General features: G+C 36.9%; 3 protein-coding genes across 11 annotated transcripts in view; all 3 read left to right on the top strand.

Moving 5' to 3' along the window:
- Window positions 1–1,947: 1,947 nt before the first annotated feature.
- Window positions 1,948–40,261, top strand: fam168a (family with sequence similarity 168 member A). Of its 7 annotated transcripts, none has more exons than XM_047822371.1 (10): window positions 1,948–2,761; window positions 18,369–18,524; window positions 19,004–19,113; window positions 20,844–20,932; window positions 23,535–23,606; window positions 24,454–24,534; window positions 28,879–29,021; window positions 30,073–30,253; window positions 31,634–31,764; window positions 31,873–32,256. In XM_047822371.1, the coding sequence occupies exons 2-9, from the start codon at window positions 18,489–18,491 to the stop codon at window positions 31,744–31,746; spliced, it is 825 nt and encodes a 274-aa protein (XP_047678327.1). In that variant the 5' UTR covers window positions 1,948–2,761; window positions 18,369–18,488; the 3' UTR covers window positions 31,747–31,764; window positions 31,873–32,256. The 7 variants fall into 7 exon arrangements, with proteins under 7 accessions (XP_047678327.1, XP_047678326.1, XP_027003479.1 ...); XM_047822370.1 differs by lacking the exon at window positions 31,873–32,256 and adding an exon at window positions 33,335–40,261 and having other exon boundaries at window positions 2,452–2,761; XM_027147678.2 differs by lacking the exons at window positions 18,369–18,524; window positions 31,873–32,256 and adding an exon at window positions 33,335–40,261 and having other exon boundaries at window positions 2,452–2,761; window positions 19,044–19,113.
- A 5,182-nt stretch (window positions 40,262–45,443) lies between these two features.
- LOC113660756 (P2Y purinoceptor 3) lies at window positions 45,444–70,404 on the top strand. 2 transcript variants are annotated; one of them, XM_027174565.2, is made up of 3 exons: window positions 45,444–45,656; window positions 60,842–61,024; window positions 67,515–70,404. In XM_027174565.2, exon 3 carries the CDS (start codon window positions 67,538–67,540, stop codon window positions 68,555–68,557), a length of 1,020 nt encoding a protein of 339 aa, XP_027030366.1. In that variant the 5' UTR covers window positions 45,444–45,656; window positions 60,842–61,024; window positions 67,515–67,537; the 3' UTR covers window positions 68,558–70,404. The 2 variants fall into 2 exon arrangements, with proteins under 2 accessions (XP_027030366.1, XP_027030437.1); XM_027174636.2 differs by lacking the exon at window positions 60,842–61,024.
- Window positions 70,405–71,897: 1,493 nt separating this feature from the next.
- LOC113643206 (rho guanine nucleotide exchange factor 17) overlaps window positions 71,898–116,013 on the top strand; it is a 97,996-nt gene continuing 53,880 nt past the window's right edge. Inside the window, exons 1-2 of one of the 2 annotated variants that reach the window (XM_027147439.2) lie at window positions 71,898–72,935; window positions 73,023–76,633. In XM_027147439.2, coding sequence (XP_027003240.2) covers window positions 72,392–72,935; window positions 73,023–76,633 — 4,155 coding nt within the window. In that variant the 5' untranslated portion in view covers window positions 71,898–72,391. Of the gene's footprint in view, window positions 76,634–116,013 lie in introns of both variants that reach the window. The other variant, XM_027147354.2, reaches the window with a different exon arrangement.

Raw genomic sequence — 116,013 nt, 5'->3', positions numbered from 1 at the left:
GTATCTACATTACCGTAAAAGCAAACAGTACTAAATATTTAACACAAGATGGCGCTGTAACGCTGTAGCTCGTGCGTTCTAAACTGCTAGCGTTAGACCATAGATATATACACTTGATGTCGCCTTGTATACGGCAGTACATTGGAACGAATGCGTCAACTGAGCAGCCATCTTGGTACAGGGGACCCCCTCCTCTTAATGCATCAGCGTCAATGTAGGCAAAGAAATAAAATCACCATAAATCGTCATGAATGCGATTTTCTAGTTTTTTTTGGTTCGTTCCAAAGGTCAGACATGTATTTATTATTGAGTCCAGAGAAAATTTAAGGTCTTGATATGAAGATAATCTACTTTTTCACAATATAATGCATAGTGCTAGTAAGTGTAAGTTTATTACTTACATTCTTCCACTTGAGTAAACTTTAAATGAACAATCACTACTTACCTTATAGCCTACTGCATGCAACACTGCTACAATGGTTTAAACATTTAATTTGTATTGGTTTATTAAATATGATACACAAAGCAATTTGCAGGTGGAAGCAAATCACAAATTTGAGAGGAACATAATGTTAAAGTTAGATAGTTCAGGTGCCAAAGACTGTTCAATCTTACGTATAGACAAAGTTTGACTTTGATGCTGAACTGCCAACCTAACTGGTGACATCATTCCAGGACTGTCAGCTGAATTAACCATTTAAAAAAAAAAAGTGTTTAGTGTCCCTGCAATTTGTCCATGACTGACATCTCTGTTTATCACTTGGGAATCTACAAACAGATTCAGATTATTTTATTTAATGCCATTTCAGCAATCAAAACCTATTTTCATGCCAAAAATTCAATTACAAAAACACAAATATCATTTAAATACAATAAAAACAAAACAAATATAAACAGCAAGTGATATTATATAATTCTTTTTATTTAACATACGATAAAAAAAAAATCCAAAACCTTTTCAGGCATAATGCCATTAAATATGTACTTAATTGAATAACTTGATAAAAGAGCATTCTGCTTGTGTTAAGTTCAGGACAATCTAATAAAATATGTTTGACAGATTACAAAACATACATAAAATAACTTACAAAACATACATAAAGTTGGGTTTTTCACCTTTAAGCAAAAAAAGCATGGGTCAATTTTTAATGTCCTTATTAAGAGCTTCGGAATCTACAACATTGTCGGTTTTCCTAACTGTCAAAAACTAATGGGTAACTAGCATGGATTAGCTGCGGCCATTAACCAAGGACTGAAACAAACCAACGGAACAAAGAACACGGAAATATAATTTCCTAACATTCAATATCATAAAACACATTCTCACTTGTCACTTGCTGTCTGATTTTTTTTTTTATATTTTTTCGTTTGAACATCCAAACGCAGCACAGAAGTCCGGCATCGTCCATGCATTTAAAGTACAAATGCACTGTACAAAGATGGCGGCGCTTTTGACGCATTTTTAGGACCCCAAGGAGACATCTAGTGTATAGATATATAAATTTAACCTGTCCTTTATAGATATTAAATATGGAAACTATGAAGATGTCAAAAAGGGTTTGTTGATTGATGTTTTACTTTTGTTAGCGAAGAGCTTTATTCATAAATATAGATTCTTTAAATCACCCCCTAGGTTTATAGTATTTAAGAATTATTTGAGACAATGTTTAAAAGCTTTATCGAAAACAAAAAATAAAAAAGCTGGAATCCTGTTAGATTTATTTGATAAATATAGTTTATTATAACATTTTTTTCATCCCCTGTCTTAATCTGTATATTAATACGGAAAAATAGTTTTTTTTTTCTTTCTTTTTTTTATTGTTTATTTTTTGTATAAACTTTAGCACCTTTCAAATTGATGTTTTTGAATGTAAATTGTATGCCAATTTGTTCTGTAAACTTGTATTTTTGTTATACTTAAAATATAAAAATTAAAAAAAAAAGTGTATAGATATCTATGGCGTTAGACTTCCGTTTAGTCGTTGGCGACACGCTAACGTGCTTAGCAATTAGCTAATACGTTTACGTTCACCTATTTTTGTGAGTTTTCGGACAGCTTAATTATATAACGGTGGTCTAATGTAAGGATAAACCAATGCTTTGTGTGACATGATAATCTGTGATCGAAAATGTACTAGTTAGCCAACTTAAATGTAGGCGCGTGTTGATGACGCAATGTAATTTACGGACTACAAAACATCACCGGTTTGTCGCATTTGCTTCCCTGAAATCGTGTTGGAATTTGTAGTCCATCTCGAATTGAACGACAACACATTCGAATCCCATGATTCCCCGTGTAGGTGTGCTACATATGATGTACGATAATGGCTTCTGCACAGAGTGTAGTGCACTACATTTCCAAAAGGGGGCCATTTTGGATTTAAACCGAGTTCCTCCCCTTGTGTGCTTTGCTGCTTTGCTGCTCTCTCTCTCTCTCTCTCTCTCTCTCTCTCTCTCTCTCACACACACACACACACACCCCCTCCCCTTTGTTCTTTTTCTCTTTCGGCATCCCCCCATCCCCCACTACCTCTCTCTCCCTCTCTCTCCATCTCCCACTCTCACCATGAGTGTGTGTGTGTGTATGTGAATGCTTCTGCGTTTTCATACCGCCTGCAGAAAAAGCCCCCAAATAGCTGGAGCAAAGGGTAAAAAAAACGAGCCTTAGGAGAAAAGACAGAGAAAGAGCCAGAGGGAAAAAAGAACACGTTTATTATAACGGACTAATTCAGGGAAATCTGTCTGTTTCCATTTCACATCGGTAAGTCAACTCATATGCATGTTAGTGTTCTCTTCTTACTTCTTAATGTGAACAATCTATAGTAAATGGTCCAAATGCGTGTGTGTGTGTGTGTGTGTGTGTGTGTGTGTGTGTGTGTGTGTGTGTGTGTGTGTGTGTGTTTGTGGTGTTGTTGAAAAGATTCACTATTTGAAAGAGAACTTAAAGAGCATCAAGCCAGTTCTTCACAAGTGCTTTAATATATTCTATTGAGTTTACATTTTAAGATAAGTAGTGAAATATGCATGGATGTGCTATTAAGAGAGAGAGAGAGAGAGCGAGAGAGAGAGCATGGCCACTTGTGTCTATCTGCCTGTCATGAATTTCTACACAGAGCAGAGAAAAGAGGCGAAAGAGGCAGAGGGATTCAAAATGGTGCTGGGACTTTTTCTGTGTGTGTGTGTGTGTGTGTGTGTGTGTGTGTGTGTGTGTGTGTGTGTGTGTGTGTGTGTGTGTGATGAAAATCATTGTGTGTTGGTTATAGCACATGATTTTAGTAAGAGAGAGCAACAAAGCTATGATTAAAGCTCAACATTTTTGATCATGAATTATGTTGTATTTAAACATTTCATATGTTAAATGTTGAATACATTCTTACACAGGGATCTATTTGTTCCCATGCTGATGTATATACACCTATTAGGGCTGGGAGATGTATGATGTTGACATTAGTGTAAATTAGTATAAATCTTCATGATTATATGAAGAAATTACCAATTTTTTTCATTTTACCTTATTCCTCATGGAATTCCTCATGGAATAAGGTATTTTGAAAACAAATCTGTAGTTTTTTTCATATTCTTTTTTTGCATTTTGCTTTCAATTTGTTAACAAACCTGGATACTTTGCTTATTAAGATATTTGAATGTTATGTTTTACTGTACCCTATAACCCACCTCTAACATTTAATGCAAGTGTTAACATGTATGCATGTTATAATTAATCCAATCATTGTATGTAAACTTGTACAATTTGTTTCTAGCTGGCCTTATATGGTTCTGTATAAGTGTTAAAATTAACTCCATATCTATTGTTTTGATTCTGATTGATTTTGGCCTTACTTTAAATTACATATGAATCCAGTCATGTTATTGTCAGGCTTCAATGTGTTTTTTGTTTTTTCTTTGTCAACTTGCATGTGTAAGGGAGGCATTAACTGCATAGAAATCCACAGAAATCAGGAAAGTTCAATCTAAAAATAACATACAAATATACCATGAGTATGCAAGTTGTAGTTCACAGCAACATGTACATGCTGATGTACATTTTATCCCAATATTGGCAAACATATTAAACACACATGCTTACTGTTCTTGGTTCCATCTGCAGTCAGGTTTTTAAGTGACTGGAATCACATCTGGAGCAAGCATTCTGTATCAGCATAATGTTTATTATGTATGATCACTGTATGATTTTATTTCACTCCTGTGCTTGCTCACTGGCTGGCTATACTGGGTGCTGAGATGCTAAGCAACCCATCCTATCTCATCACACAACCATGGACCACTTAATTGTAATTAAAAAAACAACTCCACGTCATTGTAATTGTAACCGAATAAAGTTAAATGCAAACATAACAATGTAGCTAACTGGGTATAAGCTAATAAACTAGACAACTTCTTAACTAGGCCAATACCATTTCCATTATTAACAGAAAACAATTAATATTCTTTTGGCAAAAATGTAGATTCACAAATTCATAGCTAATATATTTAAAATATATAAAATGGAAGCACACTGAAGACAGTCTGAGAATTGGAAACAATATTAAAAAATAATGACATCAAAATTTCACCCAGCCTTAGATATAAAAAATCTGTAAGCAGTCTTACATCATTGTTACAATTATGTGGGGGGAAAAATATATTATGCAGTCTATAAGTTGATTAGGAAAATTCACATCCCGAGGTTAGTGTCTGTAAGCATAAGAATACTGAATATGGACAATGAGTTAAAACAGGACTGTTGGACTCCTGCATGTGAGTGTAGGTGTGAAATAAACACTGCAGGTGACCTTTCTGAGTTTATGCTTATCATAGTTGGGTCACTTCTGCGCTTAGATAACGGATCAGGATTGTAAGATTTTAGATTAAGTGGTTTAGGATTTACAGCTTCCCATAATTATTGGATAAACCAATTATTTTGTCAATAAAAAGTACTGATGTTTATTCATTCATCTTCAGTAACTATCATTTCACTTTTTGGTTCATGGATGATCAGAAATATACACCATTTGCACACACACCAACGCCGACAGGCAATTTAGCAAAACAAATCCACCAAATGGTGTGTTTGTGAGGTGAGGTAAAAATCATCATTTTTTATAATCATGTTACGATAGACATGCATATGCCTCCAGGGCATTCTGGGTTTCTCCAGATAACCAAGAGCAGAGGATGCTGGGTGGTTCTGCCTGCTGGCTACTAGAAGACAACAGTAGCTTTCAATCATTGGTAGGGAATGTCATGATACTGGAACAATGAGCTGCACCGAAAGAGTTGATGACGCTGATTATTTAATTCTGATGCAGGTTTTTTTTGGATGTGCATCAAGTCTGCAGCTCCTGGTAAACTATGTATTAAAGACTTCCATAAATATTTTAAATACAGGCATAATATTTCAATTAACATGCATCACAGCTACACAGGATTTGAAATGACAGTGTATATTTTCTGCTGAGAAAATATTGGCATCCCAACTTATGAGTGAAAACAAATTATATTTGTTTTAGATTCCATAAAACAGTAGAACAAGGTCAAAGTCTATGGTAAGAGGTGATTATAAGCATATTTTTTAGGCTGATTCATATTAATGGGGGGGATATCTGTGAAAACACTAACTGGGACTACACATTAGTGAATTCTTGTAACAAGTTCACACTTAGTATTAACATCCATTTCATTTGATGCATAACCTATAGAAAATGCTGTTCAGCCTATATTAACGTTCCTGTCTGATGGCTAAATACACCAATCAAAAAATTATGAAAAAAAGAATTACCCCTTAATCACAAATTGGATCTTGATGAATTCAAGATCACTATGGTAAGTCAAGAGTATGGTAGAGTGCATAGTGTGAAGTATGTCATTTGGGTCACAGTTATATGATATAAATGTGTGTTTATGAGGGCTGTTGGCTAGTTGCTGTAATGTTATGCAATGTTAGCGCTTGTGCTCTGTGTTAGCTGTGCAATTTTTTTAAATTAATTAACTGTAACCCCAAATTTAGAACTAAATAAAATGTAATTATCTAGCTGGAGTTTGAGCACTTTATGGAATAATAGAAGTACAGCAACACATCCTGCATTATGAGATAATAACTAATAATAATAATAAAAAGTGGGTCACATTCTGCTATGTTCATGAGATTACATTCAAATTACAAATGTAATCACGTGTCCCAGACCACAGCGAATGTGAAAGGGGCCTGAGCCAAATCTGTAGTGAGTGACCACTTGTTAAGGTCGGCTTTGCATCATTGTTGGTAATATAAGAAGCTGTATGTCAGTGCAAGCATTTTGTTGTGCTGGGATTGCTCATTGTCAGAGATTACCATGTAGTCGCTGTTGTTTTGTGCCAAAACTGAGCAGCATCTTCCTCGCTTTACATGGCTCTCTCATATCGTCTTCGTTCTTCACTCCTACACTCTAGAGAGACAGTGTGAGGAGTTATTTTAGAGAACATCACTCAGTTGAACATGGCCCCAACAGGGCAGGGACTGTGCCAGTCTGCAACTGAGGGTATTTTTGGACCATGTGTGGGCAGTCACTACGAATCACTGCTTTTCTTTCTGCTGCAAAAGAAAAATGTCACTGTGTCCTTTCTGACCTTGTCTCAAATAGATTTTCTGATCACTCATATGATCATCCATACGGTGATCACCACATTAGTATTAACATGGAAATGGTGCTTTAGAGAAAAGATCAGAGATAGACAAATTTGCGATTCAACCTATTTGTCAGAAAAAATCAACACAATTCAGAAGCGGGTTACATGGATTGTCTGCCTGTGTGCCACATAAGCATTTTTCAGAGCCATTGACTGGTCTTAAACAAAGGCTTTTGAGGTAACCTCTAAGCACTAAGCTTGGGCAGCGATCCCTCCACAAAGCTCCTGTTTCCCCAGTTCGAACCTGAGTTCAGGTCCTGTCTGTGTGATTACCTACAGTATGTCTATGTGGGTTTGCTTCAGGTTCTCTCAAAACATGCTGTTAGATTGATTGGCTAATATAAATTGCTCCTTGGTATGATTGTGTGCATGGTGCCCTGCAATGGATTGGTATGTCTGCTTAACTCAAGGTCTCCATTTTACAAAAAAAAAAATAAAAAATCCTGTGCAGCTTTTTCAGTCCAAACACAATTTTTTTTAGGTGAGCACACATGCCTAGTGATATTATGTCACAAGCTGAAGTCAATTATAAAAAGAGAAATGCAAGGAATCTATATGAGCAAACAGATGAGGAGATAGAACCACTGAAGTCATATTTTGCCACCTCCAAATGAGAGTCTTAATAATAATAATAATAAGAATTATAATAATAATAGATAGTAAACAAATAATTAAAAACATGTTGTCAAATAAATAATTATACACCACAAGCTAACTACTTGGCCTGCAGCCATTATGGAAAATTCATAACACGTGCAAACTTACAACAGTGAACTAAAATGTCAAGAACAAACTATATTGTTAAGAATATATATTTGTGAAAAAGGCCCAGTTTGGGAGAATCCTAATATTCATAATTGACTCAGTAGCTTCCTCCATCCTACTTGAGATCCAAGACACGTTCACAGTCCCATATATGGCTTCCAGACACACATATGGACTTAAGTACTGGCAAAATTTGCATATATGAATTAATGTTTTTCTGTTTTCTATTGAGCTACAGATCATGTTGAATATTCAGCCTAAGTTTATTAGAAATATCTCAAAATTCTGCCTCAATACAGACATAGCTTAGTCAATTTCCATGTTTAGAAAAATAAATTCAGCTTCATGTCTAAGCTTTAGCTAGGTCTCCAGTGGAAGGGTGTAAAAGGCTTGTTGGGGGAGGAGTGTGTTCCTATTGTGCTTTCACTCTCTGGAGTATGAGTGATTTCACTGCACCACTCAGGCCCCAAGGCAGTACACATACACACACACTTACTACACGTTCTTGATGGCTCTTGCTGGTACGTGGGTTGTACATGAGACAGAATTAGCATGTCCACCAGCTGCCTGTTCATCTGCGAGTGTGAGTGCTTTCCAGAGGTGCTAATTAGAGACTGAAAGTTCTGATGTACATTAAATGTCAGATAGATGAAACTTCTGGGTTCGTATTTCTATTGAACTTCTAACTTGAACATCACATTGTATCATGCAGAGGCTTTGTGGATGTAAATAGAATTCCATTTAAACATATTAGGATTTGAGGACTTCAGCTCAAAGGCCCAGGACTGGCAGCTTGGTGGTGCTAGAATTTTACCTAATGACCTTTCCAACAAAGTCCAACCACTTAACCACTGAGCTCCTAGTGCCCTAAATAACTGTAAACAATGAACAAACTTCAACAACCAAACCAAATAATTAACCAACCAAGATTTTCTAACCAGTAGGCTATGGTAAGCCAGCAAGAGTGATGTGAATGTAATAGAGAATGTGGTGGTTATGAGGTATTTGTGAGGATGATGGGGTGATATTGGTGGTGTGATTATGGAATGAGTGCATTTAGGATGGAGGAGTGGTCCTTATTAAGTGTGTGTTGTTGATGGAGTGAGTGCAGGGAGGCTCTAGCAAGCATCACAATTCTGATTCTCAATCATGGAGCTGATCTCAGAGTGTTCCAAATGGAGAGATTATCACAATGGTGTAAGTGTACTGAACTGAGTGTAATGAGCCTGAAGCATTCATCATGATGTAGTGATTGTCAGGAAATGATGTTGTTATGGGTAGATGTCACTTATGTAGATTATTTCGCTTGAGGCGGCGCATCAGACTGGAGGCTACCTACAGGGCTAAGGCTCAGAAAGGGGCCACTATGTCCTCTTGATAGTAGCTAATCGGGACCTTTTATGTAAGTGGGCCTTAACTTTTACTTGAATACCCCTGCAATAAGCACTAAAGAATTGAGTATGCAAAAGGTTGAATGGCCCAGAGAGAGCAGAGATGCTGGAACACTGAAAGGCAGCCAGAATATGCTTTTATGGAAGCCAGGAGAACAAAATGCTAAAAAGAAAAAAAAAATAATAATAATTATAAATAAAATATGAATAATAATAATAATAACTAGAACGGTACATTTCCTAAAGAAAATGTGAATGTGCTTGCACGTGACGTCAGTTCCCCTCATCGTGCTGAGTGTTTTGATATATGACATGTCCATGTTGTGCTAAATTTTTGATTTCGCTTATTTTGGGGGCGGGGCTACACGTGACGTCAGTTCCCCTCATCGTGCTGAGTGTTTTATGTTGTGTAACTGAGATATGGCTTCTTTATATTGCAATATGGTTCGTAAGGTGCACTACATGGTTGCTAGGGTATGGCTGCACAGTTACTATGGTTATATTTGCAGACTAGTTTCTCACCTGCAACAAAAGAGCACACCTGAAAATCCATTTATCTTTTCCTGAAACAAGCGCCATGAAGATCTTGAACTAAAGCATCAATCAGTGATTTTACTGGGAAAAAATATAATCATGTTACAATAAGGATCATTAGTTCAAATGTAATGTATTAACTAACATTTACTAACCATGAGCAATAAATTATTGTATTTAGTAATCTTTGTTGAAATAATGTTTATTCTTTGTTCATGTTAGTTCACAGTATATTAAGTAATGTTAACACGGTGTTAATAATGTATTAGTAAATGTTGAAATTAACATGAACAAAAGGAATAAATGCTGTAGAAGTGCAGTTCATTATTAGTTCATGTTAAGTAATGTGGTAACTAATGTCAACTAATGAACCTTTATTATAAAGTTTTAGAAAAAAAACTGTCCGAGGGTGTATTCGGACCCCGAATGTCTGCGTGCTAAACGATTCGCTATCCACTAAGCCATCCAGGAACACGAGAAAGCCTTTGCGGTTTTATGTATTAATTCACTAATGTGAAGAAAGGCGCGTCTAACAGTACCCAAGCTTTATTATATTAAAGTCATTGTTATCATTCTTTGTGATATACGTGTCATATGTTTAAAAAATAATTATGTAATGTGAGGAGACAAAGAAAAAATGCGCTTAATTTTAATTAATGGGTGGCTCTTAAAAGAGCCGTTGCTGTTCTTAAAAGGACATTAGTTTAAAGTGAAATAAAAAATTATAAAAACTACACTGATAGTTAAAAACAACAAAAAGTTATACAAATGGCAGAAACAACAACATATGTGACCGCCGTGCTGTCCAAGGCACCCCAGCACTAGGTTTAAGCATTAAATAAAGCATTAAATACACGGTTAAATGTTATAGTGTTTGAAAGCTTAGACTCTCGGCATTTTATTAAGCCCACACACAAAGCATAATATGATTTATAGCCATCATACTAATTTAATCCAAGTTGATAGTCACCGGAAATAGGCGGCACTTACCTTTCTTCACTGGGGTAATATTTTCCAAAACAAATGCTTGTAAAAAATCCCCAAGAGTCTAAGGAACTGGAATATGTAAGCTTTTTAATCCAAAACGCGTTTCTGACCGAAAAATGTACTTCCGTCCTAGTTCTGTACTTCCAACGTTGTGTGATCTGACAGATTCACTGGTGTCCTCTGCCCTCTTTTGGATGTTAGCACATCTACAGAGAGATTCCCCATTCAAGTCTATGGGGAAAAAACACCCCTTTGAACTTCCATACTGGGAATTCTATAGCATAGCACACCTCTCCTCAATGAGCCGGTCGATTTGACACCTCATTTATGGGTCTAGGACAAAAGCTGCGGGACAAGTTACGCGCAGAAAAAGTGTCCGGAAGAATAATAATAATAATACTCTTGCCCCTTTTCCACCAAAAAGAGCTGTATGCTGGTTCAGCGCTGGTGCTGGCTCAAAGTCTCAAAGAACCGGTTTGACTTTCCATCGGCTAGAGAGCCGTCACTGTATACATGTCATGTTTCCCAGCAACGTTAGCGCAGCAGCGGCAAACACAACAATGGCGGATGTTGCTTTACTGTTAATGCTCATGGCTTTGTGAACCTACAGTACATTGGCATCCAAATGCGGCGATTCCAACGAGTACGTGCAGCTCCATGTAATTTGTATAAACGGAGGTTGTAATCAAGAAAGTACATAACATTATTTTATCATTAACACAGAAAAAAGTTAGCATTAGCATGTAGCTACCTACTATCATGTGTGCTGATAATTGATCATATTGCAGTAAAGTAAAAGTATATTAAACATAAGTATACTTAAGGTACATTATCAAATGCGCTAACAGTAGCCCTGCCCACAGCCCCTGACATAAGCGTTTCTTAAGTCTAGACCAGCAACGTTTTGGTGCTACTTAAGGACCACTTTTCCTGGTTCAGAGCCAGTTCTTTGCCTGTCGAAAAAGAAAGAACTGGTTCTAAATTAGGCTCTGGTTCAGAACCAGCACTCAAACTGCCTCGGTGGAAAAGGGGCATTATTCTTCAGCTCTCATTTAGGTCCTGTGAGGGTGAAGGAAAAGGTTGTTTTGAGGCATTTTGAGAGATTTAAGTAAGTCTCTTGATGTTGTTTTCTGAGGTCCATTTGTTTTCAGATTTTGTTGATCTCAGCACTTGAACAAGTATGTCATTTGCTGTAGTTCTGTGGAAAATTTGCATGCCATAACACCTGAAAAATGGGTGTATGATAAGGTAAAAAAAAAATTCTAGTTCCATTCTAAAATGCTAGTTTAAAGTCACTCAGGTATGTCATTTGTATGCAACAACAATTAAGCAATATCACTTGAGCAAGAGTGCAGTTATACTGAATATTGACAAATATTTAGTTTATATTATGGTACACTATAAGACGATCCTGAAGAACCACACTAACTTCATAGCACATTAACTAACCTGTAGCTTGCTTGCACTGATATGCATTTTCTGTTAAATCTGCTTCTTGTAAAATTAGCTTCCCTTCATCCTTTTTATCTTCATCATATTTTAAGTCAAAAGTTATATTCCTGAAAATTAGCGTTTGCCATGTCTTGTGTTGATGTCATTAACACTACTGTAGTAACTGTTTTACAGTTAAGAATTTTACATGGTGAACATAAACGAGTGACTCACAGTGAAAGGTTCCAGTGCAGTTATAGGAAAATCAAGTCAAAATCAGTCCCATCAAGATTTTGCATTTTTTCTTTTTTTGTGATTGTCATGGCCAAAAATGCTTGATTTTTGCTTTGTTTGTTTGTTTGTTTGTTTGTTTGTTTGTTTTTCAATATTTGTAGCTTACAAGGTTTTTGTGCTTTTTTCAAAACACTATTTGAACTGACGAAATTGCAAGCACATGACTTTTAACAATTAGCAGTGAGGACACATATATAATTAATTTCTACTTTCTTACTATCTATGTTCAACATGAATAACAATACATTTATAATAAATAATAATAATAAATCTGTGGACAATCTGTGAATTATAAAAAATGTAAGAGCCTCTGTATACTTCAGCATTTGCTTAATTTTGTTATTTGCTATAGTGTGAAGTATAACTGTATTAATAATTGACTATCTCTCACTCTCACTCTTTTGCTTGTTTCCCCCCACTGTTTGTGTTGTTCTCACAGTTGGACCTCACAGTTCGCACACATACACACACAAAGTGCTAGTGTGTGGCCAGTCTCTCACACAGAGCGCCTCTTTAAGCTCGTCTCTGTATGATGAATAATTCAGCTCTACCTCTTGCTCTCTCTCCTTTGTGTATTTCTGTTTTAGTATGGTAAGTGTGTGAATGATGGACCTCTTCGATCAGAGTGACACAGATGGTGAAATCTTGTAATTTATAACAGGAGGTACTTGAGTGTTAGTAGTAAACAGCAAGAGGGAGAGTTGCACATATATGCAGTGTGAGAAAGACACACAAATGCATACTAATACAAGCAAGGTCATGTAAGTGACAATGAATGATGGCCTCAAGGAAAGACACTGTAGGTAGAAATGATGGTTATTAGTGAATCTTTTTGACCTTTGAATTTTAATATTGTATTTACTCATTTAAAAAAATGTTTTTCTTCACATTTGAATTCTTTGAACAGAATCAAAAACACCATACAAAGACTAGTATGGTGATTAGATTTGGTTTATACACAAATGTATGTGTGTTTAATCAGATGAAGCTTCAGAATTGCATAAATGCATGTTTAAAAAAAATAACTACAATTTTTGGCAGGTTCTTTAAGTGTGTGTTTGTGTGTTTGTGTGTGTGTGTGTGTGTGTGTGTGTGTGTGTGTGTGTGTCTTTAGCAGTGAGCTGATGACACCGCAGTTGCACGCTGTGCGTCTGTCTTGCACTTCATATGATTAGCTCGAGGTGTGTAATGAATGATTGGATTAGATTTGCTTCCAAACACTTTGTGAGAACTATTATCCTGCTCTTTACTGCCTCCTGTCTTTCCCACTGGGAGTGTATGTTTATGTTGAGGCAAGTTTATCCTGATGTCAAGGGCTCATTATTAATACTTAACAGTTTATAGTTCTGAGCTAGAACTAGCTTGGTTATATAAGCTAGATCATTTTTATCTACTGCAATAGTAGCCTTCTGTATAACCCATGATTATTTAGTCTACTGAACAGCTTGCTACTGTTCTATTCATTTACAAATGTTTAAAAACTGCAGTGTAGTGTAACTTAGCAGATTGGCTTATGTGCCAATAAAGAACACAATTGTTAAACACATTTGTAGTTACTGTCACATCTTTATTGACAACCCACACATACCTATACATAATAATAATAATAAGCAGAAGAAAAAGAATACCCGACATGCTTTAAATCTGGATTAAAAATGGGACAATGATTAACATCTTAGATTTCATTGTGACTCATTTCCAATATAAGAGGTTTACATTTACAGCATTTGGCAGATGCCTTTATCCAGAGCGACGTACATAAGTGGTTAAATCTCTAACATTGAATACATTAATGCTGGCTCACTAGGTTACATACTTAAGATACCATGAGTTTAAAACATTTGTTCAAAGTTACAATGAAAGTCTCGATGGTTGTGTTTTTGTTTTTTGTTTTTAATGCAAAAGATAAGGAAATAATTGCTAGTTGGTGTTTCCTAAATAAGTAGGTCTTCAACCGCCACTTGAAAATAGCGGTTTATAGGTTTATTCAGAAATGTATGTAGGTAGTACAAAGTATTAAAAGATTTAAAGCTTGTAATAAACTATTAGGGGTGGTATTGTAATGCTTTTTAAATATGTTATAACCATATTTGTCTTTGAAATCTAAAAAAAAAAACTGGTTGACTTATTACATTATTTATTGTTCATTTATTCTACTTTGGTATCCACCTCATCCTTGTTAGGGCATCAGTGAATCCAGAGCCTGTGTGGTAACACTGGGTGTGAGGTGGGAACACATGGGTATCCCAGTCCATCGCAGGGCACCATAAATCCACACATTCACACACTCATTCACACCTACAGGCAATACTGGGCAGCATGCCTGCATGGTTTTGGACAGTGGGAGGAAGGGGAGGGGACAAGACAGCTAGCCCCATGTAAAAATTATAGTTTACTACACTTTCAGACAAAAAGGTATCAATCCTGTACCTTTGAGTAATATCTTCAAGGGTACGGTCTTTTATACCTTTGGTTTTTATCCTTTGTTTTGCAAAGTCCATGTAGTACATTTAATAAAATATTAATGATGGTTAATTTATGTAACAAATACTTTTTACACTGTATAACTATGTTATATTCATGGTGAAAGATACACAACGAAGGAGCAAAATATAGCCTTAAGTAACCTTGAGATTAGACAAGAAAAGGTTCCATTTGCTGAGAATTTTATCCCTCAATAATAAAAAAGTCATCTTTGAATACTTTTATAATATTTTTAATTATTTGTGTAAGACTTTGCCCCCTAAATAAGCTATAACACCCTCCTTCATTTATTATCTTTTACCTTTTTACATTTTTCCTCATAAATTAAGAAATGAATATAATACTTTTTAAATAAAAAAAGTAAGGTAAAAAAAAGTTATACTTAGGGCTTGATCTATCTTTTAGACTACTGTGGACTTCACATTTAGTAGAAAATGGACAGATTTGCAAGTATTGCACTTGTTGCCCATCACACATTAATTTTGTTTGATTGAGGGAAATACTTAAACTATTTCCAAAGATATTTAATATAAAGTATGTCTTCAAGATATCAGTAATCTCAGAAATTCCTTTCACATGCTATTTCAGAATATTATCTTTATCATAATATCGTTGTCTAAAATATAAATTCAAATTTTATTTGTCACATACACAATCATACACAGTATAATATGTAGTGAAGTGCTGTCCAATAAAAGCCAATAGTAGAGAAAAGAACAAAATAAAGGAATAAAGGCACAGGTCAGTAATCCATACAGTGAAGATGATAGTAGTGGTTTTACTGTTAGGAGAGTGTGTGTGTCTGTGTGCGGCTGTGTTCAAAGGTGCACATAGAAATGTTGAGATGTGCTGTTGTATTTGTGTTTTGGCTGCCCAGAAAGTGTACTACATTATACCCCCTGTGGAAAGCCCACTGTGCTTTTATTAGATATGTTCTGACACTGAGTTTATACTTGTATCTGCCCTTTTTTAAGAAAAAAGACAAACAGCATGTGTAACATTGGTGTTGTAACTCTGCAATGTTGGCGTTCTCTGTTTGCTTGGCTATGTTCTTGTGCTGATGCTCCAAGGCACAGTTAATGAGCCGCAGTGGCATGTTATTAGAAGAGAAATGCATTATATAAATACGGTATGTGAACAAGGTTGCTTCAGGGAGGGAGGTAGAGAGAGAGAGAGTGAGAGAGTGAGTCAAGGGCACTGAAGCACTGCTCAGGTTCACTAATAAAACAGACAAAAAGATGAAGGGCAAGTTATTCATATCTACTGAGTGCAGAGGGAGTGCAGAAAAGGAATTTAGAATGTAAAGTTAGTGAAGGAAAAAAGGGCAATTATTAGGTCATTTGTGGGAAAGAGATGGAAAAGGAAGAAACAATGGAGTGATTTCAAATAGCACACAGTTTGCAAAAGTATACAATTTATTTTTGTTTTTAATAAGGTGATTGTGTGGAAGTTATTTTTGATGTGCACTACGTCCCACATGTCATTTATGCTTTGTTAGCAATTAGCTGCGCAAACTACCTGCTAGTAGAGTTATAATACAGAATCGTTCCCTACTGAAAAATATAATGCTGCTATAGACCATAGTGCTTTTTATATTTACCATAGGCTTTTTCTGTTGCACCCGATGGACTGTCTGATAAAAAAAGAGTATAATGCAGGTGTTAACCATGTCCAAGACAGAGTGGAATCACTGAATTCCTTTTACCTCAGACTTTCCCTGAGATCGGTATGGTATGTTGTTGTTTAATACACTGTTGTTGTGCACTGTTCTTTTCATGTTTCTGACTGAGCGGTGAAGATTTTCCAGAATCAAATCTGGAATTTCCAACTGATGAAAAAATAGCCATACAATAAATAGGCACTTGGGCTAACTAACTAGCTAACTAAACTGTCAAACCTACTAACAGGGATACTATCAAGCCAGCTAACATTTAAGGTTAAATATTATATTGTGTAGTATAAAAGCAGTATTGCCCTGGAATTTGTGCAAGTAATCTGAAAATCAGCTGTGATTAGCTACAGCACTCACCCTGTGGCTTTGTGGCCCTCAGCCTGTCTTGCTCATGCAATATTAATAAAGCAAATAACACAGTAATGAGTGTGATAATTGGTTGTTTGATTTGCATGTTACATTACTATATAATTGTTTGTTATATTAACAATTTGCAGTGCAGAGACACATTGCTACTTCCTTCCAATCTTTGTTTTTCTTTGTAATGTCTCTATACACATTTAATGAGGGCATTCATGACGAGATAAGAGAAGTATTTCAATCAAGAAGTACATGGGAACTAATTGCAGGTAGAAACTAAAGTTGTAAAGGGGAAATTTTATATTCTAACCATTATAACACTGGTCTGAGGAATCTTTTGCGCCCCTCATTTGGAGTTGTCGCTTTGTCAACTCAATAATTTGCATATGGTTGAGAAAATCTCAAATAGCTTGTTATGTTGCTATTTTGTCACTTGGTTCTATGTCGCAAACATACATAGGTAAAAAACACTCACCTGTATGCTGTCACTCACTAGTGTGAATGCAAATATATGATTTAGTCTCTATTATTAAACTTAATTAAATTGCTGGCCTTATGTTACTACTTTATAGGTTTTCTACCAACCGAAACATATGACTGGGCAGGACCTTGTGATGTCTACATGCCTGTTGGGCTAGCTAGATACTGAATTTCTAATTTAAACAAGCCAAAGGAGAACAATGGCAAATATGATGATAGTGGGTAAAGCAGGGCAAGGACATAAGCTGTATTGAGACTAAATAAAAAAGGGGGAAAGAGTAGAGGAAGATGGGAGAGAGAGAGAGCGAGAGAATGATGATAGTTGGTATAAAAGCAAGGCATAAGAGGGAACAAGAACTAACATGGTTACATAATGAGATGGAGATGGCAGAAGAGATGGAGAGTGATGAAGAGGGAAGTAAGAAAGAGAAGGCATGACCTTATTAGAGTCCTTCAGACAACGGGGTTGGCACTGGTTGAGCAAGAGAAATAAAAAGGGAGCAAGGGTGCTTTTTACGGATACTCTGTTACATGAGTGCATACTTGTGAATATATTCACAGCCTGCTTTGTAGTGAAATAAGTGTGCTTGAAAAAGTGAAGTAAAAAAGTGAAGTTAGGGTTATTAGGATATCTGTCCTGCAGTGCTGCATAGAAGTGTGTGTCTGTGTGTGTGCGACAGACATTATTGAGTATACCTGCAAACCTGTAACAAAAAACACGCACAGTTCTATATCCTTATGAGGACCTGCATTTGATATAATTGTTAATGGTTAATGTAGCTAATTAACTTTAGGATCGGTATCCTAAATCAAACCTTGACTTTAACCAAAGGTAAATGTTTGGGGACCTTTTTCAGTTTTTCAAATAAAAGCTATTATTTTAAAGCTAAAAAAGATTAACAGTATATTTTATTATATTGTTTGATACATGGATCTGATTTTGGTGCATTGTTACAGCTGTAGAAAAGGTGATTTGGGGATATTTGACACTATTGTATCTTTATGGGTTCTCACACTCCCATGAACACAGACAAAAGATCTTTCATATTATATGGGATAATCATATTGTGAATATCAAATACAACAGCTTTATGTGACAATCGAATCAAACTGCTTCAGTTAAATAGATACACAATTGTTATGCGATGACTAAACATTTGAAATCAGTGCACCAATCACAGTGTTTACAATACAACCAAGCCGACTCATGGTGTGAACTGAAGGGATCTGTGTGTCTGTGAAGGAGGCATATCCTCAGAGGCTGCTTTGAATGTATTTTCTCTGTTAAAAACTTGATGCTGCAGAAACAGAACACACAGATTGGGAGAAAGAGAGGAATAGGCATTGAGGAACAAAAGACAGAAAGAGAGGGGGAATGTTGATGGAGACAGGAGTCAAGAGAGGACAGATGGATAGAAAGAAGAATGGCTGGAGTGTTAAATATACAGTCTGGTACCATGGTAAGGTGATCTTGTCGTTCAGACTAATGAGTGTGTAGAATTTTTCTCTCATACGCATACACACACACACACACACACACACACACACACACACACACACACACACACACACACACACACACACACACACACACACACACACACACACACAGTGCTTCTCATGAGTTGAACATTTCATGCCATTGCAGCTTGTATCCTGTGCCTGTGCAATTCTGTCTCTGACTCTCTTTCGCTGACTGTCATTCTGACTCGTTTTTTTCTGACTGACTCTCACACTCTTTCTCTCTCTCTCTCTCTCTCTCTCTCTCTCTCTCTCTCAGCTATTATGTTGTGCTTTGCCTTTTTTTTTGCTGTGCTTTGTGCTTTGCTGTGCTCAATTGTGCTTTTTCTAACCATGACCTTGCTTTCTTTTTTTTTCTTTCTATCTGTCTTTCTTTCTTTCTTTTTTCTTTCTTTCTTGTTTTTATTTGATGTTTCAGATTTGCATATCCATCCCTTCTTCATTTGCCTTTGCTTCAGTGAGAATGGCAGGTGGACCCCCCTCTGACAAATACACTTTTCTCTACCCGACAGACAGCAGCTTAAAGAGGTCAGTGTAGAGGCTGCTACTGTATAACCAACCTCATCTTCCCTTGAGGTGTGTGTGTGTGTGAGTGTGGGAGTTTGAGTGTGGGAGTGAGTGTATGTGCCTCAATGTTACCAAATTTATTTAGAAATTCCTATGTACTGCTATTCTCACCACCTTTATTATAGAAATAAAAATGTAAATGTACTAAAAATATTTCTTGAATATTTCCATATTTCCACAAAATGTCCCTATATATACTCTTACTATCTAGAGCATTGTACAGCAGTCTCAGGTTCCAACCTTAAATTATTTTCTTTTTAATTCTTTTTATTTTTTCTTATATTATTTTAATGTAGCCCCTATTTAGCTTGCTGCTATTGACCAAAGCATTGAGTATACCGATATAAGTCAAAGCACAAATAAGATATCTGTATGGTGCACCTCAATGGGGAAATGGGAAAATAAGTAGTTTTTTTGACCACAAGAAACACAATTATTCTAAAACATTTTACAGAGGCAGTTACAGATAGAAATGTAGTTTTATTGGAAGAAACCACATTATACAAAATGTGACCATGCACACCTGGACCAAATTCAAAATGGAGGACGAGTAAATTCTCCTGTAAACTGCACTATTTGTTTGTCTTGTATTTATGGAATTTTTGTAAATCTAGCTGCTATCATTAGCTAGCATAGATAGTTGCTAGTTGTGTTAGCAGTAGAATAATATGCTAATTGCTATGCTAATAGTTAATGTTAATAATATGGTAATTATCTGTCACTTTTTCAAGCATGCTAACAGCTAATATGTTGAAATGTGCTGCTTTGAAAAGCATCCCAAAGACAAAGCATTTCATTTCTGTACTCTTTAGGGAGTTTACAAATTTTTACAAAAAGAAAATTAAACAAATAAAAATGATCATCTTGGCGAGTCAACTGCAGCATGTAGTTACACACATGTACACAGAAAAGTTAAACAGTTTGGGGGAAAAATTGAATTTACTGAAGTATGTCATAACATTTAACAGAAATAGTTAAATTGTATAATTATAATAGTAATAATAGAAAGGAGAAAGACCTTCCTGTCATCACAAATAGGTAGCCTTCCAATTAAACTACTTCATCTGGTAATAAATATAACAAATTTTATGCTCATTTTGTGCTATTTTAATGTTTGCTTACAAGTGTTAGAGTTTTTTTTGTTTGTTTGTTTGTTTGCAATTTTTATAACAAGATCACAAGAAGATTTCTGGAACATCATAGAAAAATTCTTACAGAATTGGTATTTAGCAGCTACTGTTTCTCAGTCATGAAAGGACAAAAACTGTCACAAACTGCTAATCTGCTATATCCTAGAAGATCTGACACTGAGGCAGAAATCTAAACTTTTCTTGGTATTTTATATTTTAAATGTTACACACAGAAATATGGTATAAATGGAACAGTGATGTTACCTGATAGCTGTGAAGCAGCAGGGAGAGAGAGCATTTATCTTCTTAACAGCTAGTTTATTGGATTAGAATCTCTCTCTCTCTCTCTCTCTCTCTCTCTCTCTCTCTCTCTCTCTCTCTCTCTCTCTCTCTCGCTCTCTTTCCATGTATGTAGGGTGTGTTTGTCTGCCTTCAGCTTTTTTTGGCTTGGACATTCAAAGTCATTTGTTTTTCTATGTTTTGTATATTTTATGTTTTGGGTCAGTGTTTTTAGCATGTATTTGTATAGAATTTATATATTCCTACATTTCTCCTTTGCAGTAAGAGCAGAGTATCCAGTATGAACCCTGTCTACAGTCCAGTGCAGCCCGGGACTCCATACGGAAACCCCAAAACCATGGCCTACACAGGTGAGAAATGCTGAATCAGATTGTGACAGGTGTGCTGAGATTCTAATATTCAAAGTAATGATATATTAGATCCCCAGTTAAGAAGAGTAAGCCTTGATTTTTTGCATAACCATTACAGCACAGTGAAATGTTTCATGTTCCATGATACTTGTCATCCATACTGATCAATTCTCTCTGTACATACTTTCCTTCCATAGTCCCAGACAGCATTCAGTGTTAATATTCACCATAGATGGATAGTGAATATGGATAGTGATTATTGACAATGCCTATGCATCCTCAATACTCATTGTTCATCTTGCCATCTATGCTTATTCATCACCATGCATGCTAGTCACTAGTGATGTCATAGTGTAGTTTCATTGTGATTAATGAGATTCATTTTATATTTAGTTTTAAAATTACACCTACTATATTAATTGTCCTTCCAATTTCCTCATGAATATATTAAGATATTTGTTCTTGTGTGAGTGCAAGTGTGTATGTATACATGTGTGTTTAATTAGGTGTATGTGTCTATGGTTACGTGTGTGTGCTTCTGTGTGTCTACGTGTGTGTGGGCGCAAATGACCGATTGTGGGCGTCTATATGAAATCAAGTGTTGTTTGTCTGCCTCCATGGCAACATTTAGCTTGTCTGCTGGAATGAGAGTCAGTGTAAATAAACATTTTCCCACTGCAGTGCAAGCAAGCAAAAGGCAACGCACTCCTCTTTCTTGTGTAAGAGATAGTGAGCAGGGCAGTTGTGTATTAGAGAATGTGAGAGTGTATGTGTCATTGGTGTAGCTGTAGGAAGGTGGATCTCTGGTTTAAAATATTTTAGGAGTGTTCTAAATTCTTTCTTGTGGGTGGTTGACATGATACATGTACAGGACATGTAAAATAACATTTTGTGCAGTAATTGTGTTCATAATGTTTGGAAAAAGAACATTATTTAACTAAGAGATTTATTTGTTTTATTTGATCACATTTTCTAAAATACCATTCTCTATGATGAGAAACAGGAGCAACCAATAAGAATAGTTCCAGTTTAATTAATTTTAATATTATTTTATTTTAATCATGATCAGCAGAACTATCATAAATATTATATTCTATGTGCATCAAAAAGATTATTATGGTAAGATTAGATGATGGTAAATTGTCCTTCTACTACTGTCAGGCATCCACCCAGAATCCATGAGCATGCTGTACTTATTGCACATGTAGAGAGCAATATAGTAGAGCACATCCCTTTTTTTTTAGCATATTTCCTCATACTTTATACCTGGCTATGCCATGGGCATGTGTGTGTATTCAAAGTGTAGCACTGTAGTGTCGACAGCATTGCTGAGAATATCTAAGACTCAATTACAGAGAGAAAAAGAGAGAGAGGTGTAGAGCTGTCACACTGCGATTATGTTACTTGCTGTCTTTTGTGTAGGTGATGGAAGGAAAATGTGTCAGTACTTCCTCAGATAGATAAAAGAAAAAGATCAGAGAGTGGGATGTTAGGATTAATAGAAAGAGAGAAAGGGTAAGAGAAAAAATGATAGAGACAGAGGAAGGAAGAGCAAAAGAATCAGATGGTGAAAAGAGAAATGTCATTGTGATGACTGATGTTTTTGGGTCATTGTCTATGCACTAATATGTGAACTTAATTTTCTCCTGGATCAAAATCCCAATATTGCTCCATATCCAATAATGAATCAATGTCATCATTTTTTATTGGAAAAAAAAAGTCTTAATAGGGCTTGCCACACTGTGCTTAACCTCTTGTTGTGTTCATTTTAAACCCTTCATTCTACCCTGAGTAGAAGAAAATTTCACACTTAGAATTTTGAACCACTTTTTATTCGGGTTATGAAACCCTGCTCTGAAGCATTGCAGTGCCAAACGTGTACATTGTGAAACAACACGGTGTCAGAATGTAAAGGCTAGATGCTTAGAAATCCAATGACAAATTGAACAGCATGTGCCTCATATCACATGCTTTGTATACTAGAGAGCCTACAAGCTGTTTAAACAGTAATTGCAGTATTTGGGGAATAATAAAAAAAAAAGTCAAATGATGGAAAACACATCAATTAGAGAAAAGAAGAGACAATTTTGTATTTATAGTTATGGACTATTATTTATAGTTATGTCTGTTCAGGAGAACCTGGATGACGCAGTTAGAAATTAACCCGAGTTATTGAGGTACTGACTGAAAAATTAGGGGAAGCTGGATATCAACAAAATTCTACAACAATCTTAAAAAGATCAAAAAGTATTTGCTTCATGACAAGCCGTTAATTTAAGCAATCGCTCAGTGTGTTTATCCAGTCATAGTTGTTAAATATGTACAGTGGTGTGAAAAAGTGTTTGCCCCTTTCTGATTTTTTATATTTTTGCACGTTTGTCACTCTTTAATGTTTCAGATCATCAAACAAATTTAAATATTAGTCAAAGATAACACAAGTAAACACAGCGTGCAGTTTTTTTAAATGAAGGTTTTTATTGTTAATTAAAATATTATTATTATTATTATTATTATTAAAACAAAATCCAAACCCACATGGCCCTGTGTGAAAAAGTGTTTGCCCCCCCCTGTGGTTTATCACACCTGAGTTCAATTTCTCTAGATACACCCAGGCCTGATTACTGCTGCACCTGTTCGCAGTCAAGAAATCACTTATTTCACAACACTGTATATAGTAAGTACTTGCAGCATTTGAGGTGAATATATATGCTATGTTTATTGTCTATTTTTTATTCTATTTTATGACAGACACTTGAAAAACCTTTCAGTAAATGGTATACTACAAAATAAAATAACATTTGAATTTGAGATGTAACACCATTTTTCTGAAACTTTACATTGTTACTTATTGTAACCCTGTACAGCATATTATACAATATCTAACTAAAATTCTGCAAATACGTGACTAATAATTTATTTTAATTTTCAATTTATTTTTTATCTCTGTTTTGCAAATTTACTAACTTGTTTTTAGTGACTACAAACATATTTCCATTTGTTACATAAGCATGATGGATATATTATACCATGTATAAAAAAGCAGGCTAGGTGATTTCTGACAGTGGAAAAGTATCTATTACGTCAGAAACAGCGGGGCCAGCTTAGTCTGTACTCCAGACGTGGCAGTTGCAACTAACTGTTTCTGGAGAGTTGTGCCCTGTGTGTGTCTGACAGTATGGTAGTGGGTGCTATGTGTTTCACACTCGCTCGACTGTATCTTATTAAGACAGACGAGTGGTAATGAACACCATCTGGACCCATTCTGTTCAATCACCATGCCTTCTTTCTCTCCCTCTCTCTCTCTCTCTCACTCTCTCTCTCTCTCTTTCTCTCTCTTATTCTCTTATTCTCCTAATGTGCTGACGTTGCCATGGAGGATTTACATTAGTTTATCACAGCTGATGACTAAATTAGACTTTTAGTTATCATCCTTTTAAGACATGGACTGACATTTTTGCAGTGCTGTCTTCCTTTGTTCAGATTGTGTTGCTGATATCTTTTCCCGTGTGTGTGTTTATTAGGTTACCCAGCAGGCTATCCTACTGCAGCGCCTGCCTACACACCAAGCCTCTATCAAACAGGCAGCCCAGGGTACCCTCCAGGTGAGAAAACACACAAACACACAGTATGCTGCATACTCATATATACAAGAAGTAGAATTTCATTCCTTTACTGCCAATGGTTCTAGTCTGTGTTACTGCTTTGTATGTCTTCAGTAACCTTTAAATATACAATGACCATTTTTATAACATGACAGAATATAATCAATTCATGTGGTGGAATCAAGGAAAAGTCTATACAAATGCTATATTTGGGGTGTATTTGGGCTTTAACAACATCACAAAACAGCTCAAGGCCTGAATTTATATTGCAGTATTCAATTCCAGATCATACCCCCTTCTTACTTTTATGGATTTTCTCTCTCATTTGGAAATTTGAACATCAATTATTCAAATAAAAATGCTGTCCAGAGGAGGGTGGACATATTTTTAAGTGTCATTTGTCTTAAACATGAGGTTAGCATGAGTGAACATGGGCATAGAGTACGAGTGGCATGATGGCTGGGCATTTTTTTAGGTTTTAAATATGTTAATGTATCCAGTGTCCCAGTCAGTAGGTCTACTGCATAATGGGAAGCCAGAATTTTGGACCATAGGATGGTACTGAATTGATCTAATATTTGTTGCACTAACAAGAATTTCTTAGCAGTTAACGAAAGGACAAATGTGGAAAATATCTTGTATATCCAGAAAATGGGCCTTGAACGTAAAAGTGTTTTCTGTGTGACTTTGTCCCTGTTTAGATCAGTTCCATAATCTAATCAATTTGTCTTCTAGACACAACGAAAATTATATAGAAATCCTGTAGTCAACCACTCAACAATTCTTAGTAATGTCAAACATTCAGCCTCTTAGCGATTACATGTTTGTAAAAATAATGTTTTCTGCTTTTTGAAAAATAACTCAATTTCCGTAAATTTTAAATAGATCAAAATAAGTGAGTGAAGTTGTTATTAAGGATTTGTTAATTGTGGGTTATAACTGTATAATTCAGCTTTAGCATGTTCTTAGCATTTGGCTGTGTTTACTCAACACATGATGCATATTGAAGCTAGTTCTGTAAAACCCTGAGGTCTTGAAATAAATAAAAATGGTTAAAAATGCATAATATTGGATGTATGGATTAATGGATCAAATGAATGGATTAACTGGATGGATGGATATATTGATTAATGTAAATTTATCCTTTTTCTAAAACAAAAATAAAAACTTAATCATTAACAAAATCCTAGTATAGTGTATTTAACCACAGTTATTCTTTTGGCCGATGGGACTATACTTTGAGTACTGCCAAGCAGCTTGTAGTGGAATTTAAACTTTCTGATGAATAGCTGCAAGTTTGTACTGCTTAACACTGTTTACTGATGAAGCGGAGGCTAATAAATTCAGACACATGCGTGTGTGTAGACATTGAGCTCCAGTGGATGAGACGTCCTGTTCTCTTCATCCTAACAGATTGGTGAGAAGTTGTGTAGGCAGAGTTCAGGTCAGAAACACACACTGGGCATCATGTCCTGTCTGGGCATGTGTGTGAACTGCTGGGTGCGTATTAACACGTGTAGAGTCGGGCTGCCCCTATACTCAGTAACATCCATCTTTTTTTCGTCACTCTGTCTCTTAGGGCTGCTTTTGTTCTAAAATTTGGCAAGGTTTCAGTGAAACACTAGCCCTAACAGTGAGGTTAGCAGTGATCACAGAAGTGTAATCATTCTGTAATCATTCAACTCTACCCAGTAACTGACTCAAAATGATGTAGCACCTCCACAAATTTTGGAGGACTCGTGTGGTAGCCAATTTCCTTCAAAATTAGTAACTCTCAGAACTTAGCTAGTAGGTTGGAATCTGATTTAGCATATTTCTAAAACAATTCTAACAATTATATTTATGATTTTATTGCACCTCTCCAGGATTTCAATAAAAAGCAGTTAACAGAAAAATACACTATTTCTGAAGTTCACACACACACACACACACACACTTGTGAAGGCTACCACGTTGTTGTCAATGCAGCTCCTCTTTTGTTCCTCTGCAGGGTTTCAGTAGTCAATCTATACCACTCTGCTGGTGACTCAGTATACTGCTGTGGAATTCATAGCAATGTGAAAAATATTAGCCATTTTCATGTCTAGTCAATATTTAACCCTTTGAAGACCTGTTTTGTTGTTTGGCTATTGTTTAGCACCGAAAACACTTTAGCCAGATTGTCTCTGTGTATTTTTTGCCCAATCAGTAATTTTACACCACTCCTACTTACAGAATCAGTTTAACCATACACTTAAGGTGTCTGGTGTGAACATCTTTAGGGATATGGTAGGAAACCGGAGAACCCAGAGGAAACTAGACAATGGTCAATACTCCTCACTGAAGCACTGCAACAACATTTTTTTTTTACAGAATTCCTTTGCTAACCTGAGTGAAAAAATGTTAATCTTGCGAGAACTGTCTATAATGATGGTCAACGGCAGTCATCTGAAATTATGTACCATGAATCATATTCATACAATTTCAAATAAAATTTATAAACACTGGCTAAATACACTGATCTTATTACCCTCAGATCTGCCAGGATGGGTCCCCTGATTTTTTGATTTACATTGCATCAGTTATCATGAGACAACAACACTGCCCCCTTGTGGTTGGATTGTGTTTTTCTTCTGAGGACGTTCATGTGGATAAATACTGCTGTCTGTGAAAGAAATGTTCCTCATATTCAGTACATATTCTTATTACTCTATATTTATATAGAGTACTCTATATTTATACTCTATAAACAAAGGAAACACTTTGCAAGAGAAACTTAAACTGACTTTAAATACAGTATGTCTGTGCAAGTGGGGTGGCCTTGGGTTCAGTCTGTTTTCCAGTACATTACAGAGGTGTTTAGTGGAATTGAGGTCAGGGTTCTGTGCAGGACACTCAAATTCTTCGACACCAACCTTGGCAATCCATTTCAGCACAGACCTCTCTTCGTGCTGGAACAGTTTTGGGCCCAAAGTTCAATTTTGTGCTTTCATCTTTGTGGCACAGTTTGGGGTAGAACCACACATGGGTGTGACGGTCAGGTGTCTATAAACCTCCGGTTATATATTATATCTGTTTGAAATGTATCTGGTATCTGTATCTGGTTAGTGTTACTATATTGTCATTTAAACCAAAAATGGGTTTACTAGATCTTAGATCAAAGACTGAATATGTGCTACTCAAATCCTGTACTTATGGTTTTGCTAAAAAGTATTTTTCATTGTATAAACTGGTGTGTAAAGTAGGCATGGCCTCTCTGCATCTCAGTAATGGATCACTGGTTTAAATTGCTTAGAATTGCTGGATGCTTTAAATACATCTATTTTCATAGCAAGCCTAATATATTCCGGATTTTTAGAACTACTTCCCTCTCCTAATTACCAACAAAAATGTGTGTTCCTGTCTACTCCTGTGTTTTCTCAGCTGTTGTTTGACTCCCTTCTGTGACGACCAATGGTTTGTCGTGTTCAGTAAGATTTTCTTTGTTGTAAACTTGGGAATCAAACCCACCATTTGTTTAAACTGAAGGCATTAGTGAAAGTAAGCAGAACAGATAGAAATGACTCTGATATTGAGAATGAAACACATATATTTAATACCAAGAGGCTTAACATAGATTAAAGCTATGGTCAGCAAGGAACTTTGTTTGTTCTGACACTTAACAGTTTGGAAACTTGTACTTTGTTCATATAAATAGTGTAGACCACCATGTGATTCATCTCTCTCTCTCTCTCTCTCTCTCTCTCTCTCTCTCTCTCTCTCTCTCTCTCTCTCTCTTATTTCACCTTAGTTCAATTTACTGTAGATGCACAGACATCATTTTAAATTGAATAGCAAAAAGAGCAATTATAACACTAGGAACAATGTCTTTTATTCATTTTCATTTATAATGGTCTATTAGCCTGACGTTTATTATGACATTTATCATGCATTCTTGCTTAACATTGGTCAGTTGAATACAAAAGTATGGGCATACAAAGAAAGTCACAGAAATATAATTTCTTTAATTTTTTAAAACACATTAAATGTGTTTGTTTTTTTAAAGACAAACTATATGGTATAATTTAAAAAGTGTTCCTTTTTTCAAAGCAATAAAAGTATTTTCTAATGACTTGTATGTACACTGTTGAGCATCACTATTGTTATCTCTGAGCATAATTTCTTTAATTCAATGCAAAGAAAAGAATCCCTAGGACATATTTTTAATGCAACTATATTGTTATTGTTTTACATTTACCGTCATTTCTCTAGAACCCTTATTAAGGGTTATGTTGTGTTTCCCTGGGGAATAAATCTGAGGTTGTGCATATGTACAGTTATCCATTCAACAGAATTTAACAAATTTTATCTCTTTTTTCGGATCAGGCTACACCACAGGGACTCCTTATAAAGTTCCCCCGTCTCAGTCTAATGGTGCTCCTCCACCATATTCCCCCTCTCCAAACACATACCCCTCAGCCATGTACCCCATCCGCAGTGCCTACCCCCAACAGAACCTCTACACTCAGGTAAGAGAAGCCACATTGGAGTTCAATTCATCTGTAAGAATGTTCAGATTAAGATATTATTAATCACATTGCACTGGGTGATAAAGATTTCTTCCCTCAGATAGAAGCAGAACTCAGAGTGGGGGAGGAAATGGCGCAGTAGGCTAGTTTAAAGGACTAGCCGCAACATTTATGAAACTAAGATTATTGTGAACTATATACTGACAATTGACTAAATGGGTGTGGATTGATTTTTATTCCGCACCCCAGTCTAGACGTTAAAAAGCTCTAAGAAGCATTCCGTATAGACTTCCTGTGGATTCGTTAAGATTTTGGAAGTGTTCAAATATATAAGTACAAAATTAATAACAAACAAGCTCATTTAGCAAATGGGTCTACAGTGGATTGCATCATTCATATAGACAAAATGACATGTCTTTTGGGGCATTTGCCTTTATTTGTTCATTGTAAGGTATTTCTACATGAAGGCACATGTAAAAGAAGGTGTCTCTGCAAATGCAATAATCTATCACCCACAGTGCAAATTTAATAAGCCTGATATTTACTCCGAGGAATGATGATTGAATGCATAAATGAATACTAAGTGCTGGTATTAAACATGCAGAAGCTCATTTCTGCAATTTGCAGATAATATAAAACCTCATGTAAATATGTAAAAGTATGTAAAAATAAAGAGAATGTCTTTTGAAGTTATGACTAGTGCAAGTGCAGTAGTGTTGGTTTATTAGATATCTACTTCATTGAGAGCCAGTAATCTATGCATTACATGGAATAACATACTCCTATCTATTTCATATTCTGAACGGTTTGAGACATATTTGACTCACAATTGCACATATGCCTTATTTTTGGTTTACACTTTCAGATCTTTCTTTGACATTGTTAACCTTTAGTACAGGCAAAAATGTATTCAGTTTGTCCAAGATGATTATCCACTTTATTTAGAATTTTAATAAATACAACAAAATGCAATTATGTATAAATCTGATTGTAAAATTGTCTTGAAAAAAGGTCATTGTTTTGTTACATTCCTTTGCTGGTGTCTCTTTAGGGAGCCTACTACACCCAGCCTGTGTATGCTGCACAGCCCCATGTTATCCATCACACCACGGTGGTGCAGCCCAACAGCATTCCTTCTGCCCTGTACCCGGCCCCAGTGCCCCCTGTGACCCCCCGGCCCAGTGCACTTACCATGGGCATGGTGGCAGGAACCACAATGGCCATGTCTGCAGGTCAAAAATCACACACACACACACACACACACACACACACACACACACACAAGGCTTATACACTTAACTGCTGACCTGTATAAATGAGATCAAATTTTGACTTCTATAAGTTGTCCTTTACATCATAAATAGGTAGGTCTGTTAGGTCTTATGTAATAAAAATAAGATGAAATTACATAAGTTTCGTACATTGTGGCACTAATGAACAGACTACACAACAGCGATCTGGATGGATTTCATGATTAATGAAAGCAGTCATAGTAAAGCAGACTGTAAACTGTGCTGTGAAAATATCAAGAAGTGCTACTGCAAAGTCTTCCTACAATAAAAACATCACAAAGCATCTTTATGGTGTTTTAACAGCACCTTAAGTAAAGTGCGAGAGAACAGCCTTTTCTGAGCTTGCAGAGCATTAAAGGTATGGTCATTAAACATGAGTGCATGCTGCTGTGAATAAACAGTGAATGTGCAGAGAAATTGTCTCATGCTGGAGCACTGATACATTGCACACCAAGATGCTTCCTTTCTGCTTGCTCTAATGTCGGCTTAGTCAAGGTGCAATTTGTGGCACTGTTCGCTCATTTTTACACCCACTAATTTTTACGCTCATTGATATTGCTCTGCATGCACAGGACAGCTTGCTCTCAAGCTGTCTTAAAGGGTTCAAAACATTAACATAACAGTTTAATACTGAGTAGATTAGTCGTATTGGTATAAGTTTTGGTATTGTCAAACCCGATCTGAAAAATGCTTGAATGATAGATCTGTAGTCATTTACATATCAATTAAAGAGGTTTCTACTCAGTTTATGTTACTGATTCATTTTGGTATATTCCTTATGGACAGCTTCAAGTTTTTTTTTATTTACAATCGAGTGTTGTTTTATTTTAAAAATCAAATGAAAACAAAACAAATGATAATGAATTCATAAATGAAATCTACATAATTTCCTCTTCCTGAATGTTGACCATTACCCAAAACATACTTGTTCTCCGGAGTTTTAAACTTAGAGCTAGTTTATTGTAACTAAATCGCAATTGTCACCTTTAAAATCGTTAAATATCTTAAATATTTAGTTTTTAATAGCAGATGGCCACTTGAGACCACTGCTTCCTTCTCTGATCCTTAGCATGCTGGTGCTTTGATAGGTGGCACTGCTAAAATATTTACATTTTATACAACTAAGAATTAAGGGCCTTGCTGAGGGCCCAAGCAGTGGGAGCTTGGTGGACCTCGGATTTAATCTAAATACCTTCCAATCAGTAGTTCAATGCCTTAACCACTAAATTACCACATACTAGGAGGATGCAAATGGGAAGAGGGCAAAGATATAAAGATGTAAAGAGACTTAACGATAATTCATTGTGTTTGTCCAATCAGGAACTCTGTTGACCACACCCCAGCACACTCCCATTGGTCCACACCCTGTTACGGTGCCAACATATCGTGCGCAAGGAACACCTGGATACAGCTATGTGCCACCTCATTGGTAGAGCCCACCTATCAATCATGTAAGCTCATTTATCCACATGCTCTATTTTCAAATACTGTTCAGTTAGCTTTTTTGGTTCCTTATATAAGTGTGCATAGATCCAGTTTTATCCTTTCCTTCCAACTAGTGTTCCCAGTATATGCTCTGGATCTACCACAACCCAAAGTGAATCAGTTACTACAGATGAGTGAATAAATGAATTTGATCCAAATAAAAATCTTAAAGGTTGTTTATACCAAACTACTCCATGTGTATATGGCAGCCAATTGTTTTGAGCTATTATTTTACTGCACTATATATATATAGGCAAAGTGAAAATTTTACTGACCATTGAATCCATGTGTGGGCTTTCTTTAAACTTTTGCCACAAAGGTACCATGTGTTGAATATTGTAGCATTACAATTTCATTCATTCATTCATTCATTCATTTTCTATCGCTTTATCCGAACTACTCGGGTCACGGAGAGCCTGTGCCTATCCCAGGCGTCATCGGGCATCAAGGCAGGATACACCCTGGACGGAGTGCCAACCCATCACAGGGCACACACACACTCTCATTCACTCACGCAATCACACACTACGGACAATTTTCCAGAGATGCCAATCAACCTACCATGCATGTCTTTGAGACTGGGGGAGGAAACCGGAGTACCCGGAGGAAACCCCCGAGGCACGGGGAGAACATGCAAACTCCGCACACACAAGGCGGAGGCTGGAATCGAACCCCGACCCTGGAGGTGTGAGGCGAACGTGCTACCCAATAAGCCACCGTGCCCCCCATTACAAATTTCACTTAACTGGAAATAAGGGGACCAAACCCAAACGTGGTTCAAAAAAGGCTGATGTCGATGAATGTCAGTATTGTCAATGAAGAACCTCAACAGAATGCTTGTGAAAGCATTTTCTTATAATAAGAAAGATTTGAAAATTTGGTCAGTTGTTGATATACTTTTGTGTGTATATATTGTAGGTATAATGTTGGCACAATTTTCAATCTCTGATTTACCCCATTGATCAGTGGAGATTTTCAAACACACAGTACCACGTTCATGGCACCAGTGTACTAGGAATTATTAACTACTAACTATAAACCACCTTTATGTCCGTCCTTTCTTTAACATAAGATAGAGCAGCAGATAGACAGTACTAATTATTATACATACTCATTATTGTGAACCTACTAAGTTCCCTGTATGGTTTGTAGGTGAATGTGAACATAAAAATGAATGTCCAATTCAAAGTTTTCTCACCAAATAGCTGCATATTTTTCTAAATGTAATGCACAAAATAAACAGAAAACTTTCAAATGTTATGAAATTAAACCATACAAAAAAACAGTTATGTTGAATATCTTAAATATTCAAATTAGTACAAATTGACCATGTTAACTGCTCAGGCATCACTGTAATGGATTTGATCTAATATGGATCACACAAACTTGTGAAGTCCATGACAAATAATAGAAAATTCTTATAAATATTCTCAAGATTCTTAAGACACTTACTGTATCATGTGTGTGTTAAACAACATACTCACATACTCACAAACATCAGATACTCACACTTATGCTTAATTTTCTCTTAAACAGATCTGGAGTTAAACGTCGTATGCAAAATCTTCAAGTGTTACACGGGCTCTCTGTGATCAGCAGCTGCGTCTGCTGGAACAGAAGAAAATAAAAGGTCACTTTATGCATTCTTATGTCTTTTTGTAAAAGCTGCTTTTTATTTTTTTAGTTAAATTTTTTCCCTCCATTTTTTTCTAATTTAATTTCCTCTTGTGTTTTAGTCTTACTATTCCTGACCTACGTTGTTGTATAAGTTTTTTTTTTGTTTGTTTTGTTTTTATCACAATTATTAACAATCAACTCCTGCAGAAACTCCAGAATGATTTTGAAAATTACGACTTTGAAACAGTGTTTTTCTTTTCTTTTCTTTTTTATTGTTGTTGTTGTTAATGTTGATCCATTTTCCCTGTTGAGTGGGAATGTACATTGCACCATGCTCATCATCATGTCTGTCATGCCAAATATTATCCTTTACATTTGTGTAGATTTGTTCTTTTCAGATTCCCTTTTCAGAAGGGCTGAGACGGGTTTCTGCGTTTCGGGTTTCGATTTCACACCAGTTCCTTCTGTTCATCTTCTATTGTTGACAACAAGGGTGTCTTCCAGCTTGTAGCAGTTTATTAGGAACATTTGTAATAAGTTTAGCAGTGCATAGGGCAGCTTGACATGGTTCAAACTTCATTAGGATGTCGAGCACTTACACTAAGCTCGGTTATTCACTTAATATAGGACTCCGGTTTCTTTATTTATTGGATATTCTGGATAGAGCAAGCTTCTAAATTATGACATGCATATTATAGTTCTATAGATGCATGTGATGTGCAGATATGTGCTCTTGCAAAGTTTTGCAGATGCGCATTTAAGCTGAAACACCTGCCAGCACACAGTCTCAGTCGAGGCAAGTATAAATGGCACTTAGGTTAAAGGATCAGGGTCACATTTCATTGTAATGTTAAATACATGCCGAGGACAGAGGACGTTCGGGATTGACAGGGTCCGGATTTAGAATTCAGGATCTCTAAATTACAGTGGAGCATAAGTATGAAACACATTGACAAACCAAATACGAAACAGCAAATCAGCAAACATCAGCATTGTTTAAGGAAAGGTCCTTATTGTACATCACATGCACTTTTCTGGTTGGCTACAGCACATATCATATGAAGAGACAGCAGAAAGAAGATAATTCATTAGATGAAAAATTTCTACTGATGCTTTAAATTAAATTTTTTTCTATTTACCAAGTGTACTCGTATATCTTGTCAATTTTGCATAACATTAATATGAATACCCAAAAAAATGAACCCTTAAAGGAACCTTAGTTGTTCAAGCAAAAGAATTACTCCACACTACAGTAACTAGCAAAACTTTGCATCAAATACCGTAGCTAAGATGACAATTTTTTTTTAATTTTGTTCGGTTTTTGGTTTGCCAATGTGTTTCACATTTAGAAAACTGGATTTAAAAGGATTTTTATCATGCATTATACTGCATTTGGAACAAAGCAGTAATTATGGCCGTTGAACTCTGAGTTCAACTGAAAAGTTGACAAATAATTATTCAGTTTTTTGCTTGCTGGCATGCACGCTTCAGTATTTTAAGTGTTCTAACAGAATGTGGTTTAAATAGGTTACTATAAAACTGATGCCCATTTACCTTTTCTAAAATTCATTTTATCTTCCTATTTGTTTTGCTCTAAATTGTATTCATTTAACAAATCGACAATATCAATCATTGACTATCCAACATTGCAGGCAGTTTATGGAAATCCCGATTTGTTTGTAACTGTGCCAGAATCCGAGAGGATGATTTTGTATTCTGGATGTAGAACAATTGGCAGATTTTTATGTGGGTCAGATGGGTGTGACTTTTAGCTCATACAAGTCTTTATTTTTGTGTTTTTAAGAAACACAAATGTAAAATCATAAACCTCGGAAGATGTTGTTAACTAGCATTGAATGATATTAATATTTAAAAATATATCCTCATAAATCCTATCAGTGTATCTCATGTTTCAAGTCTATGAACTTTTTATAAATTTGACTCTTGTTTTTTTTCTTAGATTTTAAATAAAAGTACAGTACTATTTGCTTTAGATCAGACGGCATTCATGGCACTCTGTGTGCTGTTTTAAGAAGTTAAATACGTGAAAAACAAAAAAACCTTAAACTTAATAAATTTCTGTTGTTAGCTTTTTGTTCATTCATGAGCTTTTGCTGCTTGGACAGAGCTAACAAAATATGATTTTTTTGGTGACTTAATTAGTGAAATGCAACACTCAATGTCACTCCTATTTTCATATATGGCTTTCAATCCACGCCCACTCAATGTATATTCAGTGTCTATTTCCCTATATAATCCACATGTCCATATATGGAGACAAAGATGCACCTTCTGTTGTGCAGGCAGTCCTTTTTGACACTGTTGTTGTGCACTGACACAGAAAATGACTTTGCCACTTCCTAGTGTGAATGTACATTGAGAACAAGTAAGGCAGAGAAAAAAGCATGAAGGTGGCCAGTTGAGAAATCCCCATCTTCCTCTGTGAACGTTTGGGTCGTGAGGCCTCGCTGCATGGATTTGAGAAGTACTTGTTAAATGCAATAATTAAAACTGCCATGGCGTATAACAACACCGAAAGAGAGAATGTTGTGAACCCTAATCCCTTGTAATCTATGAACGAACTACAGTACATATCAGTTTTTATGAAATAATATCAGCCTATTAACACAGATACGTAATAATCAAATATACGGTACACTATTTAATGATCTACTAAAAGAAGACAAGTATATACTACGGTACCCATTAGGTTTGATTAGGAATGTGTCGATATTCAGTTTTTGAATGATGATTATTTAGGGCAGCCATTGCAAATATTACTTTGTTATTGTAGCATGATATTGTAGCTCTTTGGCTAGCATGATTTTTTTTATTTCCGAAGAACAGAAGGACTTTTAATTGGAGGAAACTGATAGCTAATATGGGCAGCACACATGCTCTTAAATGGATAAAACAGGGTTACTGATGATATCCTGAAGTGCTTTGCAAAGAATTTTGCTGTCTTCTGTTCTGAAGGCATCTACCACAGTAGCCACAAATTTTAAATGATCTGATTTGGTAGAATTTTAAAAGGAATAAAGCTGAGGAACAACCTCGAACAGCAGAAGCTTCTATTCTGGTGATGAGTGCAAATAGATCACTATTAGCTGACTAATATAGGTAACTATGCCCCATGCCACTAAGCTGCCACTTTTGCTGAAACTTTGCTGACCCTGCACTCTGGTTCCAATTTCTGAACAAGTTGGGATATACTAAGAAAAATATTTCACCGTGCTACAATGTATACATGACAAATAAAAGCTGCTTCTCGTAACTAAGGCTAAATTGCATATTAATTAGCTCTGAATGATACTTGCAGAAGCTAGCAAACTGTTTTTGACTACAGAATTATTTTTGACTGTATATGACCAGAAAAAAAAGTGGTAAACTTACTCTGCAGGAGAGACAGCAAGTTGAAACTTTAATGGAAATCTGTTCCAGCAAACAGATTTATGGGAATGCAGTGCTGGTCTCACAAAAATGAAAGAATAAGACAGGCTTCGTGTTGAGAGTACATAAATGCTGCCTAACTTAGTAGCTGACTTTCAACAGAAATGTATTTCCTGTGTGGAATATTGGGGTTTATCATATTATTGATTATCGGCACATCCCTAATCATGGAAAAAATATTATTCTCAGTAAACACATTTATCATTTAGGCTACTCAACCATTACTTGATATATGTTAATCTGAATAAGAAGACTGACAGAGATTATATAAAGCATAAAGACACTCAGACACTGAGAGAATTTTTTTAGTAGAGCCTTTGAGAAACATTCCTTTATCCTAAAGGAGACAGTGAGAGGAAGAAAACTTGCACAAGATTGAACTGAACTGCTTTCCACTTTTATTCTTGTACAAGGGTGGCAGCATAGGACAATCTGTCAAAATTCTTCAGAATAAAGATTTGTTTTTGTTTTTTTGTTTTTGTTGTTTTTTTTTACTGTATCCCACTCACAACCAACCATGTCAACTCTATACACTTGCAAAAATGTAAAAGTAAAAAAAATAAATGTTGTTAATTGAAGCATTTAAACATTCCATAATAGCGGATATGCTGTACATGTTAACAGTCATCAGTGTTAAGCAACTGTTTTAAACTGAGGTTACTAGAAAGCATATGCAGGATATAAATATGTCATGTATAGGGATGTGGAGTATTCGAATGCCCATGTATAAATCATTTATGTCTTAGTTTTCATTCACTCGCAGATTATATAGTGCCTTGCATAAGTATCCCCACCCCTCATAGAATTTTACCGCATTTTGAAGTGCAATTCGACCAAATTTACTGAAATGGAATTTTGAAGGGAAAAAAAACACCTTTGGTTGCAAATAATTAAATTCAAACTTATTTGTATAGGGCTTTTTAAAATTGACATTGTCTCAAAGCAGATTTACACAACAAGTAAAGCAGAAAGTTATCTGGAATAGTATCATCATTTGCCAGCTGGATTCTGATATTCCTGTCCTGTTCTTATTGGTAAATTTGCTTAACTTCTGTCGGATTGAATGGAAGATTGATGTTAACGAAAAGTTCTTTTTTAAGTCTTGGGATCTAGTTTGAGGTTTTGACTAGTCTATTCTAACACCTTCAGGTTCTTAGTATTTTAGCATTGAACCATTCCACAATAGGTTTTGGTTCATTGTCCTGTTTGGAGGTTAACCCACTGCCCCAGACTAAACATGCTTTCCTCTCAGATTGGCTTGAATTTGACTCAAAATATTTTTCTTTAACCCTGACCCATTTTTCCTGTTTCAGTAGCATGAGCTGTTTTGTGTAGATGGCATATAATCCCAATAAATACTTATGCAAGGTAATGTATTACACAAATTACAACTGTGGTTGTATAAAATGTATTCATCCACTGAGATTTCCAATCATTCTTCCCATAAAGGCCAAAGTGGTTGTAGCCTTCAATTCATTATATTCTCTGTATTACATCAGTCAATCATACAAACCCATGCGCCATTAGAGGCAGGAAAAACGATTAATTGTAGTGAAAAATGAGACTCGATCCTGCTAGCAGGTTTTTATGCAGCTAGCAGGTTTTCTGCTACAGCTGTTAACTTACTTAGTTGGTCAGATTGTCAGTTTATACTAGTCTGCTTGTACAAACAGTTTCTGAATGAGCCTTGTTAAGCTACAGGCAGTTTAAATGCAGGCTGATGCTAATGCTACTAACATGAACTGACTAAGTTTAGATGGTAAATAAGCAAAAGGCATTTGGTAAGGAATATTTTCATATTATTTAAGCAAAGTGTTTGGTAAGATATAGAATTTTTTTTTGTCATTGTTAGCTTGCCATTGAATTGGGACAACTGACAAGTTTTCATTTAACAAATGTAGTCCTAGTATTAAATACTTCATATATACAGTGCCCTCCAGAATTATTAGCACCCCTAATTATTAGACTGGGAAAAACACAAAAGTGTCATAAGTTTGAATCCCTTATTTAAACCTGTTTAACATATTTTGTTCATTGGTACAATTTCTTCTGCAAAATGTTTTCAAAAATATTGTCCAGTTAATATTTTGTGAGCCTCTTTCTGTAATATCTAACGAAGTTGGAGACAATTAAAGGGATAGAGGCGTAATGCTCCCAAGTTTTTCCAGAATGACACTGTTTGCATTTTTTTCAAATATTCCTTAGAGGTGTCACTAATTTCAGTACAAAGATTCTTCGGAGAAAATGCTATTTTTTTTTTTATTTTATTATTTTTTTTATAAAAAAAAACAATAAGTTTCTCTTATTGTTTGAGTAAAATTTTAATTGTTGTGAGTCTTTTTTTAAAGCTACTAGTTCTAAAGGGCATTGTAAATATTTCAAGTAGATCTTGGTCTTTCCTTCTGTCACTTTCTCCTTTTCAATATGAAAGTCCATTAACCCTTCTAGTCTTAATAACAGTATTATGGCAGTGAAATATTGATACCATCAGAACAAATCAGATTTGTAACGCAAGACTTAATGCAATCAATGCAATTTAAAGCTATTAATCAGTTCATTGTTTGAGGTTGCTCCTGAAATGGAAGTCGAACCTCTTGCATCTAAAATGTAGGATTTAGAAGAGTTTTTTTTTTTGTTGTTGTTGCTATTTTTACACTAATGAAAGTTAGATTTGAAAGTAAACGAGTCCACATTTACCTGTAATTATTGCGCTTTTACCATAAGTGTTATTTAAGTTTTATTAATGATTGATGTTCCTTTTATTCTTAAGTAGATGATCAGGAGTGTGGTGCCTAACCGTGTGAGGGACATTTCAGAGCACAGGCCTGTAAACCGTCTCATCCTCTTATTTATTCTAGTGCTTTGCTGTCTTTATATTGGCCTGCTTCAAGAAAAAATGCGATATACTTAAATGATCAGATAGCTGAACACACAGGGGGTGTTCCTATTAAAAAAAATTGCTTTCTTTATATTATACTAAAAATGTCCAAATGTTATAGTTATGGTTTGGATATTATAGCATGGTGTTAAATTATATCAATTGTTTCATGTTTACGCTTGCTCATAGAACAGAATCATATGTTACATCTTCATTTAAAACAACACTGCCCAAAAACTTTAGAGAATACTTCACACTCTGACACCAGTTAGGATGAATTAAATACTCCTTTAATTGCTCCTAAATAGTGACAAGATTTGTGTCCACAATGTATTACATACTTTAACTTAATTGAGCCATCATCTAACATCATCTGCATATGCCTCATCTTCTGTTTTTTTTTTTTTTTTGTTTGTTTGTTTTTTTTGCTGTTAAAGCTGAATACTGAAGGGGAAACTCATCGTCTTCCAAATACACACCAAGGATAAGAACATTTTGATCATTCTTTTTGGTAAAAACCTTACATTCTCATCTGTTCATCAGTTTTGTAGCAGTTGTTACATACCTATCAATAAAATTGACCTGAATGCTCTTACAAGGTGATGAGACCCGTTTCAGGCCTGTGATATGAAGTGTAAATATGTTTTTATTATTTTTATGGGTTTTTTATCATTTATTTTGGAAGATCGATTAGTGATCTCAGTGACAGAATTATGCCAAGTTTGTAATTGTATAATATTTACTGTAAGATGTAGAACGTTCAATAACTATTAAAAATTTTCCCAAAAAAAAAAAAGCTTGTTTTTTCTTCTTTTTTCCCTTGCTCTTATACATGAGTGACTATGCTTAGTTAGAAGTGTGGTTCATTCAGTGTGGTTCACACAGTTCCAGGTTCTCTGGTTGCCTCCCAACTCCAACAAGCATAGCAGGAGGTGGACTGATGACTGTAATTTTCCTTTAGGTGTGAATAAGTGTGTGAATGTGTGTGGTGCCCTACGATGGAAATGATTGTATTCCTGATTCATGCCTAGTGTAGTGCAATTAGTAGATGAATAAAAAAATAAACAAATGCATGAATGATTGAATGAATGGAAAGACCTGCCTCAAATGCTATTTCATTGTATACATTATTAAAATAGCACTTTTAAGATTTCTTAATAATTCTCACTTTTATACGAATACTTGTCTAAAATATCCTATAGGGATATCCTGTAGGGCCTACAGGCAGGCTGCTGTGGTTAAGTCTCATTAAGAAGTCCAAGGATCTGTTACTGACAGTGAAGCAAGCTATCAGTAGGCTGAAATTTTTAAACTTGTCCTTTAGAGCTTTAAAAGCTGTTGAGCTCCCTCTAGGAGGCAGGTGTCTCTGTGCCAACTGTCAAGAGGAGTCATCAGCAGAGTAAATACAAGGTTTCAGCACAAGATAGAAACCACTGGTCCCTCAATAAGACCAGATGAATTTTTGGGGGGAAAATAATAAACTAAAAATCCAATACAGTTCTGGAAAAACTGGTCTGTAATTCCTACATCATCCATTAGGAGGATTTAAATTTAAGTGTGAAAGTCTGTAGTTTTTAGTGAAAATACTAGTTCAGCGCACATGACCCATATTAATCACATCTAGGCATGGACTGCATTTCACTTTTAGGTTGGAGAAACAAAGAAACGAAATATGTTGAATCACAATTGGAAAGCGGTCTTAAATGAATAAACTGGAATGCATGGGACACATAATAAAAATGTATTTAGTTTCTTTTCTGAAATGTTGCATATGAAACACTTTGTTGCATAAGTGGAATGGTATTTCTGTGCATTAATTGCACTGCATGACAATGTGTCAAAATGATCACATATCGGCATGTTTCACTTCTCTCTTATAACCTTAGACTTCCTGAATGAAGAAAACGACACCAAAAGAAAGTCTAAAGAAAGAAGAACTAAAAGTTGCAAGCCCTTCCATTCATTTTCTGTATTGGTTATACTATGCAGGGTTGCAAAGAACCTGGAGCCCATTCTAGGGGACTTGGCCAAACACACATACAATGTACAATTTAAAGATGACAATTAGCATCTTACCACACTGTGTATATATTTAGATATGTAAACTTTTGATCAGGGATGGTTAGGTGATTTCAGTTTTCATTATCATTCTAGTTATCATTAGGTTTTAAAAGGAAAAATCAGTCATATTTTTCAAAAAACTGACAATGTGTCATACAATGCGTGATATATGTGTGTGTGTGTGTGTGTGTGTGTGTGTGTGTGTGTGTGTGTGTGTGTGTGTATATATATATATGCTGCTTAAACATTATGCATTTGTAAAAAATCCATAAAAGTAAAAGTCACCAGTGTAATTATGCATCATATCATACAGATGAAGAAGAACAGTTAACATTTTGGTTGCTTGTCAAGCACCTTTACTCATTTCTAAAATAGAAATCGTGACCATTAATTTCCTTAAGCATGGTCTACTGTACTCAAATTTGCCACTTCCTCTAATTGAGTACAATATATATTTGTCTTGTAACTGAAACAGAGTCTGTAATTCTTTTATCTACAGTCTTAACTTGATTGCCCTCTGAGTGACCCTCCTTTTAATAAAACACTCATATATTATGTAAAATTACATTAGGACCAAGAGAGCAGTCAGTCCATGATTACAAAAAGTATGGTCTATGGTGGAATATTTGATGAATAGTTTTCTACTTCTAATTATTTTTTATTAAATTTTGCAGACATATACAGTGTATTACCTCAGTTACAAAATTATATAGGACGTCTGTTAAGAGAAGAAACACGATAATAATAATAATAATAATTATAAAATAATAATAATAATAATAATAATAATAATAATAATAAATTGTTTTAAAAAATAATTAATTAATACATAATAAAGGGTCTCAAGAGTCGTCCTCCAATAAGAAGGGCCAGATGATACTGTGGGGTTCTCAATAAAACCCAGTATAGGGCTCCAGATTTTATAAAAGTATCTTAATGATGCTTTGAAAGAGTGCCTGATTTTTTCGAGGTGGATGCATTGCAATAGCTCTCGTATCCAATCCTTATGTGATGGTGAGGAATCGTTTCAATTTGAGGAGAATGAATTGCATAGCCAACAAGGTGGTAAAAGCAGTGATGTCACGTATTGTTGGATGGTACAGCTGGAGCGGGGGAAAGGCCAAACATAACTGTCAATGCGTTAGGGGCAATGGTGGTTTTAAGGGCCTGTGAGAGTGTTCCAAAAATGACTGAAAAACTTGTTCTTAATAGTTTCTTGAACTAAGAAGGGGTGCTTAGGAACCACATAGCGATGGAGGATGTAATCATGCACTCAGCAACCAATCAGATTCAAGAATTCAACAGTGCTATGGTTGAAAGGAATCAGTAATTTCATTTTTTTTCAAATGGTGAATGAGAAAAAATCTAAAAAGATGACATCAAATGGATTAAAATTCTTTTCAAAGTGCTATCTTGACATAACTTTTGTTGCAGTAGTGAAGCAACATTATTAGGCATGTCTGCACTGCTGGAAAGCATGTTTCACTTCTCTCTTACAGTCTAGGCTTCCTGGATGAAGAAAGATACTACTAACCAAAAAGTGTAACACTCTCATGACTATCAGTTTTGTCAATTGTGGCACAAACTAAAAATATTCAATTTACCATATTTTATATATATATATACTGTACCATCTCTCTGTCTTCCGGTCTAATAGTACTCATAGCCGCATCAGTTAGCAAACAGCAAGCGGCAACATGCATGAGTACCTCTTTAGGAAGGTTAAAGGTCAAGTTTTTGACCTTTGGGTCTTAAACAAAACCACTGTTCTGTAAACAGTGAAAGATGCTGAATTAAAAGGATCTGAACATGATCTAACATGAAGGAATAACATGCAATACAATATCTAAATGATTATATATTTACATCGCTCCAACATCAATGCAGCAATAGGAAAGTTAAATCATCTGCCAGATGGAACAAAACATTATAAAAGATGGAACAAAACATTATAAAAGACTGTTCAAGAAAGTCTTAGGCAAGACCATGTTCAATGATTCAGTGATTTCCACCAAGTTAACATCTGTACTTAGCAAATGCTACTTAAAGCAGAAATAATAAGAAACATATGAAAAGCACATTTATTTTCAGTTCAAATGAGTCAGAACAAACAGTTTGAAATTATAGTGTTAATGTTTAAGCCATGCAGTAATATTTTTCTTTTTGAATGATTATTGTAGTTACATAGTATTTGACATGGCAGTGTGTGGGAGAGGGAAGTGTTTTTGTAAAATAAAAAGCTATGTTATCAGTCATTATACTTCATGATCTGTTTGAACATGTTTAACATTTTTGCTTGGGGTTAAACTGCTTGCAAAACGACTTTGGGCTATTACGCAGATCAATATTCAATCATTTTTAATTCTATAACTGGATCCAAAGACAAAATGGTTTGTCAGTGATATGCAAAATATATAACATATAGCCCAAAGTTAAGTAAAAATTATTTGCATTTCTGATAAGTGCTTTTATCATTTGAGATGCATTTTGATTATTGTGGTTTTGTTTAAGACACATGTTGAGTTTTAAAATGTAAAAAGGGACAGGTTGGTTAAATGATCACTTCTGGTGATCTTTACAGTGGATTGTTTAATGCAGAAACACTGGAATTATTTGTTTACAATGTGATCATTTTTACCTCAGATTTTTCCTAACATTATATTTTGAGAATTGCTGTAGAAAATTAAGAACAATGGATTCCAGATAAGTGTTATAAATTCTTTAATGCAAAAAAGTAATTCACAGCTACAGTATAAACGTTTGTGGACACCTGACCAACAGTTGATGAAGTATGTGTGCGCCTTCCGCTAAGTTAGAAGCACACATTTGTACATTTGGATTTCTTTGTATGTTGCAGAATTCCGTTTAAATTCCCTTCATTGCAACTAAGAGGCCCAAACCTGTTTTAGCATAACAATGCCCCTGAGTACAAATCAAGCTCCATGAAGACAAGTTTGGACCTGAAGAACTCAAATGGCCTTTACAGAGCACTGACCTCAATCCCAGTGAACATCTTTGGGATGAACCGGAAGACTGACTGCACCCAAGGCAACTATTCCATGTATTTGTCTGTCCAAACTTGCGCTTTTCACTACATTGCCTATTACATCAAATTCAAAGAGATAGAAAGTAAGTAAACATCTGATGGAGACAATGCAGACAAAAGAGTTTTGCAGTCATCAGATTTATCTACATTAATGTAGTAATAGCAACAATCTGGAATGGGATGTTCAACAAACACAAAGCTTTTGGCCATATAGTTTATATTTATCCCCTAATTGCAAGTTGTACTAATATTTCTAGCTGCTTATATGATTCCATTTATATTTATTTATTTCTGTTAGTATATATAGGCTTTGGGTGTGGCTGAATGTTTTCAATCAAAATAAGAGTCACATGTGCCATTTGATGGGTTAAGGTGCCCCAGCTTTGTGCCTTAGGTTATGAGTAAAATTTTAAAAATAATAAATATTCCTCTTTTCTCAACACTGTATTTTCCCATCCAGTGAAGCCATAAATCGTTCATCTAACGCAGTAATAAATAATGCATAGAAAATATTCAACGGTTAGTCAGTCATTCTCTCTCTCTCTCTCTCTCTCTCTCTCTCTCTCTCTCTCTCTCTCTCTCTCTCTCTCTCTCTCTCTCTCATTGCTCACGGCATGTGTGTGAGTGAGAGGCGATTAAAACGGAGCGTGTACAAGCTGAACATTAGACTCTGGATACGATCAACAATAATCAGGTTGTAAACTTTTTCCAAACCAACTCAGTGGTTCATTGAAGGAATATTGGCACGTGTTGACTACCAGACCCGGTTATACGCAGTTTTAGACGTCTCGGGACTCAATGACGAGGTAAGTTCTAACGTGAAGCTTTAACCAGCATGAAGTAACGACATAAGAAGTGCTTACTGAATTGTATGCAAATATGACGGAAGACTAACGTCTTCATGAGTGGTAGTTAGCTTTATGAACAGAGCTTGTTAACTGTTGTGTTTGTTCATTAGGGGACGAGATTTGGGGATATTTACGGATAAGATATTTATAATAAGGAACAGAACACAATACCTGAATATAAGCCATGAATATTAATAAGATCATTTAATTTGGTTTTAATAGGCTATTTGTTTGTTTGTTTGTTTATTATTATTATTATTATTATTATTATTATTATTGTTGTTGTTGTTGTTGTTGTTGTTCTTCTTCTTCTTCTTAATAATAATAATAATAATAGTAGTAGTAGTAGTAGTAATATCATCATCATCATCATTATTATTATTATTATTATTATTATTATTATTGTTGTTGTTCTTGTTATCGTCGTCACTGTCCTATGTTGTGCTTATCGTTGTTGTTCTCTTCTTCTTATTATTATTATTGTTGTTGTTGTTGTTGTTATTGTTCTTCTTCTTCTTCTTTTTCTTCTTATTCTTCTTCATATTATTATTATTAAATCTATTAATAATAATAATAATAATAATAATAATAATAATAATAATAGGATAAAAGTACTGATGGCATCCAACAAGCAGACAACATATTTGTTAAAAGATTTCAGTCAGAATAGTGAAAAGGCCTGAGAAAACAGCTGCATTGGCAAGATTTAAAAACAGCAGGTGTCAGAAATTGCTTTACTGCAATAGGACAAGAGGTCTAGAGTTAGCGTGCCTCTCTAGACTCAGGGAAATCATAGAAGCTGCAGCATTTCAACTGAATAAAACTAAGTCAGTCAACTCAAGGATGACAATAGGGTATGCAAGGGCATGGATAAAAAAAGTTGGATTTCTAAGTGAGAACAGGAATGTATTTTGTATGGTTTAACAAAAGGAGCATTTTAAAGGAAACAGTTTTTGGGGAAAAAAATTGCCCTGTTTGGGTTAGATTGAGTGTTAGTGAGATACCAGAGAAGTTTCACTCATAAAACTCAAGCATGTTACTTAATGGGAATATATCCATATCAGCAACATAAAATTAATGTGGAAAAATGCCCACTTAAAACAGGTTTTATTCTGATTGCCCAAAATAAATACTTAAATAAATAACTAAAACATATGAATGCACTGCTTTGAGGAAATTGAAACAGCATACAATTGCATAATTTTTGGTTCACCAAACTCAGGATTTATAGCTGATACCATCAAGGTACTAGAAATATATTCACTAATAAGCATGTTGTGTTTAGCAGCCTGGCAGCATGTGTGTGACTTCTAATAGCAATATGAGACTCAATTCACTCAATAGGAACGACAAGATTTTAAAGGTTTTGAAATTCCCCTCTCTCTTAGTAATGGCTGTTGCAAGCTACTTGTGGGAGAATATTTCCTAACATGGCTTATGCTTCATCTTTCTCTGTGCCATACTATCGGTGTACTATATTACTTAGTAATATAGTTGTAAGTTGTTTGGAAGGCTGGTAGATATAAACTGGCAGATATATCTTACTAATGTTTTATGAGAATAAAACAATCACACTTTTACATAGGTTATGCTGTGTCCTTCACTGCTGTGATAATATTATAACATTATAATAACATTAAAAATGAATTCAGGGGTCTGTCCCAATCAACATTCTGCATAGTAAATAGGAAAACTAAATAGGCTCTACACTAGTAGTGTGCTTAGATGCTACTTAATAAGAAATTGTAAGAGGTTAGGTACGTTGTCTAAACTGGTAGATACATCCTATAGAAGATTTCTGAGAAGAAAAACTTATACACGTCAGTATGACTGTGACAGTTACTGAGTACTTGGAGGATGGGTCTTTGCTGTACCTTTTCTTGTGTGCAATGATGTAACTGAACTAGAATATAATTCCTGCTGGTTCAAAGTTAGCATCTCAGATTTTAAAAGGTTTAATTTGAAACCAGTGAATCCTATATACAATGATATTGTTGAATCAACACCTACAAATCACCACAAATATAATTTGTTAATTTTAGGTAATGAGCATCCGGTTTGTGTTAACATCAATGCTAATTCAGCAATGTAAGAGTTAACCTAAGGCATTTTGTTGCTCATGAAGACCATGTGTTCAGTCGTATGATATAAATTCCTATCTACAGTTCTAGCACTGTTTAGTCCTAATCTTTAATTTGCAAGCAGTTACTATACACTGTCCTTGAATGCTATGCTCCTGTATAGTCACATGCAGAAATCTTCACTAGGTGGAATGATATGAGAAATTTCATGATAGGATAAACATCTAAGCCAATATAATGCCTACTTTTGAAAGTGGTCTTGTAGTTAAAAAAAAAAGAAAAGAAAAGGAGACATTTTTTCCCCTTTTAATCCAGATGTACTTGATCAGTCTAGACATGTTTAGTGTCTGAACTTTTTTTTAGTATGGTGCTTGAGCTGCAAGTCTAATCTAAAAAGTAAGAAAAGCTTTGGATTGTGCAAGCTGCATACCTATATTATCACACCATCACACACATATTGCCAGGAGACATACTCAGTAAAGCACGTGTACATAAACAGTGTAAACAGATAAAACATCAAGAAAAACGGACGTACAAAAGAAAATGGACCCTTGTAAAATAAGTGTTTTTAAAAATCTACTTAATATGAAATTTATTATTTTATAATGTAAATGTATTTTTTCCCACAATATAAGCATATTGAAAATGTAAATAAGACTTGTTTCTATACAAGTTAAATATTTTTTTTGTGCTTTTGAGTTCTGAACAAGTTATATATACAGTATGTTCTCAAATACACTATATACACTTAGCACCTACCTGCTCATTAATGCAGTTATCCAATCAGCCAATCATGTAGCAGAACAGAATACATCAATTCATACAGGTCAAGACTTCCAGTTAATGTTTACATTGAAATTCCCGAATGGGAAAAATTGTGATCTCTATGACTTTCACCATGACTTTTTTTTTTATATATATATATATATATATATATATATATATATATATATATATATATATATATATATATATATATATATATATATAAATTGAGTATTTCAGATACTGCTGATGTTGGATTTTCACATAACAAGTCTCTAGGGGTGACACAAAATGATTAAAGGTCTAGTGTTGATTTAAAATTTTTATGTTAACTTAAGTATTCATTGATAAAATTAATAATAATAATCTACTCAATAGTGAAATATTTTAGCACTATGTCAAGTCAAGTCAAGAAGCTTTTATTTTCATTTCAACCATATATAGCTGTTGCAGTACACAGTGAAATGAGACAAGGTTTCTCAAGGACTATGGTGCTACATATGGTAAAACAAAGACAGAGCTAAGGACTTAGTAAGTAGTCCTAGATACATACAGTAAAGTGCATCTGTGCAACCTGGTGCAAACAGTGTAGGACAAGACAAAAAGGCAGTGCAGGACAAAAGACAGTGGAAACAAACAATACAAGACATTGCACAAAAAACAATACACAAAAACAGCACAGACGAGTGTAAAAAACTGTATGTCCAATTAGTATTGCGTGTGAAGAAATACTGGAATGAACACATTAGTATTATAGCAGCAGTTACATTAGGTATTGTAATGTATTGTCAGCAATCAACTGAAATGTGAGACAGAATGTGGAAAGAGCAAAAACAGTGTGCATGTAACAGCATGTAAACAGTTTGATGGATGTACAGTACAGTATATTATAAGAATGTATATTTGGTATAGGTCTGTGCAGTCCATACAGTTGATGTGTGTGTGTGCTGTGCTCAGTACAGTTCAGTTCAGTTATTAAGGAGTCTGATGGCTTGTGGAAAGAAACAGTTACACAGTCTTGTCATGAGGGCCCGAATGCTTCGGTACCTTTTTTCAGACAGAAGGTGTTGAATGACCAGGAGAAGTTCTCTGCTAGATGAACACCAAGAAATTTGGTGCTCTTGACGATCTCTACAGATGATCCGTCAATGTTCATCAGAGAGTTGTCGCTCTATGCTCCCCTGAAGTCAACAACCGTCTCTAGTTTTATCAACATTCAGAGACAGGTTGTTGGCTCTACACCAGGCAGTTAGCTGTTGCACCTCCTCACTGAATGCTGACTCATTGTTCTTGCTGATGGTTTTTACCTGCATCAGAACCGGTTTAGAACGTCTGATGAGTGGTCTGTATGCTGGAATTAGCATAACAGGGATGTGGTCTGAGTAGCCGAGGTGGGGGTGGGGCTCCACACGATACATGCAGGGAATGTTTGTGTAAACAAGATCCAGAGTGTTTTCCCCTCTCGTTGCAAAGTCCACATTCTGATGGAATTTAGGGAAAACTGATTTAAGATTCGTATGATTGAAATAGAGTTCACATAGCGCCTCTTTAGCATTAGTGCTGGGGGAATGTACACTCAAAATAAAAACCGTGGTGAATGTACTTTATAGTGTGCTGATGCACATTTGATACACAATACACATTTATAAAAGGTATGGATATTAAACACTTAAATACTTTCTGAATATACAATGTAACATTTTTGTAATAATTGCTGTCACAGACCACACCACCAGAGGTGATTACAGTATATTTAATAGTGATGTGACATACGGCTAAGTATGGTGACCCATACTCAGAATTCGTTCTCTGCATTTAACCCATCCAAAGTGCACACACACAGCAGTGAACACACACACCATGAACACACACCCGGAGCAGTGGGCAGCCATCTATGCTGGGGCGTGGGGGAGCAGTTGGGGGGGATTCGGTGCCTAGCTTAAGGGCACCTCAGTCGTGGCCGGCCCGAGACTCGAACCCAACCTTCGGGTAACGAGTCAGACTCTCTAACCATTAGGCCACGACTGCCCATTTTGCTTGACTAGTTCACCTGTAATCAATCACGTCTTCGTTCAGAGAAACCATAAAAAAAAATTTATTCTCAAGATTTCTGTCTATTATTGTTTATTTTTTTTGCATGTTTGTCACACTTTAATGTTTCAGATCGTCAAACAAATTTAAATATTAGTCAAAGATAACACCAGTAAACACAAAATTTTTATTATTAAGGGGAAACAAAATCCAAACGTGTGGGTAAGGCACACAGCGAGGCAGGTGGGGAAGGAAGGCACACGGCGAGGCAGGTGGGGGGAGCAGGGCACACGGCGAGGCAGGTGGGTGGTGCAAGGTACACGGCGGCGCAGCCAGAGAGGGCCAAGCGATGTCCACAGCAGAGCAGAAGGGCCGAGCTTCGTCCACAGCCGAGCAGACAACCCGAGTGACGTCCACAGCTGAGCAGAAGGGCCGAGCGATGTCCACGGCCCAGCAGAAGCACAGAGCGACTTCCACAGCCGAGCAGAAGGGCCGAGCGACATCCACAGCCAAGCAGAAGGGCCGAGCACCACCCCAGACACACCGCGGTCTAGAAAACCAGAAAGGGGGGGAGGGTGAGAAAAATCCTCCACCACGGGCAAGAAAAAACCCAAAAATATCCCTAGGGAAAAAACATACGGGCCTGCAACACCCCCCATGGACAGGAAGCAGGGCGATTGGATGTTTCTCAGGACACTGAGAAAAAAACAAAGCAAAAGCGGGCTGTGACATCCTCCGCAGGCAATGTCACACACAAAAAAAAAGTCCAGGGAAAAACAGAGAAAAAAGTCAGAAAAAAAAAATACTCCAACAATAAGCCGGTCCCGGGTAAAGCTATCCTGCTGGGTCTTTAAATGGCGGAATCCTTCTGTCAGGGATGCGGGAATAAAAACAGACCCAAATGCAGGATAGCGTAAAATAAATGGGTTTATTAAATAAAAAACACAAAACAGGAACAAAGACATGACAACCAACATGACAAAGGAAGAGGATTCCGTGCCGCCATAGGCAATGTGGCACAGATAAATACACAAGACTATTAACACATCCGGAACAGGTGTGCAGAAAAGAGAGGCGGGGCAGACACGTGAACACGGAACATAAAGAAAATCACGTGGCCAAAGTCCGGGCTGGATTTTGACATCAGTAGTAAAATATGGTGGTGGTAGTGTGATGGTCTGGGGCTTCGTCTGGGGTTTTGCTGCTTCAGGACCTGTAAGACTTGCTGTGATAAATGGAACCACGAATTCTGCTGTCTACCAAAAAATCCTGAAGGACAATTTGTGTCCATCTGTTTGTGACCTCAAGCTGAACCGAACTTGGGTTCTGTAGCAGGACTATAATACAATGCATATTGAGAAATCATGCTCATTGCAAGTTATTTCAAATGCTTGATTGCAGTTCTTGCTGCTAATGGTGGCCCAACCAGTTATTGGGTCTAGGGGCAAACACTTTTTCACACAGGGCCATGTAAGTTTGGGATTTGTTTTCCCTTAATAATAAAAACCTCCATTTAAAAACTGCATATTGTGTTTACTTGTGTTATCTTTGACTAACATTTAAATTTGTTTGATGATATGAAAGATTAAAGTGTGACAAACATGCAAAAAAAAAAAAATCAGAAAGGAGGCAAGCACTTTTTCACACCAGTGTATGTGTGAGTACTGTGGGGAAAAAAATTTAAGTCATTGTTTTATTTCCTTTTAGTTCTAGCATATTTCTGTGGATCATATAGAAGCCCAATCAAGTTACAAGGCTAGTTCAATTCAAACTTTACATTAGTCTTGTGGTTCCTGTATCTCATTAATATGAAAGGAAAGGGCAAAGGTAACTCAGGTTATCATTTGTCTCTTTGTGACATCTGTGCCATTGTTTAATTTGGCAATGGGGTTCAAGGTCTGAGTGAAGAAATAATGCCAAACATTAGAAATGAACTCGTTTCTATGATAATGAAGGGGTCTGCGAAAGACTGTTATGTTAATGGGATTAAGGGTGGGTGAAAGTCCAGGATCTGGTGTGGGGCTGTTTACATCCTTTCATGCTTTGATTGTCACCTGAGTGTTTTGTCTCTATCTGATTGGACTGCCCCTAAAATGTGTATATTTACAATGTAATACAACTTTAAGTCAGACTGCAGCGCCTGTGCCAGTATGCTCTGACTTGCAGACTTGTTTCATCGTGTATCTACAATAAAGACTACTGCACAAGGATATCCAAGTCTCCTGGTCTTCTCTGGAAAAAGTTTATAACAGTACCATATGAAAACACTCCTATGTGCTTTTTGAACATGGCATTTCAGTGTTAGTCCCTTTCTACTACATTTTGGCTGTGGGGTTTCAACCATTCAGCCACAAGGCATAGATGTCAGATGAGAAGGCCTGGGGCAGAATCAGTGTTTCAGTTTATTCCAGGGGTTTATTCAGTGGCGAGGGCTGTGTGCAGGCTACTCCAGTTATTCAGCTTGTTCTTGGCAAACCATGTTGACATGGAACTTACTTTGTGTACATGGGCATTGCCCTGCTAGAACAGATTTGGGACTCTTTTGTGTGCTTTTAACTTAATGGCAAGAGTTTTGCAAAGAATCACATAAGATTGTCAGGTTTTCATGAACCTTTGTCCATACATAGTGCAATACATAATAAATACATGAATATATGAATTTGACTTCTGCATTCTGAGATGCTGTAGTTAGTCTGATGAGAAATATCTCCTATAATACCTAATACGTGTGATTGGATAACCAAAGCAGAGAAACTTCTCCAGAAGCTAAAAGTTTCTTTTTTCTTAATTGAAAATAAAATAATTGAAGTGTTCCTATTTTGGTGTACTAAAAAGTCTTATTAATGTATTTTTGGTTTGTCAAGCATGACAATTAAATATATTTTTATTTAAATATGCTTTCTAAATGTGTTTAGAAAAATATATTTATTCAGTAGGTCCTAATGGTATCATGAAAAGTAATTTTAAATGTTTTACCTAAAAACATACATTTTGTAAAGTGTAGAAAAGAATAATGTAATGTATTTATAGAAAGTATATGGAATGGAATAAACCTTTATTATTCTTTACCTACTTAATGTATACTATTTATCCACATGCATCATTTTCGCAAGATTGTGTATTATCAGCCAGATTATTTCTAGTATACAATTTTTCCATAACACTACCAATTTGTGCTACAGTAGTTGTTTTAAAATGCCTGCAATTTTTTCATCTTATTTAGCTTATTTAAAGGATAGTCCATGGTGGGCTGATAAGAAAGCAGCAACAAAAACTGCCACAAAGGCAGAGAAATGAACAAACACAAAGCAGAGACAGACATAAAACAGAAAAAAGCTTAGAAAGGCATAAATAGAGATCAAATTGAATCAGCCTGTATGTGTGTTAGTGCATCAGGTCCTTGGTTTATAATATAAATGTCAAGCATTGCACACTATACAGAGAAGAAAGTTTTAAGGCTTTTTTGCAATTACAGTCTCTTACTCCTATTATTTAGGATTAGTTACTGTGATCAATTCATAAAAAATAGTTTATTAAATGAAAGTCACAGAAAACTCATGAAGCAATGCATATTACAGTTATATACTGTATGATTATATTATAGTAATTTACTGGCTGTTTTGTCAATTATTTACCCTATACGCTACAGGAAGGTGTCTAGGTAGCAATTTTGTCTCATATTGAGCCCAGGCCAAATCATTTCTATTTCATGTCTGTGTTTACAGTGCAGTTCAGCCACATGTTCCATTAGCTTGATGGTGATTAATGTTGCGTGTGTTTGTAGTCGTTCTTCTGCAGCTGCATGCAGATGTCTGGTTGATTTGGCGTGTCTCACAGGTTCATGAACATAGTGACAGTGTTGATATCTGGAGCAGCTGTTTGCTTGTATATCATTGTGATAACACACTCCAGTGAAAGTCTGTGTGTTTGCTTTAAGGACTTTGTTGGCTTAGCAATGCTGCTACATACAGGCATGTGCCAATTTGCAGTCACGTCAGATGTCTAAACTTCTCTGTTTATCTCATGATATTGTATTTAACATGTTAAATAAGCGTTAGAATTACTTAGAATTCACTTTCAATCTAGGCTCTTTATAATTTATTTGAGTTTAGAAGAGATGCTAGCTGCCTGTATGAAGCCTTTTTCTGGATGGAAATCAGAGGTAGTACCAAACAATAGAGTGAGTCTGAGACATGACCCAATACATATTCATTAAACTGCAGCTTGTTAATGTTCCCTCAAACTTTTATTTCTTCATGAAATAAACCTGTTTCAATTGGATGGTCCCTTCTGTCATTTAAAGCTACCTGGTTAGCATTGACTGGCTAGTCTGAGAAAGCCAACTTCCAACAGCACCTTCATGGTAACAAAATATAATTGTTGATGGTTAGAGGTGTTATGAGACTAATGTAGCTATTTACAACCAGTAGTTTTTGAGTACATTCGTAAATGCTGACTTTTGCTAAATTACAATTTAATAAACTTTTGGAATAATTCAAATAGACGAATAATAGCATTGCCAACCTTTGAGAGTTGTGCAGAGATATTGCTTAATTGTGGTCTGGGGATAAAAAGGTTAAGATGATAATCAGTTCAGCCATTATCCGTGATTATCTGTCCACCAAACATGCTGAGATCCAAGCGGAAGCCGTGGTATCTGAGAGAGGGAAGGCGAAAATAAGTTGAGTGTCATCAGCATAGAAGTGGTAAGAGATCCCATGTAAGGATATAACTTTGAAAGTGAGTATATAGAGAGAAAAGGAGAGGACAGAGTATGTAGCCTTGTAGGACAACAGTGGAGAGTCTGCGGAGAGCAGATATTGATCCCCTCCAAGTTATTCAATTCAAGTTTATTTGTATAGCGCTTTTTATATTTGACATTGTCTCAAAGCAGCTATACAGAACATGAACATAGAATAGAAGGTTAATATAAAGAATAACATAAAGATTAATAATAATTAAGTTATCTGATATGACTGACCTTCCAGGTAGGAAGCAAACCATTCCCATGCTTCTTCATGCATTCCAAAACTCCAGAGAGTGGACAAGGGAGTCTTGTGGTTGACTAGGTGGGAATAAATGTGGGTGGGTATATAGGTATGTGTGTCCAGTGTCTACTCATGTCCAGTGTTCTGAAGTTCCACTGCAAGCATGACAACAGTGCAAACATCTGATTAGTAACACAGAGTATTCTGTCTGTTTGTCACAAACTGTTATTGTGTGCCGTTTCCCAGACCTTATGAATGTGGGCAGGTTAAGAGGGATGGAATGGATGACACTGCTAGCCCATCTGCAGACTATTCTGTTATGATAGAGTCCCTATAAATCGTTTATATCAATAGAGCTTATCACATGTTTGCAAAACATTTTCCAAAATTTGTTATACTTTATGGCCTTGCATGAAAGTATGTATTGAAATCATTCTCATGGCCAGATCGGGAGGCTGTTTCAAGGATTCAAAGGACTTTAACAGGAAACATGGCAAGAATATCACACACAACACTGTTGCCAAATTCAAAAAGTCTGGAAATGTTGCGGACCAAACAAAAACATCAACTGACAATAAAAAGTGACGATAAAAAAAAGGTTTATTTTCGCTCTATAAACTGATTTTTCATGTATTCCCAATAAAGTATTATAAACTGCTATTCAGTATTTAATAGATTGAAGAGTACAACTCTGTATAGATATAAGACCTTCTCAAGAACTTTTTTCTGTGTCTGTTTTGTTCTCTGTCCAATGCCTTTGGGAATGATTTTGAAGTTTCTGATTAAGTGACATTCTGTATCCTGTTTTCTGTTCTGGGGAAAACTACTAAAAAAAATCTTTTACAGGCCATATATGGTATAAAATACTTGAATGAATCAAGATGTGACTTCCTTTGGATGTCTTTTCACCTCTTGAGCTACAGTATCATCATTATGTTGAATAGCGCTCACAAAATGACAAAGTTTAAACACAGTATCTGAATGCATGATATGTATCTGAATGCATTTTAGAATATTTACATTTGAATCTTTTAACATTTTGACGCTTGGAAGACACCAGATCTGTGAGGTAATAACGTTTGTATTAAAGATCTTAAATTAATTTCAAGAGTGCATTCTGACAAAGAATTTTTTTCCCAGCTACACATTTGACAGGTTTCGTAGTTTGGGTTTACATTAATTTTCATGTAAAGGTAAAAATAGAGATTGTTTATGGTAAAAACATAAGCAAAGAGATTGAACACTCATCTGAAACACTGTTAACATTAGCTCTTTGTGACACTGCCAAAACACACACTCCTGTCAGAGTGATCCTTTGGAAATATTGACAGTTTATGACACTGTCATTAGTCACATACACAACCATACACAGTATGACATGTAGTAAAATGCTTTTTGACCGCCTTTGACATTAGAGTTAAATAAAAATAGATTTAAAATGGTTACAGTAAAAAAAGATCAAGAAAAACCAAAGAGAAAAATATATAAAAAAATCTAAAATATATAGGAATATGGTTAACTGTATGATTATTATGAAGTGCAGATGTATGAAATTGTGTACAATTTTAGTGCAAAAGAATAATTTTGTAAAACAACTGTAAGCAGAAATAATGAAATGTGCAAAAATTACTATATGTGGTTTATAGTCCAAATCCACAAAAAAAAACTTAAAGCCTGTTTAAAATAATAAATAAAAAAAAACCCACATTTATTCCCTTTCCCCCCCCCCTTTTTTCTTATATAAAACACAAAAAAACATGATGCTTCCAAACTGGTACAGAATTCCTGTAGAGCAGGTGGCTGGAAATGCGTAAATGTTACCTTTTTGGTGGAGTGTTTTTTCCCCCCCAGTTTTTCCTGTTTTTGTAATTTAGTTGTGGGCAGTTGAAACCTAGCAGGCATCTCTCCCCGTCACACAGCAGCTACGAATCAGAGAGAGTGAAGATGATCATGAGATTTGTCTTTAAGAACTGCTTCTCCTGCAAGTTCAGGAGGCCGTGTAACACTCTTGGAGGAAAGTGTTCTCTGCCACTTCCACATAAATGATCCCTGTGATTGACTAGCCACTGCAATTGATTGATGCGGAGAGACACGTTAAAGGTGTTCCAATCAACTGATTTTGTTTGACTGAGTAGATCAGAGGTGATTGCTCAGTAATATATTGGACACATATACAGTAATGTCAATGTTTGTTAAAAATGCATAAGAGTGTGCAGAACTCAAACACAGAGGTACAAACCAGGCTTTAATTTTTAGCTAACCCTGTCTTCCGCTTCCTCATGTTTTATCCACCTCTGACACTTCTTATTTAATTGCACCATTTAAATAACTCACTCACCAGCAGTACTGCTCTCAGCTTCACAGGATGTAAAACAGCCTACCTTTTCTTCGGTTTATAAAATGTATAACCTACAAAAGTTTAAAAATGAGTAAACCCTGTTCACTGAAGCCTACATCATCATTATCATGTAGTGCATATGTATTTCATAACAAGGTGTTGTCATTTATACACTTTGTCACACATCAGTCCTTGTACATGTTGCCTCACACGGTAAGGCAAGCTTTCTCACATAGTAGAAAATGAAGGCAGGATTGGAAGTGAGTCATGTGATAAAATGTACTAGAATACTAAAATCAAAATATTTTTATCATTTGTAAATAAAAAAAATAAAAAATAAAAACCTGGCCCCAAAGATGGATAAATTAATGTTCATTCACAGGGACAACTATAGTGAATGTAATCTAAAAGTGAACTTTCTGAAATGGGAGGAAGTATTACTCAGCACATTTCCCTCCCTCTAGGGTTTTCTTTTTTACGGTTATAGTGTTCAAGTTTGTGGTTCTCAGTACCATGAGAATGTTATTAAATGAGAGAGAGAGAGAGAGAGAGAGAGAGAGAGAGAGAGAGAGAGAGAGAGAGAGAGAGAGAGATGGTGATAGTGAGCTAATTATTATTTATAGCTGCAAAACAAGGGCTAACAGGAAAAAAATTGTTAAAGTGATGTAGAGAGGCAGCTTCAACCATGTTTTGTGTAGTAACAGCATTTACCTCAGGAGTTATTGACTCGGGAAATTTAACTTTACTTAAGACGCAGAGGCGCTTTTTTCCTTCTCGATAGGTGAGTAACGTTGGTTTTGCTTTGTTTCAGAACTAATATACTGTATGCTGTCCTTTGCATGATTATGCTTGTGTGTTATTTTTGCTTGTTTGTTTATCTGCAATCGTATTGTTCTTCCCTTCAGCTATGATAGACACATTTCTTTCCATTATTTGCCTGGGTTACGTATGTGTGGGCGGAGCTATCAATAGGGGTGGGACCCATTTGGGTTAGGGGCGTGTTTGTTTTGGTGATTTCAAATGTCAACATTGGCTTTCAAAAATCGGATACCCTGCCTTTAATTATCAGAAATTTGTACTTATTAATTACTTCTCCTTTGGTAGTAAAGAGGTTATGTCACACTAAAGAGCCTTGTATGTGATTGCAGTTTGCTCATTAGGGCCCGAGCACTGAATGGTGCGAAGCCCTATTGTTTTTGCTCGGGTTTATTATTTTTATTTATTAGGGCCCGAGCACCGACTGGTGCGAAGCCCTATTGATTTTGCTCGGGTTTATTATTTTCTTTTTTTTCGGGTCCTTTAACATGCTCGGAAACTCTTGAAATTTGGCACACACATCAGAGTCGGGCGACGCTAGCTTGGGCAAAGGCTGGAATACATATATTCCAGTTGGTATACATATAGATCTCATCGACCTGAACAACTTTTGCGCTCTAAACTATGAGCTCCGCCCAACAGTATGTCGGCCATTTTGGATTGTTTTATAAGTGCATGTGGTGAACTTTTAAATATTCCTCATAGGACATTCATGTGATCGACACCAAAAGTGGTCAACATGATGCCGAGACATTGCACTTGCTAAATTGCGAGGGATTTTTGATATCTCGAACAGTGCTGCCATTGCGAGGCGACTAACTTATGGCAAATTCAGAGAAACAGGAAATGCCTAATATCTAAAGCAAAAAATGTCTTATTGGGATGACACGCAGTGCGTATGTTTGGCCAAGGGTTCCGATCGCATCGATGTGCTTATTGTGAGTCCCAGGTATAGCGCCACCAACAGGCCCCAGGAAGTGTGTCAGTCAGAAAGGTGGATTTTTTCACAGTTGCATGCAATGAAATTTTAAATACTCCTCCTAGAGGATTCATGCGATTGAATCTTATGCGAAATTGCGAACGGATTTTTGATATCTCAAACACCGTTGCCATGGCATCGTTTTAAAAATGTACTTTTATTTCAGGCATATTTAAGGCTTTTGGCGTGCTTAGATTAACTTGAAATTTGACACATACATCACATTTTTCACATCACATCATAATATTCTGGGGTTTTTTGATAACACATTCAAAAAGTTTCATTTTACAGCCATTAGTTGTGTAATATATATTGTCGGTTGTGTGTGCATGTTATGTCTATAAAAAGCATAGAGTATGTGCTCTATCTAACAACCTGTCATATGCTGTGAAGTCTCAAATACCACCTGCTAGAGTTTAGAGAGCTACACACACACACACACACACACACACACACACACACACACACACACACACACACACACACACTCCTCTATTTGCTAGTACTCAGCTTCAATAAAAACCCAAACATTATCACACTCCAATTGTATTTTATTGATCCTAAAATGGTTGACACAGGGTGAAGGCCCACTTGGTAAGCAGTCATCGATGAGTGTTTGCATAAACATTTCAGTGTGCAGCTGCATGGTTCCTTCTCACACACGCAGTAGAATGACTTTTTATAATAGTAATACAATATACAGTGTATTGTATTGTGTTGTATATGTATTCAGCAGATTCCACACCCTGGAACATTGGCCTTTTTCCCAAAGCCGGAGAGGGGGTGGGGGTGTGTGGGCAGTACCTCTCATCATCATGCTAGAGCCACCATGCTTCACCGTGAGGATAGCAATCTTAATTGGTGCACAGCATATTGGGTTTCTGCCAAGTGTAGGGCTTTGTGCTCTCATCAATCCACATGACCATATCCACTTTTGCTGATTCTCCAACATGGGTTTCATTTGAGTTGCCATTCTTCCAAAAAGCTCAGTGCTGGATTCAGTTTTTTTTTTTTGTTGCCCTGGGAGCAGCTGCTCCTATCAGAGCTGTGGATCTCTCCAGCCTTTCAGTTCCCCCTGGCCCCTTGGTTGCTTCTTTGACTAACACCTCTTTCACCCTGATAATAAATGTGTCCATTTCTTCCAGAAATTCTACTAGGGGACCAGGAGGACAGTAGATGACAATGGTGGAGAGGTTGATTGGAGAGGTAACTGAAAGTGCACAGATTTTAAAAGAAGAGATGGTTAAATGAGACAAGAAGAGCCGTGTGAGACACCATCTTCTTGACATCTCCCAGACCTGTGCCAACACCCCTGCCTGTTTCTCATGGTGAGTGAGAGAAAGCCTAGACAGAAAATAGAGCAGTAGTTGTAGCAGTGTTCAGTGGGGAACTGAGCACCAGGTCTCTGTTGTAATGAAGGCTGTAACTCAGAGACTGATTTAAATGCTAATATATAAAGAAGTCAATACTCTTTATCTCACACTGTAATACGCGCAGTGAGGTTAAATCAAATAACGAACAGAAATGCAAAAAATACACAATTTTGTTTTAACAAGAAACAACGCACAATTTAATTCTCTTGGCCTCCCTTTGTTATAAATTCAATGATTACAGATTCTGTTTGTCTTCATTTTTGTTTGATTAGAAAAGGGATTATGTGATAGAAGCATTAACACTAGTTCATATGCTAGCTTTTTATTGGTAAGATTTCTGCACCCATGTTCCTTTTTTTAAACACACAAGTGACAGCTATGTTCTTTTCATCTCATTCTCTTAGAAGAGAGTCTGTCTTTCATTTGTGTTAGCTATAATTTAAACCCATAAGCCAAGAAAGCTAATGAATATAAAATCCTGTTCTTTATGATCTGATAAAAATGCTTATAATATCAGGGTGTTATGCTAACACTAGTCTTGTGCAAGTTTTTATTTTTAATTATACCAAATGTTTTGTGTGTGGAAATTCTAATAAAAGAATAGGTCATGAGCTCAGAGGTATTTGAATACAGCCTGTTCTCGATGCACAGCTGTTAAACACCCTGCTGAAGAAAAAAACAGCACATAGCTGGTTCAGCCGCAGGGGCACTTCTTGTTTCCTAAGAAAGGTGGTCTTCCAGGAGCAGCTTGACTGATCTTATTTTCACTATACATTAAGATTTATTTATATATTTAGAGCTTTGAAGAATTGAAAATATAGTTTAATTTGTCAGTTTCTTACAGTGGTGACCTTATTATAGAAAAATACTGTGAGCACATCAGATGTTGTTTTTTTGTAAGGAAATGTATTAGTTCAGAGAGACATTTCACTGGATCACCAGGGGGATAAACAGGCATATTGCTTTACTTGCTGTATTTAGTACAGCTATTACTGGAGTCATGGTGTAGAAGAGACTTATTTTAGGTTTAGCTAAAACTTTATTCCTATTTCTGTTGTATCATAGCAACAGACATTAAGGAGGCTTGTATTAATGGACAAGCCAGTCTAAGCTCACTAGCCTTAAACAACAAAACTGTTTACTGTCAACAAATGTCTTAACAGTGGCATTTCACACTTGAAATAGAAAAAGAAACATTGAGGAACCAGACTCAAAATGAATCCCATCCTTGTCTAGGAGACACCAGATAGTGCGCATAGATAGCCTGAGAAGGTATTGTTATTTTTCACAGTCTTATAATCTTTTTTTGGCCTTTTATTCACATACAGTAGTTGATCAAGTGTTTGTTAATGTCCAACATCTGCTAATTTTCCAGTGTCATGTATATTCCCCTGGCTACAGCACGCACTTCCATATGATGTTCAGTGATTTGTGTTGTGAATTTCTGGGTGTCTGTTGCTAAGCACAATGCCACAATCAGATAAAAATAAAAATAAAAATCAAATAAACCAACATTACTCTTGATATTACTAATGTCATAGAATAATTTTTTAAACAAGCTTCAAACATCAAAGCACTGCATATTACCCATAAAAAGTGTTTCTAAAAATAGCCACAATCACTTTAATTTACTTACACTTTAACACTATTTATGTTTTTCCAAAAATGAACCAGCCAAAACCAGCTAATCTTTTTTTCAGACAAACACCCAAACACATTCCTGTTTATTCTGTAGAATGAGTCTCAAAAGTGGCTTGATTCACTTTCCGGGCATCTGCATAGCCAACTTCTTGTCTGCTATCCTGGACAGACAAGGCAAATGGGTTGCTCTAAATGATTAATGAGAGCTTACACCATGTTCTTGGAAGTAAGGAGAGCTGTGTCAGTGTTTTCAGCACCCTGAAATGTGGGCGCAAACTCAAACATGTTCAGACAGTGGGCAATGGTTGGGAAATTGAGGTGTGTTGTTTCACGGCATTTAGCAAGTTAAAGAACATAACGGAGAATGATGACAAAGCACATAGTCACGGCAATATGTGAAGCAGTGTTGCAGTTTATGTCAGAGCAAGGAGCTGTGTTGGTGGATTGATTGCTCATTTAGAAAGGTGTAATTCAGAGTTGACACTACTTTTTTCTTTTTTTTTTAGTTAATACCACAATTTACAGACGAATGTGACGCAGAATCGCAGGAGTGTTCAAGTTCAGTCAAATTATATTAAAACGCCTTTTTGCTGCTTTCACAGCTGCTGAAATACTCCACATATATTGAGCAGACGTTTATGGGCCTTATTTGTGACTTTGTGATTGTCTAATTAGAGAAATTTTCTAATTCAATTCAAATTTCAATCCAAATTGATTTGTATAGCACTTTTTACAATTGACATTGTCTAAAAGCAGCTTTACAGAACCTAAGCATAGAACAAAAGGTTATTATAAAGAATAATATAAAGATTAATATAATACAAAATTCAAGATTAATATTAGATATATTTAAATGTGTTTGTATTTATCCCCAATGAGCAAGTCTGAGCTGACTCAGGCAGCAGTGGCAAGGAAAAACTCCCTTGAATGGTAAAGGAAGAAACCTTGAGAGGAACCAGACTCAAAGGTGAACCTCATCCTGATGTGGGTGACACTGGAGGGTGTAATTATAAATATACAGTCTGACAAATGTAATGATGAGGAGATTGTTGTTCTCAAAGACCACATGGAGTTGGCATCTCCTCTTAGTATAGCAGAGTCTAACTGGAGCTGGTAAATCTCTAGATGCCTCAGGGGTCCTCACAGGGTCAGCCTCATCTCAGTGGAGATCCAAAATCTTCATGTCACGGAAGACAATCGGAGCTGGTACAATTTCTGAATGCCTCGGGATGGGTAGAAAGAGAGAAGCAGTGAAGAGGGATTAATGTAGCTGCTGTTCATAATATTAGCAAGCACTAGATGATAATGTGCATTTGGTCAAATGTATTAGAGAACAATATTATGGGAAGTATTAAGTGTAAGCCTGACAAAGATAAGATTGTAATCTACATTGAAACTGGGAAAGTGTGTCTGAGCCCCGAACACTATCACAAATCATTTGTTTCTTCTGTCTGACATCTTAATAGTCAACCAGAAGTGGGGTTAACTGTTAAACGTATGCTATTACTCAAACATAATATGAATAAACTCATGAAAACTCCATTGATAACAAAAAGAAGGTAAAAACAAAGAGCAGCAGTTCCAGAACTGATTATGATTATGTGATTATGCAATATCGCAACAATATTGGAACAATATTGCAGTAACAGAGCATTTATACTGAATATCAATTGTGATTTCCCCACAGAAATTGCATATCCTAACTCACTAGGTAGCTCACACTTATTTGTACCCTGCTGTTAAAGGTGCTTCTAGTAAAATTGGAATCCCTTATTCCTTTTCATCTTCATCTGATGAAATCAAAAGTTATTCCTGAAAAGAATCACATTCCATGTTTGCTCAGGATGGTGCTAACTCTTCTGTAGTAATTGTAGTAACCATTACAAGGTGGAATTTTACTTAGCAAACACAGACGATTTGAATGACACACACTTCTCTGTGCAGTTATTGGAATCAAATTTGAGGAAGTAACTATATTTTTTTCTACATGAAACAGCACCAGTGTATTGGCAAGTGTCACTGATTTGGCAGGAGGAAGAGTGTATGGCATGCCTCCCACCCACAGGCATTACTGGGATTCAATCTTGCACTGATAATCCATTTTTATTTATGGTCTTTATTATTGTAATATTTACTGTAAATCTGTAGGTGGAGACTAAGAATTTATATCATAGCCTTACTACACAAGCTAAAATACAATACTTCCTCATAGGAAACACCTGTGTATCCTTGCTCTAGAAGCCTTCTATCTCTTCATTCCTAGATTCCTCTGTGAATTAAAAAATTTGGCACTTCCTTAAACCTGACAGATGATTGATTTTTGGACCACAGGCTGAAGGAGGCAGGGTTAAGATATTAAGGATGCATCAGTTAGTTATTGGAACACTCCAGCACTTTAAAACTTCAACTGTAATTATATGAACTCTGTCAGTCCTAACAGCTTTGGAAAGCATCACATGCACAGGCTTCTTAGGATCCGGTGGCCTCCTGTGTGAGAGCGCAGCCTGCTGGTGTAGGAAGGTTTTGCATTTATTACACAATACAGATGAGTTTACTGAAAGCTCACAAATACATAGACAAAGCAAGAGGAGATCATTCATTTTCAATGAGAAGCTGGCAACATTTGGCATGACATGAGTGAACTGGATAAGTAAAACTGAATCACTGTGAATGAGTATGAATGAGTGTGCATGGTGCCTTGAGCAATTGGTTTGATATATGTACAAATAATCCATACAAAATGTGTATAAGAGAGTTACAGGTGTATGCTTTAGAAAAGAATGTGTTTTGATAATTAACAGGTCTGTTACAATATGTGAATTATAAAACTGACCAATTCACAGAGACAGTGAAAGTCATAATGGAAAAATCAGGAGGTCCCAAAACATTCTTATCTGTACCATACACCATTTACAGTATTTTGAATTAACAATATATTATTACACTGTATTCATAATAAAACTTTCACATTATTAATTTCAGGATGTGATATGTTAGTACTCTATTATTCTCCTCAGTTTTTGCTGGAAGGTTTAACATCCTGTTTGAAACGCATTCATTCTCAGTCATAAGTATAATTATACTCACAGGAAGCAATCGAGTCTGCTGAAGCTTCCTGGCACACTGTACAGATTTCCTTACACACACAAACACACACACACACACACACACACACACACACACACACACACACACACACACACACAACACAATCTATGAGTCTTCTCTCATTCCATAGCTGTACTTCAGCTAGGCTGTACTAGTGATACAAGCTTTATAACAGATAACATTTGAGCCCAATTGCTGATGGATTTTATAGTACACTTTAAACCTGCACAATCCTGACCCATCTTGAGATCTCTGTTTCATATTCTCTTCCTGAAACTAGATATTCAGGCTGAAATCACAGCTTTGTCATGGGTTCAGTTCTGAGCTCGGGTTGCTGTCTGTGTGGAGTTTCCATACATGTTAATCATGTGTCTTTATGGGCTTCCTCCAAATAATATGTGATGAACCTAGAAGAAGAATACTATTGTCAAATATACATTACAGCACTGTGAAATTCTTTTTTTTTTTTTGCATATTGCAACTTTTTGGAAGTTGGCATCAGAGTGCAGGTTCAGCCATGATACAGCACCCTGGAGAGGAGAAGGTTAAGGGCCTTGCTCAGGGACCCAACAGTGGCAGCTTGTATTGCTGGGGCATGAAACCTGATCTTCAACAGCCCAGAGCCTTGAGCTGCCACTGCTCACAACTTTTACCTAGTCCTTTACCTAATCATGTTTATGGTGCATTCCTGCTGCATGCTTCCAAGATATGTTTTCGAACTAGATACTGACCAGGACAAAGAGTTTATTAAAGATGAATGAGTTACATGTACCCTGTACACATAATGAATAATGTTTCTATTATAGTCTGTATGCTATTCATGTACCATTGTATTTCTAGGGAAAATGTTTCTTTTCTTGTTTCTGAGCCTTGCTTCTATCTAAATGTAGAGTTCAAACTGAATATGTATAAATGATACAGACTGTGTATCTTGTACCTTTCAAAATGCAAAAAGTTGAAGTGCCAGGAATTTAAAAAAATTAAATACTTGAAAGGAATTAGTTTGGCTGCTTCTGAGTCAGATTAGTATGATTGATGCTAAAGCCCTTGGTATGAATGCCAAGTAGCATTACACTCTGACTTCCTACATAAATTATATCCAAATCCCTGGATTGAATTAAGATTTATTTTGACCAGTTACTTTTATTTTATGGGTTCATTTATAGTTCAAGGATATTAATATTGAAGTTTTAGGAAATGAATCATAAAGTTCTTACTTCATCTTTATTTGTTTCGGTAATAACTACTGTCTATGTATATACATATGCACATATATATCTTAAATAACTCTCAGATAATGACAAGAGGTGTGAGTTGATGATATTAGAGAGTACATGTCGATTGGGTTGAGATGTTATTGCAGGGTCATCATGGAAGAGACCACTCCCATCCGGATATTTAATAAGTCCAAATAAGTTTTGACACACAATAACAGGGCCAGTGGGTCTTTCTTTATTTTGCCTCCTGCTAGTACATATCTGTACATATAACACAGTCAATGGTTAAATTTTGACCTGTGGTTTATGGATTTATTATCAGTAGTCACTTCATTCTAGTCAGGATCACAGTGAATCAGAGTTCTTTCCTTCTTTAATTCAATGCAGAAAAGTACTTTTGATCAGCTGATGTCAGCTGATGACTTTTCATCACTCCTACTCTGTTTTAATTCTCAGTCTCTCTCTTCTCTCCATTTTAGAATGTAAATCAATCATTTCCCGGATGGAGAACGCTTCCTCATCGTCTGTTCTGCCTTCCTGCACCTACAATGAGGACTTTAAGCGCATCCTTCTCCCTGTGGTGTACAGCGTGGTCTTCGTCCTTGCTTTGCCGCTCAATTTTGCCGTCATCCTACAGCTGTGGGGAACCAGACGTTCTCTGACTCGGACCAACATCTATACACTCAACCTGGCAGCTGCTGACTTCCTGTATGCATGCTCCCTCCCTCTGCTCATCTACAACTATAGCAGTCGAGACTACTGGCCCTTTGGAGAGCTGACATGCCGATGGGTTCGTTTCCAGTTCTACAGCAACCTGCACGGCAGCATCCTTTTTCTCACCTGCATCAGTGTTCAGCGCTACCTGGGAATCTGCCATCCGCTGTCCCCATGGCTCAGAAGAGCAGGACGCAAGCTGGCATGGGCTGTATGTGCCAGTGTCTGGGTCATTGTAGCACTTCTGTGTGCACCTACGTTTGAATTTGCAGCGACTGGCATCCAGAGAAATCGTACCGTGTGCTACGATCTGAGTGTGCCTGAGCGCTCGCGTCAATACTACCCATATGGCATGGCCCTCACCTGCCTGGGCTTCCTGTTGCCTTTTTTTGTCATTGTGCTATTGTACTGCAGGATGGCACGGTCTCTGTGCCAACCAGGGGATGTCAGTGGTGAAGCAGCCAAGGAGAAGAAGTGCAAAGCTGTGAGGATGATTGCTATTGTGGTGCTGGTGTTTGCCGTAAGCTTCCTGCCTTTCCATGTGACCAAAACAATGTACCTGCTAGTGAGGACCTTGCCTGATGCTCCGTGCCAACTTCGGAACCTTTTTTCAGTGGTCTATAAGAGTACGAGGCCCTTTGCCAGCATGAATAGTGTGCTCGATCCTATCCTGTTCTACTTCACCCAGCCCAAATTTAGACGCAGCACACGCAGACTGCTGCTCAGGGTCACTACTTATAGAGAAAACAGCAAACAAGGAGAAAGATCACCACAAAACCTAATAAACCAGAAATCATTAAGGGTATAAAATTAATTTAATAGAATAAAAGAATGTTTGCACCTACTAGGCTCGCACCTAAGCTCAATTCCTACTGAGGAAGAATCCCTGAAATCTCCTGAATGAGATCTTAGCCATTCAACTGACCTACTGTTCAATAAATGATGCAAACAGTTTATGACATTTTAACAAATGATGTGGCAAATTTACATTCAAACCATAGAATGGAAAAACATTTTCCTACATTTTCTTTCCTTAGTCCAAAACACTAAAATCTAAATAAAAACTCTGCAGGTGTCTTAAATGATTGACATCTTTTAGTTTGCTGCCACATGTGTACTATCAATTAATTATTCTTACCATAATTAAATACATTTGCCATAAATTAACCTAAGCCTAAAACAGCCTATCAAAGGTTGTAAATGTAAACATAAATTCTGAATCTCAGTCAATCACAATCCTAACTTTGCACTAATAAGTCCACAGATGCTCATACAGTCCACTCATAAACAAATGTTCTTTATGATCTTTATGTTCTTTAAGACAAAATCTATTTTCGTGACATAATGTGTGTAGAACACAAATATTTCAGATTCATGTATGGATGATCTACTGTAGCAAATATATCAACAAAAACAACACAAGGTTTTGATTGAAACTGAACATTTTGCCCAAACGCCCTTCATTGGCTGTGTAAACAGTGTTTCTTAGTAGCTGTTAAAGAAGTCGTGTGCTGTACTTATCCATATAAGAAATATGAGGAAAAAGAACTTTAACCCAGGGTTTAGGAATGTAGTGTTTTTAAGTGTGAAAATCACTGTGTGTGTGTGCGTGTGCGTGTGTGTGTGTGTGTGTGTGTGTGTGTGTAAATAAAATGTATTATCATAAGAATTGTCTGCACAGTGGACATGGGTGAGAGTAACTGTCATGTAATGAAACCTTACATTAGGTTCCCAAACAAGTCTCAGGTCTCTAACAATATAAGCTCACAATCTTATAGACAGTATGTTAATACTGATCATCATTTCAAAAAGCAGCACTGTTTGTCTTTACTCTTGTACACATGTATACTGAAACGATTTATACTTCCACTACGTGTAAATGTAAATAAAAGTGAAGGGCACCATGTAGGACTTAACGATTTCAGCCACTAGGTGGTGTGATTTATCAAGAAGAGCTGGCAGCAGTGCGTCAGGTCTTTCTGTAAGCTGCACTTAGCTGATCAGTCTCGTATCTAAAGGGAATATAATTCTGTTCAGAATGAGATTTCACACACCCTAGTTCTTCCTTAAGCAAGTACTGATATAATTATAAAACATGACTGAATCTATAAAATAAGTATGCATGCTACACACTAGAAATACCTATATATATATATATATATATATATATATATATATATATATATATATATATATATATATATATATATATATATATATATGAAGACATAAATTGCACTCTTGGTTTGAGCATGTGGTGCTGCATCACACACTTGCATCTTAAGCCTACACTAGTAAACCTTATCGATAGAAATGTGTGTATCTGTTGAAAAGACATTTGTAGTGTAAATGCTGTGCCACATAAAAATGCTTTTGGCCTGTGAGAATATGACTAATTTGTGAAGTTTTTCAGTGTCATGTAGTTTTGTGAAGCTATAATACTTGTGTGTGGGCTGTTCAAACCGTTAAATGTGAATTTCAGAACTATGCATCTTTAAAAATGGGCATCACTGAGTTGGTACCTGACTGGATATTGATATAATTGTGTAAATGCTTGTGCCATACTACAATGTTTGCTTGCTTTGCTTATGTCTGTAGACCTAAATTTTGCACTAATATACAGTATTAGAAATCAATAAAATCACCAGAAGTTGTGTTTCCATGGTCCTGTCTTTTGTTCTGTATAAACAATGACTGAGCAAATACAATAAAATGTATAATTGCAGGTCTCTATATAAAGTTTCTGTTAATGTTCTTTCCATGTCTGCATGGCCTTTTTCAGAGTTTTACAGTTTCTTCCCTCTCCCTTTGACAGTATGCAAATGTGTGTGTGTGTGTGTGTGTGTGTGTGTGTGTGTGTGTGTGTGTGTGTGTGTGTGTGTGTGTGTGTGTGTGTGACCTGAAACAGGATAAAGCCATTACTAATGAATGAATGATGAATGCATGTATGATTGTATACTAATAAAAATAAAGATGGACTTCTATAAACAACTTCAAATCATGTGACATTTCCACAAATAACCTAACATAACATACACATGAAGAAAGACTAGCAAGATGTGGACTCAGTGCCAGGTTTTATTCCTTTACCATTTACCAAAACAGGCCGTGTTATTAGTAGGTAATTTTCCATTTTCTATTTAACTTAATAGATATATGGTCATTTTTTGGAACAGGGTCATCAGGAGAGCCACAGTATTATCAAAGACAGAACCGCCTCAACCCTCTTTACACTTCTATCATCATGTAGACTGTACAAGAGTGTGTAGTAGGTCCATCATACTTATCACTGATTTTCACTAAGTGTGCCTCCCACTGAGGTTTAGCAGTTTTGGCACTGGTCTGTAGAGTTATAGGCTAAGTACTGGATTGTGTAAATAGAAATACTTTCTATTTTTATTTTGCATATTATATTTCACTTATTTGCACAAATCAATGCTTGATGTATTTCAGATATCAACATTTATAAATACTGCTCACATAAATCACACTTTTTTTTATACATTAAATGAAACTATCTGTTTTTCATGCATATGGCTTTATTGAAAGTTAAAATACAAGTTAAAAGTTACAGCATAAAATAAGCACATAAGTGTACAAATAGAAAACTTATCCATATGTTTGTCTTAAGGAACCATTTTATCCTGGCCAAGATAGTGTGGTAGATTGAGGTAGGAACACACTCTGTACATAGGATGGTAGTCTATCACATGGCCACATGGCATCATCTCCTACACCCCCCCACCCCACCCCCCAAAAAAATGAACAAAACCAGAATATAGGAGGAAATCAGAGATGACTGAGAAACCCAATAAGGGCATGGGGCAGAACAGAACTGAAGCAGAGCCAGGAATAGTACAAATATGAGAAATGACAAAAATGACCAAAAAAAAACAACAACAAAAAAACAGTAGGTCAATAAACCCAGATATTTTTTCTTCTCTAGATTCATTAGAATTTGATTTATTTATTTATTTTTTACTTCCAGTGTCTGTTGATCTACATCCAGGATGTAAATAGCACGCTCTTGATGTTTATTTAGCAGCATGATTTCGTGTGCGTGTGTATATTTTCCCATCATAGAGGAAGCGCAGCTCTTCTTCCCCCATTACCCCAGGGGCTCTTACTCTCCCCCTTCCCCATGCTCAGTCCCGCCCTCCCTCACTCACTCCCACCAGCCATTTAGGCATGCAAAACACAAAAAACACAGCACATAAGTCAACCTTAATGATGTCTGAATCACGGTGAGCACGGCTGGTGTCGGACAGAAAGATGCATCCACGTACAGACGCGCTCAGACTCCGAAATGGGATTTATTTTAAGGAAACTTTGTTTGGAGTTCAACAAGTCAGAAGCTTGCTGGTCAGACTTTGAGCCTCTTTTCCCACTTCATGGATGGAAATTAAGCGGAAGGAAAGCAATGCTGGTATACTCGCGCTTGCGTCAGTTTCCATAAGGTGTAAAGTTTTGTAAAGTTTTGATTTGTTGTGTAAAACACAGCCAGGTCAATGGGGACGCGGCGTTAGTTTACAGGTTGTAAAAGCAAACACACACAAAAAGGCTCTGGATCTATCGATGAACTAAAAAAAAAAAAAAACGAGTGAATTTAAACGCCAAAAATTCGCGAAGGAAGAGAGACAGGATGGCAGAGAAGGAGACCCAAAGTAAAGCTGCGGTTTACCGGAGTGTCTCTTTCAAAAAGCTGCACAACTGGAAGGCCAATAAAAGGGCTTCAGGCGCCGAAGATCAGCGCCACGGCTCGGAGGATTTGGAGACTGGAGGAGCCCTTCCCCCTCCGGCTGCACAGCCCTTGGATATGCGCAGTTCTGCTGTGGCTAGAAAAGTTTCCAAAATCTCAGCAGCCAGCCTCTCGAGGGCAGAGCTGAAGAAGGGCTCCACTCATACCATTTCACCCTCAATCCGCCAGCTCTCTGAAAAGTTTGGAACCAACACAAATTCAAGCAGTACTTCAGTCCTTCAGTCTACAGTTTCACACAGGATTAGATCTCCAGATGGATCATCTTCCCAGGACATTTCAGGATGTTTCCCTGATCAGAGCAAAAATCTTTCTGGAACCCTGACAGACAAAGCTTCGGATCATAAGTGTCAAGAGTCCGTCTCTGGCTCGGATTCGGATAGAGGTCATAAAAGGAAAGTTCGAAAGATTGGAGGTGGCACAAGGGCAGGTAAGACCGATCATTCTGAAATCAGTGATGGCTCTGACAGCTTTAGTGGTAACACTATAAATTCAGAAGATGATATTTTTGTCCTAGGATTTTCAACATGCAAGTCTTATCGCCGCCATCGCTCTTCCCAAGGTGAAACTATTCACATAGATTCGAGCTGGCCGAGCGTTACAAAAATTAGAGAGCTTTTTGGGGATGGTCACAGAAAGAAGAACAAGTCTATGTCAGATGGAGAGGACTTGAAATCTGATGACTATCACATTCACCATTCTTACAGCACAAAAGACGGCAACTCATCTTCAGACAAGAGCGACAGGCAGTCGCCACTGCAGTCAGGAGGACACTGGCAGGACACAAACAGTTCTGATCATGATGTTAACAGACACAGGGGTATGGACTCTGGTTTTAGCACAGGAAAGCATTCTCATGATGGTGATCTTAGCTCTGTGACAAGAAAACAATTAGCAGAAATAAGTAGGGTCGAGACGCAGAAAAGTAGTACAAAGGGCTGGACAGACAGTGACCCCCGACCCACTCCACCCACCCCTCCACCTCGTACTAGTTCTGTTGCACTGCCTCTCAGGTCCCATTCATGTGCTTACACTGAGCAGGAGCAGAAACAGGGGACGAAGCAGCCGCAGCCATCAGATAGTTTGCATTCTTCACATAGTTCCTCAAAACCACAGACGGGCTCCTCCGTGGAACCGGTCAGCACTCATGAGAGATTGAGCTCGGGAGAAGAGGAGGACGAGTCTGAAGGGCAGAAAGATAAAAAAACACGTTTGTTTGTGCAAAGCAGTGAAGGAACTGGAACACATATTTTCAGGAACAAGCATGAGGCCTGGATCAAACTTTCTCATAGGTCTTCAGGTAGCGAGGAAGACAGCCCAGCAGGATTAGCTCATCAAGTTCGGCGTCGTTCCTTGAGAAAAAAAAAGAAAAGCAATTGCAGTAGAGAGAATGAGGAATCTGATGACAGTGACAACCAACTCATGATGATGGAGCACCTGGAGCGCCACCAGCGTTTATGTGATTCCCAAATGGAAGGACATAGGCTTGACAGCCTGCGGTCTAAGGCCTGCGTTAGTGGACAAATGTGGGAGAGAGCACGAGGGTCCTCTGTGGTTCAGGACAGTTATAGGAATTTGTGTAAAGCTTCTGAAGGACAAGTTGGTCCCAGTAATGTCCCATTTGTATCACGCGTGTCAAAGGTAACCATTCCCTCATTTCTTTCCACCCCCTTGGGGTCACGCTGTAATAGCAGATATTCTAGCACTGAAACTCTGAAGGCTGAAGATCTCATGAGTTCAACCTCCAATAGAGCCTCATCTTCTGTCCTAAGCAAAACATATCATGGCAATGCTACTATGTACCGCTCACCTAGTTTTGGACATGGAGACAATTTTTCTCGTGCTCCTGTTCGTGTTCGTCCACGATTGGTGCCTAGCTTGAATCAAGGAGAAGGCACTCCTAATGCTGTAGAAAGCAGACTTGGTCGCCGTCCTGTCAGTCATGAAAAAGATAAAGACAGAGTATCAATGTCAAATCCTGATATTGCTTCAGAAACTCTGTCACTGCTGAGTTACCTGAAAACTGATTTATCCGAGCTAAGGATGAAGAAGAGAGGCCAAGATGCTGAGGAAAGTCTGAACTCAAGCAATCTGGGTCTTCAGAGCACACCAACTATGTACCGAATGGGCTCAAGAACTGCAGGGTTGAACTCTAGAAGGCCCTCACTAAAGGACCTAACTGCTACTTTGAGAAGGACAAAGTCTTTCACTTACTCAGAGAAACCTGTAGGGTCAGCTTTAAGGAGTTCCTCTGAGCAAAGGCTAAACTGTGAAAGTGATGGCGATCGTGTAGTCATATCTGATAGAGAGGTGGAGAGTGATGATTGCAGAGGTTATGACTATGAAGAGCCAATGCCAACCCCGCTACAAGATCACTACATTCAGGAAGCAAGACAAGTAATAAGAGATATTTGTCAAATGAGTGCTAATAAGGATTATGATGATAATGATAATGATGATGACATAGCAGGGCTTAAAAGAAATGGGAATTTTCACATGGTGGGTGCTAATAAAGAAGCTAATAATATGAAGCAAGTGGAGAGGATAGATGGACAGATTGTAGAGACTGTAAACAAAAAGGAAGCTGATAGAGAAAGTGGGAAATGCATACCAAAAGAAAATTCAGGGGAGAAAATTTTTGGTGATAAGTCATTGGATGAACTTTCAGGACATGAATCAAGTCTGACAGATGAAGGAATTGTCACAGAGCCAGAGGCTGGCTTATATGGAGGGCTATCTTCTGGCACAGACTTACTAGGCCAGACGCTCACTGTTTGGACTCAGTCTGGACTATATGAGGAACAGTCACACAACATGATGCTGGAGAAGTCTCTATCTACTCCTGCCTCATCTGTGAGGACAGAATATGAGGCAGTAGCTATAGGTGGAGATGTAAGCATCAGTAAAAATCAGGCTTCTTTAGAGGCTCCGCCTACTCCTAGTGCTCTTCGAAGACGGAGGAAATTCTCCTCAGCTGCCAACAATGGCTCAGACTCCAGCAATGGAAGTAATGGGGAGTCAAATGGTGAGTCTGCTTACCGTTCTCTCAGCGATCCCATGCCACATCGAAGTCGCTCGGTGGCAGAGGATGGTAGTAACAGCTTTTCTGTGGACAGCAACCTACTTGGCTCACTCTCTCTAAACTCAAAGGTTGGTGTAAGTGCAGATTCCTCTGCAGCTGATCTGTCGGAGTATACCGGCAGTGCAGCTAGTGACCTGTCAGTGTATAATGACTCGCTGCGAGATTACAGCACCGTGATACAGAGCATAGTGCATGAACCCGGTGCAATGGATAAGCTCATTGATGAGAAGGCAAATGGAAAAGCAGTGAAAAAGAAAAGCTTTAGTGACCCGAGCAGGCGGGGTGAACTGGCTTCTCCAGCTCTTGAAGTCCCAAAACATTCTGACGAACCTATTAATGAGTTAGAGCAGCCCATTCCTCCTTCAAGCAGTGAGCCGATCTTGTCAGAGCAAAGAGATGAGCTGTGGGAGCTAAACAGTGAGCAGTATCGGCAGTATTCGAACAGGAGTTCACAGTCCCACTCAGAGCATGTTTTACCCTCCCATCTTGACCGCAATGGAGTTAATAAAATGTGCAATGAGGAGCCAAATTTGCCCTTTGACCCAAAGCTGGCTCAGGTGTTGTCTCCTTGCATAAGTCGTCGCGGTTACAAGAAACGCACACACCGTGTCACTCATCAACAGTCTTGCGATGATGGGGACCAGTTAGAGGAACAGCAGGAAGATCGAACCTATGAAGATCTGGAACATCTGGATCCTTCCAAATCCATCCTGCCTCAGCTTCCTATACCAAAAATAAGGCCCAAACATGTACGCCATGCCAGTGAGCCTGCAACATTTGTGCCCATTTCACCATCTAACCAGCATCGTGGCTCTTCCAAAAGCCATGAACCACAACAACTCTCAAGACACAGACAAGGAGAGGATGTGACCGAAGAGTACAACCTGGACTTGAATCCACCCGAGGGGTCCTCAGATGCCCCTGCTGAAGGGGCTGTTGTGGAAGGTACCAGTTCTGTTCCTGAAACAGCCAGTATTGACCCCAAACTGCAAAGAAAGTCCAGTGATGAGCTGATGCAGGCTCCACTTAAAACCAAACCACGAGTGGTAGGTCCCCTTTTTTTCTTCTTTTTTTTAAAAATATGTCAGTATAATGCTATTATGTAAGTCCTTGCAAAGTCTAAATTACTGTTTTGGGTTGCTTTAAGAATTTCTTTAGTTTATTAGGAATTGTACCTGTAACCCTAGATGTAGATCAATCATCATGTAGAGTAGACAGATCTAGATCTCAGAGTAGCTTATGCTTGTGTGTGCATGTGTATCTGTATCAGAAGTAGTATCCATGCGTGATGGTCTCCTTTTGTGAGACATATTTACTCAGATTCCAGTGAAGTGCCTTTAAAGCACATGATCTGCTTTTGTCTGTGATTTGTAAAAGATTAGATGGGCAATAGGGAACTGAAGATTTCCTAAGGCATTTTGTTTCCTCTATTCCTCAAACATTTGCTTAGTATGAATGTATGCCTTTTTGTGTGTGTGTATTGTGTTTATGATATACCCCATATGCCTTGCTTTCTTCAGTGCATACTTTTTTTCCCCTCTAGCTGTTTGAGAAGTCATGCTCATGCTTTGCTGGCATGTTTTGGACAGATCATTTTACCTCCTTGTGTATTTAGATAACAATTTAGTTCAGGGAACAGTTTATAACATTTCTAATGGCTGCCTAGTGGTTGTTCCTATGAAATAGCCTCAGTACATTTTTAATTAAAGAGTGCCTGGATTTGGGTGTATATACTGTATATAGATTGAGATTTATTATACATTTTAAGACATTAGTTTCTTCTCTGTATGTGTATAATGAATCTAGCTTTTTGTAGGGCAAGGCTAGGCCGTATTCTCTTTCAGCACCTTTTATGGTTGCGTACTTTCTCTAGATTTTGGTGGTGCCTGACTGTTGATTCCACTGCTGAAATTTCGGCTTCTGGTTGTGTTGGGCACAATGAATTACCTCGATTGACACTGTGCTGGTTAGCCAACATTCCTTCGTCGTGAAATTGAAATGCTTCTTTTTTCCCTGTTTAATGAAGTGTCATTATGACCTAGATAAGAGTTAAAATGCCTCGATGGCCTTGACTTTCAGCTTGGATAATTTTGTCCAATCTGAGTCGTTGTTCACAGTAGTCTCTCTGTCTCCTGTATGCATACACACTTGGTTTGTAGCAAAGACTAGAGTAAACTTGAATGTACAAGTTGCAAAAGAGACACCGTAAAGGATTAAAAGAAAATTTAAATGATGCATTAGTATTACCACCTGATCGTCAAAGCTTGTGTTTAGCAAATGAATAAAGGTAAGTGGAAATACCCACATTGTCTGTGTATCTGATTAGTAGCCTCAGGAATCCCTCCTCATGACCTTTTAATATAATTTGGTTCATTGTTTGCATGAAGGGTCACATAAGAATTTTCCCACTTGGATCTTGAAATTGGTTTGTCTGCACCACAGACCATGTTTGCACATATAATGTTTCTGTAACAGAGGTCTCTCTGTTGTACAAGAGGCACACCCATCAATTCAGTAGCGCCAACTATAAATGATAGACTAGCATTGTAAAAACACTAAAGAGCTTGACTAGTGTTACAGCAGCCACTGATTTTAAGATGTATCATTGCAAAGTAGTTAGCTACTGTCATGTTGCAGTAGGATATTAAATACACTGAGAGGTTTAACATCGATGGGGTCCTCACAGGTTTGTTTATAAAGATGACCTCACCACACTTGAAAGCATTATAGTTTGGACATGGGCTTGCACTGTCTGGTAGTGTGTTGAGTTTACACAGAAGAACAAGAAGAACAAGACCATGCAGTTTCTGCTGATTATGTGTGATCATTTGCTAGATTTTTAGGAACACATTAGTGATGTAATGTTTATTGTGTTAGGTGAATATTATTATTAGCAGAACCACTGGGTTTAATGGTTTTGGTGTGTTGGAGAAGAGCACCCTGTTTTTAACATTAATGCTGCATGTGTGTAAGAGAAAAAGCAAGAAATATATTTGGAGTAAAACCTGCTTGTTAAAGCATTTCTTTAAGGAGTGTGTGATGCAAGCAAATGATTTGAACACCCAAACATACTTGCAGTTAGATGGAGGGATGTTTGCCTTCATCTCACCCATTGGAGGGGTAGACATCTGTCAAGGTTTTTTTTTATGCCGTGAACACCATATCTCACTTGATCTCTAAAAGTGGAAAGAAAAGAGAAAGGAGGGAGGATAGCGCATGAAGATTGGAAGTGAATAAAGAAAGGGTGTGGTGTTTGGAAGAGAAAGTATAGATGGTGAGTTAATACCCATGTATGCTCCTCGTGTGTGTGTGTGTGTGTGTGTGTGTGTGTGTGTGTGTGTGTGTGTGTGTGTGTGTGTGTGTGTGTGTGTGTGTGTGTGTGTGTGTGTGTGTGTGTGTGTGTGTGTACTTAATTTTTTTAGATATATAATATATAAAAGTAAGCTGCTTATGCTTTTTATAATGTCTGCTGTGGACAGTACATAAGCATAAACATCTAGAAGAACATGAGACTGTTGAAATTTTCTTCCATCTGGTAAATACACACAAGTGTGTGTGTGTGTGTGTGTGTGTATGTCTGGACCCTTGGCCTGCTCCTCTGACAGCATTGGTGTGGAGTGATCCTTTGCAGACAGGAAGCCGGGGAACAGAAACAGGAAGTTGTTGTGGTTACTGATGGACTTGACGAGTTGCAGGGAAGGATGCTGGGAGAATGCTGCATGAGACTTCCAGGCCTGAAGCAACGAAGTGCTCTCTTCTGATCGCACACCCATTCTTCATTATCCCTTCCTGTACAGCTTGAAATGGGTGTCTTGAAGCACAAGCAAACTTGAACTGCTCCTTTTCAACTCGTTTGTACAGTATTTACCTCAAAATATTACAGGTTTTTAATTGATGAATGCCATCATACAGGCTTTAATTATTCACAGACATTGCTAAATTCTCAATTTTTATTTAGCATTTTTCAACAAGGGCTGCAAATCAGACAGCGTGTACACAAGTTGGAGCACTGATGAGTATCCTGAACCACTCCACTTTGGGACACTGACGATTTTATCATTAGTCACTGGAAAAGCACAAACCTATGAAATATTTAAGTTTTATATGTTAAATAAGCATGTTGGCTTAATCACCCACGATTATGGGCTTGCTAGATAGTTGTTGTTTTTTTGAAAATATGTTTTAAATCATTAAACACTGCAAAGTTGTTCGACTCAAACAAACCAAATATAAAAGGCCACATCACTTGAATTATGTGAGAGCTATAACAATGATAACAAGCTACTTACATTTTTTCCAGCTAAGAGCCTTCAGAAATGATGCCGGCATTTCCTATTTTTTTTTTTTTTTTAACGGAGTAAACATTCCAGTGCACAGAAAGAATTCAGTGATTGGTAAAGACAGTCCTTAAAATGGTAGACTCCCTGAGCAGTGCCCAAACTAGTGAACTCTAGGGAGCTGATTAAGACACAGCCATAGTCTCGAGCTAGTATTAAATGATACTTCAGGATATGTAGTCATTTATTGTGTCTCATTTTTGACGTTGATTGTAGCAATAACCCTTATCTTACAGTAGCTAGTAATTATCAGTGTGGTCATTCCACATGTGGTAAAGTGTTAAGGTTTGACCTCTGACCTTTGCCAGTTTTGCCTTGAACCTGACCCTCAACCTGAACCTAATCCTGACATGGAAAGTTTCTCTCTGCTTCTGTCACAAATTCTCCACACCTGCCTTTCTCTTTCTTTCCTCTTTAAAGCCAGTGAAGTAGGCAATGCATAGTAGAGAGATGAGGTCATCTCCTTGTTTTTTTCTGCAGTTAGATTGAAGTGTGATATCAGAATGGGAAAGAGAGAGGGAAGAGTAGTAGAGCATGACTGCAAAAGTGAGAAGGGATATTGGGAAGACAGAACAGAGAAAGCTCAGGAACAACTGAACAGAATAGAAAAGTGAGAACAGAGAACAGCGAGAGACGATGGAAGAGACATGTGAGAGGAGGAAGAAGAGAGAAACTGGTGGCTCTGTTGTTTTCAGTTAATCAAGCAGAAGGAATGTGCCCTATCTTTTTTCTCTTTATAAGAGCCTTGAGAAGCAGACTGTGTGTGTGTGTGTGTGTGTGTGTGTGTGTGTGTGTGTGTGTGTGTGTGTGTGTGTGTGTGTGTGTGTGTGTGTGTGTGTGTGTGTGTGACTTTTTTATGTGACCTACTTCCTTACTTAATTCAAGTAAAGAAAATCGAGGGAGTATCAGTGTGTCACATTTCAGTAACCTAACGGAGACCTTTGTGATCCTTTTTTGCAAACACCCCCATGCTTAGGAGATGAATAACCTAACTTTATTTATCATCTCTGTCCTATCTATCTATCTATCTATCTATCTATCTATCTATCTATCTATCTATCTATCTATCTATCTATCTATCTATCTATCTATCTATCTATCTATCTATTTAACCTTTTTCCTATTATTTCCTCTTTTTAACATTTCTTGCTCAATCTCTTTCTCTCTGTCCCTTTTTACCCCTCTTTGTCTTTCCATCTCTCTTTCTTTGTATCTCTAATTCTCTCAATTCTCTCTCTCTCTCTCTCCCCTTCTCCCCATCTATTAACAGCAGGTAAACTTCTGCGAGTGATTGGGGAGTGGAATGCTATGTGAGTGTGTGTTTATACTGATGACTTCGCCTTCATCAGATCCATCTTGTAACCAGGTCTTACAGCCATAACGCAGCAGTCTGGCTATAATCTCATTGTACACAGTGTTTCACTGACTCCACAGCTAGTCACTTAGCCAGGACATTGAGTTGTAGTGTTGTTAAACTTGATGTGTCATATCCCTGACACTAATGGATCTAGCAATTAAAGAAAACTATAGTCACCAGCACATTAAACACTCCCTCCAGGATTTCATGATTTTGTGCTTGCAGGAATTAGCACAAAATCAAGCAAATGGGCGATATTCAGAGGAACTTGCTAATTTGTACAATTAACTCACATCTTTCTACAAGATGCATCAGGTAACACCATCTCAACATGCATTAATCATCAAACATGTGTACAGCTATCATTGAAATCACAGTTCATCTTTTAGTTTTACCTGTACACTGCCTGTACACTGGTGTTTTAGTCCACCAGCTGGAAAGAAATTGACTTATTGGATATGTTCAATAACTAAAACCAAATTATGTTATAGCCACAATTATGATGTATAATTAGTCAGGATACTGTTGTCTTGCAGTGTGAGATGATTCTAATCTTATTTGGGGAGTAAAAAATAAAGTATGGAAAAAAATCTTGTGATACAAATTCTTTATGAAAAAGTGGATGAAACAGTCACAAAAAACTTAGCAATATCTCGGTTAAAGGTAATACTTTTTTAGCCACTTTTTTAGTTTCTTGCAGTACTGCTCCTTTGGTATTACTCTCTCGAAGTCTTTAAATGCTAGTTGATACTGCATCATTGGAACACTTCCTAGAACACTTCCTAGAAAATGGTGGTTTTCTTCAGTTCATACTGTGTTTGTGTGTAGAGGCCTAACATTAAATGTTTTTCTACCACAAAAGCTTTCACTAAGAATCCTTTATTATCCCCAGAACCTTTGACAGTGAAATTCTTGTTATTATTTTGTTTATTATGGTGATTAGTGTGCACCATTTATGGCGCAGTGGTGGAAAGGGCAGCTGTGACCTCACAGGTCCTTGGGATACTGACATTTCACATCTCCACATGTACATGTGGGTTCCCTGAAAGTTCTCTGGGATTATTTCCATGTCTCAAAACATGTGTGAATGATTGTTTTTATGGAGGCATGTGACCGACAGTTGTTTCTTCCTAGGTGCATTCCCTCCACATGCCCAGTGTTTCTGGGGGCAGGCTTTGGCTCTGTTGCAAACCTGATCAAGAGAAAGTGCTTGGTGAAGAAGGGCAGCTGTTGTCTATGAACAGATTTGCAAGGGCACCTCATGATTTTGTGGACAATTCTGGTCTTGAGATGTACACATAGAATACTTTAAGTACAGGTAGATGTCGTATGTCTTTAGATGTAGATTTTATATTTTGATTTGTTACTGTATTCCAGTAAGGTTAGCAATATCCATTGGCTTTGTCCGGGTACATTTGGTTGGTCTCCACAAAAATTGTATTAATTATTTTCGAGAAAATGTTTTCCTTCTGTTTACATTATTTGAAAGTTAGTTAGATTTGGAAGGTCCTGAAAGGCTGGTAGGGGTGTGTTTGTGTGCGGTTGCATAGATGCAGTGTGCACTTGAATGGGTGTTGGTTGAGTGGAGGGGAGGCAGTGTGTCATTCAGATAACAAGGCCAGGACTGGAGGCTGCAGTGCTTCACTATACAGTCACCATGTGAGAAATGCATGCACACTGTCTTACTTTACTGGTGAAGACTCTCCAATGAGGCCATCCTTAAAAATATTTTGGTTTGCAGTAACAGTATAAAAAAAAAAAAAGGGTCGGTAGGTAGGTCTATATTTTTTTTTAGATGTATTATGGCCGAACCCGTTAATATTATTTTATTGCTTTTGTATTAGTTGTTTTGAAGATTTAAAAAAAAGGTCGGTCTTAACGCAAATTTACAACCGGCAAGTCAGTTGGACTTAAAGCAAAAAAAATAAAAAATTGAATAGGTCCTAAATTGACAGGGTCGGTCAGGCTACATCGGTCGGGTTTTTACATATTTCTGTTTTATTGCAAGCAGGATGCAATGCAGTTTCCCTTCTTTTAAATACTCTTGAACAATATACAATGACCTTGCATGTAAACAATGAATTGCAATAAAACTTTTACTATATGTGCTCAAATTATACATTACATGGTACGATTTTTCCAAAATGAATGAAATTTTGTCAGTCTGATGTCAGAGATGAGTGCAGAGAAGATGAATTTATAAGCATGTGTATATATGTGTGCGTGTGTGTGTGTGTGTGTGTGTCTGTGCTCTTTTCTGCCTTGTGGACAGTCTCGGGCATGAGAAAGGGGTCATGGGGTAATCAAGCCACCAGGGGTGGGTGGGGGGTTTCTCTCTTTCCCAGGGCACCTCTGGCGAAGCTCCAGTGTCTGTGTGCGGCTGTGTGTTAGTAAAATCTAACTTTTGGTTACTTTATTTTAAAGTGAGCATGAGATGTTGTAGGTTCAGGAATTCATTCTTATGTTAATGGAAGGTCTTTAAAAGGGAAGTATTTTGTGTGTTTGTTTGTTTGTTTGTTCTTTGTTTGTTTGTTTCCTTTAATAGGCCCAGCCCCTTGTGGTCTCACTAACATAAACAGGAGCAGAAGGGCAGGGCAGGAAAAGAGACAACTTTCTATCATTCATCTGGCTTATTCCTTGCCAATGCTCTCTCTTTCTCTCTCTGTGAGTGTGTGTGTGTGTGTGAGCAAGCAAACGGAAAAAGGCCTGCTCCCCAGTGAGGAAATATTTTGGAGAGAATTATCAGTACATTTCCTACATGTGTCTATCCCCCGTTCCGTATGCATATCTCTCTCTCTCACTCTCCAGCTGTCCCCATGTGTCTAAATGGATTAAACGTGTCCTCCTTGGCAATTCAGTCATGTAAATTCCACATGATGGTTACATTGAAGTCTGGAAACTCGTGTTCTAGCAGTGTGCTGTTTAAACTCTGGTATAACATTTTCACATCTAATACAGTATCTAATACAGAGATCAAATATTAGAAGCACATCTCAACTCAGGATTAGTTTCCCCTTCCACCTGCGATTCTGAATTTTTCAGTTCTGCCTTTCAAAATTTTTTTCCACTTTCTCTTTGTCTTGCTTGTGTCTTTGGCCCTCTTCCACAAACACACACACACACACACACACACACACACACACACACACACACACACACACATTAGGACGGAACCACCCTTCATAATTACAGAGTCTGGATGCTTATGTAAGGGGAGGCCCTCTTAAACAGCACTGATGATTGAGAGAGAGAGTAGGGATGTGGTAACTCAGTGGTTAAGGTGTTAGGCTACTGATCAGAATGTCATGAGTCTGACTCCAACCAACCTGCCACTGCTGGGTCTCTGAGCAAGGCCCTTAACGCTCAATTGCTCAGTTGTATATGTATGTGTATGGTGTGATAGGGAAGTGTGTGTGTATTTGTCTGTATTTGTTTTGTGGTTTTTTTCTGCATTTGTAACAACAGTTCTTAATTGGCCATGATTGCAGCTGCATATTCGTGTGTGTGCGTGCACTCGCTCTTCGCTCTATTCTTGCTTCCCTCTGATGTGGTCCCATCGTCCTCTCTTTAATTCCTGTTATCCAGCCCTTGCAGCATTGTCTGAGTGTGATGTGGGACTATTCTGTATCCTTTTTTTGTGTGTGTTACTAGGGAATCAAGTTTGGAATCAACTGTTTGTTTTTTTTGTGTTTTTTTTTTTTGGGACACACATCATATGATTCTTGAGATGACCAGTCCAGAGTTTCGGGTAAATTTGTTCAGCTAATTAGCATTTTATTTTCCATAGCCAGTAGTTAATAACTAGCATAAAAATTACTTCATTTCCATTATAATTGATACCCAAAACACATCATAACATTGAATTTCCTTTTTAAATGATAATCAGTAAATGATGCTGTGTATGTGCTGCATATGCTGTTTGATGTCAACAAATTTTAAATTAGAGAACAAACTAGTCTCACAAACTGTTATTAAAAAGCAACAGAAAGGTGCACTAGCATTACCTCACATTGCATTAGTCCATGCAACTTTTTTTTATTATTTGTTTAAATCTGGCTAGTTTGCTAGCATCATTGAATAAATGTAGTGGCCAATAAAAATATATGTTTGTATTGTGATAATCTTTCTCCTTGATAACAACAGCAAACTCAGTGGTTTCACATAGAATAAAGTTTCATGGTACTTCATCAATCTTAATACAAAGTGTTGCAATAACGTACACAGATGACAGACAGTCATTTCAGAATCAGGGGTCTTTGCTTACTACATGCAGACAGCTAACCAAGCTACAAAGATGTGAAAAAATAAAACCCTTGTCAAAAAATCGTAATGGAATTTTAGTTTGTCTTATAGGAGCAATTTAGAATTTTAGAATCTTATTGGACATTGGAATTATTAAAAATATACAATTTCAATTTGTCCTAGAGACAAATTAGATTTGTAGTATTTTGTTGCACATTTTTTTCCCCCCAAAATGGAAGTATTTTCTTAGATTATTATTTAGATTTGGAAGTTATTCCAAACTATTATTTAGATGTTATTGGAACTCTACTTGTATTTTCTTGGAAATAACCAGTGTTGTATAAAGTACTCGAGTAAAAGTACAAGTATCGTACTAGAAAAAGACTTTGGTAGAAGTGAAAGTTACCTTTTTGGAATATTACTCAAGTAAAAGTCTTAAAGTATCTGATCTATACTGTACTTAAGTATCAAAAGTAATTTTCTGATATTTAATGTACTTGTAAAACTTAAGTAAAAGTACTTAAGTAAAAGTAAAAAGTAAAGTTTCAGTGATTTTCGGTAGGCATAAGAGGCACTTCATCCGGTAGGAAGAATCTTTCGTTTCAATGTAGAGAAACATTTCTTGCAAATACAGCCACGAGTGTATAACGTTATCTATAACTTCACGCTGTTGACCGAGTTCACCACTATCATAGGGGTGGTCATCTACGATAACGGGAGGTCCTCCAGTAGGTGCTTCCATGGCGGTTTCAGTTGTGCTTCCTTCTCCTTTGGCAACATTACGCTGGAATAGTGCGTGCGGAGCTGCGTAATGCAATCTAGTAGCAGTGATTATTGCAGTCGCACACATTTCTTCTGATTTTATTTTGTAGTAACGAGTAACGAAGATGCTTAGTGGAAATATAGTGGAGTAAAAGTATACATTTTATCTAGGAAATGTAGTGGAGTAAAAGTGAAAGTTTACATAAATTTAAATAGCGAAGTAAAGTACAGATACGTGAAATGTCTACTTAAGTACAATAACGAAGTATTTGTACTCCAATACATTACAACACTGGAAATAACATAGAGTGTTTTGGGAGTTTTAAAACTCTACATTTTACATTTAAAGTTGCATGTATTTAAGTTAAGGTTTTTACATGTAATTAATCTTTTTGGGTAATTCAAATATTTATACATCAACTTTAATTTCAAAAATTACAAAATAAACTAGATTTGTAAAGTTCATCATGACAAACTTTGATGTTGGCTTGTCGGAGCAAGTATTCCCAAAGGCCGGTATGCTTGGTTGCCAATACTTTTGGAGGCAAGTGGATACATGCATATGATGTCACCTGAATGCCCGTGACCCAATTCTCCTCATTGTGCTGAGTGTTTTGATTACATGTCCATTTTGTGGTATTTTTTTATTCTTTTGGCAGGGCTGAACATGACATTGTCCGAATACCCATGATGCAGTTTCCCTTATTGTCCTGAGTGTTTTGATATGTTACATGTTAATGTTGTAGAAAGTTTTTGGATTTTGCATATTTTTGTCTAAAAGAATAAGCAAAACTTCTACAAGCCAGCATAAATATAGCATTGAATTCAGGGTGTTCATGGCTTGTCCTATAAGACTTTTTTTTTGGACTTTCAAATAATAACTGTCATGTGTCACAAGAGTATTCAAATCTGCAATTCATAGTGAAACATCGACCAACGTCATACTGAAATCAGTTAAGTAAGCAGACATAGAGACAGTGTCATGTCAGCGAATAAGCTAGTATCTTAGGTAATGCTAGCTGTAGTCAGTCTGATCCTATGACTATAATCAGTCCCTCATGCTAACTATAGAATTAGCTGATGCCTGACAACAGCATAATGAAAGTGTGGCTGAAACTGGCTGGCTGGTTCTTGGACTCTAATCATGCATTAGTGCTAACTATAGACGGTCACTTAGCTAATATTAACTGTAGCTACAGTTCTTGGACTGAAAGTGAAATGAAAGACTAAGCAGTGACACTTTTGCCTAATAACTGTAGTCATCTTGTAGGCTCTTGACGGAGTTTGGAGAACCACGTCCCTAATGCTGAGGATTGAATTTCAAAAATCTTTCTATGTTTTTGGTACTGAAAGAAATGTAAAGAAAATTCTTGCAAAAAGCAACAAAGCATTACATTTTCTTTTCAAATTTACCTATTGCCTACATAAAATTTAAGTATAAAATCTGGTTAATGTTTGATTGATGATGATGTACAGCATATTTTTATATCTTGTACTATGGTAATTTTTTTTAATAAAAGCTTTCACTAAATTATATAAAATAACATTGCACAGTAATTAGCATTAGTGTGGTAATTGGCTCTCTTCGATCTGCAGCTACAATGTTGTCTTATGTATTAAGTTGTATTATTAAGTCAAAACTTTTACAGTAAAAAGTAGGAGGAGCACAGTAAGGGGGAGAGGCATATGATTGAAGCAGATGCACAGGATATTTTAACTTTGTAACCTGGTGTTATGATCAGCTCTTGTTTTAAATCATTAAAATGATGTAAATGATAACATCCAGTAAATAGAAAAATTCATTTAGTAGGAAAACCTATTTTAAACAGATCTGCTGCCTTATCAGACAATATTTCATCAGGAAGATTTGACTGTTCTTTAATCTACCTGAAATGATTTTGTTTAAAGCACACATAGAAATCTGCTTAAAAGTGCACAGAATACAGTATTTCCTCTTTTTTCTTTGGTCATCATATTGGAGTCTTGGGTCTTTGTATCTTGGAGTGTTGAAATCTTGGTGTATCTTTACTATTGGATGCTTTACAGTTTCTACTTAGTCATGAATGCAACAAATGTATCTCATGTTTTATAAAAACCTTCTTACAGTTTTCACACCCAAACACATCCCCACTGTGTGAATGGGAATAAAACCTCTTGTTCAGTCCTTAGCTATTTCCTCTCTGGAGTCCTAGCCCACTCACTGGCCCTGGCACACAAAGTGGACTCTATAGTGGACAAGGGCATAGCTCAGACAGTGGGCAACACGGCCTTGTGTGTGTGTGTGTGTGTGTGTGTGTGTGTGTGTGTGTGTGTGTGTGTGTGTGAGTGTGTGTGGGCATGTCAGAGCCCCGAACACTGTTTTGTGACTTGCATTCGGTCACTTGGCCTGGCAGGGAGAGCAGGGAGACATGAGCACCCGTCACGATCTTTCTCAAACCTGCATTTAGAAGAATGGCCAAGACCCTTTGCTCATGGCCTCAGCTCACCTCTTTGCATGCTCTTCACGTCAAAGCAGCGATGTTAGAAAGACTTTTCCTCATAGAAGCACATCCTCCTGGAAGGGCCAGAACCAAGGAACAAAAGACAAAGCTGGACCTCAGGCAGGTTCCAGTTTGTTCTTCTCTGAAAATATGACACTGTTTTTATAATTCTATCTAATGATTCTTGTGGTCAGACTCATAGTTGATGATCAGTTAATGTTCATACTCATAGACTCATAGTTGATGATCAGCTAATACTAGCATAGTATTATGCCGTCAATATGATACCACATTCTTAACAGAGGCTAAATCATACAGTTATGAAGTTCGAGTAGAACTGAACACCTAGCTAATGTTAAATATTTTTGTTTGTTTGTTTGTTTTTGTATTTTTTAAATAAATAAGTCCGATTCATGATAGTTTTGCTCTTTACAGTGTATAGAAGCAAGCTAGCTAGTACTCTCATTGGCTTTGGGGCACATAGCTTCTGGAAAAAAGAGTTGGTGCTATGTAAGATTGTGAGAACAGATGAGCAACCATTTTCAGCTAGAGCTTATATTTGACTAGATAGCTAATGTTAGGTGATTCATACTCTCTGAAAATGCTGCTGGTTCATGCAGTCACAGTGTGAGATAAATGAGTAAAGGAAATAAAAGACATGGTCCTGTTGAAAGATTTTGCTCTTTTCCTAAAGTTAGTAAATATGACAAAATTAACATTGGTGTATAAGTTTATATCAGAATCTGGTTTATTGGCCAAGTGTTGATCATTTTGTAATATAAAAACAGCAGGTAATCACAAGTACCTTGGCTGCATGCTGCCCTGCTTCACTTACACATATTATGTGATTTAGAACACACCCTTGAATTTGTATTCATTGTGCAAGTAGCAGTTGCAATTTTCTGCATGAAATTCTGCAGGCATCAATAAACTTATTTTATTAAATTTAACATTTTGCTAGATAAGGCCAGTTGCTAGGTTCTTCATACTTTTGCAGAATACAGATTATAGTTAACCATGTAAAAAAAACATTCAAAAAAACCTTGTACTTCATTGTAAGTGAAAAAATAGAAAGAATAAACAAACCCTTTATAAGAACACAGACTTTACAGAGAAATGCTGCCTACCTAGGCACATTCCTCTTGAACAAAACAAAGGGCTAGTGTACTTGCATGCAAACACTTGGGTGCGTGTTAAATATCATGTTGTCTTGTGTAAACAATTAGTGGATCATGTCTAATCTAAAGTGACATCAGGCTGATATCAGACGTCAGGAATTGCGAATGCCGCCGTTGTTTTCCATTATCCATGTTTGGGTTTCACGCCATGTTAGGGGCCCTTAGGAGTGATTTTGCATGCCTCTTTGGCACTATGTTTGACAGTCTCGAAATAGCCCTTGCTTTTGTTTTCCATTTTCATCCCTAGCTCGTTCTCTAGCTTGGCTCCAGAAAGCCTTAAGATAGAAAATTATTTTGTGCTTGATATACATTTAGAAACAAGAAATGAAAACAGTTGAAGGGCTGGAATGGCAGCTTGGCATGAGCGAGGCAGCAGAAACATGGTGAATCATGGGGCCCAATTCGTGGAGAAAGGAGACTGGCATAGTGCCTCATGTCTAAACTACCCCCCTGCTCCAACTCTCCCCACTCCCACTGTGTCTAGGGGCATTTGAGGACACTACTTTTCCCTGCGCTTGCTACATTTGGACCGAGTAAAGTTGGCACAGTTGTGGCTCAGCCTTTTTTCTGTGATGTTTTTAGTGTCATTTGAATGCATATGCATTTTTACTTCCTCAGTGTTAGCACTACTAATTATTAGTAGTATTAATCATTTCAAAGAATTGTATGTTATACACAATATTGCTGGCCATGTCTCGGAGAAGGACATGCTGGTCTTCATGTCAACTTAAAAACTTGTGTTATTTTAAAACTCTCTGTACTGCATTACATGCATTTGTCATTTCGGAGGGACTATAAAATGGGTAAAACTTCCAATTAAACAACGTTAATGTCCTGTTTAATTCATAAACTAGATGATCAAGTACATTATGTATAGATCATGGAAGTGTATAGCACACAACTTGAGGATTTTTTTTTTTTTTTATATTTTCTGAAAAATTCCAGAAATTAATCAGTGTAGAGATTTGAGATTACACCTGAGATGCCATTTTTCCCTTCAGCTAGAACTTATATTGGACTAGCTAGTGAATGTTGGGTGATTCATTCATATTCATATAGCACATGGGTGCTGCACGAGTCATAGTGTTAGAAAAATAAGTGTTAGAAGCTAAATGACAGTAGATCATGTATAGACGGTAGATATCTTTAGTATTGTATGTTACCTTGTGAAGTTTGAAAAGATGAAGAACTTGCTTTCAGAGAAAGCTTCCGATTGCCTTGCTATCCCCAGGTTTGTAATTGTATTGTGTTGAGCTAGTGGCTGGGACCTGACAAGACAATATTGAGGAGAAGATACTCTCTGAAATCCTGTCATGTTAACTCATGTTAAGGTAGCTGGCTAAGTAACTTGGCTAAATACATGCTAATAACTTCCCCCTTTTTGTTTCAAAATACTTCCAGACATGGATGAAAGACATAACCACAGTTTCATCTGTGGTCTTCACTCAAGTCATGCACATTCCGAAATGGTCTTATTTCTATACATGAACTCAGACACATGTACTACAGTCTGTGATCTGAACTAAATATAGACCTCATTGTCTCGTGTTTGGGAGTATCGTGTCTGACCACTATGATGTAAAAATATAGCAGTGTTAAAATGATTATGTAGGCTAGTTCAAGTTTTTTTCTACCCATATCCTGTCAGAAATATGAGTGTTATGTTTCTAGTTGGCTGAATAAGAAGTGACAGACAGGGTTAATTGCATCAGAGGAAATTGCAGAGATTCTATAGAGATCATAAACATACAAAAATCTATGACACTAGACAAGACTTTTCTCAGTGATGCGCCAGTGTTGCTCCAGATCGTGTTGTATATTTCATCCATCTAGAGTAAACTACATCTAATTATTTTTGAAACCTACAAAACAAGTTCCTGCCATCAATTACATTATCTTTATTTGCTATCTGTTAACTGCTTTTACTTCACCACCCTCTTTTTATTTACAAAAAATTGTCAACAAATTCTTGTTACTGAAAAATGGCAAATTCTTCAAAAAGGTTTTTTGTTGAAAGAGTCAAAGGAACAGTTCTGTCTCTAAGCTGTTAATAAGTCAAAAATCTTAGAGAGAGTGTTATGAGATTTTTTTCTTCTTCACATTTTGTAGTGCAATATCTGCATATTTGTGCTTTTTTCAGAAAAGTACTCGAATTGTTGAAATTGCAAGCAGAACATTTTTCTTTCAAATTAGGGAGTGGGCAAAATAGTTTTTTCCCCGCTGTTAATTTTAGTTTATTTTAGTAATCCGGATACTTAGACAGAAATGCAATGCTGACGTGTGTTAAGAGTTTTTCTTATGTTTAACGGAATCCCCTTCTCAAGGCCGCTGTTCAATTCTGAATTTTGCTATGTTCAATTTTGCTGAAGTTTTTTTGTGATTTTTGAGATTGTTTTCAAAATTTGTGATGCAACTATTTAGAATTTTCTGTGCTTTTTGTGTGGAAAACACAAGATTCTTCTTTTAAACTCGCATTTAAAGACACATGTAATTACTTTCTATAATAGCTGTAGTCTTGTTCAACACACAGGAACTGAAGAGGGTTTTGTTTGATTTTGTGTTGTGTTGTGTCAGACAAAATGTCTTTATACCAAATCTGTTCAAAATCTTTGGCCATTTCTATAATTCTAATCTCTTTTGAATATTGTGGTGTTTACTTGATTTTGCAGCACTAACACTGGATAATCAATCATTGATTATTTATACACATTTTTATATACAAATTTCTATGGCTTGCTTGCCATTAAATTTCTTTTGTTCATTAAAGGTTGTTACAATAAAAATACTAACAAGCATTTTAATACCAACCTGTGATTTGTGTCAAAGCCAGAGCAACCGCGACGAATCAGAATAAAAAATTCAGCAGCTTTGTCCTATAATGAGTAACAAACAGTATAGTTGCTGTGAAGAGAGAATACAATCAACAGCCAAGGTTTCATCTGGTTCATGCTGAACACATTGCGAAATATCGGACCTCCATACCATATGTCTTTACTTCGCTACTTAAGGGATGGAAAAGGATAGACATCACCCACCTTATTAATAGCCTTGAAAACATCACACAACCTGATGGACAATTATTCAAAGGATCTGGTCGTAATCATCAGACTGGGTGGAGAAATCCAGTAAATTGGATTCACTGTGACACCATAATGGTAGCAACATTTCCTTTACGGAACTGAAAAGCATTTCGCTTCAATTTTCCAGTCTAAAACCATTTCCAGAATCTATTTTTGAGCATTGCAGTAACTGTTAAAGGGTTGAAGTTCCTTTCCGCTTCACAAATCATATGTCTGATTTAGATGTCTTTTGTAACATGAAAACAGCTAGGTTGAACGCTGAGGCACTGTAGACAGGGGGTGATTTTGTTATGTTGTGTATAATGTTGTAGCATCAGGTATCACAAACCTGCAGATCAAAAATGGTATTTAAAAACAAGACGATGTCATAATGTTATTGAACTCTTGAATTCCAGTGAGAGTCATGGATAGTGCACACTGTGTGTCAATGATGTACAGGATCATTTCTTTTATTAATTTGCAATAACAATCTTACAATACAATTCATTTAAAAAAAGGTATTGCAATGAGCAGAAGACAGTAATAGGGAGTTTAGTGTTAATGTGAGCAAATGTGTGCTCATTATGGCTACTTAGTTTATACTTTGTGGGGAAATAATTAATTCTGGATATTCATAATCTGACATTTCACACTGTACATTCCTAAACATTATTATTTGCATATTTTTCGTCAACCAGAAGTATGATTGGATAAATACAGCATGCTGGCCTCTAGCTGGATTTGTTTGCATCAAGATCCTAATCGCTGTAATTTCCAAGCTAATGATGATGGGAATAATGGCAATAATCAGAGATACTGAAGTTGGGATATAGAGGCTTACAGAAAGATTGGTCAGTCAGTCAGGGATGGCACTATCTATTATCCTCTGACTGTGCATAAATAAGGAGTCTCTATGTCTTGGATCTCGCAGAGTTTTTGATTACACAGAGAGTTTCAGGCGATTCAACCCAGACTGATTTAGATCCAGTTCATATCACTGTAAAAACCTTATTTTGTGAAAATGGTCATTTCATTTTGTCTTTAAAGTGGGTTAAATTTGCTTAAATGACACGGACATATTTATTTTGGTCATCTAGGTGATTGTTGTGACTAAAAAATGCTTAATTATATATGCTGTGGCTTTTTTCATTTCAGAATTTGTGATGCACCTTAGATTTTTTCGTGCCTTGTTTACAGAAAGCTACTCAAGTTAACAGCAATGCGATCACAAGATTCTTATTTTAAACTTCCACTTGTGAAGACACATATGTCAAATAATGACATAAAGCTAAATAAAACCGCACACAGCTAAGGCCTTCACTCATAGCCACATAAATTACAATATGTGCAACCTAAGACAAAAGACAGTGCTAACAGACAATACAAGACAAAAGACGGTGCTAATAGACAATAGACGGTGCTAACAGACAATACAAAACATTACAAGAAAAATAAACAAAATAGCACTGACTAGTTTGCATAGTACTGTATGTTTTACAGTACATTGTGTAACTAGCAGTTATGTTCTAGTTACTTATGTTCTTATGTTCAGCTAGTACTTTCCAGGTAGTTCTTATGTTTGACTTACATGAACTGAAGAGGGTGCTTTCATCTCGACTTACATGTACTTAATACACTATGTACTATGTGCTCTAGCTTTTAGTGTACGAATTTTAGATGGTAGTGTCATCATTAATGGAACACTAAACTTTTTTTTACTAATCGGAAGGCAAAAAAAGGTTTAGGGTTAGACATGTCTTTTTTGTCTTTTGTAACTGAGCACTCAGTCTTATTTTCTTAATATATGGATTACTTTAGCTTTCTTTCAAATTATTAACAGGTTTTACAGAATGTTCATTAAAGCTGTATGTAACTGAAACATAAACTGTAAGAAATACATCCACAAGTATATGATTTGAAACCTAGTAGTCAAGTTTCATGCTAATGTATCTCTATATGTGTAATTTTGTGAGCTACATTTTCATTTTTGTGTTTAAAAAAAAAAAGTCATGCAAGTGATTACATTTATGAATCAATTTGTCCACATCCAGTTTGATAAATGGAGCCACAAACATATTCTAATGTTTAGAACATTTCTTTAAAATGGATAATGCTTGTGTGAAAACACAACCTACACAAATTTGGTAATAAACTCACAGGGGCATTTGTCATAAAGTATAAAGATCACTTGATCCTTCTAGCTAAAGCAACTGGTCTTAAAGAAGCATGTTGTGTATGTGTTTTTTTCCATACATATTGTCATAAACTGCTTTTGTTTTTATGACTTATCCAAAACTTCTTTATTCTCATTAAACCATTATTTGAAACAGACAATAACCTGTTTTAGCAGCTTGATAAAAATCTTGGTATGAAATTGAAAAAGCTCTCCTTCTGCAACCAAACAAAGATTTTTACCCTGTGGCTAATGTTCCACTCGGCTCCTGCCAGATGAATAATGATTTGAAACAAGGATAGAGTGGAAGTTTCAGATGGTTATTCATTAATGAGGGATTTGTCTTCTGCTCCAGAGAAATGTGTATACATCATACTTCGTGGTGATATCCAGCTCACACGCAGGGTCAGCAACTCTGTAATAAATATATTACATACAGCTTGTATGGTCCATATAAGTCTTTTCCTTATGTTTTGTTTATCATCATGTTAATGTGGGCCTCATCTAAAGAACCTATTCTTAAATGCTTGTTGTCATGGTCACATTCCAGCACAATTACAAAGTATGTGGAGCACTGTTTTCAAGCTGGGTTTTCAACAAAAGGCTCTGTTAAAAGTCGTCATCACGTAAGAAAATAATGAAGTCCTGCCAGCTATCAGAACTAGATATCATAGATATGTTTCAAAGGTTCTTAATGTGAAGGGTCCCTAGATAGGGAGCATTTTGAGGCTGGGCTTGGTGATGCAGTATAAAAGTAAAAAATTGTGCTAAAAGATTGTATGCCACCTTGGTAATGGATGAAACTGCACTACCAAGGCGGCCTTACACAGGTTATGTAAGTCATGAGGTGATCAGAAGTGTAGAAGGCCAACAAGAAGCATGAGCCGGGTCAGCGCATTCAGCTTTTTAATCCCTCTGCTTGTGTTGGTGAGCTTTACAGTTTTGCCATCTCAGCAAATCCTCATTAACACGTCGTTATTAAACGAACAGCAAGAAAAGGCGTTAGTGGCTGAAATAACGCATGTTCTGTTCTCACGCTATCCACTGGTGTATTGTGTTGACTTATCTGTTCATGTTAACAATCTTGCCAACAAGGTCAATGAGCCACATTTATTAAACTGGATATGGAGCATTTAGATAAGAACCATTTTTACTCGTGATCATCATTCATCACCTACTAATGCTCATTATTGTGTGTACATTTAAGTATAAGAAGACAAACTAATGAAAACCTCATCTAATCAGCTTCAAATCACATTCATTGTGTGAAGTTCCCTTTGCCACAACATGCTGTGTAACACTTTACCACAGCCAGCACTAAGTAACTGATAAATTGCCCATCTGTTATGCCACTAATATTTTTATTTTTAAAGTGGGAAGCTAGGTTCAAGTCATACTTTAAGAGCTTTAAGCTTTGTGGCTTCAGTCATCTAAGTAAACATCCTGTTTTTCTGTGTTTTTTTCGGCCTCATGCTATTGTTCGTTTTCTCTCTCTCACTCTCTTTCTTTCTCACTCACACTCTCTCTGCTTCATAAATAGCATGAGTGATGCAGCTGTAATAACATCTCTACGGCTGGATTTCCATTTATCCTCCCCCTTAAGTGGAAGGGGTGTGATGTAGCTACACTTAAAGGGGAGTGTTGGTTTGGGGCCTCCTGCGGTTTTTAATGACCGAAGTGGCAACACGCACCCATTTTTCTGCCACCCTGTGATGGATGGAATCCCAGTTTTAGCAGGGTTTGATGTCTTGTCACTGATGCATTAATGAAGAACCATCAGAGACATCTGTAATCTTTTTTTTTTTTTTCTTCAGAAATCGTTATATGTCTGGCAGCAGCAAAGTGGAAAATTAAAATTGTGGGGGGGGGACTGTTTCAATATAGCAGGAGAGACATGTTTAAAAGATGTTAAAGAATGAATTTTGTTTTCTATCTTTCTGTTTTGCTTACTTTGCTTGGATGTTTTGGTAGATAGCTGTTGGTTAAGTCATACTCCATATCTGAATGAGTACACAGTTTTTGAAGGCAGAATTGCTCTTTAAATGTCATCTCAGTGATTCAGTTTCAGTATAATTTACAGCATTGATTTTTAAGGCAAGGTGCTACAGGAAGAAATGTCAATGTCGGTCAAGTTAATCCTATTTTTTTCACGTTTTTGGATAAAATGGATAAAACACTAGCATTGTTAAACCTTATGTGACAAACACAAGGCCCATAGACCAAATCTGGTTTGCAATTTTGTTTCATTTGGTCATATGAACTTTAAAAAATGAACACTGAACTGACCTATAGTACACTGTTGATTAACATTTACTTTAAAAAAAAAATCCTTTAAAAGTTTACACACGCTTGATTCTTAATACTGCTTGTTGTTACTTGGAGTATCAACGAATGTTCTTATGTTGAGTGACATTTCTTAATGAGTCCCAATGTTTGTAATAATTAAACTGCCCACAATTCTTTAGAAAAAGCCTCCAGGTCCTGCACAAATTTTGGTTTTCCAACGTGTGCATATTTGAACCCGTTGTCAGCAGTGGGAGTACTGAGGGACTCGTACACAACTATTGCAAAAGGTAAAAAGCACCATGGGGGTGTACACTTTTGAACAAGATGTAAGATCAAATCACCTAATGTAAATTCTGAACGCAGTACTAAACGGGGGGAAAATCTCTAAACGATATAACACTGACCATCTTGCTCAAAAGTTTACACCCCCATGGCTCAAAATGCATCGTGGTTTAATACATTTCAAAGCCAAGCTTTTATTTTTTTTATCAAGTAAACAAATGTTTGTCTGTTTAAATACATAAATAACTAGATAGTATTGAAAAGGTTTCTATGAAAAAAGAAAAAAAATACTTTTAAGAATTTTAGCAATCATTTTGCAAAGACTGACAATATTCATCTGTACTGACTTACATGAAATATGGACCTCCTTCTCTGTTTTTTTTTTGTTTTGTTTTGTTGTTTTTTTTGTGTTGAAGCTGTACTGTATGTGTACAAATGGAAATCCTTTCTCAGACAACATCCTTTTATCTTCATCTTGGTGCTTTCATCTCGATAATACATGATGTCCAGCATCTCTCTATACAGTAGATGTTTGTGTTTATTGTGATATAAATATGTGTGTACTTATAGCTGAAAGTTACCGTAAAACTGCCACTGTTTCTGTGCTTTCATCTCTGTCAGTGTTTATGCTTGTTTCTTCTTTACGGTTGTTTACTATTTACATGGTCAGGACAGCTGTGTTTATCGAAGCATGCTGTTCACTTTTTTCCCGGAGGTTGTATGCATCTGTTGCACAAACCATATTTGCGGTTTGCGCTAGGGAGCCTGTGAGTGTAAAAGGAGGCAATGTTACCCTTTTGAATTATGATGTCTGACTCATAGTTTTGCTAAACTGCACTGCAGGATGGCGGTATACATTGTATTACATTACAAAGAAATTGGAGGGAAAAAAGGTGATGCTGCTATGCTGCCGTTTGGGGGTGTTTAATTTGCCATCATGGTTTTCTATTTAGAGAGTAGAGTAACTACAAATCACTGCAAACATTTTATCCTGACTGGTCACCTTTTAACTTGGGGTGAAACATTTCTGTCCTAATTGGAGTGGTCTCTTCCCAGATGACTCTACTAGATTAACATGACCTAAGGACTCACTGAATGTTTTCCTGAATATGAAATGATGTAAATCATATGCCCTTGTCTTCACATTCACTGGTGATCCTCTTAGCTCTTTAAACTGATCTGTGTACAGTACAACATTTTTACTCAAATAGAATAAAAATATTTTAGGAATAATATTACAATAAAAGTGGAAATGAAATACAGCGTGAAAGGGCGAAAATAAATATATAGAAATTCTGAAATATAGTATATCAATGCAGGTACAATATGATTGACATGATGTACAGTATGACTGTGTTTTGTGCAATGATCAGGCTGAGGTAGTGAATGCTATGCAGAAAATGGAGCTGTAGTCCAAGCACTTGTTTTGTGTCATGTCCTGGTTGAGGGCCCGAGTAGCCTACAGGAAGAAGCTACTCCTCATTCTCTCTATGTTTGCCTTCAAGGACCTGAAGCACTTCCTTGAATGCAGGTCAGGGAGCTCAGTGCACTCAGTGAACAGTTCAACCACCTTGGTGATGTTCTTGAACCAGACTGTTATGCTTCTTGACAGGATGCTCTCAGTGGTGAAGTTATAAAAATTCCTTAGCACCTAGCACCTTATAGTTTATAGTCCCTTAAGCGTGTAAGATGATTGATATCGATAGGCCTTTCTCACCAGGGTTTTAATGTGACAATACCGTGATGGTGAGCACTGTCTTTCCACTACAATAAACCTAACTATCAATGTATAAAACATGGTAAAGCTTTTATTAATTAGGAGGCAAAAACAAACAAACAAAATGCTATTTATAGCACTGTCACTATGATGTAAGCCAGACATTTCTCTGTGACGTTCTGCAGTTTTCTTCGGCTTTGTATCATCTTTTTCTGATATCCGGATATTTTGTAGAGTGTTGTGTCTTGATTCATGTTAATAAATGGTTTTGAGGGGTTCACTGTGGACACAAAGCCAGATCGCCTTGCGTTGTTCTGTTAGACATTTGGGGTATATCCCTGCCATGGAACCAGCATAGGCTCTCCAACTGGATCCGTGCTGCTCTTTTTGGGTTTATTTTTATCCCTCAATCCAACTTCATTGGCCAGCCCACATCTGCTTCCCATTGTGTGGAACGGCAGCCATTCCATAAAAGACAAAGGTGCAAAGGGAAAGAACATTGCTGAATATAAAAATATATATAAACATATATATATAAACATCTCTCTCTATATTTTATGAGATCTTGTCTCTTGTTGGCCAATGTGAATTGCTTACTTCTCAGTGACTCTATTGATCAGTTCTGACTTATTTTTTGGCACCTCAGTTCAAGCACAGGGAATTAAGTCTGTATTCAGGGAACATCTCAGTTCGCTTCCTCCAGACTGAATTAACAGAAGCAGCAAATCATGACTTGATTCAGTAAATTATTACAGTTTCCTCAACTGGTACAAAACATTTTCAAGCAAGGAATAAGAATTCTGGCTTTCTTAAGATTGGTATTTGCATGGCCTAGAGCCAGCACTAAAGGTCCAGAGTATTTCAGGGTTTTACTGTACGAGTGTGCAAATGCTTAAATTAATCCATCCATCAAACTGGAGACTCCTTCCTTAAATTTTAAATATTAAACCTTATTTCTTTTTTAATAAATTTTAATTCTTTAAAATGTAATATAGAAACAAAATAATGTCACAATTAGTGCATTTACATGCAAACAAATAAAACCATTAGAATTCACATTGATAGCTTAAAGTGAAGGGGAAAAAATATTTGATCTGCTGCTGATTTTGTATGTTTGCCCACTGTTAAAGAAATTATGTCTATAATTTTAATAGTATATTTATATTAACAGTGTAAGACAGAATAACAACAAAAAATCCAGAAAAAACACATTGCAAAAGGTATAAATTGATTTGCATTTCAATGATTGAAATAATTATTTGATTCCCTATCAATCAGCAAGATTTCTGGCTCCCAGGTGTCTTTTATACATCTTACAAACTGAGATTATGAGCACTTTCTTAAAGTGAGTATTCCTAATCTCAGCTTGTTAGCTGTATAAATGACACCAGTCCACAGAAGCAATCAACCAATCAGATTCCAAACTCTCCAATATGGCCAAGACCAAAAAGTTCTACAAGGATCTCAGGAACAAGATCGTAGACCTACACAAGGCTGGAATGGGCTACAAGAACAGTTGGTGTGATTATTATATGGAAGAAACTCAAAATAACTGTCAATCTCTCTCAGTCTGGGGCTCCATGCAAGATCACAGCTTGTGGAGTTTCAATGATCATGAAAGCTGTGAGGAATCAGCCCAGAACTACACGGGAGGATCTTGTCAGTGATCTCAAGCCAGCTGGGACCATAGTAACCAAGAAAACACACGATGCCGTGAAGAACTGACATCCTGCAGCACCCGCAAGGTCCTCCAGCTCAAGAAACCACATGTACATGCTCGTCTGAAGTTTACTAATGAACACCTGAATGATTCATAGAAGTGGGTGAAAGTGTTCTGGTCAGATGAGACCAAAATTGAGCACAACTCAATTTGCCGTGTTTGAAGGAGGAGAAATGCTGCCTATGACCCTAAGAACACCGTCCCCACTGTCAAACATGGAGGAGGAAACATTATTCTTTGAGGGTGTTTTTCTTCTAAGGAGACAGGACAACTTCACCAAATCAAAGGGGCAATATACAGAGCTATAAACCGTCAAATCTTGGGTGTGAACATCCTTCTCTCAGCCAAGGCATTGAAAATGGGTCGTAGATGGGGATTCCAGCATTACAATGAACCAAAACACACAGCCAGGGGAACAAAGGAGTGTCTCAAGAAGAAGCACATTAGGGCGATGTAATGGCCTTGCCAGTCCCCAGACCTTAATCCCATAGACAATCTGTGGAGGGAGCTGAAGGTCTGAACATCAGCCTCGAAAACTTAATGACTTAGGATCTGCAAGGAGAAGTGGGGAATAGTCCCTACTGAGATGTGTGTAAACCTGGTGGCCAATTACAAGAAACAACTGACCTCTGTGATTGCTAACTAGGGTTTTGCCACTTACTACTAAATCAAATACTTATTTCACTAATTAAAATACTATAGTTATAATTATAAATTGTATAAATGCTTGAAAGTTTTTCAGATTTTTTTTTTATTCTGTCTCTCACTAATAAAATTATAGACTGCTCATTTCTTTATCAGTGGGCAAATGTAAAAAAAACAGCAGGGGATCAAATATTTTTTTTCCCTCACTTTAATTGTATTGAAATGCCTTCATGTTAACACCTGAATCGATCCGATCAAACTAGAGTTTAGTGTAAACAATGCTTCAGAATCTGCAATCAGATTGAGTTTATTTGAATTAGATGTAAAAAAAAATACATGAGTGCTGGTATGTGTTAATACTGCTGTGTTAGAAAATTAATCCTCACTTTCTGATCAGATTTAACAACGTTTATACCAACGTTGGTATACAACGTGGTATAGTCACCACACTGTCAACATGAATTCTGAATGAAATTTAATTTTGTAAATAATTGTGTGGAATACTTAAAGGAATTTTTTAACAGCACTGTTATAAGCAGCATGTGGTCGAACTTAAATTGTATGATATTTCAGCTATTTTTCACTTTTTGAGTGGATGATCGTGTTGTTTTCCTGAAGCAGCTTTTTGAACTCATGCAGCGCAATCCTATGATTGGTTTATTAATCCCACACCTGCTTTTGTATCTGCTTCTTCTTTTCCACAGAGTCAAAGTCTAACTGTTGGCCAGAGACGGAGGTTTGTTAAATTGTTAAACTGAAGGTTAAACTGTACTACTGACACCAGTAGTGGCCTTCTCATCAAAAGCCAATAATAATATAAAGATGCACTATCGGTGTATCAATTTTTTATATTTTTTTTATAATAATTCCATTAAAGAGCATTTGATTAGTCAGATTTGCATTATATATGAAGGTTTATATTTTTTGTGTGATTTGTTCTTGTGCAAATATTGTTTCTATAGTAAGATCTCATACACAAGGACTTGTATAGCAGACACTACACATTTATTTAGTGATAGTCTCAGATGTCAGGGCTTTATTACATCATGGTGGGCTACAGTGTTTCCCAGCACAGACAAATCCTCAAGACAGATGAGCTTGTGCTACCTGGTTTCTCAGTAAAATGACAAACTGCATTTTTCATTGAGAGAGAGAGAGATGCTGGTGAAGGAACAACTGTTTTATTGCAATAAATAAATGATAACAGGAACAAATTTGTCTGGCAGATGGTCCAAAACGTTCAGTCAAACTGGAAACCATTTCAACCTGCAACGTGTCTTTCATTAATAAATTAAACATTGTAATTGTGGGTAAATTGCTGTAGTATAAGCAACTCCAGATTGTGCTGTTATACAAAAAGAAATCTTCAGTTTCCACGTCTCTGGTATGGGAGAGTACCTCTGCCTTTGCTGTAGAATGTTTTAGATTAATTCCGAGTTTGAATGCTATATTTGGGTTTTATTTCATGTCTAGGGTTTAAGTTCTGGATTGTGTGTTATAGTTCTTGGTTCAGGGTTATAGGTGTTTTATTTGGTGCAAGGATTTTGTCATCATTGTTGGGTTTGTCTGGATCTTGGGATCTTAGTTCCTGGGTTTGAGGTTTTGGATTCTTGGTTTTGATTTATGTTCACAATTTTAGGCTTTTAGGCTTAGGATTTAAAATAGATATTAAACACCATTTTTAAGTCTCATTAAATTTTAAACATTCATATTTTATAACAGGAAAATACCTGAATCTGTATTTTGAATTTGTCTGAGTTCAAATCCTTTTGATGAACAGGATCAAACGCTTCAAGTCACTGGAATGAAACAAAATAACAGCGAAACAGCTCTATTCTGAATGTAACGCCATAACAGAAACGATTTTCAGCTGGTTCTGTCTTTTTACGGTGTGTATAGTGCACAGCACTATAAGCTTGAAACTTTGGGCTTGTTGTTTGCTGACATTTAGTTAACAAGTTGTTAAACAGGTACGAATTTTGGGGGGTGGGGGGGGTTTACTAAAATGCTGATATGTTGGCCTGTGGCTAGTCGCATGATCTCCGTTCATGGCTTTAGGCCATGTATGCTAAATGAAAGTGCATATTTCTCTGAAAGCTTAATATTTATCCACAATCTAAACAATACACACACACATTAGCCAGAAGGTTCTGTGTCTCTGCTTGGTGCTGGCTCATCATCGCTTGTATTCTCATGATGTCATGAATGTCTCTTCCTGTCTGTCTTTCTGTGACCATCCCCACCCACCTTTTTTTCAGCAATACATATCTAAAGTGTAGGAGAAGAGGTGACATGAATACTTGTGTACTTGTGTGCTTTTAGTACAAAAAACACTTTCCGATATGCTTTCTGTTATATTTTCTACTTTTTCCTCTGTTTCTGTCATCTGTTGAAGCAAGAGCAGAAAAATTAATTGGAAAAGCAGTTTGTTCAAAATAATCATTTTATAGGAGACTAAAGATTCAAAGGTCCACAACGTCCACCTCCCCCCACCCCTCTCTCTCTCACACACACTGAGCATAAAGTATAGCAATTGTGCATCCAGGACATTTAAAATAATAACTACATAACTATTGTCTGCAATGGATTTAAGATGTCCTAGCATTCGTTCTCTCTTTCTCACTCTGTCTCCAGTGGACTTTCCTCTTTATTATTTTTTACTTAAGCTTTCACACTGGTTTCATGCAGCTGTTTGTTCGTTTGCTGCCATGGTGATCTGCAGAAGATTCTTGAGGGAAAAGCTCTGTTTTCAGCAGACGAGAGACACAGCACTTCTATAAATAGGGAGTTGAATGATATGGCCATGGGAATAAAGTTTACCCAGGGAAAAAAAACGCACCCTTCTTTTTTTGGCACTGAATCATTTGCTTTTGCTCATGCGTTTCTTTTTCTTTTTCTTTTCTAAATACAAATACAGAATTGGTGGCTAATATCATTTTTTCCCCTTGAAAAACCTACAGAGACTGTGATAATATATACAATACATTTTACACCTCTGAGACTTCATCTTGGCCCTGTCTGTGTGTGTGTTTTTGTCTGCACGCGATTGAAGCATTTATTTTGTACCACCTGGATTCTTTGTTTGATCCAGTGTCTTGGGGCTCAGCCAAAAGTCTGTTAGGTAGAAACATGGGACTCTCCACATGGTGAATAACCAATTTTTTCTATTCCTAAATTTCCATTATATCCATATTCCTTTATATCCATAAACACCACCTGTGAGATTTAACTTTGCACCCTTGTTCTGATTTTGCTGCTAGGATTTTCTTTTTCTCATGTTTGTTTTTATTTTCAGGTTGCTGTGTTGTTGTTGTTGTTGTTTTTTCTTTTTCTGCAATCAGGGTATACTCTTTTGGTATTCAATAAATTTGTGTTGAGTGTAATTTTTTTTAATGTAGTTTTTAGGTTCTAGTTTTGGTTTCAGGGGTTAAAGGTTATATATTTATTTATTATCTTTTTTATTCATCTAGTTAGTTAGTTAAGACTTCTGTTTGCTGTTTGAGAATTTTGGATTTGGGATTGGTGTATATGTCTTCAGATTATGTTTGGCTGGGTTTGGAAGTGTGGAAGGCTGGGGAGCTTTTAGAGGGATATGGGGGCAGGGAATAACGGAGGGAGGGAATGAGAGAAATCAAGGAAGGGAGTCTGATCTAATCGCTGTAAGGGAGCAGCGCACTCCGGGCCAAAGCCCGCATGGTTTAGAGTCAGGCAGAAAGCTGCCATATTAGGAGAGAGAGAGAGAGAGAGAGGGAGAGAGAGAGAAAAAAAAAGAGAGAGAGAGAGAGAGAGAAACTATGACACTGCTTCTCTTTCACTCTGTTTCAATCTATTTTTCTTCACTTTTCCTTTCTCTTGTTTTCTTCCTACATTCTGTTGATTTTCCTACTTTTTGCAGGATCTTTACTCTTTCTTTCTTAAACATTTCACAACATTATCTTAATATGGTGTTTTAAAAGTGCTTTATAACTTCCCTGTTCTTTATTACATTTTTAACAAAAATCAAAGTGTCAAATGGATCAAACAATGCTACCTACTTAACAAGCAAATGTTGACAACGATCAGACTTTACACAAAAACACAAACAAGTCTCATGTTTTTTGCTGTAGACTGTAAGATATAGATCTAATAATGGGCATATCAGGTCTATTTAGAGAATGTAGTATTGTTGTAAGCACCGCCTACTTTCTAGAACTATTTCTTTCTAGAAATTGATTGGTCAGAACCACATATTAAATAATCACTTTGGAATATGATTGGCTAGCGAATAGAACCTTGTTAAACCAAGTTCATCTGTGATGGTAAAATGATTTTGTAAAAGTTTATGCAACTTGATACTTGATTCAAAATGCTTCTAATATTGAGACCACAACTTCCTCTAGCTATATTTGGGGGGGGAAATAGCACCAATCCTATATCAATGCTCTAGCAGATTCATTAAACAAATTTAAAATCTCTCTCTCTCTCTCCCCCTCCCTCTCCCCTCAACCACCCCCAGCCTGTCCTGTTGCGATTGTTATTTAGAGAAGAAACCGCAAACCAAATATAGAGACACCGTGCTATATTTGCACCTCATAGTCTTCAGTATATGTCACAGCGCCACCAACATGATTGCAGCCTGACTACTGACGTCAAAGCCTAACCATTTTCCCATCAAATTCCACCGGAGTGATGTTTGTCTTAACTCTTGGTCATGTGACTATAAACAGTCTTGTCATACAGCATAACACAAGGCGTATTAATATCTTGGACATTTGAAATATTGTTAACAAAAGACTGGCTTTGTATATCTTTGCCCTTTTTTGACCTGTTACTAAAGAATATCCGTGACAATGTTAACGGAAAAAATCCTGAGATGAAAAAAATCATTAATTTATTCATGTTCAGAAAGCACTTTAGTGCTCTGTGATGGGTTTGCACCCCATCCAGAGAGGAACTACAGGTCTTCTCAGCCACTAGAAGGATAAGCAGTTCAGAGGATGGATTGATGAATGAGGGCATGGATGGTTGCATGGATGGATTGATAAGAGATGGATTGATGTTTAAACAGTGATTATTCCTCTTTTCAAGGATCACATACAGGATGATTCTTCTGTTTCAATTTAATGGAAATTAGATTTTTTTCTAGATCTTCACTGGATTTAATCGCTCCAATTCAGGCATGTGTATAAAGATATTTTTTTCCATTTGAGCTGCCAATTTGATTATATAAATTTGATTATAATGTATTGTAATTATATTGAACTTACCTTAAGTTTGTTGTGTCACTAGACACAAACACATCTGTCACCGGAGGTTTGCAGGTCTCACTGAAAATGAATGATAAGAAATATTATATGATGATAAATGTATTAGAGTATCACACCTTGATATGGAAAAAAAAGCTTAGCTGTCTTTCCTTTTCCAATAATAATCGATTTCTATCTTTGCATGCCTTTTCAATCGATCTAGTTCAAGTCATCCAGTTAGTAACACCCCTGGTTAATAGAGACTAGATTTATTTTACCTTGCTGCCTGGGTTTAAATTGCATGTGTGTGTATGTGTGCGTGCGTTATGAGAATGTGCAGTTTAGCCATGTGCACTGCTTTTCTTTCTCAGCAGAAACACAAATTCTGAATCTGACATCTACAAGAAATGTTACAGCTTCTCTCTCTCTCCCCCTTTCTTCTCTCTCCCTCTCTGTTCCATGTGTCTCCTGATGATGTCATCTTGAGTCAATTCCATGAGACACCTTTAAGCATGTGAAGAACAGATGTGTATTATACGCCAAGATGCCATGTATTGATTGGACGATAAAATCTTTAAAGCCGCATTGTTCCTCTCCCTCTTTTGGTGAACAGTGAACCCAGTGCCTCTTTACTTCATCTGTAGTAATAAGTGAGTGTAGGTTCTAGCCAAGTCGAACCCAGGCCAAGCTTCTTTAACCCTCATCTAGTGTGCCAAACATCTCTTTGTCTGTGCTCTCACTCAACCCACCAGTTATTACCCACTCGAGTAAATACCAAAGAAGTACATGAGTAATTACAGGGTATGAGACATTCAAAATGTAGTGAAAAGCGATCTTTTCTGGAGAGTTTACAAAAGAAAAGTGTGAGTGGCAATAAAAAAGTGTCAAAATCAAATATGTGGGTCAGATGAGGCTCTGTGGTGAAGGACAACAACATACAGCTGAGCAGTTGAGGATTTAAGAGCTTATCTGGTAGTTTGGCCAATGAAACCATGAATTCTAATTATGCATAAAGGAATGATTTATAGAATACAGTTCATGAAAATTAATAAATAAAAATATACAGTTATTACAGTTATACTCTGATACAGTTATTTAATCTCATGACTGAAAACCTCACCATGATACAAAATGGTGACTCCATCCATCCATCCATCCATCCATCTATCCATTTGCACTTAGGGCACTTGGAGTCTATCCCATTGAACTGGTGGTAATCCATTGCAACAGTAGACCATTTAGAGATGCCAGTCAGCCTACAAGGCATGTCTTTTTATTGGTGGAGGAAACCCTCTCAAGAACGTGGGAGAATATGAAAAACTGTGCACAAGGAACAGAGGCAGGAATTGAACCCCCAACCCTGGAGACATGAGTGAAAGATGTTAATCACGAAAGCTCCATGCCCCTTGTGACAGAATCAATATGATAAAATCTATTTTATTTAATATTAATTATATTTGCAGTAACCAGTTTTTCTGCTTTAAAATATAGTCGGTTGATAGTAATGTTTGTTTGGTTGCTAAGCAGCAGAATGGGCAAAGATTAGGTGTCTTCAATGGACAGAACAAAATGAAACAGTTCTATGAATGTTGCTCAGCTAATCAGAATTTAGGAGCAAAGCTATATCAAAAGGAAACTGCAACCTTTCCCAGGGGACTCGGGGACACCCTGGAAGGGATGCAAACTCAAAAGGCACACACACACACATACACACCTATATAGACAATTTAGAGATGTTTGGATGAAAACACCCTAAAGTTGGGGATATGGGGAGAGCAAATGTAAATGCAGAGAAAAGACAAGAATCAAATCCTCATCATCAGAAGCAACCTTGCTGTTTTTGGTATTGTCTGTTGTTGTTTTTTTAAAAACACTAAGAAATAGCTTTGGTATCAGGGCACTTCACTGTGTGCTTGCTTTACGTAGTTTTTTAAATCAGTGTGGTGCATTCATGTGGACTGATTGAACGCTGTATATGTCTACAGGGGACAGCTGATAAACTTGTATCAGCAATCATCATCAGCACAATAGCTAAGCTGGTAACGTATCAAAGTGACCTCGCAGCTGCAGCTGGCCCATAAGGACAGGAATTTGGAACTTGTCATGTGCAGGTGTGATTTGGTTTTGGTTGAGGGATTTTTTTGGACGTGCTTGCTTAGTCAAGAACACCTGCATATCTCAAACTCAAGCTTTTCCCCTGAATAAACACTCCTCAATAAACATCTGAGGAGAAAATATAAGCACTTTCTAGTAGTCTTTCAAATCAATCTTTCAATATACCGTAACACTGATATGCAAATAAGATTTATTTATTTATTTTTATAGCAATAGTATCAGTTTCTCTTTTTTTCTTTCTTTTTTTTTTTAAATACCACTGTTGTGAATTCTTGAGATTGATCAGATGATTGTTTCATGTAGCATGGCTCTCCCTCCAAAGGCAAGTCCAGAATGATAACATATATATGTCATTTCTATAGCATTAACTCATTTTTTCCAGATATGCCACATGAAAAAGTCATGATTTCGCTACGTATGTGACAAACAAAATTTTTATTTGAACTTGATTTAAATTCTGTTTAGAACATAGCATACATTCCTGGTTGGATATTCTCAAAATTTTCGATGTTACCCTTTTCTATGCTTAATTTGAATAACGCACAAGCATCAACCTCAGAACAATAAAACCAATAATTGCATTACGTGAAATTGCACGCTAAATAATTAGCTTGTAATTAGCTTGTAAACAAAAACAGTTATGTGCAGCAGACTGGCAAAATAAAAAATTGTGGCTGAGCAATAAACTATTATATCTAGCTTTTCAGCTCTTCTTTAAACCAGTATGGCATTTACATGATTAAACAAGGTCCATATATATCCATATATATAAAATTAAAATAAATTAATACCCAAAGCGCAATTTAGCGGTGAAGGTGGCAATGAAAACCTTAAGAGAAACCAGACTCAAAAGGCAATTGGTCCTCCTCTGCATGATATCAGATTGTGAGACTATAAATCATTTCCCTTCTATAAACTGTAGTCAAAAACAGTTGTACAAGCAGGAAATTGCATCTAGTTTTAACTTGAAGATCATGTATAAGTTTTCAGATGTTCACTGATGGAGTACTCTATCAGCTGTATCAATTGCAGTACATTTCTCTGGTTTTTAAATGGTACCATTCCCAGCAATCCCACGTATCTCCAATCTGAGGTCATCCTAAACAGCAGCAAGAAAGGCCTGTTTCAAAGGCCTGTTCCAAGTGATGAGACTCCAACCAGAAGTGATGGATCAGCCAACCCTAAAAAAAATACCATCTGCTGTAAACATGTTTATTTGATCCTTACAGCAGTGGTGCAGTCATTTGCACATATTACTTAGCTAAAATACAGGAAGGATTCCTTTCTGGAGACATATCAAGGGGTGAATGTAAAGTACTTTTAGGTGGGATTTTTTTCCTCTCAGCTGCCTAATTAATTAAAGTTAAGCAGGCAAATATCTTCTTTCAGTCATATAATGTTTGTTTTTGGAGCATTATTTTACTAGAGAGAATTCACTCTTGTCATGGACATGACTTGTATTCTTCTTGGCCTAAATGTTTGAGTCATCATATACAGAGAAAACTATAGGATATATCTTAGTGAGTAATAAAATATAGCACCAACAATCCTTCAAAAATCCTTTCTGTTGTCTAGTTGTCCAGGTGATTGTTGATATCCAGCAAATATTTCAATTGGTTAACACCACAAAAGCTAACCCTGCTTCTAATTCCCAAGTGTGAAATGTTTCTCAACCTGGACTTAAAGCAACCAGAACCTGGATTAAACCCAGCTTGATGGACGTGAGCTGCTTTCACTTTTTTGAATTTGCAAATTTTATATAAGATCAGGTTGACTGTGTGATTTCAATTAATTCATTCAATAATTTAAAATTATAATCCCCAAGCATTTTTTTACCCCTGTCCTTTAAGGCAGCAGTTTTTCCCTCACGTATAACCACTCGACCAAGATACATTTAGTGCCAGAAAACTGCTTCTTTAATTTTTCACTGGAGCTCCAGGGCTCACGTAGTTAATACATTAGCTTTGTGTAAAGTACTTTTATATGCCGCTTTTAGATTTATCTAACATTTAACCTTGTAATAGTCTTCACTCCTGCATGTAAAGGTATATGTTGGAGTTAATGGGTTATAGGAGAACGTTGATTATCACACCATTATGTTGATTATCACACCATTTCCCCAACTATGATGGCTCCTTTATTTTTTTTTATTTTTTATTTTTTTTTACATTTCTCAGTCTCATGCACTCTCTCCCACTTCTAACTGTGCTGTTTGATTAGGTTTGCAGTCTGTCCAACATGGTTGAATGCAGGTCTTCTGCCTCTAACAGTGAAGGATTTGGAGTGCAGCCCACTCATATATTTGACTTTGAGGCATTAGAGAGGATGAGGAAGGCTTAAGGGCTTGTTTCATTGCTTATTCTAGTGAACAAGGGTGTTATTTATATATCTCCTCCTTTCTTCTCAGGTGTGGTCCATTCCTCAGGCTCCTTTGACCAAACTGCTGTCAATAATTCTCCTTAAGTTAGTCATTTTGCAAGCCTGTGTTCATTGTGTGTGTGTGTGTGTGTGTGTGTGTGCGTGTGTGCGCGCGCGAGAGAGAGAGAGAGAGAGAGAGAGAGAGAGAGAGAGAGAGTAACTAGGGGACCGAGGCAGAAACAGAAAAATAGAGAATGAGAACAGAATGGGGAAAAATAGTGGATTGGGCTTTAATAACAGAGATGTTAGGTAATGAAATCAGCCAAAAGGCATGTAATGTTATTAGATATCTGGTTTCTGTGCACCGGTGTGTGTGTGTGTGTGAGAGAGAGAGGGTTTTGGGCTTGGCAGAGGTGAGAGTGTCTCTTGTGGTTAACAGTGATGTTAAACTGACTCTGAGTGTCTGTGCACACTGTTACTACTCAGTGTTACGCTTCAATGGAACTAGCATACTTCTGTACAATACACTTTTGTAAACATGAATGTGTAGCATGTTTATATTATAATGCATGAATATAGCACAATAACAACAACAATCTGGAACAAATGTTAAACCTTGCATACAATTTGCACTAAGCTGTCCATCATTCACCACGGAACAGAAGTGTTGAGACACACACATTCTCTGGGGATTTGTGCACATTCAGCCACAAGACACTGCGTTAATGAGGTCACTGACACTGATGCTGGATGAGGAGGTCTGGGCTGCTGTAACATTAATGTGATTGTCAGGTGTCCACATACTTTTGCTATATAGTGTGGACTTATCATTAGTCTCCTAACACCTGTTTACAATCCTGTCGTAATATTAGTGCATATGGAACATTTGTGGTATGAATTAGAGCGGTTCCAGTGTTGCTGAAGTATTGTTCACAGTAGATGTTTTTTTTTTTTGTTTTTTTTTTTGTTGTTTTTTGTTTTTTTTGGTATTCATTATTTATTTATTTATTTATTGGCTTGTTATGACTGCAAGGCTCCCTTGTTTGAACTCATAGGTTACAGATTTACAGACTTATTTTTTTTGTAAGTACAAAGTGTGTGCGTGTGTGTGTGTGTTTGTGTGTGTACTTACTTAATTCCCATCCAGTGTATTTTCCCAACTCTTGCTCAGCGTGTTTGGGATAGCCTTACAATACTTTACCATGTAGTGCTTACATCACATGACAACAGGTCTTTTTTTATGTGGATTTGTATAGATTAGGTTTTTTTTTTATCAGGGCTTCTTAAACCTTTCGGTAGCCAGTGACCAGTTTATCTGTTAATTAAATTTCATAGACCTGCTGTAGATTCATTATTTTGTGAATGTTATTCACTTATATGTAGACTAGCTAGAGGTGTTACTAGTTCTGAACTGATCACCACCGTTCTTGCTTCATGTTATTTCTAGGCAGACTTATTTTTCTTTTGTTGCAGTTTGTATCAAACCCATTGAACTTCATGTGACCGGTCAGATAAAAACTATTAAAATAAATAGAATGACTTTGATCATGGTCGGTTGTGATTTCCACCACAGTACCTAAATAATTTAAACACACACATACTCCGTACTATGTTTGCTATAAAGACTCCAATGTGAGAATGCTTCATATTCCTGATTATTCTGTTAGTTTATTATTTGAGAAGTGAGTGAGACTGTTATTTTGTCTCTGGTGTGTCCATGTTCTGATGGTTTCAGTTTTAATGACATGGAACGTGTGTGTATTGTGCATATATAGTACACGAGTACCTGTGATGGCATTCTGGAAAATGTTATATCATACGCACGTGTTCATACACACCCACACGCACACAGACACATAAACACACAGAGTTACAGTGACGTTTTTAGTCAGAAGTCATTAGAATAAATGTTTCTGTGGCAACCAGTGTCGCATAGCAACCAGACCTCCAATGGCTCGGGGCCTGTGTGTGTGTGTGTGTGTGTGTGTGTGTGTGTGTGTGTGTGTGTAAGAGAAAGAGAAACACAGTCACTCACTGAACCATAAAGCTCAGTACTCTCTGTGTTTACTCTCCCTTAGAACATTCCATCTAACAGTATTTAAGAAATAATGAAAATGTTTAGTGTTTTTTGGCGTGCATGTACGCAGGTGGCTGGTCAGTGTGTTGGTAGCTGTGATTTAGGTTATGAAGGAGGATTATTTCTCTCAGGCAGGCATTCCCCTAACACTCACACACAGGTGTGACTATTGTGTGCCTTTTGTCTGCTGTTCCAAACAACATACTGCTTACCACAGTACTATACCTATATAAACAACAGCAGTGCTTTACTGACATATTATTAAGAAGTCTAGTATGTAGTTTGGGATGCAGCCCAAGTATTCCTGACTCTGGGGATATAATTATCTGCCCATGTTTCCTCAGTATTAACAGAATAAATATATTGTTTTGGTCATTAGCCAATTCCCACTCGCTAGCTAGCCTTTGTGCGGCATCTGACTACCCTCGGATGCAGGAAATCAGAGCTGGGAATTATGTCATTTTCAATCTCTGTGGATTCCTGCTACAAAGTAGGGAGGAAAAAATACATGGTTGCCTCCATGTTTGTCTTTTGTTAGCAAGGTGTTTGCCACCTAACTGCAAAGAATGGTGTTTATTTGCTCTCTTTAAAACAGCCCAACTGTATAGCCAGTGTTAGTTTTAAGACATTAATGTTTCTGTATGTTACTCAGTCTTAAACAAGTAGTTGTATAAATAGTATTACTCATTTAAAGTTGATTAAAGACAGGCCCTGTTTCCTGGCAATGCTGTGACTAGACATTCTGATGTGACATCACTTATCAAAGTTTTAATTCTTAATCACCAGACAACAGATAAAAAAAATCTTTACAACCATGCAAGAGAAAAATCATTTAAAGAGAGAGAGAGAGAGAGAGAGAGAGAGAGAGAGAGAGAGAGAGAGAGAGAGAGAGAGAGAGAGAGAGAGAGAGAATGAATAAATTTACTATCTTAACAGCAATGCATAGCAACACTGGCAGGGCCACCATTACTGAACTAGCACACTTGACTAAAATACAGCCTAAAGCTAAACTACTTTCACCTCTGAACACTTCTGATTTCTGTATTTTTATTACCCGATCCGTGTTCAGCATGTATTTTCTGATCTAATCTGTGTATTTTGTTATAGTTGTAGCACAGGCTGTTGAGCATGACTCTGCTAATGTTAACACACTAGCCAAAACACAGCGCAATAAATATACACACTAAGACCGTGCAGGTGCACCGGATGACACAATCTTGCCCAATATATCCAAATTTGAGCTAAAGAAATACAAATAACTACACAATCACTTCCTGTTCTTCACTAGCCTGCTAGTGATGGTGAGTTCTGTAGCTCAGCAACAAACCCCAAAACAAGGATGGCCATATTATCATTTATTAATCACTAGCATCACACTAAAGTAAAAAGCTAATTTATTTCTTATCTGTTCACTAAAAAAAAATCTAAAACTGTCAGTCCTTAATCTTTTTTCTGTGTACCATGTCATATTGACTCTCACTCTTTGACTACCATTTGCTTCTTCTCGGAGTAGGAAGAAAAATACTAGCGTAGCACTAAATGTAACAGTGTAAATGTAAATAAAATGACAGAGTAGCACCTGTAACTCATGTATACTGTATATAATCCCAACCAGACTGCTGAATGCTTCAGTGAACTAACTTCTGCAGGATTTAATCTCGTAATTTGGACTTTAACCAGCAATACGAGAGAGAGAGACAGAGAGACAGAGACAGAGACGGACAGGGACAGAGACAGAAAGAACAGTTTATACAAGGTAGTGTGAGTATGTTGCTAAGCTCTTAAGCCAAAGAAGCTTGTAGAGTTAGTCAGAGATACACACTTGCTATTTATTGGTTCTTTTCTTTTCACCTTCTCTTGATTCCCCCCCTCTGTCTTTCTCTCCTCATCTCTGTGTGTCAGCTCTGTGTGTGTGTGTGTGTGTGTGTGTGTGTGTGTGTGTGTGTGTGTGTGTGTGTGTGTGTGTGTGTGTGTGTGTGTGTGTGTGTGTGAGAGAGAGAGAGAGAGAGAGAGAGAGAGAGAGAGAGAGAGAGAGAGGTAAAGGAGGGAGTAAGTGTGCTACTATTAGTTAGAGTGATTCCGTGTGTTCCCTGAGTGAGATTGGAAAAAGATGAAGAAGGCAAAGTGACGTGAGCGCATTTCCTACAGCCACCTCCCGTTCTCCACCCAGAGCCTAAAAATAAACGAGTGTTTCTCACGACTAGAGCAAGAGATGTGGTGGGAGAGATGAGATGGTGGGGGAGAGAGAGAGCGAGAGAGAGATGGCCGCTACAGGAATTTCCGGGAGAGTTTGGGGTTAAGAACATTCTGAGCTATTTGATGTGTATCATGATTGCTTAGCTTTGTGTGGGCGAGGTTCAGCAAGCCAACGTGACTTTAATTCCAAATTTAGAAACTAGATGGCCTTTCACCT

Source organism: Tachysurus fulvidraco, chromosome 13, assembly GCF_022655615.1.
Source record: "Tachysurus fulvidraco isolate hzauxx_2018 chromosome 13, HZAU_PFXX_2.0, whole genome shotgun sequence".
In the NCBI taxonomy this organism is placed as follows: Eukaryota; Metazoa; Chordata; class Actinopteri; order Siluriformes; family Bagridae; genus Tachysurus; species Tachysurus fulvidraco.
The sequence above is the reverse complement of the archived record's forward strand: the minus strand, read 5'-3'. Positions and strand labels throughout refer to the sequence as shown.

Coding starts and splice junctions, on each gene's coding strand:
- fam168a (XM_047822370.1), top strand. CDS start 18,489: ATGGCTGGAGTGTTAAATATACAGTCTGGTACCATG. Junction 24,535..28,878: donor CAGCCCAGGGTACCCTCCAG/GTGAGAAAACAC, acceptor TTTTCGGATCAG/GCTACACCACAGGGACTCCT. Junction 29,022..30,072: donor AACAGAACCTCTACACTCAG/GTAAGAGAAGCC, acceptor GTGTCTCTTTAG/GGAGCCTACTACACCCAGCC.
- LOC113660756 (XM_027174636.2), top strand. CDS start 67,538: ATGGAGAACGCTTCCTCATCGTCTGTTCTGCCTTCCTGCACCTACAAT.